The sequence below is a fragment of the Aulonocara sp. 'chitande type north' Nkhata Bay genome, linkage group LG19, assembly GCF_057382095.1.
Source record: "Aulonocara sp. 'chitande type north' Nkhata Bay isolate Kocher_YH1m ecotype deep benthic linkage group LG19, A_spYH_male_GT1.1, whole genome shotgun sequence".
Lineage (NCBI taxonomy): Eukaryota > Metazoa > Chordata > Actinopteri > Cichliformes > Cichlidae > Aulonocara > Aulonocara sp. 'chitande type north' Nkhata Bay.
Window position 1 is genome coordinate 28,753,105 of NC_141362.1, and position 143,974 is coordinate 28,897,078.

The following is a 143,974-nucleotide window of genomic DNA, read 5'->3' on the forward strand; positions in this document are numbered from 1 at the left end:
CTGTACTCAAATGGCCTCCACAGGCACCAGATCTCAGTCCAATAGAGGATTTTTGGGATGTGATGAAATGGGAGATTCTCACCATGGATGTGCAGCCAAAAAAAAAAAAAAAATCTGCTGCAACTGCCACGATGAATTAAACCAGTTCTGAAGGCAAAACGGGGTCCAAACCGATACTAACAAGGTCTAGTAAGTAAAACCTTATATGTGTCTATTTACAACACCATAAACTCCAAACTTCCAAAATAACCATAAAGTTGGAAGGCTTATCTTTATAGCTAGTCTTCATGAATATAAGTAGGCTCTAGTATATGACTATTGCATTCGACTGCATTCATTTTATCTACAGATGTTCCCTTTTTGCTGTTTTTGACACTGTTCAGATAAAACTGAAATATGGAAAAATGTTTAATGATTTTCTGCGATGTTACTTCAATTATGCAATAATGTCCGCTTTATTTTTTTTAATTTGATTTTCTCAGGGTAAGGTTTTTAATCCTGGCGTGAGAAGCTGGTTCACAGAGTCCTTTCCATAAAAGTCTGTCTTGACATATGTGGGCAGAGTGAGCCTGAAAGCTTCTCTTGCACTCGGAGCCCTTTTGACTGGTGACTAACACGCAGTGAAAGGGAGCAGAGGCAGGGGAGGAGGGTTTGGAGGGAGGAGGGTTTGGGGCGGTTGTCGTCATTGGGAGCTGCAGCAGCATCAGCATCACCGGAATGAGTAACAGTGCGCAACTTGAGAAATAACTATAGTGTCTGGAGGAGCGCGCGTGTGACCGTTAATCGTTAACTTCACGAGCCGGGTTTCTCTTCAGCGTATTCATGAGGGCTTAAAAGGTGCCAACAAGGAAACCCCCAACACGGACTCTCTGTGGAGCTGCCGCCGAAGAAAGAGGAGCCATGGACTATATAAAAAACCACAACACTTATCTCCCCTTCTTCATTTTAATAAGTAAGTCACGCACTTTGACTCCAGTGAGTGTTTTGGTAAAACTTTTCCCGTCTTCTGTCTCCTTTTTGCGCTTACTTTGTGTTTTCTTTAAATGGTTGAATGGGCACATTTGGCAACAGTGTGCCACGTTAATTAGCCTTTCTGCAGCGTCGTGCCACTCACAGGGGCCACGGGGGAGAGTTGGTCCAGGGTTTAGACCGAGTCTATTGCAGTTTGATCCGATCATGAATCTTTGGCACAAAAACGCGCCGTCTCGCACACGTCCCAGCGGTGCTTCCACATCCACTCTGAGAAGCGACATCAGGCGAGGTGTCATTTTCTCTGGAGGCAACACTTGACGGAATTTGATTTACATTCATTTACACTGCAGCAGGACGACAAGACTTGGCAAGGAATGGGCTCTCGGAGCAGTTAATGGGGTTACATAATAATTGTATGCTGTTGGTTATACTGCTTATCTTAAATAAACAGAAGAAAATATGACATTTTTCTTTAGGCTTTAAGCAGATTAACCCAGATTTTGTTTTGTTAAACCTAGCTGAAAAAGGCAAATATCATTAAACAAAAAATGCCTGAATTTTTTTCCTTTCCCCCCCTTTTGTAGTATTTAGAAAATAAAAAAATTAAATCCATGAATCATTGTTTACTGGAAGAAAATCATGTTTGTTTGTGCTTCTTGCCTGCCAGATCCAATCAGGCTTAATTTCATATGAATAGAGTGAGTGTTTGTGACCAGCAGAGGCATGTCATGTGGTCAGGGAAATGATGGTGAACTCACTCACAGGGATCCACTAGAGCTGGCTTATTAGCATCACTGTAACTTCCTCTGGCTTTAAATCATCTCATGCAGCACAGTTAGTTCACTTTCTACATGCTAATGCTATTTTGAATGATCTGCTCATGCTTATTGAAAGCCAGATTTGTTATTAGTTCTTTAGAGGGGGGAGTTATTATTAGTACTACTGCTGGTAAGTGCTCATATATTTTGTTATGTTTCACACAGGTTGATGCAGCACCACATGTTTTCTCTTTCTGCTGAATAGCTGTATGTATCATATATGTTTAGCCAATCAACATGTACCTAAAGAGGGCTGTAGATAGCTTACTCCACTTGAAGCAACAACACCTTGTTTTTTTATTTGCAAGAAAAAGCCACATGCAGGAACCCCTCCCCTTGGCTTTAGCAGCCACTGTGGCTGGATCAGTGTAAGTGGCTCTTACTGCAGTCACTCCAGTGACAGGAATGAGTCCAGGATGAGCTCCGCCAAAACTCACAGTATTATGTCAGATCCCCCTCCTCCCCTCTCTGTGTCTGAGGCACATCTAGCATGCATCCGACTCGTGAGGGATAGTCTTCTCATACCAGCGCGGCCAATATTTGATTTTCGCAACATTATCTATTCGCAGTATTCTCAAACTACATGTGGGGAGTTGGAGAGAGAATCTTTAACCATAATTATAGAAAGCCCATAAAAATTACAATTACACTCAAGTGGAAATGCAAAACAGATCAGCTGATACATATTTGACTGAAAATTGCTTTCTCTGCTGTGGCAAATACTGTGTGATCAAAGGGCGGATGTTATTAACCAGGTTGGTAGCACTGTCCTATTGTGTGCTTAGTGTTGATTAACATGATAAACTGTATAAATGATGGATGTGTGCGCTGTGAGGTCACCCATCGGTTTGTAGACGTCTCACTATTCTGTAAACATGTTTATCTCTTCTCTAAATTGGGGCATTTTATCAGCAGGGTCTAGGAGGCCATTTGAGGCCGGCTCAAGTGGCCGCTCAGTGAACTGTTTCTCATACTCCTGCATTGGTGTCTTTTCATCATATGTGTATTATTAAGATCCTATCATTATGTTATTTTTTTTAAACATCACTGTTAGAAAGTTATCTCTGGGATGCTGGGATGATAGCTCCCTCAGGACTTAAACTCCGGTCAGAGAGTGGGGCACAGAGAGTGATGTCCAGATATACTTTAGTGGAAGTTAACAGCAGCTCAACAGTACAGCAGTAGGCATACTTAACAAGTGTGGGAGGGGCGGACACACGTGTGATTCTGAATAACAAGAAACAAGGAGAAACAATTATCACATGTAAATATAACAATTATCACTTCCCAACATCACACCAATATAACGAACTGTAACACAAATAATGCCCGGAGGTGAATGCTCTGACACAAGAAAGTCCCACAATCCCATTTGAACAGGCAGGAAACAAGAAGACCTGCATATCTCAGGCAACAGAAAAGACCTAATGCCCCAAAATTAGGAAAAGTTGACAATTACATGGTCTTCAGTGCCCTCTAGTGGCTAAATAACCTAACTGCGGTGCACAGATCCAACCCGCAACAAAGGCTACGGTGGTAAGTCACATGCCTCTACCAATCTCGATAAATATCCTAGCCTAAACCCCCTGTAATTATCATCAAAGTACAAGTGGAAATGGACTCGTAGAATTGGAAGGATTTCGACTCACATTTGCACAGGAACGCACACGGCTGGAGATCGCTATTCACCCACACTCATGGAGAAAAGCATGCCTAGTGCTCCCCGGACTCGTGATACGGCAGGACCGTTGTAAAAGCATGTGACGTCATCACCGTAGCAAACAGTAAGAACAAAGTGGAACTTATCGGCAGACATTACCAGTGCACTTATAACTATGCAACTGAAATATAAGGAGACACAGCCGCCCCCAAATTTAAGTAGTAAATTTGCTCTTCAACCAAAAGTCTAAGCATCATTGGGTTTACAGTCCTCCTCATCCTCCCAGGCTGAGAGTCTGACTAATCTGGCAACAGGTTGAAGATATGTCTGTCCCTTGATTGTCACCTCAGCCGCTCTCACCCGACCATCTGGCCCTGGACAGGCCTTGACCACCTTTCCAATAGGCCACTGCGCTCGTGGTAGTTGTGAGTCAACCACCATAACCACTTGACCTGTGGTTAAGTTGTCAGTATCACCCTGCCATCTTTGTCTCCTCTGAAAATCAGGCAGATGGTGACGCAGGAAGTTGGAACAAAAATGGTCTGCCAGAATCTGACTATGGCGCCATCGCCATCTTCCCAGCATCTCACTCGAAGCATAAATCACCTGGGGGAGTGATCCATCTCGTCGCCCCATTAGCAATAAGTTGGGTGTGACTGGATCCGGATCCGCTACATCCGAAGAGACATAGCCGAGAGGCTTTGCATTAATGATCCCTTCCACCTCGACGAGCACAGTTTGCAAAACTGCCTCTGTGACCGTATTGCCTCCCAGCACCACTTGAAGAGCTGCCTTCACAGATCTTATCTCCCGTTCCCAAGTACCTCCAAAATGGGGGGAACCTGGTGGATTAAACCGGAACTCAATCCTCTGCTCCACCAGCTACTCTTTAATGGGGGCTTCAAGAGCTGAGAAACTAGACCACAGTTCGATCTCTCCTCCCCTGAAGTTGAACATTCAGATAGGATCTCATATGGCTTGCAATAAACAGACGCAGAGCCATGAGAAAGGCATCAGTATCTATGCTGTCCAACAGGTCAAGATGCACACAGCTCGTAGTCACGCATTTGAATATGATACCCCAACGCTTTTCGGTGCGCCGTCCTACTTTGATGTTGTAAGGACCGAAGCAGTCGACTCCAGTGGACCAAAAGTGGTTTGTATAGGCGCAGCCTCGCGGGGGGTAGATCTGCCATCCGAGGAATATTAGGACGGGCTCGACACCTTCAACACTCACCACAGCTGTGCTGGTGCCGCTTGATTGCCTCCCTTCCTTGGAGAATCCAATATTTTCTCCTTATCTCCCCGAAGACTCGTTCTGGCCCAGGGTGCAACAGCTGCTCATCATATTCTCTGATCAGCAGTTTAGTCACCGGATGCTGCGGGTCAAGGACTATGGGGTGCATGGCATCCAAGTCCAAACCTTCTGCTCTTCTTAGTCTGCCCCCAACTCTTATCAGCCCAATAGCCGGGTCATCCTCTGGAGCGAGTGTTAGCAGGCGACTCTGCTTATGAATTGCCTTACCAGCAGCCAGGGCCTGTAATTCCTCAGGGAAGCTATCATTTTGAGCTTGTTTCAGGAGATGCAGCTCAGCAGCTGATGCATCTGTAGCAGTCATGACATGGTTTTCATGATCAGCAGCCTTAACCACTGCACTCCATTTGCCAAAATTGGAAATTGGCACCGTTAGCTGTGGACTGCATGTGGTGGTGGTTCCACAGAATGCTGTTGCTCTCAGCTCCCCATTGTCTTCTTGACCTTCACCTTCACGGAGAGTTGGCCAGGTATCAGGGTTCGTTAAAAGGAAAGGTGGGCCCTGAGTCCAACGGTTTGGTTGATTCAGCTCGAGAAGGGTTTTCCCTCGCGTGAGGTCACCAGCCGGATTGTCCTTGGTGTTGACATATCTCCAACTTGACACCTCAGTAAGACCTTGTATTTCGGCAATCCTGGTACCAACAAAGACCTTATAGCGGCATGAATCGGATTGGATCCAGGTCAAAACTGTTGTTGAGTCACTCCATAGGGTGATGTCACTGGGTTGAAATGCCAGCTCGGTCTCGAGTACTCTAGCCAGTTGGGTTCCGGCAAGAGCTGCACATAACTCCAAACGTGGCATAGAAATCTGTTTCCGGGGGCTTACTCTTGACCTCGCCATCATGAATGCCACGTGGACGTCGCCTTGGGAGTCCTGTGTTCATAGATAGGCGGTGCTCCATAGGCTCTTTCGGAGGCATCACAAAATATGTGAGCCCCTCCACCTGGTCTCCCGGTGTCTGCTCTTGGTGGCACATAACATCTTGGTAATTCCACCTGTGGCAAGTACACTAGTTCCTTCTCCCACTGTGTCCATCTGTCTAGTAGGGCCGTAGAATGGATTTGTTTATCCCATCCAACTCCTGCCTTCCAAAGATCCTGAATTAAAACCTTCGCTCGAGTTGAGAAGGGTATGAGGTAGCCCAGAGGATCATACTGCGATGCCATCACCCGATAAACATTTCTCAGTGTGGGCAGAGAGTACTCCACAAATCGATGCCTGTATCCAAGGCGGTCAGTGAGACAGTTCCAACAAAGGACCAGAGCTGGTTCTTCTGGGTCTTGGCTGTGCTGGCCAAAGCTCTGTGCTGGCTGCTTTGACTTCCACTGGCAGGTGCTCCAACACCGATGAAACGTTACTGGCCCATTGCCTAATCTCGAATCCCCCTTTGGCAAGTAACTCCCGCATCCGATCTATGAGTGTCTTAGCCTCCTCTGCAGATTGGAGACTATGCAAACAGTTATCGACGTAGAAGGCCCTCTCCACCGTCATCTTCATTACATTGGCTGTTGTCCCTGACATGTCTTTGGAGGGCATAGGTGGCACAACAAGGACTGCATGTTGTACCAAAAGGCAGAACCTGCCACTCGTACACGCTTGGCTCCTCATCCTTCCTCATAGATCTCCATAGGAAGCGGAGCAGAGGTTTGTCCTCAGGCAGCAACTGAATTTGGTAGAACATTGCCTTGATGTCACCACTTATGGCCACAGTATGCTCCCTGAAGCGGAGGAGGACCCCAAGCAGTGAAGGTCCCAGAATTGGACCTGGAAGCAACTGGCTGTTGAGGCTTAGCCCATTATATTGATACGAGCAGTTGAATACAAGTCTAGCCTTGTTGTTGTGGTGAACTACATGGTGGGGTAGATACCATGACTCGCTCGAACAATCCACCTTCTCAGGTGATAGTTTCTCAACATAGCCTACCACCTCCAGTTTATGTACTTCCTGACAATAGGTTTCAGCCTGCCCTGGGTCTCTCGCTATCCGACGTTCAGTACTCCGTAACTTTTGTAGCAAGGCCAGCCTGGGTGCATAGAGGTGACGAATGTCTTTGCGATGGAGGAGGGGCGTTGCATGTCACTCCCTCCACCTGTACTCTGGTAGTGCGCTGCTCAAGAGCTTCAAGTGCTTTCTGATCTTCCTTAGAACGTGTCGCAGTCTTCACATTTGTGTATGGGAGTACATCCGCCTTCCACAATCGTTCTGCATGTTGAAGGAGATCATTGCTTGGGGACCCAGTAAAGAGACACTGTTGCTCTTCCACAGCGAACTGGGCTAAGTTAGCTGGACCCTGCAGAGCCCATCCAAGGCGGGTACAGACTGCCAATGGACCCCCAGGAGGGCCAGACCGTATAGGGTTCATTGGGATAAGCAGATGAGGGAAGTCTGAGCCAATAAGGACTAAAGGCTGCACCCTGTCGATAGGGGAAAGTGGGAGTCCCCGCAGGTGCGCATATTTTTGCATGAGTGCCTGGATAAGGTCGTCGGACAGGGTCGTCTGGGGCCCCCGTACTGCAGACGACCCTGTTCGACACACAGCCCTGAGTCCTCACATACCGACCACAGTATGTGAGGACTCAGGGCTGTGTGTCGGACAGGGTCGTCTGCAGTACGGGGGCCCCACAGGGAACGGTTCTGGCTCCGTTCCTCTTCACCATCTACACTGCAGACTTCTCCCACAATTCCACCCAGTGCTTCCTGCAGAAGTTCTCTGATGACTCTGCAATAGTCGGCCTCATCACTGATGGGGACGACAAGGAGTACAGAGGTCTGACCCAAGACTTTGTGGACTGGTGCCAGCTGAACTACCTCCAGATCAACGCCAGTAAAACCAAGGAACTGGTGGTAGACTTCCGCAGGCACAAGCATTCTCCACTGCAACCACTGAACATCCAGGGTATGGACATTGAGGCTGTGGACAGCTACAGGTACCTTGGTGTTCATCTGAACAATAGACTGGACTGGACTCATAACTCAGACGCCCTCTACAGGAAAGGGCAGAGCAGGCTGTACCTGCTGCGGAGACTCAGGTCGTTTGGAGTGGAGGGCCCACTCCTGAAGAAATTCTATGACTCTGTTGTGGCTTCTGCTATCTTTTATGGCGTGGTCTGCTGGGGCGGCAGCATCTCTGCTGGGGACAGGAAGAGACTGAACAGGGTGATCCGAAGGGCCAGCTCTGTTCTAGGATGCCCTCTGGACCCAGTGGAGGTGGTGAGTGACAGGAGAATGGCGGCTAAGCTGTCATCCCTGATGGACAACATCTCCCACCCCATGCAGCAGACTGTGACAGCACTGAGCAGCTCCTTCAGTGGGAGACTGCGGCACCCACGGTGTGGGACGGAGAGATTTCGCAGGTCTTTCCTCCCCACTGCTGTCAGACTCCATAATAAAGACTTTAACTGATCAAGCACACACATCCATACATATGCAATAATACTAAGTGCAATAATCCTTTCTGTCATCGTTGTATTTTTACTCAGTTGTATATAGTATTTGTATTTGTATTCTATTTTTATCTTATTGTATATTTATTTTATTTTATTCTACTGTATATAGTATTTTATTTTATTCTATTCTGTACAGTTGTGTACTGTATTTATTCTTATTGTATTCTAATTTTTGCCTCATAACTTTTGCACTGTCCACTTCCTGCTGTGACAAAACAAATTTCCCAAGTGTGGGACTAATAAAGGTTATCTTATCTTATCTTATCTTATCTTATCTTATCTTATCTTATCTTATCTTATCTTATCTTATCTTATCTTATAACTGGATAACTGTGCTCAGAGAGGCCCAGTTTGTCAGCAGTGAAGGCATGATGGATGTGGTATCTCACTTTAGGATTATGGGTAGGGGAAATCTCAAAGGAGACCGAGGCCCCTTGGAGGTGAATCACATCCTGACGAACAGTTCTTAATGGAAGTGTCTCGGCTTCCTTCCCTAGATTGAGGTGCTGCACAGCTGGTGGTAGGATGATGGATCGTTCAGAACGGTCATCTAGTACAGCAAAGGTCTCTAATGAATACTCAGCATTGTACAGATACACCTTCACAACCTTTAGCAGGACCTTATGAGCACGGTTTGGGTGATCAATGTGGATGGTGGACGTATCTGGGGCAGTGCCAACCATCAGGACTTTCCTGGGCTCCTGTTGGCAAATTTCATGCAGCACTGTAAGCACTATTGGGCCCAGTAGGCCGAAGGAAAAGATTGGATTCTTTTTGCAACACTCATAAAAACACATTTTCAGTGCAGTCTTTTTAAAAGAGGCTTATCTTTGTCAATTTCTTTTAATTAATACTGTTAATTAAATTCCTATTATTTAAAAGATGTATACGGTAATATGTACAAAAGTCTTGAGCCACTCATCAAATCAAATTATATTTTGCTTCCATCAGTCATTCTTGACATTTTCTGAAAAGTGGTCTTGAGCAAAAGTTCTCCAGGTTTTCTGAAGGTCCTTCTTAGTACTTTTTCACTCATTTTCAGTTGAGTCTGGTACCAGATCAACTTCAGAGATTTTATCTCCCTGTTTGTTAAGCCACTTAACACTGACCTATGAATCAATTGCATTTAAAAAGAAAGCAACTAACTTAAATAATGAGTTCATGTTTGTCCCTTTTTCACAAGCTTGTCACAAAATTACATATCATGTTCTCGTTTCTTTAGTTGAGTCTCTCAAAAAAGCCAAAGATAGATCTGGAAAGCACCTGATTGGCCAGTGCCAACACCGCCAATGCAGTAAAAGCATACCTGGGTAGAAAACACCCAGTCATAGATTGGCCTCCCCAGAGTCTGGATCTCAAAATTGTTTAACCCAATGATTTTGACAGAGAACAGAACAAAAGGCAGCCAACATCCAAAGAAGAGCTTTGGGATGTCCTTCAAGAAGCCTGGAAGACTTTTCCTGTAGACTCCATAAAGAAATTATAAGAAAGTTTAATAGAGTTCAGGCTGTGTTAAAGAATAAAGATGGTCATGCTAAATATTGAGTTTTAAACTTGTTGAGAGTCTTATCTCTTTTTGCCTTATATACTGTGTTTCCATCTAAGTTTGCACAGGGTTCAGTAAATCACCTGTTTATCTTGTTCCTTGCAAATCAGATACAAGGTGTCTCGAGACTTTAGCGCAGTACCGTATATATGTTTATCCTCGGCCCTCTGATAAACCCAGCCTCTCGCCCTGCGACTGCTTGGATAGGCTCTTGTCCCTGCATGACAATGAAGTGGATAAGTGGTAAAGAAGAAAGATGGACAGATGAAATTTCTCCTTCACCCCACAGAAAGATTTAAACACACAGACTTTGCTTTAACACAGTGGAACGTGAAAATATATAAAGGAGATGGCTTTAAAATAGGATTGTACAACAGAAACAGTTACTGTTATCCAAGTTTCATAATCTTACCTTCTCCTCATGTCTAAGAGTTGTGCCAAAATTGCATTTTTCGAAATGGCACAGGAAGAAGCAGAGACAAAAGCCAACTATCCCTTTAGTATTAGGAGAAAGTGATTCTTGTCACACTGATTCAATCAATCACTTCTTTTTATCAATTAACCGAATGCCACTGGGGATTTCCTGAAAAAATGTGAATTGGCAAGAATGCGTTTTATCATGAAAGAATTTAAAATATGCAAAAATATAAAGTACAAAGAGTCAAATTCCGATCGTGCTTTCTTTCTGCCGTATGACCATTTTGAGTAGTTTACCCTGTTTCTGCTTCCAGTAACAGAGGCCAAATTGACTGTATCCTCAGATTTCAGCTTGTGCTTTGATCACACTTTAGCTTTTATAGTTATTCACGATATCTGCTAATTAAAACTAAATGGGATTGCTTATGCATACTATTCTATTGGGACTCTAAGGTAAATACAATGGAAGTGTGACTGCAGTGAATGCGTGAAGCTTCCTGACTCAATATGTGGTTAACTGCTGGATCTGATTTTGATTGTGAATTTCAAACAGTGCTAACACGCAGTCTGTGTGTGTGTGTGTGTGTGTGTGTGTGAGGCTTTAATGATAGTTCCAATCACCTGTGTTTATTTTATGCGTCTCGGTCCCCATGTGTCTCTGTGAATGTTAAAAGACGACCGATCTGATCTGCACTTAATCAACAAAGTTTGAATGCAATTGCACGCAATGTTCCCTTCGCTCGTTCACATACAAAGCATGTCAGTTCAACATTGGAGTGACTATTATTATATATAGAAAAACCAAACTCACCTCCAGAATTTACCTGCTGTTTAATGTGGCATTAATGGTAAAGAAGACAACTTTTTTGGCGAGATCAAATTAAAAAAAAATGAAAGGTTGACCCAAGATGAGCAAATTTAAGGCATAAACTGGTAAGTCCAAGTTTTAAACTTGCTGAGGAGCTATGTGTTTATATTTCAGGAACTTGGTGTGAGGATTTGTTGTATTTATATGATCACTCTGTTCACTCTGTTTTAAGAAGTGCAAACTGTATCATTTGCATATGCAAGTTGTTCTCACTTTCCTCTTCAAAACATCTCATTTCCTCAGTCTTTCTCCTTTCTGAAGTTGTCTGGCAGGCTTTGGCATCGACCTCATGTTTTAGAACTCCATCTGTCTTTTTATCTTGGATGCTCTGTGTCCTTGTAGTGAAGTTGCTGGTCTAATGTCTATTGCTCAGGTGTAGTTCGAGGGTAATGATCTTTTTCCACTGCTGGCAAAAAGAGGAAGGGATAGAGGATCAAAGCTGACCTCGGGGGCTTCCCTCTTCTGGCTGGCTAACAGATAGATGAGTAGCCAGCTGTGTGTCGCCCATGTTCAAGGGCGACTTTGGGTTGGGACAAAGCCAAACCCTTTTTTCCATAAAAAAAGTTTTTTTTAAAGAAGGTTGTTAAAATAGTCCAGAGATACAATTAGGCAGAAACATGATATGAAACTGACCTTTGGCAAGATATTCAAAATGAGTGAGATTTTAGACTTGGCAAACATTTCAAGCGTCTAAGTTAGGTTTTTTGTTTTCTTGCTTAATACTGTAATTCAGAGCCTCAGATAAATGAAAATGATTAATAGCCTGCAACTAACTGTTTTTTTCATGATTTATGACTGTGACCCACAATGACCCAATGTGACAAGTTCTAAAGTAGGAAAAGAGGAAAAAACAAGTTAGACAGCATAAATATTTTTTTTTATCAGCCAAAATAACATGTTTTGCATTTGTAATGCGAAAACCGGTGCTAACCTTTGATTTCAGCTCATTTTTTTTCAGTGAATAGCACCAATTGCGGGTGTTTATGGGTTTCCTTACGTGAACTGTTCACTTCAGGTAACTGAGCAGTGTTTTTGTTGGACTAAGTTCAGGGATGCAACAATCCAGCGTTTGTAATAGTAGGTGAAATACCCCCAAGCTGCCCCTATTAGCATTGGGTGACCATATTTTGATCTCCAAAAAAGAGGACACTTGGCCCAGTCATGAAGAACTTTAATAATACTGTTTGCTTAAAGAAAATTTTAACATATTTAAACAATGCCTTCTCTGTGCGGTTAATGAATGGTGAAACAAAAATGTCATATAGGCTTTTACAAGTCAACAAGGGCAAAAAATAACTTAAAAACCTAATACTGGTACAGAGATAAGGCCTCATCTGTATAAGAAAAATTACCACTACTGGGACGGTACGAGGGACGTACATCACACATATGGGTCCTCTGTAGGAAAACCCAGACATTTTCATCAATCTCGAAAATCCACCCGGATGCCCCGGACAGAACGTGAAAAGTGGACATGTCCAGGGAAAAGAGGACGGTTGGTCACCCTATATTAGCATCCCTCATGCTACGTTAGCTCTTTTGCTAGCAAGTGCTACATGTTGTAAGCAATATAAAACTGAATTAAAGTGGATGAGTCATGTTACCAGTCTTGCTTTTCAAATGAGGATTTAGCAGATACACTAGGAAATATTGTATCAGTGCATTCATAGTTAAGGCCACTCCAAAAACATTGTCTTTATTCTTTGCTAGGGTTAGTGTCAGTGTTCAGGGCTACTGTCACTGCATGAGCCACTGTCCTCTGGGACATTGATGGGTGTTTTTTTAGAATTCACTCATTGTTTTTATAATTCCAAATTGCTTCATGAATGAATATTTATAGGACCGACAGCGATACTGATATTTGATACTTTATATACTTCCAGAGAACTCTCCTTGTTCGTGCCATTACACACTTCCGTGAACATGTGTCCTAATTAGCAGTCTTTGATAAATCCTTGTTCTTTAAATAAAAACAGACCACTCTCTCAGGCCCTTATTTTCATCCCAGTGATTGAAAACACCTTCTCATACTTTTCCTACCATATCGTATTATTTTCCTCAATAAATAACGACTGAGTATAATTTGTTTCATTACTGTTTTTATGACTTCAACTCAGTGGAAATCATAGGTCATATTTATGCAGAGTTGGAGAAAATCCCTAAGGGCTAATAAGTTGTTCCTGCAATTGTAAACCATCAAAAAAGAACTGATAAGTACCCGTGTCAGTTTCTGAGATCTCCAGAGATGTCCTGTATGTCAACAGCAGCCCGATACTCAAAGAGGGTTCAGAAATATTTTATTACAATGGAAATCTTTAGTATCCCAGAGGTGAAGGGTAATAAGTTTTGAAGTCTGACACACTGCAATTTTATTTTATTTTATTTTAAATAAAAAATAAACTTAGAATAAACAGATTCTCTTGAGTTCTACAAATATTGTCGCATTTGACCTCTAGGGAGCGCCTACTCAACTGCTGTCTGCAAATAGAGTGGGTCGTCTCAAAGTCAAGGCTTTTCACCTTTTCCTCTCAGTTGAAGCTGGCAGCACAGTGAATTTCATTGAAAAGTTTAACAATTTTTCACAGGCCACAACTTTTTCAGTCTTTACCAGAACTTACACCGATAGGCTAAAGATAATATCTGCTGATATTTTTGAAGGTTATAAAAAGAAGAACACACATAAATAAATCACACCCAAACGATGAGAAGTTTCTCTTTTTATGATTTATGAGTATGTGTTTAAAAAAATGTAAATATGCAGATGGTCATAAACAATCTGACAAAAATGAGTGAAGTTTAAATATATTCACTTCTCACTCCTCATAAAGCAAGGCACCTGTGGGTGTTTACTTCTGGAAGAAGTGTTGAGTTTTCCAAATTAAACTTTTTGCTCTTAAAGCCCAAATAGCGTGTTCCAGACGCTGGTGGATCATAATTAGCTCTAAAAACTCTGGAACTCTAAAAAAAAAAAAAAAAAAGGATAAAACTGCAACAAGATGGGAAGGTGAATACTCTCATTGCAAGACTATTTTGTGTCAATCTGAAATTGAATGATGAGTTGTGGTTTTTAAGAATGTAACTGATGGCACGTCAGTTTTTTGCACTTTAGTCAGCAACAAACTCTAAGATGATCTGTGTGTCTGAAGATGAAGTCTGCAAAAATGATTGAGGAGTTATGTACTCAGAAAACAAGGCATTATGCCAGAGAACATACTTGCATCCATAAGTAGCCCTTAGTATTAGGCCCTTAAAATATTTTCCAGAAATATTTATGAGGACTCAGACATCTATTAAATGCATATAGCATTTTATAGAGACATTTGTTAAGTATTTCTATATATCTTTTAACTGTAAATTGGGGTAGGCAAAAAAAGGCAAAAAAAAACAATATTAAAAGAATTAATGTCCATGACAACAACGACTGTTTCCCACAATAATCGTGGCTCAAGAGTTGGCTGTTCGCCTTGTAATCGGAAGGTTGCCGGTTCGAGCCCTGGCTCGGACAGTCTCGGTCATTGTGTCCTTGGGCAAGACACTGCACCTACTGGTGATGGCCAGAGGGGCCAATAGCGTGATATGGCAGCCTCGCTTCTGTCAGTCTGCCCCAGGGCAGCTGTGGTTACAACTGTAGCTTACCTCCGCCAGTGTGTGAATGACTAGTGGAGTTGGAGAGGGCTTCGAAAAGCGCTCTATATATATATCCATTATTGTTACTAATCCAGCCATCTATCCATCTATCCATCCATGCATTCATTCTCTTCTGCTCCTCCAATTCAGGGTTGTGAAGGGGTTAGACCCCATCCCAGCTGCCATAGGGCAGAATAATCCCCAGAATAAATTAATCAATATTGTGGACCACTTTAAGGGGGATCACAGCAGGAACTCTAGTTATAATCAATCCTTCGAAACAATCTCCTCAGCAGCCTCCTGCAGCTTATCAGGTGGGACACCGAGTCATGCCCAAGCCAGCCGAAAAACAATCTCTTCAGTGTGTGTTAGGTTGGCCCAAGGTCCGCTCCCAGTAGGACATGCCTCACCTAAGAGGCATTCAGGAGGCACCCTAGTCAGATGCCTGAACCAAGTCAGCTGTCTCCATTCAATGTGGAGGCGTAGCGACTTTATTCTGAGTCCTTCCCCAATGATTGAGCCATTCACCCTATCTCTAAGGTTGAGGACAGACATGTGATGCTGTTTGTGTGCACAGTCTCATTCTTTGGGTCACTCCCCACACCCTGTTGCCATAGATGAAGGAAAGAATAGGAATAATCTGTGTAATAAGATTCCTGAACGCTTTGGAGCAGCAACTCATTTCCAACCTGGAAATGAGATGGACACATCATCCTTTTTTGACTGAGGTTTTCAGACTTGGGGATTCTAATTCTCATCCCAGCTGCTTTACACTTACCCTCACACTGCCTTCATTTGATGAAGCCTGTAGAATTACATCACCTGCAATTGTTCATCTGTACCTAGAAATTCTATCTATAAAAATTATGAACAGAATCAACAACAACTGACAACCCTGGTGGAGTCCAACATGCTCTGCAAACCAGTCTGATATACTACTAACAGTGTGAAGCAGGCTCTTTCTACAGGGACAGAGCCTGCAAAAACAGGTCTGATAACCAAACTCCCAAAGCTTCCCTAACAGGACACTCCTTGAGGTGTGGTAAGCATTCCTTCTACAGGTCCACAAAACACATGTGGAGTAGTTGGATAAATTCCCACGCACTCCCAGATGTCTACAAGAGAATGGAGAGCTGTTCAAGTCTTCCAGAACCAGGACAAAACCGCACATCCATCAATAACATATATTTGTGTTGGTGCCGTGCTTCATTAATGCCTTTGTTGTATTCATTTTGCAACATCTAAGCACAGCTTTGTGTTTCTTCACTAATATGACTCAGAGTTCACCCCAGTTTGGCTTCAGGCATTTAAATGTTTCACATTTCCTCAAAGACACACAGGAGAAGGTCGGCATTTAATAATGATATTAATATGTCAGAAAGGGTTTTGATGTCTGTTCTGCAGAATGATTGGGTAGCAGCTGAGATCCAGACTGCCTTTATTCTCTTTTTCTGTATATACTAACGGAGTTATTGTGGTTTTCTGGTTTTTCTGGTGCTCATTTAGGAGCAAACAACAAACAACACATTCTTACAGGAAACCCTAAATGCATTTAGCCTTGTGCAATAGGAAGAAATGTCGCTTCAACAAACTGTCAGACGGAATCAGTCTTAAATCACTGGGCAGCAGATATTCAGGTTCGCTAAAGCAAAGTGATTCAGTGAGTCATACAGTGATTTTTTTCTTTTAAAAAAAGGGTCTAATTTATGCCTTTAATGCTGAACTGAGACACTGCTGTTTGATCTCAGGGAAGAAATGTCAGCTTACTGGCCCATTCAGACTGGGTGGGAGTTGAACTTTGTGGTTTGAGATGAGAAGGTCCTGCTTCAGTCCCCTCGGACCCCCCGGGGTTTTATCCTGACAGATGTCGAAGCGACCAGTTCGGACACTGTCAGCTGCTCACGTGTTCTTGGTGCTGATCTGTGTATTAAACCTTCCGAATAAACATATGCATGTTTTTTTATCGGATGTGTTTCTGCGTTAGTTGTGAGTTGCGAAAAACGAAAGCATTTCAAAAGGTGCAGCTTTGCTTTGAAGGCAGACGGTCTCTGTTTGTAGTTTGTGCCACACTCTTCAGTTTCATTAACTCACTAATTAGCGAGGAGTTGGTGAGGAACTTGCAAAACAAGTCAGTGTCTTCCATACAAACTACCTCTGACCTCTGCAACCATAAGGAGGTTTCCAGTGAAACGCGGTATACTTCTTTCCAGACAATTTCTAAGAGCGACAGCAAGCAACCTCCTACGCCCACTTGCATTTGATCGGGGACTTTTCCCTAGTGACTGGTGGTTATCAGAGGGTTACTGACCATCGTCTAGGTGTGCATGACAGGAGAATAAAGATTAAATGAGATAAAATAAGTAACAATATCTAGTGTTTGTTGCTGGCCAGCTGGGACACACGAGGTCTATGAGAGATTTTATCTCATATCAGCTAATTGTGAAGTAAAAAAGTATATAGGCTACATATAGGCTAAAGGGAACGTAGTGTGTAGAGTTCAAAAATGGTAATCTTCTGAAAAAAAAAAAACTGTGTCAGTAATTGTTTACACAACTGAAACTACTAAGTCAAGGCTAGAGAACTTCACCTCGTTTTTGCTATCATAGCTTAATGCCACCCCCACCAAGCTAAAGCCAGATAAATGTCTATTTTCTTGAGACCACCTTGTGGCTTAATGTATTTGGATAAGTCAGCAGTGTGAATAAATAACCCACCAGTCCATTTGAAACTAACGCAATAAACCAGATTTTGGTTTGGATTGTGCAGTTTTTATTTAATTTGCGTGATGAATTGTGTATTGCGGGCTACAAAAATGTATAGATGGCATATTTTTCTTCTTCTATATGAACACCGTTTGAGATGTATGTAAAGAAGAAGGGCTTTTGGCATACTCTGACAAGAATGAAAATGTATTTGCGAAAACATAACTCGTGTTAACGTAGTGAGAGCTTTTTACTGTCCCCATCACTCCAAGCTTTTATTCAGTTGATTTTCCGTCAAACTCCCATGTCCTTTTCCCACCTGAGCTAAACTGTGCCAAGCCACCTTGAATTGAAATTCTTATTAGCTTGTGTCTATGCTGCTTTTAAGCTTTGTATTCATAATCGGGAAGGAAAAAACAGAAAATTGCATGTTGCGTTAAAATCTCTGTGTTTTGTTGAAAAGGGACTTTCTGGGAAGAAGCTGCATATCTCACACGATAGGCCAGTTAAATGAAGTCATGCTGCAGCCAATTAAATCATAAATTGAGTTATGGGTCTTAATTCCTAAATGCCAAAGGCTGATTCACTGCACATGAATGGGTCCTCAGAAGTCTGTGTGGATGCTGGCAAGACGTTCAAGCTCAGCAAAGGTGTGCATATTTTGACTTGGACATGTACAATCATCCATCTGTCTAGTTTTTATAAAAAATAAATATATATATATAATAGAAGCTCTATTATATTATATAATGGAGACGACCTCTCCATTTGCTGAGACACAGAGGTAGAGTTGAATCCACAAGGTCTTTGGTTGCGATTTCCATCAACACAAATGCAGTCCTGATCATTAAAGCCTGCTGGGTGAACATGGGTTAAGGTACTGGTGTGTATATATATTTTAAAAAAGAGGAAGAAGATATTTCCATTTTTTATTCACTTCAAGTGACTAATGATTTGCCCCAGACCCATAAATTCATTACTGTTTAATTGCATTAAGGTGAAATTTTGGGTAAATGTGTTTTTTTTTTCTTTCTCTTTGTTCTGACCTGAGAAAGCCCCTTACTTTAAGTCTTCATTGTCTAAAAGCAAAAAGGTGTTTGGAGAACAAACAGTGTTTTGTAATGTTCAGTATGAAGATGAATTTTCTTTTTAAGCCAGGGACAACATAACTTGATTTTTTAGTGTGTTCTTTCAGGGAGCTGCCTCATTTTTCAGTTTTTTCTCATAACCTTGCCAGTGAATACTTTTTTCCCATGGTTTTTTTTGGTATCTCCACCTCTGAAGTCTTTCGGCTTTTTAAAGTTGCTTCTTGTGCAAGATCCAGACGAACTGTCACAAGACTTTGCTTTTTTTTCTAAAGTTTTACACCTTGAGAGAGTGGAAATAAGCAGAAGTGACATCAGAAGTGCTGAATCCAAATTTTCTTGATAAAAAGTTGCTGAGTTTTGTCATTGGATACTTAATGCTTTCCTTATTTAAACAAATAAGATTCAGTTTGTTTTTGTACATCTCTCGTTTTCATCTGATAATTTGCGTCTCTAATATCAGGTCTGCATGTACCATTTTGACATAATCACACGAAAACTATCAATTCGCCTTCAGTTCAGTTCAGTTTTATTTATATAGTGGAAAGAATCAAAACAGCGGTCTTCTCAACGTGCTTGGTAAAGACCCTACAATAACACAAAGAAAAGCCCAATAATCCCAAGACCTCCCATGAACAAGCACTTCTACAGGCACTTAAAAAGCAAATCACAGGTATAAATAGTAAAATCAACTGGAAGCACTCAGAGAGCGCAAACCTCCACAAAAGCAGCTCACTCTCTTGTGGTATTTACTTTTAAGGGAATAGTATTGTATTTTGTATATACTCATTTTATTTTCTTTGATCTTTTTAAACATACCGTAAGAAGTTTGTAGTGCTGTAATACTCAGATAAGGGTTAGCCTGACAGGTGTTTACTTTGATTACGCAAACATTATGTAGACGTAGGTAATGGGTAACAGATTTGTCAACAACTGGATACAAATAACTTGAGCTTATTATGTAATATTGAACTAGAGCATATTTCTAACTAACCAAGCAGCTCATTCTCTTTCTCTTAACAATACTTTTTTAAATGATCGATGACTTTATTGGGGTCAATTTTAAAGAAAGGTCAGAGGTCAAACGTGACATGATATTTGAATGCAAACTATAATGTCAAATGTAGTATCCCCATATACCAGTATCATTTGCTAAATGTTGCTAATACAAATAAAGGGAGGAGAATTTTGAACATAGTTTTAAAGATAAAAGACATTTTATGAAAGTTTGACTTTATTTGACCTTAAAGAAGAGGTCAGAGGTCCAAAGTAATGGGATACTTAGAATCCCCATGCTGTATATCACTACCTACATCCCTAAATGTTCTCAATACAAACAATGGCAGTAAATATCTCTATATAGCATTATAATCACTTTGACCTTCTGTTCAGTCTGTTGACCTTAAAGAAGAGGAGGTCAGAGATCAAATGTCACATGTTATTTCAGATCTTTATCTTTATATGATACTTGTATGTTGACAATACCCACCACGCTTGTAAGTTATAGGACTTTTTGACAATTTTTGACAAATAAACCATTAAGTTGACTTTGAAGACCTTGGTGGGTGCAAGCCCATTTTTGATGGATTGTCAACACGACCCCACTCTGCACCCCTACAAAGTTTTATTCGGATACATTCAAAACTTTTCGAGCTCTTGCATTTACAGACAGAATGACACGCAGGCAAACCCTACCAAAAATATACCTGCCTTTGTGGAGGTAATGATGAGCTGCTTTGGGTTCAGTATCGTGGTGTCATTTGTATGCAGTCTCACTCACGAGGTTTCCACCCTAGTGTTGTTAAAATTTTAAAAATAAAATTCCAGGAAAAAAAACTGCAACAGAAAAATTAAGGAAGATGATTTTTTTTTTAAATCCAGTGACTCTCAGTTACTCTGCAAACAAGAGTAAGTTTCCCATTTAAAATATTATTGTTGCTTCTATTGCTGCCACCTGTGCAAACATTAAAAGATATCTATCTGCTTTCCATATGAGCAAAGGGGAGACAAAGTCCACAGTCGCTGTTGTGGACAAAACTGGATTCCTCAGTTCATACGAAACTAATGTGATTCTTTGGATTGCCCTTTTTATTTGGCTAACTTGACAGCTGAAGTCTCTTATCCTATCAGATACACTTGTCAAATAAAAATTTGCACACAAAAAAATGAGACCTGTGGATTTCTTCCATACTGAAAGTGCAATAAGACCAGATATTTCCCTGCTTCATATTTTGGATAGTCACCGTCTCACATTTTCTGACATATTACCACAGCAATGCATATCATTTAGACACAAGCAGAACCAAAGCTTGACAGGCCTGTCATGCATAGCAAGCAAACACTTTTTAGAGAAAGGGAACACTGTGGGAATATTTTCTGGTGGATTCTGACATGCTTTCGGTTAATATTCTTAAATCAGCAAACGCTGCGTTGACACATTTCCAACCTTAGAGTTTCAACAGGGAATTTACTGGCAAACGGTTGAGCTGAAACCTACAATGAAAAGATTTAAAACAAAATGACTTGAGTAAGAAAATGTGCAGGTTTGGGTACAGAACTGTGCAAAAGTCTTGAGCCGCAACCTATTTCTCTATATTTTGCTAGGAAAATGCAAAATGTGAATCCATTTCATGTTTAAAAGCTGGAATATTCATGTTGTACTGTATGCATTTAAAAAAAACACATTACACCGTATTGTACACAGTAGCACTGTATTTTTTTCTGATGCTTCAATATTCACCTGACTATTCAATAAATGGGAGCACAACCCTGAATGAAAGCCAGCAATTTGCTTCAATTTCCAGTAGTGATGACGGCTGTCCGCAGCTGTTCCCCATATGTCTACATTTTTATTTGGATACACGAAACCTAAAGACATTAAGAACAATTTCAGGGCCCTGAGTGAATTTTAATTTGCCTCTGCATGTCTAATACCTCTTCTTTCTAATGGCTTTGTGGATGACTGACATAAAATTAAAGTAGATTTATGGTTCAGGATCGTGCTGGTATGTACAAATGGTTTCCAAATATGTGTTTGTGTGTGTGCATGGAGCTAAATAGATGAGGTTTTGGGAGGAGATTTTGGACAAGCTTCCAAGAACAGTCTGTAAGGGGCAAAGAAAAGATCCGAGAAATCTTTTTCTTGGTAACTTGATGGTTAATGACATTCGACGCATTAAGTGGTAAGTGGCGACCTGGCATCAGACGGGAAGACAAAGTAAATTTTTATAGACTCAATTTTGATTTCTGTTGCTTTGTTCATTTCCTGTAACTTCTAATTAGGGCCACAGTCGCATCATAAGCCAGATATTGCATGAGTAACGCGCTCTGTGATAGTTTCATTAAATTGAGTTGCTTGTCTGTAAGGAAGAAATTAAAGCACTGATAGCCGGAGGTGGTAGATTAAAGAAATGGATGGGGAAAACAACATTAACCATTCGTGTCTGTTTGTTTTTTTGTGGGTTTTTTTGTTGTTGTTTTTTTTTAAAGAATTTAAACTTGAACCTTTCTGGTTTATGATGAAATATGTCATGTGGTTTGTTTGTAGCATCTGGTTAAGCAAGGGAAAACCTGGGGGATGTTTTGAAGCAATGTTAGCAAAAGTACGCCAAAGTTTAAGTTGCGAAAGTGGTGATGGCTTCCACCGAGTGGGGTTAAGAACATTTCATGTTGTTCTTTGTCACACGTGAAAGAAAACTAAATAGCGATTTAGACTCTAGGTATGATTAGAGCAGCACTTTAAAGCTTTTTTCAACCATTCATACACAATATAATCAGAAGGGAGAGCATGCTCTGCCAAGGTAAATGGACTGCATTCAAACAGCGCTCTTCTAGACTTATTGACCACCCAGAGCGCTTTACGCTGCAAGCCACATGCACCCACTCAAACACAGGCATGCAACACTTTTAACTGGGCTATACAATGCTTTTCCTGTCATCGACACACAGACAAACACACTGACATGCACACACATCAATGGATGCATGTTTGGGAGAGGTTTGGTATCAGGCCTGAGGACACAAGCCCCACTGAAGCAGCTGGGGATCAAACTACTGACTTTCCAATTAGTGTGTGACCTGCTCTCCCTACTGAGGCACAGTTGCCCCAAAAAAACACATTTTGCAGTTTTGATTCCCATTGCACCAAAACGTACTTACTTCTCTTGTTGAAGATGAAGAAGACGACCTTTTCTCCAAGTTCCATGACATTCAGCTTCCTCCTGACTACCGACACAGAGCGTGGCCTCGGCAGAAGAGTTATCTCAGGAGAAAAGCATGATGCAGATGGACATTAGTTTTAGCTCCATGACAACAGAAGTAACTGACATTAAAGAAAATGTGACAAATCGCCGTGATATCGGAATAACAAGGACGCTTTCAGGAGCCATGTGTGGGAAGAGTTTTCCATGAGGGGTATTGACCAGACATGCTCTCTATATTTTAACTCAAACCACAATCTTGCCCTTAACCTAACCAATTACTGTTTAGCTGAATCTAGGCAAGTGGTGACTGAAAACTGAATACAACAAAAGGAAAGAAAGCTTTCTGCCGAACAGCTGCAAGCCCTGAAGCCGGATTTCTCCCAGCGCTCTCCAATTCTAAATAAGTGCTTTTTCCTGTATAATCTGCGTCTAAGTCCCGTATTGTAGATCAGAGGAGAGGGTAATGGCTCCATTTGGTAGATCTGAGGGAGGAATACAAAACTCATGGAAAACTCCTTTGCCCCTTTTCTGTCTTCAATACGCTTTAACACACAGCAGATTTATTTGATGGCTGGAGCCTTTGTCTGTGGAGTGTGCATGTTCTCCCTTTGCCTGTGTCCATTTTGTCTGGGTGCTCTGGCCTCCTCATACAGTCCAATTAACTTGACATGCAGGTCAGGTTAATTGGCACGGATGTAAGGGCGAGTCTCTGTGTTAGCTCTGTGATGGACTGGTGAGCAGTCCAGGGTGCACACCGAATCTAATCCAGTGGTAGCCGGGATCGGCTCCAGTGCCCCCACAAACCCGTCTGAACAAGTGGGCAAGAGCGGATGGATGGTTGGATTTATTTTATGTTTTTGTCTGAAACATTGAAACTATGAAGGTTGTTCATCTAAAGAGATGACTTCTATTTTAACACCAGCTTGCAGTATTTCTATCAAGCACTATGAACCATTTCTTTGAACCGACAAACCTTTTTTTTTTTTTTTGGTAAAACATACAGTAAGTGTAATTTCTTAAGTTGAACTATCCAGACATTTCCTCATAAACATGATAGTAAATTGGGTTTCTTTTTTTTTATTTCTACTCTCTGCCAGTAGACCTTTGGGAAAACCCTTTAGCATCAAACAGGATCGTTGTGCCCTTCTTTAATATTCTGCAAAACTGTAGCTGCGTCAAGCTTAATGCAGGACTGAAGAAAAGAGTTGTTTGTCACTGTCCTGCTCTTTTCCTGACCATCTCTGCTGCAACTATTCAATAAAGGGCAAAGTGCCAAAAAGTGAAATGCAGAAATAACACAGCACTGTCTTTTCTCTTTCTTCTCACACACTCTAATTAGTTAGCTCCCCTTGCAGTCTTCAGCTGACACATCCTTCTACTTATTCATTTATTTCCTGTGTAGTTTCGTTCCATTTTCTCTTTCCTCTCCCCTAAGGTCGATGCAGATTTCTTTACCTGAAATTTAATATAAACTAAAGCCCATGTTAGGTTTTAAATATCTTTGAGCCGTTCAGCTTTTAGATTTTTATTAATGGCAGTAAAAGTGATTAAAAGAGAAACCGGCACATTACGTTTTTTAACCTTTACCTTTACCATGCGCTTACCTGCTGCTCTCTGGCAGGTAGCTCCAAGCCCTCCTGGGTTTTAAATGCACCTTAGAACACACATGCATCAACACTACAATGAGCGGGTGGAGGGAGGTTTGGAGTCTTCTCTCACCCCCATTCTCTGCGACCTGCTGGAGCGGGGGGGCTAGGAGGAGGAGTTGGCCGTCCGACTGCGGTCTGGAGTGTGGAGCCTTCCTGCTGCTGCGGAGTCGGGGCGGTCTGCCTCCCCCCACCGCAGGGAAAAGGGAAACACCACCTGGGTCTGGGTGCAGTTCCCCCCTCCAGGGGCAGGGGCACCTAGACCCGGTTTGTAGGGTACGCTTGGGGAGTGTGATCGTGTGTACAACGTCTCTTTATGTCTGTCTCCACGTTGGTTGAGTGTGGAGTAAGTGCATATGAGAGCATGAGGGTGGGAATGGATGTTTGTATCTGTGTGTGCCTGTATGTCTGTGTCTATATGTCAGGTTGGGTGTCAGGCGCCACCTCTCTGGGGACATCTCAGGCCCTCCAAGGTTTGGAGGCCTATCTCCCCCTACCACCACTTCCCCTGCCAGTGGCGGACCCCCTCAGACATCGGTGCGTTGGTGGTTCTTTGTGTCCGGGGATGGGCGTCCAGGTACACACCGGCTCACTCCTTGGCGGCCGCTTATCGGGGCCTGGAGCCTGGGGCTCGCTCGGGCCACTTCGGAGGTGGGGTGCCCCCGGCCTCTCGGCCTGGGGCTCGGTCACTCAGGCGCAGCTGGCTGCCGGCGGAGCTCACGGGCGCGTCACTGCAACTCCCCCTGGCTTCTGCTCCGCGGCTGCTGAGTGAGCCCTCATCTGGGACTCTCCTCAGCTCTTTCCGGGACAGTGGCGCAGCTGCCCCTCTGTTGGTCTTCCTTGGTCTCTTGTGTTCTGGGGGCCTCTGGATGTCTGGAGTTTTGATCTCCTCCACACCTGCTTCATGCCCTGGAGGACGGGGCTGTGGCCCCCCCACACCCTCTAGCAGAATATTACATGAAGGAACCTTTTAAAAAAACAAAAAACAAGCGCGTCCATGCTCACAGGTGTACACACGGGTGATCACACCCACAAACTACACCCTTTTTGGCTCCTACCTCAAAGCACACTGTGTTCTGTTGATCTTATGTGCTGCACAATAATGTTTAACATTTAGTATTTACTGTCATATTCCCATATATCATTGTGATGTTGTTTATTCTATTACTCTTGTTCTCTTCTGCTTGCTTTCTTTTTTCTTTCTCAGCAGGTGATCCAGGTGATTGATATATGCATTTTTTTCTCTGCCCGTTCTGTTGGTTTTTGTCTTTTGCCCTTCTCCCCCGTCCCTCTTCTCAGCTGTTTCTCTTTCCCTCTTTCTTTCTCCCCTTCTTTCCCCCAGTCAAGTCTGTCCCGTATTCAGTAAGTGAAAATAAAATAAACAATAAAAGGTAAATCAAATGGACCATTACGGCAAGGCTGGGATGGTTAATTTGGTAAAGTAAATCCGTTGGGTATCTTTCTTTGCCTTTAGACAGCAATTCTGATGCAAAAGAGCCAAACGGGACAGGCCAAAAAAAAAACAAAAAAAAAAACCTTTACCTTTTTTTTATAACCTTGTATCAGAGTCCAGGAATCATCAACCTCCTCTTTTTCCCAAAATGTCAGACTATTTTTTCTCCTGCCAAAGCCTATTCCTGTTGTTTTGTACTTTGTATTGTTTTGATAGCTGTTCTGAGTTCGCTCAAACTCATTTATGACATTTTCCTTTTACTTTTCTCTCCTTTTCTGATACTTTTCTGACAAAGCGCCAGCCAAAAGAACCCCACTCCAAAACGATATCATCTCGACTGCACCATGAGTCATAACTAATTAAAAGTAATGTACTGTATGGACGTACACCAATCAGCGGCAACATTAAAACCACCTGCTTGAAATTGCCCTGGATCATTCAAGATATGGACTGTCTGAGGCCTCCGAGTGTCCCCTGTGAGGTCACGCACCAAAACGTTTGCAGCACATCCTCTAAGTTTTGAAATGAGGCCTCGATGATAAGATTTGTTTCCACAGCACATCCCAAAAATGCTCGATTTCATTGAGATCTGGGGAAATTGGAGGCCCAGTCAATATCTTGAATACTTCCTGAGCTTTTTCTTTTTGAGCGAGCCAGTAAAGGGAATTGACTTGTATTCACCCAGACATCCAAATGGCGACAGGGCACTTTCTTCTATCTCTCCGTGGTGTAGTTCTGAAGCTCTGCTTTTTAAATATGTAATAAACTGTGTGTTTTGTTGCTTTTTATCATATACAGCATTTTGGTTTTCACCACTCTGTGCCGCCATAGCTCTTACACGGGTTCCAGTCACATGTGCCAGCCTTTGCCATTCACATGCACCAATTAGCCTTGACTGACCATGCGCTTTACACTTTTCCATTTTACGTTCCACCAACAATAATAACCCAGAGAACAGACTATAAATTGCTCCAGTAAAATCAATTGGAAATGAGTCACTGCACGTGAAAGCATAACATCCCCCCACTCACACGTGTATGTACTCTGCTAAATGACTTCCATGAATCCAGTCTCTAACTAATGATGTAATTTTACAGTCAGTTTTACGTCACTTTACTGTCACTGTTTCATCATTAGTCTCCCAGAAATGTTGCCCCCATCCCCAGTTAAGTAAGAAGGATCTCCAGCCACTTCATTGATTTTATTTTTTCTTCGCACACTTCTGCTTCTGGTTTTGTGATTTAATCGTACTTCTTAACTTGAAAGGAAGCACTACAAGAATAGGCAATGTGGTTTTGTTTTATTACAGTGTATTTGGTTCATTTTCCCCCCTTTCTTTGACATCCTCATAAATAAAATGCATAGTTCTGAGACCACTTTGCTCAAAACTGCACACTTGAAAGCAATTACAATGGTTAAAATGCACATGATAGTGATGCTAACAAGGACAGGGGTAAACTTGAGGACTTTTATTATGTGAATTTCATGTGAGGCATTACCTTTGAAGTTCTCTCTTTATCGTCCATATAGAAAATGAATAGAATAATATATGGCCTATGGTCAATTTTAATTTTGTTCTCATCTCATTATGAAATGAATTCCTCATGTAAGTGGCCTGTTTTGAAACTGAAAAAAAAAATGAAATATGCATCAAGTAACATTTTGTGTGAGAAAAATGCAAAAGCATGGTTCACTTTGGTGAATAAATTGTAGTGTGGGACATAAAATCCTAATAAGGCAAAACATTAAGATCTAGTATTGTTTTTTCTGGGGGTGGGGAGGTGGGGCTTGTATTTTTTCCATATCAGAACAATATTAGTTCCATATTTTATTCCTTTTTGATTAATCTCCTTCTAAACCACCATCTGTCTTCACTTCTGAACTTCTGAAATGCTGAACTTTCATTTCAATTATAGATCGTGGCTCTGTCTATAGCCAGTCCAGCTGTCATGTATCTTGGGAATGAAGGATAAAGGCCTGGTAGCGAATAAGAGATTTGAGAGGTTAAGGACTTTATTAGGCGAGTGTGGAGAGATGAAGCTTCTTCCTACAAAGGACGATTCTGCATAATGCGCAAGGAGATAAATTGTAGGTACTTAATGTTTCCACACTCATTTTTTTATTTTTACCAGGTGTGAGAGCTGTGCAGAACTGTGTCATGTCCCACTGAGCTCTAGTGCTGTTTTAAAGGAGGTATAAATCCACCTAATCAGGTGTTACTTAAATAGTACACATATCTGTTTAAGAATATCTGTAGGAACTACTGGATGGCTTACAATAAAACTTTAAGCAGATATTATTCTTTCCACTTTTGTTCCCTTTATTGGTTTTCTCAGATATATAGATCGTAAAAAAACACACACATCTGGGCTGTCACCCATTACTGCATTACTGTTGTTGCTACGTTGAGTTATTGGAGCTAGATTTATTGAATTAGAAGTGGGAATACTAAGTTATCAGCTAACTACAATGGGGTTTGATAGCAAAGTGTAGCCATTAGCGCAAACCCACAAATAAATATCCGAATTTCACTCACCAGATTTAGAAAACTTCCTCACATTGGCTCTTAAGCCCATTAAGTGCACTAGCTACATATCATTTGACATGTAATTACATTGTTTGTTTGTTTTAAAAATGCTCCTCAAATGCTCAAATTAGCTAAAGTGATGCCTAGTAGACAAGTCTGGCAGGCACCAACCACAGACAAAATAGAAAGTGGTCGTAGCTACTGTGACATCAGCCACTGGTTTCTGAAGTCCTGTTTTGAAGCCTCAGCATGAGTGTTAATGCCATCGCCATCTTGGCTGCAATAAAACAGAGGCGACAAAGAGGGCGAGTATGACCATGAAACCATGCACCCACTGGCTAACAACTTAAGATTGCGACCGCTGCTTTAGACCACAGCTATCGCCATCTGGTGGCCTTCAGGTAGAATGCAGGTTCAAGGTACTTGTACACTGGCATGATTTTTCTGACCTGGAAACTACGTCCATGTTTTATACCATTATGGCACCAACCTGTAACTCAAAACGTCCACAGCCGTAATAATGCAAACTTTATTTTCAGCATTATTTGTGAGTTAAGTGAAAATGACCAGTAGACCCTAATCATGGTGAAAACGGAAGGTGGCATCTAAATAACACCAAAAGTGAAAAAAATACCTTTTCAACATAATTGATTGATGATTAATTTGTTGGTCTGGAAGCAAAATTTGCAGCAAAACTACAAAACTCATTAGAGAGAGTGAGAAATGCCCTCAGTCAGGTGATATGATGATTTAGGCACAGGTAGAGAAAGAGAATCCAGGAGCGAGCGTGTAAATAGCATCAGGCAGTGCTCTGGTTGTACCCTTGCTTAGCTTAATTTAGCTCAGGCATTTACAGCATGCCACTTTCATGAGCACATGGAGAGCGAATGTGTTTATCCAATGTAACAAATAGCTTTCAGCACTCAGAAACTAGCCTTGAAGATAAAAACTGTATAATTCATGGTCTGCTCATTAGAAAATTGCTCCGAGTCCTTCTGAAGCTGCAATTTTGGAGTTTTATTGACTTGACAAGCAGCCAATATTCACACGTACATTTAAAAAAAAAAAGCTTTCTAGGCACACCCAGATGTTGTTGTTGTTGTTGTTGTCATACATTTCCTGGTAGTGCAAAGCAAATCCTCTGAGAGGCCAGCGTATGCGATGGATGACAGAGCAGGAGATAGGTAAGGAGATGGAGGCCAGGTTATCCACCTTATCATCAGGCCGCTGCTCTGTGGCCTGATGATAAGTTCCTTTGATTCTGGCTGATCTTGCTTTTAAACAAAAGCTCACTCTTAATGGTTTCACTTCTGCTGAGTGACGGAGAGACAGCAAACTGGTGGCAAAGAGGCCCCTGCTAGTTTGCTGCCTTTTCTATTGAGCTGTTCAGATCTGCAACAAAGCCCCGTCCTTGAACTTAGCTAAACTACAACGCACAGCAGTTTTCTGACTCCACAGTACCTTGATAGAGAAACTAACAAGGGCAGGCTTTGCTTTCAACTGAGCTGACAGCTTTTAAAAGTTACACTCTCCTCAAAGGCCTTGGTGCAGTAACAGTGTAGTCGGGGTCCTGGATTGTCATCAAAGAAACTCGCTGCCGGCTGATGATGATGCAGATAGTTCAGTAATTCTTTCATTTCCTTTCTAGCTTAAAAGAGAGTGTTTGGGTGTTTTTTTTTTAATTTGTATTTCTTTTGTTCTTTATCTTTTAAATCCATACTGGACAAGATAAGAAAGGAGTTGGAGGGAGTAAAATAAAAAGTTTGGAACATGGGGGATTCCCAAGCTTATGTTAATAATAGCGGGTTAATTTTTTTTTCTTCTTTTGGCTGAATCCTTTTCTTTTTTCCTACAGTTTAATTTTTCCCGTTTCCGTGCTCGGAACTATCCATAGCAGCTGTTATTCCATAATTATCAATAAATAGCAAGGCTGCCATTCATAGGCACGACCCCTCACCTCCTCATCATTAGCATCACTAACCGCTTTCAGTAAACAGCAATTTCAGCTATTGAATTTGTCCTGCTTGGCTTTTTTGACTTTGCCCTGCAGGCATCAGATAACAGTAACGCCACTGTTCAGGGGCCATTGCAACATTTGAGTTGTGACCCTCTAAGATATTATCATCTCCCTCATTGTCCACTCGTCATGCTAGTTAATACGTTGAATGTGACTTTTTCTTTCAGCTTGCGTCTCCAAAATAAGAGCATGTCTGTTGATTGTTGCTGCGAAGCAGTGAATGCTATTTCTGTATGTATATTTCCATTCATGTAGGAGTTTATCTACGAGGAGAAAAAGATAAAAAATATTATATTTTGGTGGTTGTGTGAGCATTTAAGCCTCAAGGCAAGCTGTCTTTGAAAGGGATGGAATTAAACGGGGGACAGTAAAAACATTTTGACTCAGCTACATCTAATAGACTGAGAGGTTGGTTTCACAATGAGCTGCAGAAAGTGCCACATGCTGGAAGAATTTCCAGTGTGTGGAGTTTCTTGCATAGCAGAAATTACTGCTGTTTTTTTCATGGATTCAAGGCTTGTGTATCTAAAAGCGTTGGTTTACTGTTAAAGTTACTGTATCGCAGCAGTTTTATTCCTTTCCATGGCTCTTGCTTGTATGTGAAGTGCTGCCAGAACCCCACTTTGTTTTATTAAAGGTCTCAGACAGATGCCAAAAAAATAAGGAATCAAATAAAATAAAAGTTAAGCTGGGAAAGGGCCAGTTGGTAATTGCTTTCGTTTTTCGTCTTGACATGTAAAGTCCTCTAATTCATGTGAAACTTCATGCTAACAATATGTTTTCACACCTGAAAATTCCGGTGTTCGTTTTGTAGCACTTTTGTTGCGGCGCTAACGAGGCAGCAGTGGAAACTCAGGGCAATTATGCGTCATATTAGTTTTTAGGTTTCCACAGCCTGGATTCAGACGACCACTTTGATGTTTTTCTTAACAGTGTTACACTTTGTTTCGTCTTGTTTGCAGCAGCATGGTTTATTGGTAGACGCTGCTGTAAACCTCCTTTATTTTAGCTATTCATACTAAATCTGAGTGTTTCTCTTTGACTCATCCATGAAAATTATTCTGTTTATCAAAACAAAAAGATACACTGCCTGGCAACTTTGTTAGGTACACCTGCCAATCACAGCAACTTAATAGATTTAGGCATGTCAGGTTTACAGTACAAAGGATGCTCCAAGAGGAGGAAAATATCAAGTAAGCGGTAGTTCTTTGGGTGAAAATGCCTTTTTGTTACCTAAGGTTAGAGTTGAAAAGCCAGACTGCCTCAAGCTGACAGGAAGGCAACAGTATCTCAAATCAATGGGAAAATCAATCAAATCAATCAAGGTGACCATATCAAAAGACCAGGTGCCACTCCTGCTTGCTAAAGACAGGGAACAGAGGCTACAATTCCCATGGGCTCACCAAAATTTGGCAACAGAGGATTGGAAAAGTCTTGCCTGGTCTGAGGATGTGCGTAAATGTGAAAGCATAGATAAACCCTGCCTTGTATCAATGGTCATGATGTAATGGTGTTAGGGAATTTCTCTCTGTACAGTTTGGCACAGGTTTGGTCCTTTATTACTAACTAAGCACTAAGAACTACAGTAACCAGATCTCAGTCCAGTAGCCTCTGGGATGTGATGGAAAGTTTTGCACCATGGATGTGCAGCCGACAAAATCTACAGCAGCTGCGAGATGTTATCGTGTCAATATGGACCAAACTCTCTGAGGACTGTTTCCAACACCTTGTTGAATTTTTGCCATGAAGAGTTAAAGCGGTTCTGATGGCTGCAGTTTACTAGAGTGACTGAAGACAGTGAAATGCTTGTATGACATCTCGAACTAATAAAACCTGTTTGTCTCTGTCATTAGTGAGCAGTACCTGCCACGCCCTTTTTGACCGATTTCTGGACGAAGACTTCCCAGATGAGTTTCTTCCTCATCCCCTGGACAATGACAGCCACTGTGAGTTTGTATCTAGAATACTGATGTGTTGATGGTAAATGGTAAATGGCCTGTATTTATATAGCGCTTTTCTAGTCCCTAAGGACCCCAAAGCGCTTTACATATCCAGTCATCCACCCATTCACACACACATTCACACACTGGTGATGGCAAGCTACATTGTAGCCACAGCCACCCTGGGGCGCACTGACAGAGGCGAGGCTGCCGGACACTGGCGCCACCAGGCCCTCTGACCACCACCAGTAGGCAACAGGTGAAGTGTCTTGCCCAAGGACACAACGACCGAGACTGTCCAAGCTGGGGCTCGAACCGGCAACCTTCCGATTTTCTTATACTCATTGCATGCATCTACATGAATATTTCTTTGACTGGAAAGCATGGTTAAATTAAGAACCTGAGTAGTTTGTCGTGCAGGCAGAGGATCAAAAAGACTGGCATCTGTCAAAGATGACTACATTGGGAATTATCCCTGAAAAACTGGATTTTTGAGACAAAACTACCCATTTTGAATTTCAAGTGCAAGCATCACTCGAGCTGTAACAACACTCCCCTGTTAGATTGCCAGGAGCACAAGTAGCATGTTGATGCCTGTGAAAAAGCAACATTTTTATATCATTTGTGATCAGAGGAAGGCTACTCTTTTATCTGGTTTAAAGAAATGAATGTGGGTTAATATGAAATAATTAGTTAATAATTCTGTGCTTTATCCCAGGAGGGATTCCTAATTCCCCTGGCTTGCTGCCCAGTTGTCACATGATGTCTTGAACGTCTCCTCCGTCCCCTTCCTGTTCATCGACCCCCACACAGACAGACACAAAATCAGTCAAAGGCTCTGTCTGTTTGACTTTTAAACAGATTTTGGATTTAAATTTGATTTAGTGGAACTAAAGGCCTTGAGCTGACATTTTATACAATTTTTTTAAAATGTTGTGGCTTTTTTAAAATATATATCCTTCATAGCTTTTCATTTTCTCAGGCACAGTTTTTCCTGTCTAGTTTTATCTATCCTTTATGTGTTTGGAATTTGCGTTTTATTAGTTTTTTATATTAAAGAGAGATATTTTCAGAGAGAAGCATCACTGGAGGAGTTGCATCTTAACTTTTTTCTTTAGTTCTGTTGGGATTTTTCTGGTCTCGAGACAATAAAGAAACACATTTCTCACATTTCCACTCACCACCGCCACCCCAATCCCCCCCCCCCCCCCCCCCCAAAAAAAAGCCTAAAAAACATATGGTGTTACTCATCCCCACTCAGGCATTCATATAAATGAGTTTGGAGGCTTTTTTTGTGAAATCGCAGATGCTGTTTATTTACTGTGAAGTTTTGCGGACAAGTTGTTTTTTTCTTTAATACAGTATCAGTTCGTTTCAAGATTTTATACATAGTGGGATAAAGATAACGTGAGAAATATACACTTTTTCAGTTCTTAGATTTGGGGCTGTTTTGCATGTGTGTATAAATATGATTATTTCAGGCTAGTGGGGAAAAAAATGCCAATAAGACGTATTTTATGTTTATATTTCAGTATATTTGTTAGCTTGGAGCTGTAATCAAATCAGTGCATTTTTAAATCGATACAGTAATTACACATTCAGACAAAAACATTAAAAAAACAACAACAAATAATCTACATAATTTGATGGACTCTTTTTTTAAAAATTGAGTTTTCATCTTTGTTGTTTCATGTGTTGCAGTTCCCTCCTGTGATTTTGAGTCACCGTGTCTCTGGACTTTATCGAACAGCAGCCGAAGTGACTGGTTATTGGTGTCGCCACAGCAACCACAGAGTACAAAGGCTGGGATGATGCCTGCAACTGACAACTCAGAGGGAAGGTCTGATGGTAAGAGTGCAGAGACTCACAGAGGAGCAGCTAAATCAGTGTGCTCTGATACACAGTGTTCCTCTTTCTTCTGTCAAATATGTTTAGAAGAGTCTTTGAGCTACTGTGTGAAAACGTTGCTTCTCACTTGACATTTTCTTTCACTCTGTGCTTCATATATTCAAATATACCCTAATCCAGAATTTGTCATAACGCTAAAGCATTAGACAGTGTTATGAGGCTGCTATAAAATAGTCAACCATGAATTTTCCACTTTGTTTTATTACCTTAGGACACTTCCTTCTTTTAACCCCATCACCTGAAGCTGAGGCCTCTGGGAAATGTGACTACCACTTAATGAGCCCAGTATTGCCAAAAAGCAGCATGGACTGCCTGCTTCAGGTGGCTGTGTATGAGGCCGGCCCCGTGGTGGGGAACCTCACACTGCTGATCAAGCCTGCTCAACCAGATTCAGACGTTCACTCGGAGATGCTGCACCACAGGGGACGAGACGACCGCAGGTCAGCGAACACACTCACCTTTTGTTATTGTGCAACACAACCAGTCCTCTTCACTGAAAAAAAAAAACAGAAGGCACACTTCTGTCCCACTAAAGTTATGTAAGAAAAATGTTTCCTGCCTACCATCTAAGGCAAACTGTAGAATTGTGACTGCGTGTTGTTTGGGAAACACGGACAGATATTTCCTATTGATCTAATGCTGAAGCACAACTATCTTTAGAACAGCTAAAAGCATTCCTGAGACTAGAAGCAGGCTGGAAATGAAGTTACATATAATTGGTTAGGACAGAGGAGGATGGATTGGCATATGCAATAAGTTTGTACATTGGGTTTGTTAGTGGCTGCGCAGTAATGGGCTGTGCAATTCCATTATGAGTCACAAGCACACACACTCACACACAGTGACTTTATTTATTAAGCTGGCTATTCATCCAACAAAATCTGCAGATACAATGTCTGGACACACTCTTCATTTAAAGCACAGTTACCATCCAACAGGCTTCATCTTTCAGTGAAGTAGTTCAGTGTGTGTTGTGCGTTGTGTGGGATGTCATGCGTATTGACATATGGCGCAATTTTGTTAAGTGCATAATAGAGACTGAATGGTCACAGGAGTTGACATCGGGCTGTATGAGGTGTTGTCAAAAAGTTTTGTGTACTTGGGACAGACAAATAAGCAAAAAAAAAACCCGTACCACTTAGAATTAGGCTAATCTCTCTTTCAAAACCACTTTGATCGCTGCTGCCATTTTTAATCACTCGCAGTGTGCAGTCTGTGATTTTCCTATTCACCTTGAACGTCCGCAGGCCTGGATTTCGTGTGGAGAAACAATCCTCGTGATGAGAACTTGACGTAGTCCAAAGTTTCCTAGACTCAAGGTGGTGCGTCGTGTGAGGAGCAAACTGGTGACCAGGTGGTGTGAATGCGTTAACAGGAGTTAGACTTGTCGACACAGCGTCCTACTTAATCACCATTTGCCACCGTGTGTGTTGGAAACATTGCAACTTCTTCTGATCACATCAGTACAAACTTTGCTCGCCACCTCCTGCTTTCTCTGAATGAAAACATAGATGAGGGATCACTGCTTTGTCACACCAGAGGAGATCAGGCAGCACTGCAGAGGCAAAAGTTTCAATGGTCAAACATAATTTCCGGGCACTGATCTCTAAACAGCTTTCATGGTGAAAATAGTCTAGTTTGCATATGCGATAGGCAGTTGGCGCTACGTAGCATGGACGTATTTTTAGAAATGGAGAGCAGGATTTGTGACGTGTGAGGTAAATCTTGGGTGCTGTCACATATCCCAGGTAGCAGGATTTTCTTTGCTTTATTACGCCACCTATAATCACACAGCTGTGGGCCAGCTTTGTGAAAACACAATCAGGTTGGACTTATGACAAGGTGACAGATGGATTATGCTGAATAATAGCGACATGTTTGGTGCTTTTGTTACATGGAACACATGCTCATGGAGGAGTGCGGTTCCCATGGTTGATAATGGCAGCAGTAGTGGAAATGTGCCAATAAATGACAGATGGAATAAGGCTCAAACATTATTTAGTAAAACACTATGGTGAGAAATGAGAAGAGGGTGCAGGTGAAGGATTTTAATATTCAGCTTCAGTTTTCATACATTACAAAGGTTCTTTATTTCAGAGAATGCAGAGGGCTTTAGCAGAACATATAACAAATGCAAACTTGACTGTAGAAACTGCAGTGCAGGCTTTTATACAAAATAAATCATCTTGGCAGTAATGTTGCATAAAGAAGGCAAGAAAGTGAAGATACTCTTGTTTTAACCTTTACTTGTTTTACTTTTAATGCACTTCTTTTTAATGTAACTATAAAAGCCAAAAATTAGAGTTAGAAAAAAAAGATACACATGTAGCTGTTTTCACATCTGAACTTTGGAAGACGTGGGGGAGAGTCAAGTCAGGACGTGGTCCGCAGTTGTCTTCAAATGTAGCGCACAGCAGGAAACAGTTTTCACTTCACTAATGGAAAGAGTCTTTTTGGTTTAGGTGAAGATGATGTCTGAGAAGAGCATGCTGGAGGCAGGTCACAGCGAGATCACCACTAGCTATGAATGCACCAGTCTATTACCTGCGCTTTCTCCCATCATTACAAATCACTGCAGCTGGATAATACGTGTAGTTTGCACTGGTGAGCTGACATTTTGATGTGAGCTCTAACTGTGTGAGATCTTTGGTTCTCACGTGCACCTTCGTCAGGTAAGGTCCACAAAAGTTCAGAAGTGTGTACTTTGAATGAACTTCAGGGTTAGCACGGAGGTTATTGTATTATGAAGGTGGTTCATTTCTTCCTGGGGTAAATCACCATGGTGACTTACAGGTTATACTCCAAGTAAGAGATTATCAGGTATAAATGAATCACCTAAATCGTGTCACCACTCCTCAAACCTCTGCACGTCGAAAGTAAGAGGGGCTGATGGTTTTGCGTTTCACTGATGAGCATCGGTCTGTATTATGAGTCCAACCTCTTTAAATTCTTGTAATCTTATACTTTCTGGATCCTTTGTAAACTCAGCCCCTCTGCTGCCAGTATACTTATTGGCTTTTGCCAAAGCAACTACTTTCATGTGAACCCAGAGGGGAAAACCAGAGTTTGCTGACGCTACCCAAATTGCTGATGCTAGGGCAAGTGAATCTAGATATTGGAGAGATACCCTGGGTATGTTGAGTTCGCTTCATAGTACATGGCCCAGGGCTGCTGCTTATGTGAGAAATTCGATTGATTTTGTTTCTGTGTGATTGCTTAATGCAGGCCTGAGTGGCAGATTTTTGGAGTTCCGATTGGCTGGGTGGCTGGACCCTTTCAGGTGACCCTGCTCTACACTTCGTGTGAGAGAGAAGCCACTGTGGCTCTGGACTCGCTGGAGTTCATAAACTGTGAATCAGGTGAGTTTATCAGGTCGTTAAGAGCTTTCAAACCAGATGCTCATGGTCATTTCCTGTGATAAGCACCTACAACCAGAGGTGGGACCAAGTCATTGTTTTGCAAGTCTCAAGTAAGTCTCAAGTCTTTATCCTCAAGTCTCAAGTCAAGTCTCAAGTAATGTCAGGCAAGTCAGAGTCGAGTCTCAAGTCACTGGTGTAAAAGTCCGAGTCAAGTCACAAGTCTGAAACTTTGAATTTCAAGTCCTTTCGAGTCTTTAAAAAAAACAAACGAAAAAATAATGTTGCAGTTATATGCTAAATGTAAATATTAGACCATGTAATTTTAAAATCTGTGTTTTTCTCAACACATACAAAATAGTGAACTTAGAAAATATACACAAATTGTGAAATTGCACCTCTTTAAAATGCAGCTCAATTAAACTTAGCTCCAAGAATAATTTTCACCGACAGTTCTGAGATACGCTGCATGTTATTCTTGGATGCGGTTGTAGGACCAGCTTTAAAATCGCATGACAAAAATATCATACACATTAAAAAAAACTGTATCACCAACGTAGCCTGGACAACATTTGCTAGTTAGATGAAGTCAGCTATCTCATCTTAGCATATTTATATGCATATTTATAATTATACGCTTCTTGGAGTGAGTGCATACACTCATGAAGTTTAGTAACTTCAGGTCACTGCAACAAGCCCAGGTACAGTTTACCGACGGATGGGTACAGGACCTTGAAACGCACCGTGTAGAACGAAAGACCATCGTACGTATCATAAGTTTACCAGTCTCACAAATCGTCTTCATAAATACACATTCGTTAACCGTTTATTAATATAACCTTTGAGCTCAACGGTAATTAATTAGTAGTGGAAATAATTTCTGGTAGCATCACAGAAATGTAGCAGTGACAATAATATTGTATGCTGTAATCGTACTGGGCAATTAGTGATACAAAAAACCTGTTTTATCCTGTGAATAAAAGTATGTGTTTTTGTCAGTGTACCATAATAACAGAAGCGAAACGCAATATTGTGTCAGGACAATTCACTATTTATGCACAATAAATAAAGGAGCATAGCGCGACAATTTCTGTTCAGCGCCAGACTTGCTTGTAACCTATATCACCAATTATGTTAAGAAAAATGACGCATTAACTACAACAGCAGACTGACCTTTGTGGAAATGCTTGGAGCAGACTAACCTGTGAGCTGGAGTGTTCTAGGACGTTATATTTGGTCTTTGAATGGCTGCAATCCAGTCGCCTCTTTGTTACTTCGGAAACATGGCTCGAACAATTTCTCTTCCACGACGTAATCCGATAACAACCGATCTCTTTACCCGTCGGCTTCCCGTGGCTGTCATGCGACCGGCTATTGCAGTTAATAATACAACAGCTTCTTGACATTTTCGTGTTTCTTTTTATCGCTGTGTGACTGATTTTAATTGAAAGCCTGCGTGCGCTAGTACCGCTTGCCACGAGTTCCCAGAATCCTTTGCGGTTCTACCCGTGAATGACGTCACATTTTCAATCTCTATATAATATGCATGTTAAATTTTATATTTGGGGTAAAATATCAAGTCTTTTCAAGTAAACCGGTTCAAGTCCAATTCAAGTCCCAAGTCATTGGTGTAAAAGTCCAAGTCAAGTCACAAGTCTTACAACATTTTTTCAAGTCAAGTCTAAAGTCATAAAATTAATGACTCGAGTCTGACTCGAGTCCAAGTCATGTGACTCGAGTCCACACCTCTGCCTACAACCGTACAGACCAGATAAAAGGAACCAGCTGTAAACTTTATTTTAAAACCTGAGGTACTTTCACAGTAGCACATACTCGTGTTTTAACGTTTCCACAGCTGCTACAGGAGAACTTTTCTCTCTACAGATTACAGTTAAGGTTGCTTATGAAAACTGATTCACTCAAAATGTGTTTAGGTTTACTTTTTTTGTCTCATGCATGTTTTGCAAGTGAATGTCAGCACACAAAAATGCTCTGGTGTCAGGAAAATTTAAAAGCTCATGATTTGCAGTCAATTTGCAAACAGGCAAAAGATGCCTGGTCTGTTTTGCAGATTTCTTGAACCTTTTTTCTCAGTGGTTTCACATTTTTCAAGTCTCTACGGTATAGAGCAGCGAGTCAAGAAAAGCCCCTCCGCAGAATCAACCGACCTTCCTGTAAAAGCTGCCTCGTCGCTCATCCTAACTCACCGGGCCTCTAAATCTGCTTTGTACCTTGTTACAGTTGTTGTGTGGTTGTCTCCATTGCAGAACACCATTTCGGTGAAATGAGTCCCATTTGTGAGGAATCTTTCCACTGCAACCACTCAGGAGAGTGCATCGCCACGAGCCAAGTGTGTAACTTCCACACGGACTGTCCTTATGGAGAAGACGAGGGCTTCATCTGTGGTGAGATTTTGTTTTTGTTGTTTTTTTTAAATAAAATCACACAGAGTGCAGCAGAGCTTTTATGATGATGTATTTGATTCGATTTCATCTGCACCATCTGACCGATTCTTATAGCGACAGCATTATGAGCAGGAAAACACGTGTGAATGCTTCAGTTTGTGCACATCGGGAGTTATATCAGGCCAGCGTACTGTTGCGCAGTCCTGAAGCAGTCAGCGAGCTATTGGCAAGCTGTAATCCATTTGCATTAGCTGTATAAAATTTAAGTCCATGATAAATTGTTAATCCTTTCACCAAAGGCACAAGATTATTCCATGCCAAGGGCCTTTACACAATAAATTTAAAGTGTAGAGAATAAGTATTATGTGGGGTGTTTAAAGTCTGAAACCTGAGTGCAGATTCTCTTCCTCGGATAATTTGCATTAAAACGCTTTCACCGCCTAGTGTGTTTTTTCCTAATTAGCAGTAAAATGTAGTGTCAGGAATCCAATAGGCTGTTCTCTTTTCAAAGCTCTCTTCTCTGTCTACATCAAAGATTTCAGATAATATGATAAACCCTTTGCAGATTTATTATCCTATTGAAAAAAACATGCACAAAAAAGCATCAGTCATTACCTTTCAGTTCCTCTCACATCACAATCTAACAAGTTACCTCTTTCTCTTTTTTATAACATCAATCACTGTGTGCAAAGAAAAAACTCTCCGAGACACTGAAAAGGCAAAACGCTTCAGTCAGTAAAATCGATATAGTCAGGGTTATTTAAAGCACTTGAGCTGTGAAACGCTGGGGGGAAAGGCCACAGCGGAGATGTAATTTCTTCAACGAGCACACGGGTGTCTTAACCACTTTCATGTGCAAACATCGGTATCAATTTAATCTCTGTGGGTTCTATAGAGAGGTGGCTTACATGTTTTGTCTATTTTAGCACAAAAACTGGAAACAGCTCTATCTGTATTCTGGCTTCTTTCACAATTAAATACATGCTTAGAGTGAGAGGAGAAGAATTACACCGATCTCCCGTCTGCATCAAGGACAAAGGTGGAGTCGGGGAAGCTTCCATAGCATAAACATAGCCTTATCACAAGGTACCTAAAAAGCTCAAAGATATGCCTACACATATGTTTTACATTGATTATTTGACCTCATACTTCTTGGTGGTTAAACCTACACATGCTGACTATCAAAGGATAGTCTGCATGTGTGCTGTGCATTTTATGCAACAAGTGATTCATGTCCTAGCTTTTCAGCAAAATACATTACCTCAGATATGAAGGAACGCCAGTTCAACTCCTGAGATATTGATCTGGTCAGTTAGGCAGCAGGGGGGATCGTTAATCAGTTTCAGCTCCTCTGGTATTAATGAAATTAACAACAGGCAACAAAACAGGAATGGTTTTATGGGTGGAGGTCACTGGCATTTTTCCCTCCTCATCTTTTCTGATTGTTTTTCCATTTGGCCAGGGTCAGTGTCACTACTGGTAGCATGAGGCAATACCTGGACCCTACAGAGGTTGCACAGGTAGGGTATCTCCAAGAGCATTGAGGTATCCTAGGAGACAGACAGTTATTCTAGGAGAGCAGGAGGGGGTCGTACAAAGACTTTAATCCACCAGGACAACCAGTATCTGCTCCACAGGATGAGAAGATTATTGGTGTGAATGCTTCTGACCAAACAATCAGAAACAGACTTCATGATGGTGGTCTGAAGGCCATTGCTGCCCTGTGCTTTTCATAGATGAGAGCAGGTTGACCTGTGGAGAACATTAAGTTGCTTTTAACATCATTCAGCACAAGCAGTTTGGTGGTGGGTCAGTGATGGTTTGGGGAAACGTATCCATGGAGGGAGACACAGACCTCAGATCGGTTAGGCAACAGCACCTTCTGTCAGATCCTGTGCTGTTGCAGTGGATTCCTACTAGTTCATGGTGCACCTCAGACTGTTCCAGCAACTCAGTGATGCCCTGGTCCAGATCTGATGGGAGATCCCCCAGGACACCATGAGTCGTCTCATTAGGATGTCAGTCATGCACACAAGCACCTGTAGGCCATACAAATTACTAAGTAATATCTTGAGTTGCAGCAATGGAATATCAGGAAAATGGACAAGCCTGCTGCATCATTTTTTAATCTAGATTTTCAGGGTTTCTGTTATTTCAACCCTCTGTAAGATAAGAATTTTCATTTCAAACAATGTGGCATCTTCTCAAAGAAGTAATTTTTTTGAGCAGTATATGTTGACCCAGTGAAGTATTTGCAAGCCCCCAAAACTGATAAGAGTCACTATGTTTTGGAGTTGTTGGACAACATTTTCACTTTGAAGGTGAAACTGAAAAAAACATCCTAAAAGGTCTGGGAGTAATCGCAGTGCTCTGATCTGAAATGTGTCGCAGTACACGTGTAGTGCAAAGTGTGGAGAGTGACAGAAGAAAACACACACGCGACTTTCACGTGAAGAAAAACATCCTCCGTATAATTTGTGCTCGGATGATTTCTTTCAAAATATAATTCTTGTCTGAAAGACGAGGAATCCGGGGTAGGAGATGGACTTTTTAGCAGCTGTGGTTTCTGTCTTTTTGAAGTATGATGATAATCTGCTTCCTTCCCAGATGCTCTCCCCTTTGGCTCATACTGTTCGTTTGACGGGGATTCATGTGGTTGGTCTATGTCCAACCAGCACTCGGGCTGGAGGAGAGTTGCAGGAGATGAGCTCATGAAGAGAAAAGACATGCAGGGTTTCGCTCTGCAGCGCACACAAGGTTTGTGTCTGCATGTGTGTGTGAATGTGTGTGCGTGTGTGTGCACAGCACATGTGAATTATGCCTTAATTTAATTACTCTTCCTCTGGTGAATCTCCTCCAGCTCCGATGAATTATTGCAGTGTGGAGTGATGGGAAAATACCCTCATTTGTTTTTGAAGCTCACATTTCCTTGTGTCAAAACTTCTTAATTTTCCTTTGTTGCAAACAGGATTTTTGCATTTACTCTTTTTTAATACACAGCCAATGACGAGAATGCTTGTTTTGATGTTCAGTAAGTAAAAACAATAAAACCGCTATTGCTGCATTGTCTGAGAAGCATTGTCAGGTCATTTCTAGTTCGCAGTGTAACTTTAAAGCATATGTATGCTTGTCAGAAAGACCTGACGGGTGCTACTCCTTATTCACGAGGGCTTGCCGCAGCAGGTAGTGCCACGTATTTGATCTGGCAACATTTTTACGCTGGATGCTCTTGAAGCAACCCCAAGGGGTGTAAGTTTCTTCCCAGGATTGAACTGTGGAGCTTTCGTTTGTCAGGCAAATGTAAAACACTGCAGGAGGTTTTTTTGCATGTCGAAAGAGGATGAAAGCAGGATTGCCAGCAGAAGATGAAATAAAAGATGTAATTGTAACTGGTAGTTAATATGCTCTATTCAGGTTGACTGAAATGTCAGCTGACCATCTTGTGGCTGTACACAAGTCATTTAGCAAGCAAATTAGTGTCCGGCATTCATTGAGACTAGCAGAGCATTGCATTACATTTACAGCTCTGTTAACCTCAATGCGCTTTAGTCTACAAGTCACATTTTAACCCCACATTCATACAGCACTTTATTCTTTTAGCTTTAAGTACTTTATCTGCCTCGCGTCTATGGCCAATTTGCGTCTCCATAAAAGTCATTACTTTTATAAGCTGCTGGTTTATGTTGATCAATAAGAAAGATTGATGTGGGTTCGGCTCAAAAATCTAACTAACTAACTAGCTAAATCACATAACCTGGTAAATGTGTTACATTTATTGTCTTCCCCTAGGGCACTTCTTGTTTCTCCCTGTCAGAGAGAGTAATTCACTTAAAGAAGCGTTCGTTCAGAGCTCTGCATTCCCTCGTCCAGTCTCTTCTGTTGCTTGCCAGGTCAGTTACTCGCCTGACGTAGTAGTTGAATTATTCAATTTAAGCATGTTTGATTGTCTTGTCTGTGTCTGTGTGGGGGAGTTCAAATCATACTAAATATCTCACCAAAAATCTTAATGATCTTCATCTCTGTTTGTGTAGATGCATTTCTCTCTGTACCTGCGTGGTCATTTTAATGGCTCGTTGCAAGTGGCTATAGAGGAAAACGGGACAGTTGCCGCGGTACCGGTCTGGGAGAGGAATGGTCAAGCCGAAGATAACTGGGAACCGGTTGCCCTGGAACTGACTGACCTTCATCACGGGTACATAAGAGGAAAACAAACAGGGGGAGGAATGAAAGAATAAAGGCTGATCTCTCGTGTGTTAAAGGGATGATGTGTCGTTGAGGTTTACTCACCTCTTTTTCCCATGGAGCTCCATAAAGTTTCATTTTCTCCTTTGTTTTCCCCTGTCAGAGATAGTGGAGCTTAGGGATGAGTACATGCTTTAGGTCAGTGATAAGAAAAGGAAAATTGCTCCTTTCATCTAAAGAATGTGTAATCAGATTTAGTGCTCATAATAAAAGAGATTTCACTCCTACTTTTAAGTACACTCGCTGGGATTGAAATCCTGCTGCTTTTTCATAAGAAAAGACAACTGTAATTCTCTGATTGCTCCAGGTTTCGTGTTAAAGTGACAGCTGTGTGGGGACAAGGCTCCAATGCTGACGTTGCTCTAGATGACATTGCACTTGGAGCAGCCTGCTTCCAGTCAGGTAAGCTAAGATCACACAACCATTAAGTAAAGCCAATACAGATTTCTTTAAAAGTTCTCAAGGGCTAAAACACACATTTGTCTTGCTTTACCGCATATTTAGTCTTTGCTTTCATAATGATCGGTGCACTTTATGAAATCAAACTGCGGCTGAGCTTGGGAGGAGCACAGAGAGACCTCCCCAACTGCTGTGTTTTGTTCAGCACCACAGCGGCCCTCAGCTATTCATTTGATGCCCCGTTTAGTTGATTGGCTGAGACATGTGGGTAACCGACGTTTCATGATTTGCTGCAAATGTAGCGCCGCAGTACGACAGCAGTGTGTGCCAACATTCCTGCTCCCGTGTTGTTGCACTTCAGCTTTTAATTCTCAAAGTAGAGAGCAGACTTTTACAAGCCACTATGGTGCTACGCTAATAACAAAGACATGAAAAGGTCTGTTTTTGTTTCGGCGGGATTTAGGAGAAATATGGTTTGAAGCCTCCAGGGAGGCGCAGTTGTCTGTTGCGCTTCTGCAGTTGGGCGAGGACGGAACATTTTCTAACTGACTTCGGCTTTAAATCAGGTTTCTAGAGTAAATTTAGAAAGCAATAATTCAGAATAATGAGTCTGCCCATCACATTTATGATCTCACTCTATGCGGGGATCTTGTTGTGTTCGAGAGGGTTATAAGACCTTAACGGCTCTTGTTATGGTAAATGGTAAATGGCCTGTATTTATATAGCGCTTTACTAGTCCCTAAGGACCCCAAAGCGCTTTACATATCCAGTCATCCACCCATTCACACACACATTCACACACTGGTGATGGCAGCTACATTGTAGCCACAGCCACCCTGGGGCGCACTGACAGAGGCGAGGCTGCCGGACATTGTACGCTCCTCATTGCCTAAGGGCTTGGCAATGAGGAGCGTACAACCTTTACCACCAATAAACGGACAAAAATCCCGTGTCTGTACGCTCCACAGTGGGTAAACACTGCCAAGATAGAAAGGTTTTCATGGTGTAGCCCTGTTCTCAGGAAATCTGTGCCACTTTCATTCTAAATATAGTTCATAATCAGGTGAAATCCAGATGAGTGACTGTGACTCCTCTCTTTTTTTTCTTCCCCTGCCTTTACCTTTACTTTGGCTTCCCCTCCCCTCCATCAGATCTCAACTTTCTGCTGCCCGCGACCGACTTTGAAGATTTCTTAAGCCCCCTTCCAGAGCCTTTGGCCTCAGGTAGTGCACAGCTCCAGCAGTTATCTTGTATAGCGTGTGAATTTCTGAAGTGTCCCAGTCTACTGTGTCATCTTTAATCCATTCTGTTTGCACAATTTGCACACCAGGTGGTCAATTGTTTACTCATCACAGCTAACCAGAAGCTTTTAATCCAGCCTGTGTTCGGCAATTACATGCCAGCTCCTTAATGCAATTACCTGTGACTCTTATAGATGTGCCATATGTATGCATCTGTTCTTTACTGTGTATCTTATCTCAGCTGTTTACTGATTTTCATGCTTTTGGTACTTTCCCCCCCTCCACATAACAATGTGAAAATGGTTATAGTTTTTGCAGCTTATTAAACAAGTAAAAGCAGTATTTTTTCCCCCTCTATTGCCTTTTGTAGAGGTTTCTCTGATGACTTGGTGGTTTACATCATGCGGTGCCAGTGGACCACAGGGCCCAACCCAAGCCCAGTGTGACAGCACTTACAGGAACAAAAATATCAACGTTACCGTGGGGAAGGAGGGACACTTGAAAGGAATTCAGATGTGGAAGGTGCCTGCTACTAACAGATACCTGTAAGTGGTTGGTGATACCGAGCCAGGGAACATGTACCAGTTTTTGTAAAAAGTGGACTTTGGTAGTTAAATTATACACACATGTAATTCCTAGCCACATTAACACGATGTGAGTTCGTAATAAGGAATTATTAGGATCACTGGTAACTATTTCATAATCCACATTTTACAACAGACATCTGCAGCCATTTGCTCAGTGTAATGAGGTATTTGCTATCCATTACGGTATACAGTGCGTGGCTAAGCCTAAAAGCACTTCATTTAAGACCAAGGATTAAATCTCCTTCTGTTGCAATGATCCCCCCTCAGGATCTCTGCTTATGGGGCTGCAGGAGGAAAAGGAGCCAAAAACCACAACAAACGCAACCATGGGGTCTTTATTTCTGCCATCTTTCCTCTGGAAAAAGGAGATATGCTTTACATCTTGGTGGGACACCAGGGAGAAGACGCATGCCCAGGGGTGAGTATAGTGAGGGTAAGAACAGGCTGAAAGGATTTGTTGATGTGGGATGAGTGGGATGTCTTAAAGAGGAGAGACGAGACGGCGTCCCAAATTCTGATTTTCCTTTTTTAATGCCAAGTTCATGTTTCTGCAACTTTTCTTTTTCTTTTTTTTTTTAAATCTTGTGGAGCTTGATTTTCCATCTTCCACATGTTTTAGAGAAATCCTCACACCCAAAAGATCTGCCTCGGAGAGTCATCTGTGATTGAAGACAACCTCAAGCTGCAGGCTGGTGTAGAGTGGGCTGGAGGAGGAGGCGGAGGAGGGGGAGCAACGTACGTCTTTAAGGTAGCAGAAGACACTTTGAGTTGTTTCAGAACTGTGTGCATTTTCTCTGGGTTTGTGTGCATAGCATTGTTAAGATACAGCACTGTGGCACATAAGCATTTGAAATGATTCAGCAGTGTTTCATTCTTTAATCCATAGATTTAAATATAGATCGATTATATCTGCATGCAGCATGGAACTTTAGCACGAGGTTCACTTTTTTATGATCGCTCTTATCTATTGTACCATTGGGACTTCTAAAGTTGTTGTGTAGCTTATATAAAGTGTTCATCATCATTTAAATAAATTAAATTGAAAGATTTACTCGTGCGTGGTCTTTTCAGAAGGAGGATGGAGAGCTGGTTCCCTTGCTGATCGCAGCTGGTGGAGGAGGAAATGCCTACCTGGAGGACCCTGAGTCCAGTCTGGACAACATACCACTGGAGCAGTATGAAAACAGCACCGAAGCTCCCAGTAGCAATGGCCAAACTGGTGCAGCAGGTAGTGTAATATAAGCTCTTTGTTGCTAGCGTCCTGTTGCAAAAACTGCTATTTTAGTTTAATGTATAAAAAATGCCAAAAGTACCCCTCTGTTGAGTCATCTACCGTTCACTGAAGGCTCATCAGAAATGGTCTCAGTGGAAGGCTGGCTATCAAGAAGCCATTCTTAAGGAAGGGAAAGACGGAGAAACAGCTGAGGTATGCGACATTATACAAGAACTGGACTGAAAGTCAATGGCAAAACATCAAATGGAATAATGAATCCGAATTTTACATTTTTGGCTCGAACCATTGAGTGAGGTACAACATTAACTTTCTACAGCCATCTGTGAAACACAGTGGAGGTTTTGGCAGAATTAGAAACATAGGAAAGTACCATCACATCTTGATCATCCAATACCATCTGGAAAGCATCTGATTGGCAGTGGCTTCATTTTTTAACATGACATTGATCCCAAATACCCTGCAAATTCAGTAAAAGCATATGGAGGTAGAAAAACACACAATCGATAACTATAAGTGATGGATTCGTCCCCCCAGAGCTGAGACCTCAACATTATTGAAGCAGTGTGGGCTCATCTTGACAGTGAATGCAACAAAAAGCATCCAACATCCAAAGAAGAGCTTTGAATGTCCTTCAAAGAGCCCAGGGAAATTACAAGAAAGCAGCCCGAAAGAGTTCTGTGTCAACGAATAAAGGTGGTTGTACCAAACATTTGCCTTCAAACTCATTATAATTGAACTATTTGCTCTATAATGTGTTTCCAATGAACAACTACAAATATTTTGTTATTTTCCTAGCAAAAACGAAATTAATAAGGGGTGAGTCTTTGTTCAATACAGGCCACAAAGGTCACTCCTCACTAAATAACTTCACTTTGATGTTGTCACGGTCTGACTGGGGCAGACCATATGTGTTGCAGAGGAGGACTCAAACGCAGACCAAAACGTGGTGTGGATTAACAAAACAAGCCGTTTATTGAGGTTAGCAACGAGGGTACAAAATAATAGGGCATCGGTGAAAACTAAACAATAACCTAAACTGGGTGAACTAATAACAAAACATGAAAAACCTTAACCATAGTGAACTGACATGGGTACCTGGAGATGAGACATGGATGAGCAGACGACCTGACAATGGCATGCAGAAAACAAAGGGCTTAAATACATACATGAGGTGATCAGGGGAAGTGGAGACACATGGGGGAAACAGCTGACAGACATAAACCTAATGACAGGACCAGGAGAGGAAAGCTAAATACAATAAACAAAGAACACATGACATTGTCAGAATAAAACAGGAAATACTAAAACTAAAACATGACAACACAACTTAACAGACCTAATATGTGATGAATAAATACAAAACCCCAAAACATAGAAAACCCAGGAATAATAACTGCCTAAACTAAAGGCAGATAGGAAATAACACAAACTAAATCACATAACAAAATGAGACAAATACAAACATGAACTCAGAGCGCTGGGTCAGAGACCCAGCCTGTGACAGATGTGTTCAAATCTTGAGATGTCTGACTTTAAGATGACTCCGTCCACCCTTGCATAACTGAGGAAAATGAAGTTACTGTTATTGTGCCCACAGTATTAAATATTCTATTCAATTATGTAAAAGAATGAAACGGCTTTCCAGAATCAGTGTTCCTGGCATTTTTCCCTATTAAAAACTAGATTCAATAGAATTAGTTAGATGGAATGCTATTGTTTGTTGCATAACAGGGTTTTTTTTACTTAGCAGCACACACAAAAATGTATTACAGAAAGCAGCGTATGAAATTTAATATAAAGTTGGATCCATAGATTTCTGGGGCAATGACATTTCTTTTGTAAGTGTGCAAAAGGAAAGGAACTTCATCCAAGTATTGAAAACAGTCCTCATAAGTAAACTTGTCTTAGTTTGTCCTTTTATGTTTTCCTAGTCAATGCAGCACTTTTGTTAAACCCCTTCATTTAAAGCTGAAAGTCTGCACTTCAATTACATCTTGATTGTTTGATTCAGAATCCACTGTGGAGGTGTACAAAAGCAAAATTACAAAAATTGTTTCATTGTCCAGATACTTTCTTCCCTAACTTTAAAAGCTGCAATTGTGGGTATTTTTTCTTTTTGGTTACAAATTACCCTTTACACTTTATGTTCAAAGAAAAGTTTCATTTTCTTATAAAGGACGTGCTGTAAACTTTGGATGAGAAGACGTTGTTCTGACTGAATTCAGTGTCATCTGATACCAAAGCACGCATTTCATTTGTCCAAAAGGTAGCCGGAGATATGAGAGGATTTATTTGTTCTGTATTCTCACACACACAGGGTGGCGCAGGTTGGCATGCATGTGTTTGGCCTGTGGATAATGGGATGTATCTGGAATTCACTTCTTTCGCTGGAACATTCTCAGTAAATCCCTTCTGACCAGCCGAGACTCAACGAGAACCGTTTATCAACTCATCTTATTGAAACCTCTGAGAGACTGTTTAGATAAAGATCTGTGTGTCAGGGCAAGTTTGCAGCTCGAAGTACTGAGCAGATGAGGTCTTTCTGTTTACGTGCGTTTGCATGTGTGCTGATGTTTAAAGTGCCACCACATGAGACAAGCCCTATATATACAGTATATTATCACTGATCAAAGACCTCTGAAGGGCAGAGGAACATCTTTCAGTGAAGCTTGTCTTCCTTTGATATGTTGTTTGTATGAAACCTGCTTATATCTGCCCGTCTTTGTAGATTAGAGATGATGGTTGAACCCGTTAACTCTTTTTATTCATTGCGAGGCGTCTCTGTATTCATCAGTTCACTTTGGTGCAGTCAAAGGTTAAATTCATGCCCAAAACAAAGCTGCAGTATAGCTACATTGTTGCTGTATAAGTGGATGGGCGGAAAGTCTCCTTTCAGTTTTAACATTTTTTATGGCGACCGAATAGCTGACGCTTTACTCTTGACCCTTTGTCCACCCACCAGCTGCCTGCGAATGGAAACAAAGAAACACAACAACAGAACAAAAAACAGCCGGAAAAATCAAAAGCCCTGTGCTAAAACTTCTCCCTCATTTCTGTATTTGATACGCTCCACATCCGAGTGGATTTGCTCTGACCTTCTCAATTATAGTCTAAACAAGACTGAACTTATTTGTCTTTAAAGTGTGCCTTCTGGCTTAACAGACAGACAGCTCTCTCACTGATTGCCTCCACCGCTGACTCAATATGCTGAATCACCAGTCGAAAGTAGGGCCTAATTTGTGACAGCGGAGACAAGCTCACAACAGACACTACACACATTGGTGGCTGTAGATACTCCATAAAACCTCACTGATGACTGTGTCTGTGCTTATATCCAGACTGCAAAGAATCTCAGTGTAACCCGAGCAGAACATAAAAACATTCATTTAGTAGTCATGAAGTGTGAAAATAGTTACTCTTTAGAGACCCTTGTCAAGTCTGAAAAAGCTGCCTAAAAGATATCAGCCATACAACCTGATTTGGGTTTGGTAAATGCAAAGTTATGACAGAGAGCCTGTTTTTGGATCTTGATCCACACCGGGGCCTAAAAGTCAGGATACTTTGGCCTGCGTATAATTTCGAAATCTCCCGAGTACCCTTTTAAAATCAAAGCTGGCTCGCTCACATTACAGCAACAGTGTAAGCCTTCAGGTTATTTTATGAACCCTTATTAAACTAATTTTTAATGGCAACTCATTTTTTCGTTGTTCTCAGTCGGTGAGTTTTTTCACTGCAGCAAACATCAAACACACGAACCGTGTTTTACAACCTTGTGCAATGCTCCCAAAGTAGCTCTTGTAACAGTGAATGACTTTGTTTTGTTTCCCTTAAAGGTGGAGGTGGCGGCTGGAAAGATAGTTCAAGTTCTCACCTGATGGCTGGCAGATCCCTGGTGGAAGGTGCCGAGGGGGGATCTTCATGCCCCCTGGCGCTGTCTAAGCTCAGCTGGTCGACCTTCGGAGGGTTTGGAGGAGGAGGCGGTGCGTGCACAGCTGGAGGAGGTGGAGGAGGATACAGAGGTAACCGTATTTTGTCATCATATTGTTATTTCAACCCAGACTAAATTTTTAGTCAGCTACTTGGCACTACTACCCTACTCCTGTACTTCTTTTTCTTCTTCAGACTCCATTTAGTGGTCACCACAAAGGACTTGTTGCATCTATCTCACTTTGTCCCCTTAGCTTTGTTCTCTCTCGCACCAACCCTCTGCATGTGCTCCTTCGCTACATCCATGAATCTACTCTATGGACTTCTTCTTCTCTCCTCTTCTTCCTGGCAGCTCATCTTCATTGTCCTTTGTATAGTACTCTACTCTGCAGATTAACATTTATAACTCAGAGCTGACAGGGCTTCAGAGGGACATGCAAGAGAGTAAAAACTGTTGGAAGGCTAAAGCAAATGCATTCAGTCATCGAACCTCTTTGTGAGGTTCGATGACTGAATGCATAGAGGAGTATCAGCTGATTGTGGGTTATTTTGACTGCAGTCTGCTGAAAATACTGCTCAGCTTGATTCATTACTTCTGTGCCAGCAATCTGTTCTTCATTTTTAGTGTAACATTCATGTACAATTTCCACTGTTGCAAGCAGTGTTAAGAACTAGATTTGAGTTAGGATTAAGGTATTTTTTTTGCCTTGATAATCATATTTTACATCAAAAGAAAACTGTCGTTTAGACAAGAGTTAAAGTTATTACTATTATTTTTGTTGGTTTGTTTTTGACAGGAGGCGATGCTGCATTGACAGATGACATCACAGCTGATGGTCAGAATGGAATTTCATTTATTCACCCAATGGGAGAGATTTTTCTGCAGCCTCTGGCAGGTGAGACTGAGCGTGGCACCCTACTCCTGCATCTTTATATCGAGAGGTTTTAAGAGATTAGCGGAGGATACAGGACGCAAAAGAGCAAATACCATTCCCAGATGGAAACCTTGAGATGCTACTGAATATTTTTCAGAAGGTTATAACTGGATGATTCGCTAAAACGTTTTGTACAAGTCTTTGTACAAGATCAGATTTGAGTGCTTATTCAAGTACTAAATAGAGTAAAGCAAGAAAGACCAAGTGCTTCATACTTTATCAGCTAATAAAGCCAATGAGATGCAGCTGAAAGCATGTAGCACCTTGACATAGGTTTAAAATTGTGTGATCATGCTAGAGTTAAGAGGAAGACTCCAGCAAAGTAGAATGGAAAACAGCAGAGCTAAAGTAAAAGTTTGCTAGTAACAGGAAATTCCCACTCTCATGAGTTCATCGTTAAACGGTTTAATAATATCTATGTAAGGCCAAACCAACACCGACTCGCTGTGCTCGCTCGGCCCCCGGGCGACACTGTATTAAAAACAGACACAACTCTGTAATGAAAATCTCTGCGTGCGCTCAGATATTTGTGAGCTTCCCTCCCTCCAAGACATCTACAGGAAGCGGTGCCTGAGGAAAGCGGGGAGGATCATCAAGGACTCCAGTCACCCCAGCCATAAACTGTTCAGACTGCTTCCATCAGGAAGGAGGTTCTGCAGCATCCGGTCCCGTACCAGCAGACTGAGAGACAGCTTTTTCCATCAGGCCATCAGACTGCTGAACACGTCATAGACACCTCAGCTTCACTACTGGAACTTTAACATTATGCACTCCACACTGTATATAAATGCCACTTGTTTTGCACATATTCAACTCTGTATATTTTATATATTTTATTATTATTATTATTATTATTTTATTTTATTTTTTTACTATTTAATTTGTAAAAATGTGTATACACACACACACACACACACACACACACACGTAGGAAAATATTTAGTATACACATCCAGAAATGCATACACTATTATATATTGTACATATATTTATTAGTTTCAGGTTGGCCATTCTTGTATTTTGCTCGTTTGTGTTGTTGTGTTTGCACATCTCTGTTGCTTGTGGGGCTCGCACACAAGAATTTCACTCGCATGTGCTGTGCCAGTGTGCCTGCACATGTGATGTGACAATAAAAAGTGATTTGATTTGATTTGATTTGATATTTACCAAAAATGTCATCAGCGAACAGTATGGGTTCAAATTGTGGTCATAAATATTTTGTACGTGTAAATCAGGATTTGTATGTGTAAAAAGAATTTGTGTGTTTGTAAAAAAGATTTGTGTGTGGACAAAAATACGTGAGAAAGTCTGCACTCAAGTTTCAAGTACGAATTTTGACCCTATTTTTCTTCCTTTCATCTGATTGGCCAATGTCATGTCAATCACAAATTTAACTATCCAATCAGAGAACAGATGGGTTTGGCTGTTGGCGGGGTGCTTTTTTGAACTGCAGGTTCTTGAAGGGAATAAATGCCCTTTTTCATGCCAGCCCAGCGTTTTCCTTCATCACCACGAAGGAAAACAGTCTGTGGTGGTCTGAGTTTGGTGATTTTTGTGTCACAGGTTTACGTGCTTAATACAGGGACCTCCTGAACCTTTTCAACAGCGCTGCGAACCTCCGTGAGCGGGAGGGGGGGGGGCAGTGTTGTGGAAATGACAGTCTTCACTAGTGGGGATACTTACAAAGCTTTCTTCGTTATGAATTATCATACATGTTTTTATTGAACATTTGAAGAACCAGCAAAAAAAACAGAAACTCTTGTAGAGGACAAAGTCAGAGATAGAAACGACAAGGAGCAGGTGCATCTAGTACAGGTAGAGCTGCTGCAAAAGCCCACAGAGCTCAGCAGCCAGCGCAACAAATTCTGGATCCTTTGCTTTTAGTTAGCAGTTAGCATTAGCAGCACATGCTGCGCACTGTGACTCACAGCAATGGTTCCGGGTCAGCCCTGACTTTGTGTTAAACTAATCCTAAAGTAATATTGGTATTTCTAACCACTGACATACCACAACTTTATCATTTCAACATCTGCTGAAAGTAAGGGGACCTAGCTTCTTGCAAAACAAACTCGGGATCTCGCAAAACTTTTGCGAAATCTCGCAAAAGTTTCATACATCTCCGAAAACGTCGGAGCACTTTTGCAAATATGTGATGTCTTGTAAACCGAGCAGAAATCTGACGTTTACACAACTACATTCACGCCTCAAAATATCTTAAAAGTGTATTTTGTGACCCAGAAAGAGTAATATTACAACTAAGTAGCTGTTGTTGTTGGAATTCAACTTTTGCGAGATCTCGCAAAACAAACTTGGGATCTCACAAAAGGTTTGCGAGATCTCGCAAAAGTCTTAATTTTTTTTTCTCCCATGTCCCCTGCGGGGCTCCGTACAAACCTGATTTACAAGTACAAAATATTTATGACCACAATTTGAGCCCATAGAACAGAGGTCATTGCCTGATTAGTGTGTGATTAATGTTTAATGCCATAAATAAGGCTACAAACTGCAGGCTCAGTATGTGTTGGTCTAAGATAGCACCATGCATTGTGTTTTTGTGACAGCAATGTGAATCTCAAATGACGAATCCTCAGGTTCATGTAATACTTCTAACAGCTAAACCAGTCAATGTCTCTCGGTGTGCTTTTGTCTAAGTTTGCTTTGAACTATATTTGTGGGGTCACAAATCCAGGAGACCACAGTACATGCAGGGTTCAGCAGCTTTGTGAGGACCAAAAATGCTGGATCCCACAAGCAGAAGTGGCTGTTTGGGTTAGGGTTGGGCAATCAGTTGTGATGAGATGGTTTAGTTTAGACTAGGGGATTAACTAGGGAATGCACTACCTGTATATCAAGGACAAGTCCTCAGAAAGGTGTGCAAGGATATGTGTTTGTGTGTTAATTGCTTTTCTATCTGTTTGTATGAACATTTAGGAGTATATTCTCATGAATATATGGGCTTATTTTTTTCCTATTTTTGTTGAAACTAACAGCCCATCTGATTCTCATTATTCAGTGGGAGGAAGAGGAAAGTGGCTAATTCACAGCGTCATGCAGCCTGTTGCCTTCGGCGCCAACAGACAGGCCTCCATTCTCGTGTGAAAGACTTTGTTGTTTATGCAGTGTGCCATGCCACTTTAAAACACAATGTCGGGGTCTGCAACATGAAACACATTCAAAGCATGATCAGGGGGGAAAAAGAGAGAGAGAGAGACATTATTATAATAATTAAATTTCAAGGCAAATGCATTTTTCTCTGTGATGTAGTTAAATGATCTCTCGCTTTAATTGAAGGATGAGTTTAATAAATCGAGGACACATGGAGAAGCCCTATTTTTCTTCCTGTTAGAAAACTGCATCATTAAAACAGCGAGGCTCTTCCTACGTCACAATATAGTTTATCAATTAAACTAATTATAGAAAGAACATTAAAAAAATGCAGCTCTGCTGTACTGTATGCATAAATTTGCAGTAATTGTTTTCCAATAATTAAAATCCTTTATTAGTTTCAAATTATATATATATATATATATATATATATATATATATATATATATATATATATATATATATATATATATATATATATATATATATATAATATTTAACTTAATATAACATATTAATGCCAGCAACACACTTCAGCAGCAGTGGGACACACTTTTACCAACGTTTGTCTGACTTTTGTAGGCAGCCTTAGCACCTGTTTACCAGGAGATTTTCATCAGATTTTCAGATGTGTAACATCATGTCATTTTCATATCCACCATATATGTAGATGGTGTAGTGTACACATGCACTGATAATGTAAAAATATGTGTTTAAAACAAAACAGAAAACCTGAATGTATTACAATCATTTTCTGTAAAAGGAACACACATGTGGCAGAGAGTGGACTGAACGCAGGGTTCAACAGACAGAAATAAACTCAAAATCCGTTTTATTTAGCTGATAACAGGCAAGGTAAACAGAAAGAAAAACAGGAGCAGGATAAGCATAAACTAACAAGAGGCAAATGAGACCAACAGAAACTCACACACTAAGAGGGAGAGCACAACAAAGAACAGAGGGAGATGCAGATGTTATAGACACAAGAGGAGAGTGGACACACCTGGAAGCACAGCTGAACAGAATCTAACAAGACAGGGGAAGAAAAACTGTACATGACATACACAACACGACAATCAAAATAAAATAGGAACTAACTCACATACTGAGAACCAGACTAAGACATGTTAACTTGACACAAGGACCAGACGTCCAGCCATGTCACAATGGGGACCCAAAAAGACGAAACACAAAGATTAGTGATGATTACGGGAACTCGACCAGACAACCACAGAGACAGGCCAAAGAGAGACACGACTAGGACAGACACAAAAAGGGATCTAACATAATTGAACAAGAACCAAGAAGAAGAAATATAAATAACAAAATTCAAGGGCACCAATGAATACTAAAGTCAAGAGTCATTAATCAAGAACTAGAACATGAAAATCTTCTAGTTCCAAAGAAACGGATAATAAGTCCAACACAAATTCAAGATAACTGGTTGGAGAGCCAGGACCATGGGCTATAACTCACCAAGGCAACCCATCAGATGTTGAGAAATTGTCTTCTTTTTGTTTTTATTTTATGTGCTCATTTTGAATTTGAGGCCAGCAACACGTTTACCACTTTGTTGCATCATCTCATCATTTAACACTCTTTAAACACTCTGTAAAAGCTTGGGAACCAAGAAGACCCACTGCTGTAGTTGCAGAATTTTATAGAGTGTCCCACTTCTTTTGGAAAGGGAGAGAGGTGGGGGTTATGAATGTATTAAAAAGCTATTTGATCACAAGCACAAGATGTTCTTGACATGTGATGTGTTAGGACAATAACAAGTCTGATTTTATAGTGTCATGGAAAGATCAAAGTACTATCTGGATCATCTCCATCTACTTATTCTTTAATTTGTCATAATTGTGCTTTCATTTAAAAAAAACACAGTTTTATGTACTCTGTTTTGTGGGAGTTTTTGTTTAAGGATTACCTTTTAGTTTGGTGGTCTAGTTGGAATTTACTGGGCAACAAAGGAGCAGTGTGGCTTTCATTTTATAGCCAAAACCTGCTATACTAAAGCTTGTTTCTCTGTGCTACAAATGTCTTTTTCCCTCTATGGCACAGATGAATAGGCTGCAGAGCTAAATGTGTGTTGGTTTCATCCCCTCACTCTCTAACAAATAATTTTCCTTTTGATGTTTGTGTTTATTTCCTGTCTTCTTTCTAGCAATGGAAAGTCACGGTGAGTGTGAGATCAAGGTGCAGCTGAACTGCAGCCACTGTCAGACGCAGAGCTGCAAACGAGAAGCAGATACTCACCTCATCCTCTGCCTCTGTGATGATGATGATGAAGTCCTGGACACTGACAACGTTACATGTTCTAGGCCTCCAAGTATGTCTGTAAAACCCAGCAAACGGTCTTGCTTTTACTTGTGAGCCATGATATGTCAGACGTTTTGTTTTAATGTTAGTTTTAATGACACGTTTAATCCCTCACAATTCTTTCCCATCTAAGCAGCTAACAAACACTAATTGACCATCTCTGCTCCACCCCTCCAGCGACTCAAAGCCCGACTCCACCGGTCCCGATGCCGACATCCCTGATCCTGGCTGTTGTGGTCTCCACCGTCGCCAGCGGCTTTGCACTGGTCTGCGCCGGCGTCATCCTCAGTAAGAGACTCCTCCAGTTCTGTGCGCAGTCTGTGCCCTCCACCTTCCACCGGCTGTGAGCACAGCTGGGACACGCAGATGCTTCCAGATGTTACTAATAACAGAAACAGAAACAACTTTGATAAATGTTGGTTTAAATGCCCTTCGCTGGCTGTGCGGAAGATGACTAAAGGAGCGATGGCAAAGATATGGTTGTGAATTATTAGACGCTGACAGTGAGCACAGTATGAACACTCATTACAAGCACTCATTCCAGGTAACGCTCTCTTTTCTCTGGCTGTATGTATATACAGTATAAATAGGTGAAACTAGACTATTTTGCTGATGAGAGGCGATAAAGAGGTGACTGTTAAATACCGTATTGTTTATATGCTGTATTCAGTGCCTGCAGTGGAACGATTGCTCTCGTGGAAGCATGAACCATTTTCGAGACGTGCTGTAAGTGTCTCGCTGCATGAATTCATTCTAAAAAAAATGCTGATTATAAAAAAAGCACAAGCAGAAAGAGTTGACATTTAAGTTTCTTTCAGTATGAGTGGGTTTCTGTAGCGGTAAATGTCAGCTGTTATAATTTATTGTCTGTAAAAAACAAAAAAACAAACACAGAAGTGATTATACAGACATGAAGATTACAACAGTATTTGAAAATGAAGAACTGTGATAAGAGATTAGCCTTTTTTGTCATTTTGAGAAGCGCGCAGCGACAAGCGTGAGTTGAGCTGAACCCACGGGCATCGACTCCGTGATAAGAGGATAGAGCAGAAATTGTTCCTCTTTAAAAGTGTTAAATGCTATCCACACAAAGTGCTATGATATGGAGTATTAGAATAAGTAGGTGCTTGTTTGCTGAGCGACAAGGTTACCAGAGTTTCTCTTGTAGGCTGCGGGTTTGAGACAATCAGATGGTCAGGCAGGCTGTAAAATGCTAAAATAGGAGTAATTAGGGAATTAACCATTACATTTGTATAGCTTTAATTTAACTACTCTGTAGCAACCACACTTAAAACAGGAAGCTCAAGAAAGAAGAGAGGGATTCTGAGACAACCACATTTTGACAATGAACATGGTCTCAAAGGCTGCTATGCAAAATATACTGTTAAGTGCCTTCTTTTGTATACCAAATCTCGTTTGATTAACTCCAGACACTTTATACAAATACAGTTTTAACAACACGTGGAGTCATTTTCCAGTAATGTAGGACAGTGAGGGATTATACAGCTAATAACACTCGGAGCACCTTTGTCACCTTTTGTGACAACTGTGTGCTGCAGACTTTATGAGAAGGGAATCCTCTAACAAGAGCTTTGTAAAGGTGTGCGTGTATAGCAGGTTCTCTTTCTCTCTCTCTCTGTTGTCCTTTTCATGACCTCACTGAAAACTCAAATATTAAGCAAAGCTCAGCTATTTTCCCACAGCGCGAATTGATGAGAGTAAACTTTGTGTCAGAGCCTCTGGAGGAATCGGCGCTGCGCTGACTTCCTGCAGAATAACAGCTACACTCCCAGCTCCCCGGGGGTTTAAAGCAGCCTGACAAGAAAACCAGGCATGACCAAACAGTTGGGACTTTTTAATGAAGTAATGCACGTAAAAACCTCCTGTAAGGAAAGCGATACGGAGTAACTCTTACAGATTTAAGAGTAATGTGGACATTTCACCTCCTGGCAATGAAATCCGAGCAGAATAATGGCCGTTTTCCAGCCGAGCCTGAAGCAGAAGGTATTTGAAAATTTATGTGGTGACCTCCACCTTCACACTCCCCCCTCAAATTTCCGTTTCGCCACAAGCTTTATTCTGAATCCCTTATATCTCATGATAGCTTAGCATGAAACGTTTAACCTCCCATTTTAAATGACACCCTTAACGCACACAGTGCAGTGAAACAGTGCTCTGATGGAGTCGAGTGTTTCTATTTTTTTGTTATCAGTAAGTGCTAATGGCTGACCATTAAAAGATGGCGATTTATGTTGGATGTGGTTGGTTTTCTGTCAGCAGAAGTGAGAGAATATGTCGATAAAGTGCGGCGGACTTGGTGAAAAGCGACGTGTGAGAGCTGGAAGAGGCGAGTTATTCATCAGATAAATGTCCTTTTAGGATAAAAGACTGCAGTCTGCATTTCTGCTGTGAAGTTCTTCCTTAAGAAAGTTTGAGCTCGGTGTAATTAAACATAAATACAACCCCGCAATCAGCTTATCAGAGTGTAATCTGACAGACGATAATTGCAGATACGGCGGTGCTACTAGTGGTGCGTACTGGGCCACTATATGCAAAATGGAACACTAACTGCATTGTGTGTAAATGTGTGCACTTGCTCTTAAATAAATCAGTTCCTAAACAAAGGCTGATGACATTCATTTTTATAACATCTGCTTTAAAAAAATACATATTTGGGGAGGATGGGGTGTTTTTACTGGAGCGTGTTTAATCTTTTAAAAAAGGCAATGAACGTACACACACGCTTCAGGTTAATGGTGTCTCCTTACCTGAGCTCTCCCCCATGCAGGGAGGTAGTCTGTTCCCTGGGCGCCCCATGTCCTTCACCCCCACCTCTTCCTCCTCCTCCTTCTCCTGCTTCTCCTCCTTAAAACTCCCCTTATCCCAACTCCTGAGTCCCTAGCATCTGCACCGGGCGATGGCTCGACGGCACCTCTTACCTGCACGCAACGCCCCCCCTCCCTGGCAGACTACCAACCTGCATCGGGGACATGGGCTGCCTCCATGGCGGGTGAGTCCAAACTCACTGGCACAGACAGTATAGGAGCAGTAACCAAGGAGAGGCCATCCCACATGCATGTCAGTTAGGTTAGTGGCTTTAGAAAGAAGCCAGCTCACTTGACTTCTGAAGGCAGCTCATCGTCTCTGCTTGAGGCTTCAATAACTGCTACTAACATAACATAACGTGTGAATTACAGATCCATACTGAGGGTGGTGTTTGAAGAGGTAGAACTCCAGTGTTGGAGAAGTGCTATGCAGAATTGGTGGAGTATTCTTTAAGAACAAAAATGAAGCCCTTTTTGCCATATTTTTATAGCTTTATTCCCACTAAGAATGTTGTTTTAGGATTGGAAAAAGTTATTGAGATGTGGCTTGATCCCTCCTTGTGTTGCCGCTCCTACATTCAGACAGATGGTCAGGAAGATCCTTCTGCCACTTACATGCACTTGTAGGGTCCTGATTAAAGTTTGCTGATAATTTTTGTCAAGGGTTTGTCGACTCTTTAATATAACAAGCTTGTTCGTCCCTCTGCCTCGTCTTTTTCTGCAGTGTGGTACCGCAAAAAGAACGACCTGCATGCAGTGAGGGGGCGTCTTCAGAGTCCCGAGTATAAGCTGAGCAAAATCCGTTCCTCCACCATCATGACGGACTACAACCCAAACTACTTTTTCACCGGCAAAGCCGCTTCGTTCAGTGAGCTGAAGGAAGTGCCACGCAAGAACATCACCCTACTGAGGTATGACACAAGCGGACTCAATGTTAGAGTGCCAGTTTAAGCTTCTGCTCTCCACCAAACGTGTGCCTTCGTTTCATTCGTTGTGTTTTCTCTCCTCTTTAGGGCCCTTGGTCACGGAGCCTTCGGTGAAGTCTATGAAGGTCAAGTTCTGGGGATGAGTGGTGATGGCAGTGCTATGCAGGTGGCCATAAAGGTCAGCCACTCATATTTTCTTAAATATTTGCACTTAAATGTTTAACAATGACACCTCGCATGTATGTTCCGTACTTATAATCCCATAAGTGGTGCTTCTGCTTCTCAGAGCTAAAGGTCATGGAGATGCTTTCACTTACAAAATGATTGTTGGCTTTTCTTATGTTGTGCAAAGACTGTAGCACAAAATGACTAAAAAAGAAGAATGCAGATTTGCTCAGCGTCCCTGGATAAGATGCTTTAAAAGGCACACAGTTTAAAAAGGGAAAAGCAAAAAAGCAGAGAGAGCACCGCATGGGGTTACCTGCTTACAATGCTCTGCTGATTAGGTCTGAAAATTTATATTTCCCCTTAAAAGTAGCACACACTCAAATTCTCTTTCTATTCTGCAGACTCTACCAGAAATCTGCTCCGAGCAGGATGAAATGGATTTCCTGATGGAGGCTCTGATTATGAGGTGCACGAGACAGCAACCATACACTTCCTTTGTGCATTACACACACACACACACACACAAGAATTGTCCCTCAAAGACAATCGTGTCTGCAGGGGTAAATTTTGAGCTCAGGAAAATGTGTGACGTTAATTGGTTTCTAGCGGGGGTTGCTCGGGCCTGGGTGGCTCAGTCGGTAGAGCATCAGACTTTTAATATGAGGGTCCAGGGTTCAAGTCCCTGTTCAGGCGTGCTTAGTTTACCTAATTTCCTTAGGTGTTAATAAAGTATTATGATTTCCCGTCTGATTTTGTTAAAGTCTACTCTATTTACAGGTCCATCCCTCAGTCAGCAAGTGACAGTTTTAAATACTTGTATTCTGGCTGATTGAAAATTGAGACTTTTTTGTAGTTGTATAATAAGTTTATCATTAATGAGATTTAAAAAAATAAACACTAAAAAAGAGGCAAGATATGACAATATGACACAGTGTGATTATTTATTTAACAAAATTTAAGCCAAAATGCAGAAGCAGCGTGTGAAAAATTAAGTCGCAAACTTCTGCCAATCTTCCCAGGAGTGGACATCTGTCATGGTCCTGGGTCGTGCGACCCAGTGTTTTGTGTTTAGTCTATTTTGATGTTTGTTGATTGTTTAGGTTCTTTAAGGTAGTCCAGTCCTTTTGTAGTTATGTTACCCTTGTATCAAGCCTCCCTTGCCCTTCGTGTGTTTATGTCTGTGTGTCTTGTATTGTCAAGTTCATGCTGTCGCGTCTGTCACCTCCCCCTGTACTACGTCTCCCCGGTTCATGTCCCATGTTTCCTGTTTTACTTTGAAGGCCTGCATTCACTGTCAGTGTATTCAGTTTCACTCCTCCTGTCCTGTCGTTAAGTTCATGTATATCAGCTGCGTTCCCATGTGTGGCCACTTCCCCTGATCATCCCTCATGTGTATTTAGTCTCTGTGTTTCTTACAGTCTGTGTCGCGTTGTCTGTGTTCCCACCCTCCATGTTTCCATGCCCGGTCTGTTGTAGTCATAGCCTTACCTTAGTTCATTCCCAGTTTAGGTTTCTGTTTAGTTATTGCTTTTGAGCTGCCCTTATTCTTGTTTGTTTCTCTTGCGTTACCAGCCACAATAAAAGGCTCGCTTTTGTTTAAAGTTTACTCCCGTGTCACTCGTGTCTGCACCTGAGTCCTCCACGCACTCTCCACACGGTCTGTCACAGCGGACCGTGACAGACATCCCAGTAAATTCAACCCAAGCTCAGACCCTCCAGCGCTCAGAATAACGGCAAAAAATCCAAGAGCTACACTTTAGTTACATTTTGTAGACTAAGACTAAAGAAAGGTTTGGAAAGGTTTTGTTTTGCGGTCACAGGACCTCGGCACCTTGCGGTCATTCAAAGGAGTTGACCGTGAACTCCTTTATATAGCTAAACTAAGATTTACAGATGTGTCACAAGAGTCACAAGCACATGCTCTAATCCACACACAAATAAGCAGCAATTTTACCACACGTACAAATGCGTGCATCCATACCTTCGCTGTATGATGTAAACAAGTTTGACATCCAGAGTGTAAAGGAAAGAATTCCTCCACAACAATTGGAGAGTCGAATCATGGGGTGCGCTTGATTTTTCACACTCTGCTTCTTCATTCTGGCTTAGTTTTTGTTAAATACATAACGACTGCATTAACATGTGTTGTTCTGATGGTTTTTGAGGTTGTATTTAAATTATTTTTTAGACCTCATGAGGACCAGATTGTTTTTATTATTTATTAAATCTTAAAACCTTACAATTGTACTTTCTTGTTACCATCAATGTATATTTAAGGACGTCAAAGTCATCTTAAGCCTTCTAAACAAAACACCCTGTTGTTAACTGTCCATGCAGCAAGTTCAGCCATGAGAACATTGTGCGCTGCATTGGCGTCAGTCTGAACATCCTGCCGCGCTTCATCCTGCTGGAGCTGATGACCGGAGGAGACATGAAGAGCTTTTTGAGAAGAAACAGGCCACGAGCGGTGCGTCTGTACTACACCTTTACATGTGTGTTTGTGCCTGCAAGCTCTGTGTGTTTACGTCGCACACTAAACTGATCTGTGCTATGTCCAGGGCCAGACCTCGTCTCTCACCATGCGGGATCTGCTGCGCATGGCCAGAGATATCGCCTGTGGATGTCGCTATCTGGAGGAGAACCACTTCATACACAGGTTCGGATTCGCACCCAGTTTTCGCAGCTTAGAGCTCATAAAAGTGCAAACTCAAAGCGGTTTTTCAGCCACGGCAAAAAGGAAATGTGTTAGCAGAGCTACGCTGTGGTGAAATCTGCATAAAAATGATTCATTAGACATTCTGTAACGCTGCATATGTTGCTTTAAACGAAACCTCTTGCAATGCGACAAAAAACACAACAACTATTATTTCATTTTGACTGCAGTTTGAGTTTGTCTTTGAGCAATTTGCTTCTCTTAATTTGAAAAATGTGTACAATCATTTGCAAGCACGATCAATCATGCATTTGAAGGTTTTTCAAAGGCCTTCGTTTCTTCATTGCAAACCACAGTTCTGAACATTTTCTGCGGCAACAAATTTGACAAAGTAACAACAAGCTTCTCTGTTTCGTGTCATCGCACAGATAAATCATGTAAAGGATTTTGTGTTTTTCAGAGACATCGCTGCCAGAAATTGCCTCCTTACCTGCCCTGGGTCGGACAGAGTGGCTAAGATTGGAGACTTTGGCATGGCACGAGATATTTACAGGTTCATATACGCTACTCTAAATCTGCAGTGGCGCCCTATCCACCCATAATTTAAGATGGATTGATGTGGTTATTGGAGTGTGGCTAAATAGATTTTTCATTTCCCTCCACAGGGCCACGTAATTTACTTACATTTCAGTTCGTGGCCTTTTAGCATTTACCATTTGTTCTTAACTCAGCCTAAATGTACCCTGCCTTTCTTTCTTTGTTTTCCAGAGCCAGCTATTACAGGAAGGGCGGCCGGGCCATGCTGCCAGTTAAGTGGATGCCACCAGAGGCCTTCATGGAGGGGATCTTCACCTGCAAAACTGACACATGGTATAAAGTCTACCACTAAATACCAGTAGACAAAGAAAATCACAAGACAGCTGTTGTTAATTTTGAACTGTATACACTTTGCTTTTGTCTCGACACTGGGACACCATGTTCGGAAATATATCATTTAGAAGTGCCACACATTTGTAGGTCTTTGGAAATATCATGCGGTCATGCTAACTGTTCTAACACTACAGTGATTATTCAGACGTCTGAAAAATTTTCTGGACAATAAAACAACTAATACCAGATGGCGAACTTATTGTAATCGAAAACAGACGCTGGCAATGAAAGAAATTTACTTTGCAGCGGTGTCAAAATGCAAAAAAACAAAACAAAACAACAACAGAAAAAAAAAATTCTCACGAGGCATGAAAAGTATTCGCCAGCGAAACTGAATTCGATTTTATTAAAAGCCTATATGTGGTCAGTACGATGCCCTGCAGGGAGGTTTCCACAAACCAAACATGTCTACTCCTAGTAGACAAAGCTAGGGTGCGTTACATCAAGTGAACATCTTTTCAAAACCAGGACAGCATTTGTATTCAAGACACTGAGCCAGCCAAACAAAGAGCACTCTATTGTTGTTAGGAAAGCGCAGTGGCTGTAATGGTAGAGGAGCGGCGTCCAAACCGCTTCTCCTGTGACAGTGCAAGTCAAATATTTAGTTTGGGGCAAACCATTTCAAAACCTCTATTTGGTAGAGTGAAAGAGAGGGTTGTTTGCAGATCAGAAAGTTAAACCCTTATAGAGGAGAGACCGCAGCATAATGGATTTGACCAGCAGTCTATTAAAATCCGAGGATATTGATGGAAACGTGCACAGAGGCAGCTACAGTTGCACCGCAGTTCGTCCCTTCAAAGCTGTTTAGACGGGGAATCATTCATCGGCAAGATATCTCCTCTGAACAAATGAAGGAAAAACAAAAAAAACACACGAGTGTTGCAGCTGCTGCGGCTTTCCAGTCATGTATGAATGTGAGAGTGAATGAATAGTGGAATTGTAAAGCGCTTTGAGGGGTCCCGAAAAGCGCTATATAAATGCAATCCATTATTATTATTATTATTGGTTAGCAAAACTCAACGCCAGTGATCTACTGCCCCAGGGGTGTCAAACATAAGGCCGGGGGGCCTGAATTGGCACAGCAAAGACCCCAATCCGGCCCACTGGACGGCTTTGGAAAATGTGAAGCAGTGCGTTGATTTTTCAACTTTTAGTTGTGTTTCATAGATTTTAAAGCTTTTCCTATTAATCAAGACCCCCCCCCCTCCCCCTCCTCCCCCATTGGCATTCATATTAGAACAAAGTGATTAACTAACAGATTATGTGACAGGAAAAATCCCTGTTTTCACACTGTCTGCTATGGAAATGTCTGTTTTTCTGTGAATGAACCAACACTTTATGATTAGAATTACAGAGCAGTCTGGAAAAATGAACTACAAGAACAATTTTATTCATTTAACCTGTAGTTTTACTGGGCCAGCCCACTTAAACTGAGCTGTATGTGGCCCACAATGTGAAATGAGTTTGACATCCCTATACTGCACTGTTCGGTGTAGCAACCTGTAACTGGATGTTGTTGGTAAGGTTAGAGTGTTTTTTGCTCAAATGCAAAAATGATGCTTTACAAGCAAATAAAAAAAAAAAGGCTTACAAAAGAAGAGGCAAACAACGGGGAGTAACAAGGCCTGCAGGATTTTAGAAAGCCAAAGAAATTAATAAAACCAGAGGTGGTTACTAACACTGTTCCACTAGAATACTAATTTAGAAGAAGAAAATAATACCCTGCCCAAAACAAAGTAAACCACAGCAGGAGTCTCACTCCTAATGTCACTAACAATGAATAATCTTTGATCCTTTGTCTAGTGAAAGTCAAGTTTGTGGAAATGGGAGAGCTAAACCTTAGTAAAACCACCTACTATGGTAAATGGCCTGTATTTATATAGCGCTTTACTAGTCCCTAAGGACCCCAAAGCGCTTTACACAACCAGTCATCCACCCATTCACACACACATTCACACACTGGTGATGGCAAGCTACATTGTAGCCACAGCCACCCTGGGGCGCACTGACAGAGGCGCACTGTAGATACACTTTAGAGTAGCTGTACTGGGAGATTCACTGGGTTTTTTTATATATTTGTTCTGGTTGGGTAACACCTCCATGGTCATTGCCAGGTGTTGAACAGTGTTGGACATGGTTATCAAGGTGTAAAAGATGTTACACAACATTTTCAGGGTCTCTTGGGGACTCTTATCAGTTAGAGTCGGGAGCAGGAAGCAGAGTGATTGAGATCTGGGTCACAGGGGGTCATGACAAGCACACAACTGAGAAAACAGAGAGCTAGAAAAACAAAAACAAGGAGATTTCTACACGAATACTTAAACTCGCTGCACTCTTAATTCAGCAGGGGAAAGAAAAGGGCAATTACAAGCATTTATTTTGTCAAAAGAAACAAAAGAATCACCCTGAATGGTGTCAACTTCTATTCAGGAAAAAAATTTTGGTTTTGTGTTTGTTCGTGTTGTTTGCATTTGTTGTTCCTTGTCTGAGGAACATTACAGTAGAATAAATTTAGCACTCAAAGACAACTTCATCCACTCAGTTATTGATCGATGTCTCCCTCTTCAGGTCATTTGGAGTTCTGCTCTGGGAGATCCTCTCGCTGGGTTACATGCCATATCCTTGTAAAACCAACCAGGAGGTCCTGGAGTTTGTCACCAGCGGAGGCAGGATGGATCCTCCCAAAGCCTGCCCAGGGCCTGTGTGAGTACTGACTCAAGTTGCGGTTTCTGTGGGCTTTTTTTCTTGGTATTTTTTTAAAGACATAATAATGTTTGCTTCATCTTCCACCTTTGATGTGATGTTGATTAAACCTGCTTCTTTTGTCTACTCAGTGAGTGATAAACGGGAATTAAGGAGAAATTCAGAATTTCAACAGTTGTTCATTTGCTGGTTGTTTCTCTGCTTCTGTCGATTACTGTTTAGCTATCGGATCATGACCCAGTGTTGGCAGCACTGTCCTGAGCATCGGCCCAACTTCTCGACTATCCTGGAGAGAATCAACTACTGTACTCAGGCATGCATCTTCTCTAGATATTTAAGACTGCTAAGGTTGCTTTTTTGTGTCTTTTAAATGTTTTTTCTCTGATTATCATTTAATCCTCACTCTTCTTTTTCTCTCTCAGGATCCAGATGTGATCAACACGCCTCTACCTGTGGAATATGGCCCCAACACGGATGATGACGGAGGCACTGTAATCCGTCCTACTGACCCGACATCTACCTGCCTCACTCCACTTCTAGTCTCACACCCTCCCTCCCAGGATTGTCCCTCCCAGCTGGGTTTCTCAGCCATGGGCCTGGGTCCCACCCCTCTTCCCTTGCAGCCTACAAAGCCCCGTCTGCTCCTGCAGAGGACCCAACCTGTCCACCATGAAGTCACATCATGTCGCGAGGTTTTGGAGCCATGCTGGGCTGAGCCCGTTCCTGCCCCTGGTTTGTCAGCGGTCTCCAACTGGCTCCACCCTGAGCCTCCTCATCACCGACCCTACTCCAGAAACAGCTCTTCCTCAGAGAACCAGAGGCTGAAGAACAAGACTAAGAACCTCTGGAACCCCACATATGGATCCTGGGTCTTGGATAACTTAAGGGGGAAGAAGGCACTCACTCACACCCAGTCCATGCCACTCTCGAGCTCCACCTCCAAAACGCAGACCCACAGCCCAGCTTCAGAAAACCACGAGGCTGGCAGTGACGGCACCAGCAGCACCTACTTCAGCCCTAAAAGCCTCTGCACTTCCTCGACTTCATCTTCTTCTTGCCAGGCTCAGGCTGCCTCTAGCACGTCCTCCCATAAGACACCAGCAGGCGGTGGCACAAAATCTATGGACCTTGCTAAGCTCCAGAGTTTCCCATGTGGCAACGTCAACTATGCCTACGACGAGCAAAGCTATGAGGCAGAAAGCCTGCCGTTGGTTGTGCCCAAAGCCCCAGAAGATGTGAAAAACACCAGCTCTGCTACCAGTGTCTCATCAGGGAGTAGCCTGGGACTAGCATTAGGCCTCCATACCCCCTCATCCTGCATGCCCAAGCTGCTGCTGCTGAAGCGCCATGCCAGCTACGGGCATGAGGATGTGAGGAGACACACCAAAGCTGAGAAACCCACACGTGACAGAGACTCTGGCTTTTCTCTGTCTGAAGACCTCAGTGTTACTCCTATCTAAGAAAAGGATTCAAATGTCACCTGAATCCGTTTCTCAGAAACTGAGACTTTAGCTCTGGAATTTTTAGAATAAAAAGCATGACCATGAAGGCTCCTTCATTGTCAAGTGCCACAGTGTCTGATTTTTACAGCTCGTAGAATGCTGGAAAACACAACTGAACATTCCCGTCCACACAAACACTCTGTAATACAGAGAGCCAACACTGGAGCCCTGTCAAAGGCTTCTGATACCATAGTAGCTGAACACTGATGCTGAAACACTGGGAGACTGGCGGCCCTGCACTTCCTCAGTGTCCACACTGTGGGTGAGGGCTGCCAAAACGTACTGCTGTTGATGGACTCCTTTTATACCTGTTATTTTTTCTTTTTGCTGTATTTTATTCATGAAAGCTTTGCTGGCAGTATATGTGAATTTGTAGTATTTAGTGTATGACCATAAAAGACTAAAAGAATATTGAGTCATTGGGAGGAGAATCTCCAAGACGTTTTAATTTCATAGGTATAAATTTTTTGAAAAGTAATTCCACTCTTTTGATGCTGATGGGCAGAATTACAGCTCTATATACACTTTAGGACCTTATACTACTTGTTGGTACTCTAATATAATTGGTTTCATCCCATACAATGTGAAAACACTTCCTCTGGCAATAACGTGTATTTTCTGACTTGGTAGGTGAAGCACGAGCCTGTTTCCAGCCTTGTTCTCAGCTAACTGGATACTGGTCTATAAATTTAAAGTTTGGGGGGTTTAAACTCTTTTTGACTCTGGATCAGTGGTTCTCAAACTGGGGAGGGGCCCCACCCAGTGGAGCAAAGAGCCACTGCAGGAGTGGTGTTAGGAATCAGGGTACACTCAACAAAGCGTTGAGCTGCTTGCTATTGCAAACATCTCATCAGCCAATCAGGTGGCAGCAACTTGATTTAGGCATTTAGGCATGGTCAAGGCGACCCGCTGAAGCAAGCATCAGAATGGGGAAGGAAGGTGATTTATGACCACGCTGTACCCATCTTCTGATCCAATAGAGCAACTTTTGGGATGTGGTGGAAAAAGGGATTCACATCCTGGATGTTGGAACTTTGGGATGCAGTCATGACAGTATGGACCAAAATCTCTGAGGAATGTTTCCAGCACCTTGTTGAATCTATACTATGAAGAACTGAGGTAGTTCTGAGGGTACATGGGGTCTACCCCTGCATTAGTAAGGTGTATCTAAATCTAATGAGGTGTAAATATAACTTTATGTATGCTAATGCTTTCGTGTTGAATTGCATCTTTTTCACAGTGCGCTAAAAATTGTGGGATGGGGGTCGTGAGCTTGAGTGTACCAGAAACAGTCTGAGAACCACCGCTCCAGATTGAAATAATGGATGTTAGCTTCTGAAGAAGCCGGCCCACCAAATTAGACACATTTGCTTTCTTTGAGGGTTTTATTTTTGTGGATGAGGTCTCGTTCCCCTTGTCCCAATATTTACTTGGCTTTAGAGATGTTTGAAGAGTCCGAGTTTGATGACGACCTTGCAGCTAAGAAAACAGGAAAGCTATTTTTGTACTTGCTCCTACTTGCTTACACTGGACTAACATTACATTTGTAGCTGTTTGTTGTTGATGTTTTGTTTTTGCATTTGCATTCATTCATGTTAATGATGAATCTGTAATCGATCACTGCCATTCGATACGTACTGCTACACTGCCTCTATAGATGTAGTGCTGGTAGTACTTACGTTTACTCAACAGGGGGAGGTATTCAACTCTGAAATACCAAACAAGTTGCTGTATTTATGCTTTCAGGTTATTCTTATTTAATCAAGTTTATAGTTGTACTTGGTGTGTGACATTATTTTGAGCCTGAACATGGCAATATTATATTTTTTGATATGTTGTTACATTTATGTAAGAGTTCTGTAGGCTTACTGTGTGTTATAAGATAAGACCTGCTGATATTTGTGTCTTTATCTGCTGTTTATCTCTTTAAGAAAAAAAACGTTTGTGCCATATAGCAATACTGATTACTGTGGATTGTTTTTTTTCTCATTTTCTTAAAGAAGAAAAAAAAAAGACCCTCATCTTACTCATAGTTTATATTTCTTATGTCCCGGTAGATTTTATTTCACACTCATTTCAGTTTTTATTCCTGTATTTTTGTAGCTGAGGATGCCTCAAACAAAAGTGCAAAGACATTCTATGCAATATACCGTCTTTACTTTCATCTCACCTAACTGTGCCCCAAATAAATCAACATATATCAACCTCACTTGTGTGAGTATGATCAGTCACACACATTTATATCCCTGCAAAAGGCCGTCAACTCTGTCCAGACTAACACGCGTAACACATATAGTGTGAAATAGTGTTCCACCACTAAAGATAGAAGAAAAACGTTGTTCCCATTTTAATTTCATTTACATTTGATGACGTCCATCACCGGAAATAAAAACGATTACAAGTTTGATCACAGGAATGAACTTGATTAAAGAGAAATAATCTGCTATACAATGAAAGACAGTTCACCAGAGACTAACACACATAATACACTCCAGTCATTACGCAGTAGACTGTGCTATACTGGGAATGTGCTATATTTTGTAGTTATAACTGTGAGGTCTGTGAGCCAAACAGTTACATACTGAACATACGCCCCAACCTTTAATAATACACTGAAGGCTGATGGTTACAGTAAGTGGTGTAACGTGAGAATGAGTCTGTAACTTGTGCTCGTTCGCTCTCTTCTTGAGACAATGAACAGGCACATTTTCACTTGTAACATCCTGAAAGTGAAATGCACAATGCCTGCACTTCTACTTCTGTTCATCATGTAGGAGGCTGAATTAGTGTCGGTGCATTTTCTCAATCATTTTCTTTATAGTGACAAAACTTCCTGCTTCCCTCTGTTCAGCATCCGTCGCACAGCGTCGTTTTTTTTTGTCGGTGTCGATGCTAAATGTGGTCACATTACATTTAAAACGGTGAAAACCTGAGCCTCGGATCTACGTTTGATGCCCGTCATGTTCTTGTTTTCATTTTTAGTATTCTGTGCTTTAAAAAAAGTAACCCCGACCAATCAATCATATCTGAAACCATCCCGCAGTGTCCATCAATATAGTTGCTGTTCCTTAAACCCGTTGAATCAAAGGTCACTGGCTGTGTGTTTCTGTATTTTGGCTGTTTTCTTTGGTAACCGAGCTACCGGTTTCTGCGCCGGCGGCACTGCTCACAGACTCCAGTGTGTGGATGAGGTTTTCCAAACCCCACAGGTAACCATCCTCCCGGTTTCCCTCCTGCCAGGGAATGTCATGACTTAATGTCTGGCCCTCTGGTAATGCCGTGGTCTTGCCAAAGTCAATAATCCAGACTTGCGCGTTGCCCGTATGGTCATGGATAAAGAGGAGGGAGCTGCCAATGACCTGATAAAACAAAAAGCTGTTAGTATTAGCTTTTGATTCTTCATCTTCTGCTTTTAATAACCACTCTTGCATCAATACAGATGGGCGACATATTAAAAAAAACCCTGCAGCAGTACTTTTTCTTTTTAATCCAACACATCGTTAGCTGTTACATGACGTACAACTGGCCAGAAATAATGTGATAATTCAGCCACGGTTCAGTGTAAGCAGTACGGATACACGGCCGCGTATCTATGTAAGTGCCAGGTGCAAAAATATTATTTGGCTGCTTTGTTTGCTTCCCTTTAATTTGCCACACATCTTTACTGTACGCAGAGGAGCTCTCACCTCGTGTCGCTTGAAGAAATCTGATGTCTTCAGGGCTTGTTGGATCTCTGTCAGTTTGCTCAAATATGACTTCTGTGGTTGAAAAACAAAATTAAAATATTTCATATATTAGATAGCTGGTATTAGATAGCTGGAACACAACAGGATGTAGGCAGAGTGTATATTTGAGAACCTCCTCCCTAATAGAAAACTCAAACAGCATCACAGTGCGAATATTTGCTCTGTGGTTTACTCTCGTAGATCGCTTCGAGGCTGTTTTTGTTTGCCTTTAGAGCTTTTTTCAAATGTAAAGGCAGAGCCTACAAACAATTTCTATCTGTTCAAACACTGAACGCGGATGTGGGAGCCTATTCGGCTGCTGCATTCGTAGCTGATGAGCCGTTTCAGGTTAACGCCTGCACCGCTGCACTGTGTGTCTACTCCCGAGTCCTTACACGGATGAATAAAAATGTGCGTGAAGAGGATAACTGACTGCCACGTACCACGATGTTGACGTTTCCACCGACAAAGTCCTTGAAGACTTGGATGACATCCCGCTTCGATCTTGTTTTCTTGAAGTCAGTTCGACATGTGCCGTCACTTTTCTAAAGAAAAAAGAGAGAGAGCCAACCGTTCACACCTATGGGCAATTTAGATGCACCGAGTAGCCTAATCCCACTAACTGCATGTCTTTGGACGGGGAGAACATGCAAACTCCACACAGGAATGGTGGATTCGAACCCAAGACGTTCTTGCTGTGAGGCCACAATTCTAATCACAGTGTGGCACCATGCCTCACATGAACATTACACAATAAAATAAGTTCAATTCAAGATAATTATCTGGTGTGTCAGCTGGAATTTAAGGTTGTGTAGCACAGGAAGAGTAACTAGGAGGCCACATGACTCAGATGTTAAACTCAGATTTAAAACTGCAATTAATAAACAATTTTTGGCTGCAGACTCAATATATATGAAGCCACGCTATCATTCACTTTCACTTTCTTTCAGTCTCCATCAGCACCACTGCTAAGTGCCTAACTACATTCGGTGCCTATTGCTGTCTCTGTTTTGCTGTTGTTTGATGTTGCGTAGCTGCAGTAAGCTTATCAAAGATCTTTAACAAAAAGGGGATGCTTGGTGTAGCCAATAGTGACTGATCAGAGTAGTGAGAATGAAAAAAAGAGTAACATTGAAGGCAACTAAAAGAGCGACCTTGAATAAGCTAAAAAAGATCCAAAGAGCAGAGAAGTTCAGTCTGAGTTCATTGTCAGTGAGAAAGCCTTCATGTTACAGGCAGTTATTTCCCCAGTTGTTGTCCAAATACTGGTGTAAGGAAATTCAAATATTAAATATTATATGCTTTACCTTACAGTGCCTGATATGACTTATATACACATGGATTCTGATCCTTTGTGTAAGTTTATTTTTTCCTTCCTTTACACTAAAAATATCCCACATCATTCCTTTTACCTTGATTCCCTCTATCCTGAAGCCCAGGGTGTTAGTGGAGCTCATGGACTCCCTCCACTGCATGTAACGAGGCTTGGTTACCCCCCGCTGGGAATGCTCGTGAGGAGTTGGCCCCTCGCTGTCTACCTCCACCATTTTGTTATAGAGGTCTTCTCTCGGCTTGGGCCGTTCCCTCGCTCTCACAAGCTCCTCCTCCAGGTAGGTCCTTCAACAAGAATGGAGCAAAGGATTTTCAGGTGCTGAATTTAGGCTATTGGCATTTGAAGTGAGAAGTTTAAAGGCACAGAAATGTCAGTGGACTTTCAGGGTTTGTCTGGCTTTAATCACTTATCTTGAGTAATTAAGATGAAAGATAAGTAAGATTAGTCTACTCCTTTTTCATGCTCAACTTTACAGAGCAATTTTTCTTAAGTTGTGCTAAAAGCCAAAGAGATCTACACCCTTCTAGCAAATGTTAGAAGAGCTTATCAGTGCACAGAAGAGGGGGGGAAAGAAAACCTGCAACTCTAAAAGCCTTTATTTCTGTTTATGAACATTCCAGCAGCACACTCACAGTTGGCATAAAGTTATGTGCAAACAGATGCTAATTTCATTTTCAGTTTGCGAGCCACACTTCCTCTGTGCTGAAGAGGGAAGCTAAGAGGAGACTCCAGTGTGCAGCATTTAGCTGAGTGAAAGCGTGAGTGTGTGTTTGTGCAACTTAGCGGTTTTGCAACTGTGTGGTTGAGAGTGTTTTTGACAAAGGGGAGTCTCCAGGGACACCCTGAGTGTGTGAAACTCTGTGTATGCATACGAATAGTTTAGAAATAAAGACACGCAAACACCAAACAGGCAATGAAACGCTATGCTGGGTGTTTCTGTAAGTGTAGTGTGTGTAACTCTTCTGCGTGTGTGTTTTTGTGAGTCAGTGTCTCTAAGTCCGTGTGCGTATGTGCGTCTGCGTATTTTTTTTGCTGAACCGGAAACAAAACCCTCAGAGGGGTGAGTGTCAGTACCTGCATGCCTCTGCATGCACTAACATATGCATGTATACGCTCATGTGTGCATTCAAGCATATATGTATGCCATTGTGTGTTTGTATGCGCGTGTGCGTGCGCATGTGTGTGTTTGCCTATTTGTGCACATGATACACTGAGACACCCCACCCGCTGTGGCAGGAAGCCAAGCATATAGCCTGCAGTTAGAACAGGTGTTCCCTTGTAGAGCAAAACCACTTTAAGCTGTATGTACCATCACTCGCCTGCACTTTCCTATTAATTCATTAAAAAAAACACTAGCAACTAACAACTAGCCGAATAGTGTGGTAGTGATAATATATATATATATATATACATACATATATATACATATTACTGCAGTTACATGTATTACGTGAATGTATGGCTCTATTATCAAAAAATACATGTGCAGAAAAAATAAAAACAGTGCATAAAAATTAATTACATGTAAATAAGACAGTGAAGACATAACTTTCATACCTTACTCCCATTTTGCAGTCCATAACATTAGGAAGGTCAAAGTTTGCCAGTAAATCAGTCATATGAAGGAAAGACTCTCCGTCTTTTTCCACAACACCGTGGTATCCAGGCACAAACGGGAGCAATGCGTCATTCCTCAGCTTCTCGAAACACTGCATCTCGTTCTCTGAGAACTTTTTCAGAATGGTGCCCTCATCTGCTGCTTTGAAGTTGCCTGAGATTAGATGAAGACAGGAATGAACAACGGCCTGATTTTGCCAGTGTGAGGTAAATATACCTGCATGTGGAGACTTGGGAGATACTGGGAAATTAAAGTGTCCTTCAATGTAAATTCATTGTCTGTGACAAGTAGGTACTCTAATGTAATGTTACATTTTCTTTTAAATTAAATTAAATGACTCGTAACCAAGCAAAGACTTCTGTGGATGAAAAACAAGGATGTACCTAAAGTTGCTGCAGTTCTTTGATCGGTCACTTGAGGCAGGTTCCAAAAGAACCGCCCTCTGACCCTCATGTAACAAATACCAAATTCAGTCATGCTTAAAAATGGCTTTAGTCTTTCCCATTTCTTTGCCTCTTCTTGACAACAAAACAGGGCTGAAATTGTATTAAGACGCAATAAAAGCCTTGATATAGGCTATTTTAAACGAATAATAGGATAATAGCGGCTATCAGTCAAATATGCCATGCCACTAACTTTGATCCTTACTACACACAGACTGAAATCCTATAGAAAGTTCAGTGTGTGACATCTTTGAATGGCAGGTGGATTCTTTGACTAGGTTCAACTCCTTTCATCTACCTAATTTAGCCATAGAACTTTGTGCTTTGACTGTATTTGTTTTCTGGAGCACTTTAATACGATTATCTGACAAACAACATTAGGAATGGACTGTCCAAAATGTATATTTGTTGCATAACAATCTACTGTTTTAATAGTATGATAGTTACTTAGTACTAATTAGCAGGCATTGTGTCACCCACACAGTCGCAACGCAGCCTACCAGCCTCTTGTCTGAATATGTTCACATCAGGTTCCAAAAAAGCAACCTGAAGCTTCAGAAAGAGCTTTCAAAAACTAGTCCTAGCTACGTCCATCTTTTATATACAGTCTATAGCTGGGGTGCAATTGTAATGGATTTTTCTTGCCAAATTGTTTTTTAGTTACTGTCAGCTTTTACCAGGCGATGTTGGGAGAATTTGGTACTTTCATACAACAGCAGATTTTCAGGAAATGCTTTGGTTTAGTCGGGGGGCAGCACCTGGAGAGGATGAGTAGGCACCATAAGACATGACTCCCTTGCTACGTGTTCTTCTCTACTGGGCATCACAAACCTCTGTAATACAGAGGTGGCAGTTCAATGACTAATGTCTGGTCTGACATGATTAATGTATAGCAAAGTTCAGGGCAGCAATAAATATGGGGAAACAACTTCAGTATTTACTTCCACTAAACTGGTGGACAAATATTATGTAATTTGTCCGAGTCAAGTGTGGTTTATGTGAATAGATCACACCTTTATGCCCGGCTAACTGGACCCAGTTTATTCTTTTCCTCTGGGACACACTGAACGGCCAGTGGACGAACGTCTTTAGCTTCCACCACGGTGGTTTGCTCTGGTGAAGTCATGCAAGAGAACAAAGAGAAAGGAAATTAATTCATGTAGAGTTAAAAGAAATACAACATTTCAAAACCTGCTAAAGTTAAGAATTATTTTAAGCACTTGGGTCTAACTGTGGGCTCTTTATTGGTCTGATAGCAGGAAGGAGTGGCGTTAACGGGCCTTCGTCCACTCCACTTTGTTCACTGAGTAGTTATCTGATCACACGGAAACTCTGCCCAGTGAGGCTGATGCCAGGTTTTTGGTTTTCCTCTGCATGAAACCCCCTATCTAGGTCAGTTAAATGCCATTTCAGTGGAAACTCTTATCTCATTCAGCATCTCTATTCAGCATCTCCAACGCGGCGTGGTGATTTGCTGACAACTTTGATTCACAGTGAGAGAATCTAAGTCTCCAAAACCTCCTGCTGAAAAACCAGGAGCCTGTTTGCAGCTTAATTCATTTCCTGGTTGCAGTGGAAAAATCTGGAATGCACCTTTAAGTAGGATTTGTCATCTTAGCTAATAAAAATTTAGGAGATAAAAATAAAATGACATGACTCAGGAGTATTCCATGTTTTCTTGGTGAATCTGTTTTGTTTTTTATGGATTGCTTTTACCATCATCCCCAACTTCTTCTTCTTTCTCTTTCTCTGTCTCACACCACGCTCAGAACAAACACATTAACAGCTTGCATTTTTACAGAAACACAAAAATGCTTCACACTTACGTGGAACTGCCTGTTTATCTTTCCTCCAAGAAAACTTACCACATCTTAAATAAAACACTAAGATTTTTGTGCTTCTTCAGATCATCTCAAAACTAATTAGAAGTGCAACTAAAGCAAAATAAGTGCATTCCCACTTTTGGGATAGAAAGACCAGTGTATGTCCTTGGAGTTTAGGTTTTAGCCTTGGGAGGTCATTACATTCTGTGTGCTCTGATCGAAAGAGGAAACGAAACAGGGGCTCTTCTCTCAGTGAAACCCTCAGCTCATGCTTGAGTATCTCACAGTTTACCATCCTCGCTAATAGCAGAAGTCTTCAGGGGCCAGCCGGGGCTCTCTTAAATGTCAGGTGATATGCTTCACTTGATTTTACTCTTACTTGTTTGCTGATAAGACTGCACTGTGAAGACTTCCACAAGCAAGCAGATTTAATTTCAGATGCTTTTCTTGATTTATCAGTTAATGTGAGTACTTTAAGTGCACACATTTTCAGCACATTAGTGAGGAAAAAAACGCGAGAAAAGCTCGAGTGGCTACTGGCTGAAATTCAGTGGAATCTTAGTATTTAGGAATAATTTGCTGTCATCCACAAGCAAGAGGAACCAGAGGCTTAGATCTGAATTCTGCGCTTTATCGTAAACATAACGACCCTGCAGCTCTTAGGCCATTATTTAGATTTTAAACACAGTCTGACATTGAAACTTCACATCGTTCACCCTGCGCTGCACTGACCTTGATGACGGAAGAGTTTGGACTGATAACACTGGATATTATACTGGTTTCACTCGCATGTTGGAACCTGCTTACAGTGCGTTTTTGCTAGAGAAAGAATAGCAGCTCAAAACATGCCTCGGCAAAGGTGATGGAAAAAAGAAAAGCACTTAAGAGTTTTACTTAGGAAGAAAAAAGCACCAATGGCGCAACAGTGAAAAAATGCGTTTGCAAGTAAAGTGCCAGCATTCTGAGCTCTGCTTATCTAATATTAGCAAAGTCTAATGAAGAGTTATTCTGTGGTAAGCTGACATCTGTGACCTATACCTATTATTATGCATGACATTATGAGGTTGTTGGCAACGATGCATGTTTCCATGACTGATTATGTTACTCTGATTTTGTCTAAAGGAGATCAGCCTCCACAGACACAGAGACTCATGTTAAATTAGATGACTAACTCGGTTCAATACAGAGATATTCACAGGTCATAAAACCATATCAGAGCTTAAAAGAACATATGTTCAATTTTAAAAAGCATGGAATTTTTTTTTAATGATAAAAAGTATAGTTTAGATCTTAAAACAAAAATGCAACCCAAAAGTGAAGATGAGAAAAACTTGAAAAACTGTGCAGAAGAAAGCTTTTCTCTTTCTCCATCATCTGAGTAATTGCATAGAGATCTAATAAGAGCAGGATACCAAAAAGATTTTTTTTTAAACAGTGGCTGAATCCTTAACAGTGTCTTGCATTTTAGTTGCTTTTTGCAGCAAAGTGCTTTAAAGTTAGGTAGTTATCAAATAATGTCTCATAATTATTCACCAGCTGTGGAATAATGCGTGTTTGCTCTTTCAAATTAAAAGGAATCCAGCTCCAGGACTAGTGTAATGTTTGCTTAAAGGTCACCCTTCAACAATGTTTTTCTGCTCCGTCAGGCGCACCTTTCTTTGTAACACCGTACTGTGTGAGTGAGACACTGACTCAACAGGCTGATCTGAACAAAGGAGTCAAAAACAACACTCCAAAAAGAAAAGCTCTTACTCACACACACACATAGCTGAAATCAGACTTCATGTGACTCAGTCAGGTTCTGCTAAACCAGCCACGATAACTCATGCCTTCCACGTGAAGCCACCTTGACGTGGTAATTGAATGCAAAGCACTGCGAGATTGGCAAATGAACGCGTCCACCTGCTGTTTAGTCGACTAAAAACATCTCGTCTGCCCTGAAATGTAAACAAGTAAAAGCTACTGATACGTGAGTGTATTTGACTTCCTGAGGCGCTTCTTTGTTAAATGTCAAAGGCCAAATCTAAAATTGGGTACTGACCACAAAAACTTTATTACACAATGACAAGTTAGCCTATGCTACTCTGTGTGTGGGCGTCCTTGTGTGGGCTGGAGTGTGGGTTGATGGGAGAGGAGCATAACAGTAGCTTTTATCAGCGTTGACACAAGTGACATTTTCTTTCCATTTTAAGTTACGAAAACGACCTTTTATTTAGGAAGGAATCTAACAGACTGGACACCGTGACGTTCAGCGAGATCGTCCTCTGGGTCACACGGGCCATGTGTGTTCAGTCTGTTTAAAAGAAAGTGACAGATCCGGACCTTGTATGGAAAAGCAAAGAGAAACGGTCAGCTTTTCAGGCGCACGCTAGCCAAGAGAAAGTCTGAATCTAAGAGTGGTGACAATGAAGACAAAAAGCAGATTATGCTTTCAGAGTGAAGAAACACAGATGTGACTCACTGTGATCGCACTCAACTTCCCAGCAGCTCATGTGAAGCGACAGCTATCGAGCTCCAGAACTGCAAAAACATTCTGTTCGGATGTAATTGTACAATAATCAGAGAGATCATGTGATTTGATAGACAGCTCAGTTTTAATGCCCACGCAAGCATGTCCCCTGACACTTGCCAGCCACAAGAATGTGAAATACAAACAAATTTCCACCCACAGTGAGGGTGAAAGGCCAGTCCTTCAACACAAGCCTGTGTGCTTAAGGAGGGAAAAGGCCGAGACTTAAAGTATCAAAATATATCAAGCTTGACGTTCAACAGGTCCGTTTTTGACATTAATAATTTGCATTACTTGAGCTGTGCACAATCTTTTGTGCAAAACATCCCATTGAAAAAAAGGTTGTATTTTTCTCTCAAGGAGTTTCATGTGGCCTTGAAGATAAAAACCAGTAAATAAGATGATACATAACTCTGACATCAGTCATCCAACACATTCCATGCAACAAAGGCTAACCAGCTTTTAGCAGCATTTTCATGTCAGTTTCTTTACTTACAGCCTGGTCATTAATAGAATGGGAAAGGCTCTAATGACCAATTAAAAATAAGGAGTGATAACATCACTTAAATGGGTGAGAGTCACCCAGAGTTTCACAATGCTCCTGTGCTTTCTGCCAATGCTATTGAAAGACCTCAAAGCATCTTCATACATATGTATTTGTATAGAGAGCAAGAGACACCTGTCAGACCAGTATAACTCATAACTGAAATTTCCCAGAACACACTTCCATGACCAAAACAAGAGATGCAAGATAGCTTGAAATGTAGACGTGACTGGTTTCCCAGGGGGATGTGTTTCTGGAGAAATCAGACTGTGTGTTTATGTCGTTTGAAAACTAAACTAAACAATATAAAATGAAAGGATGCTGTTATCACTCTGTAATTGCCTGTTCTCTGCAGTAAAACAGTCCCCGTGGGTCTTTCGTTAGGAAGTAGCTTGCTGTTTAAGTGCTGTTTATTTTATTGCTTTGCCCTCTTCTTCTTCTTTTTTAACCCTCAGCTCTTCACGGTGTAATAGCACATTTGCAAAGGCAAAAAGATTGGAGTCAGGATTGCAGTTTGAAAAGAAATAAATAAAAAAAACCCAGAGTGGTATTTCTCCACCTTTACTGTTGTTAGCTGTGCATTCGGTTATTTTTCACTGTTTAAGAGAAAATGAACCGTCGTGGCGACCTTGCACCGACCATTAGATCGCTATCTCTTTGCAGTTTACTCACTTCTCCGGGCTCCACCAGATGCTCTAAAGTGACGATGCCTTTGCTTTTGCTCTCGTTGTCACTCAGTAGATCATCCTCGGACTCCACGGCGGAGGATCCCGTGGAGGAGATCGAGGAGTTGGACAGTTTCCTGCGCAGCGTACCGTCCACCGCCCGATCCCAGTCCTCCTGCTGCATCTCCCGGGAGCAGCCGCCCCCCTCCGGGGTGATGGTGACCTGCGGTACCCGGGGCGCATCCATCACAATCGGCGGTCCGGACGACGGAGCGATCTGAGCGGCTGTCTCAATGAGCTCATCGCAAATCTGCGAAGACTTGGCAGCCACTCTTCGCTCTAAACGAGACGCCTCATTTATTCCACTCACCGAGAACCCGAAGTCCTTGGAGCTCTTTCTCCTGCACTCCTTGGGCATTGGCGAGCTGAATTCGTCGTGAGAGCGCACGACTACAGGCGCAAAGACGCGTCACTCTAACCTTCAAATCTGGTCATTTCACTTTGAGAAAAGTTCAAACGCGACGGAGACCAAAAGGAGCGCGTATCCACTCGGTGCTCTGCAGCTCTCCGTCGCTGCTGTCCAAGCGTAAACGCATTTAAAAAGAAGAAAAAGAAGCCCGAGCCAGGCTCGCTGCTCTGCACCCTTCGCCGACTGTAAGGTAAAGGGAACCCCTCTTTGGTGGCTCGCGCTTCTACGCGGTTTACTCACGCGCGCGCGCCACTGTGCGCGCACCCACACACAACTGCACGGCGTTTATTATCTTCCGCATTGTCTTTCTTGCTTCCTGACTGAAACGTTAAACCAGCTGACACGTTAAGTTTTTTTTAAGGTTTGCAGACTTCCTTCTGACTTGCTTCTCTAGACAAACCTGAGCCGAAACATCAGCGGACACCTTCAAATCGATCTTTATCAATCGGACACATTGAGCGGAAAAAATGCTAAATCTAAAGAAACAGAAACGCACGCGCTCACATCCACAGAAGGGGGCATCTGTCATAACTGCGTGAAAACTTCGAAATATTTTTTTTCTAAGTTTTCTTATCAAAGGATGTACACGCGCGCGCGCGCACGGACACACACACACACACACACAAAGTAGTAGAATGCATAAGATGTTGATTCGTGACTATTTCTAGCTCAGTAATCAAATGTAAGCAAATATATAATGTGTTAACTCCTTCGCTCAAGCAGCGCGGAGATGATACTCGTGTAAGCGAGTCTGCTTGCAGCTCCAGTTCATCTATTATAAATATGAACTCCAGCATTGTTCACAAGTCACACTGCGATGAGAGGAAACCCTGTATCAGCACTGGTTCAAAGAGGGGCTTTCTCACTATCATCTCATAATCACGATGACAGAAGGACTGCATGGGGCAGTGCATGGGCTTCTAGAAGAGCAGCAAGCTTTCTTCACCAGAGTAAAGCACCTTCATCGCAGATGCAGCATTTGCAATAAAAAGAAATGAAAACTTCAAATGAGACTAAAGCGAAAAATCAAAATGAGGTGATAAGATTTCTAAAAGGAGAAAAGGAAAGGAATCGCTCATGATTATTTGTCAAACACAGCGCAGGGAATGTTATGGCATGGAAGACGTAGCCAGTGTGGAGTGTACAGGGCTGTACTTTCTGCTAAGATTCAGACAAATGCTCTAAAATTGACTGGACGCAACTCCACAGTATTCTGAAAAAGCAATCCAAGTGTTTCTCAAGGCAAAGAAATGTTCTTAGTGGCCATGTTAGTCACCTGATTTAAAGAGCATGCTTTTCAGTTACTGAAGACAAAACTGAGGGTAGAGACCCACAAACAAGCAGGATCTGAAGGCGACTGCAATAAAGGCTGAGTATTAAAAACTGTTTTATGTTTCAAATTCTGTGAGTTCATCCAGTTACTCTGGAAATGTGTCAGTGTGCATGCAATTCCTAAATAGTTATTTTAGTACTTTTATAAAATGACTTAAGTTTTAAGGATTAAGGCTGACCTGCACTTCAGTCACTCCTACTGTGCTGGTGTACAAAGGCACAACTATAACACAAATAGTGTCATTAAAACTTATGGATGCAAGTGTGAGAATGTTTGTCTATTGGTTTGATTGGTTGGTTGTTTGATTTTGGTAGCTCTGTAGTTTAGTGGTATACACACATGCCTGATGTGCAAAAGCTCCCTAGTTCAATGCTGGATACAACAGTCCTTTTGGGCTTGTTTCAGGAAGGACATCTGGAGTAAAACTCAAACATGTGGGGTTGTGGTGTCCCCCTGTGAGTAAGGGTTGCTGTTTTTGTTTTATTGAGTATTACTGTCTGACTACATTTGGTTTTATTTGAAAAGGAAAGAAAAACAACTCAAATGATACTGTATTTTATAAATAATGAGCATGTTGGGGTTATTTTAAAATGAGACACAAATTATACTTGTGAGGAGGCCTTCCTTTCATTTCCACTTTTTTCATTTTCCAAAGCCATCCATTGGTCAGGATTTGACCACTTGGCGGCTCAACTCTGGCCACCTTTAATAATCCTACATACCGAAATGTTGCTGTAAGAAATTCTGAATTATGTTAGCGAAAACTGTACTGTGCATTTTGTCTGCACTGCCTTCTGCTGTTGTGCAACATCTTCAGCCTCTGGGCCTTGGTGGTTCTGCTTCAGTCGATTTACAAGCAGCCCTGATGTGGACCTCTTTACCACACCCCTATGCCACATCGGAGGCCACCTCCACTTTACTGTAGCCCTAGAAATAATTAATACTTTGATGGTCTCTGGGCATGGCTCTATGATCTTGTTGGATGAACCACACCTGTGTGCTAGTCTGAAGGAGAAAGTCTTTGCTCATCATCACATTGGAAGTTGATACATACCTCAGGACATGAGGTTAGGGGTTAAATTAGTGTTTTTTCTAAAGTTAAGGGGGGATTAAAGATACAGTTTGGAAAATCAGCTCATTCATGCACACGAAAAAATCTTCATCACAAAAAACCTGCATGTGCTTAGTAATAAAATCTCAGTGTTTTACTCTCATAAACAGTGATTACAGTAGTTTACTTGCACTCATTGTCAAGGTGGTGTTGAGCTGATGTTGGTGTGCATTGTTAATGCTTTCTCTGCAGAAGGCATGGGTTAACAGATGGAAGCATAAGCAGACTACTGAGCAGAGAAAGTTTATGCTCATTTAGAGCTATTTTCAGCTGCTCCCTTCACCAGATGTCACCACAGCAGGTAGTTCCACATGTTTGATTTGGCAGATTTTCTTGCCAGATGCCCTTCCTGACACAGCCCCCAAGGAATTTGTGTCTCGGAGTTCTCTTACTTATGGAGGCTATGCTAATACTGAATAAAATAGATAAATGAATATAAGTCCTTAATCAGTGTAGTTTGTTTGCTTGTTTGTTTTAAATTCTGTCAACGTAATTCTGGAAAAGTATGGCAAAACAGGCTGAATGGAACATTTGGGGACCCCAAGCAGATTAACCCAGAAATCTTTTATTTTTATATTAAATTATTTTATTATAAATTATTATTTCCTATCTTATTCATAGCCTTTTCCTTTTTTGTTTTCTTTAGGTCACGAGCAGTTGTCCAAGCATTTCACTACATATCGTACTGTGTATGACTGTGTACGTGACAAATAAAATTTGAATTTGGATAAAATTTGAATTTAAATTCTATCCAGCAGGCGGCGCTAATGCACCAATAAGTCGGTTGGTAAAGCAAGAACAAAGAAGAAGAAAAAACAAGAAAGAATTCCAGTTATGTAAAGAAGAATTATTTTAATCATGTCGGTATTTACTGATGGATCTAAAAATGGAGGGAGTAGTCATGAGGGAGTGTGTGTATATACTAGTTAATCTGCTGTTCTGTGGGATTCCTTGCCGATGATGGTGTGGAAGGCAGCCTTAAGCTAAAGTTTATAAAGGTAATGAGGAAACTGTTGAAAAGTTTATGGTAAGTTGTTGGTAAGAAAGACAGCGAAGGATTTGTGGCAAAAGATATGGACACTTGAATCAAGAGGCGATACTGCTACAGCACACAGAAATCGACCAGAGTCATGACTTCAAATGGAAAATACAGAAAGGAAAAGGAAGACCTGAGAACACTGCATTAAATCAAGCCTTTATTTAACTGCTAAATATAAATAACAGAGGATCTTCGTTCCTGACACAAGAGGAGGATGGACATTGCAATGGATTTTGGGAATGCTGCAAGGACGTCTTCATAAAGACAAAGGAGTGGAAGCTTAATTCAAGAGTGAAAGGGACACTCTTGAATTAAGTGACACCTGTGGTAGTGACACCTGCTCTGATATGTAGTTTGGATACAGTGGCACCGACAAAAAGACAGGCAGCTGAGATGTCAATGTTGTCACTGGAAGCAGTGGCAGTCCTAGCCTATTTGGCGCCCTGGGCGAACACTCCCTCTGCCTCCCCCCCCCCCCCCCCCCCCCCCCACACACACACACACACAGATAAAACATATTAAGGATTGTACATTAACATAAAGCTGTTGTACACACACACACACATATATATGAAGTGAGAGAGAGAGTATGCATGGTACGCAAACGGCTACCAAACAGCCATCATAATTCGTCATACAATGAGAACAGGACAAATCAACAATTGACACTGACTAATTAATATTAAAATCTGTAACATAATGTATTGTTTGGAGTTTAGTCCGTTACTGTTACTATTTTTACCATTTCTTCTTGGAGCAACTGTAATGCACATAATTTCCTTAGGGATTAATAAAGTATTCTGATTCTGATTGTTTCAGGATGTCCTGCCATTATCCAATCACACATCTGCTTACCTGTATCTTTTGCTCGTTTCTCCTCCTCTTCTTTTCTCTTTTTTCTAAACTGAGGACCTGATGGCTTTGAACTTTTCTTGTCCATCTTCCATTGGTTTTAATTTTGCACTGCAGTATGAACACCCATCCCTCAACCCAAGGATCACCACAACATGATCTAACACACCGACACCTTAGTTCACAGATTCACTTTGTCTAAGGTGTATTTCTGGGATTTCACACAACCCAGGATTCAAATCATGACTACATAACGGGCTTGGATTTACATCATTATGAATGAAATGCGCTCTATTTGGAAGCAGCCGGCCCCCCTCCCCTTTCGACGGGGTGAGACTTTAAATCATCAAACTGTAAATTTTAAATTGTTATTGATCCCTTTATCCCGAGTCCTAAAGTGTACATTTATTTTCTTACTCTTCTTATATATGTTGTTTGTTTACTTGCACTGCTGTAACTGGAGCTTCGTCGTCTCGTCTCTATATACTGGACTGTAGCGGAGATGACAATAAAGTTTACTTTGACTTCAGCAGCAAGCAGGCGCACCGAGGGCTCTCGCGCTCACTTTTCGTGTATAGAATTTCGAAAAAACATTGGTGCAAATTATAAGCCTGTATTATAATGTCTGGTGTTTTCGTGTTTGTTGGTTTGTGTTTATTTTGTTTTATTTTGCGAGTTGGTTATTAGATGCTGCTCCAGCCGGTCAGAGAATCCCCCGCCGCCCCGCCCTCTTCTCTCTGCGCCGCAAGCAGCAGGTGCACCTCACAAACGAAGGGCGCCCTTACTCCCAGCAAATGGGCGATAGAAAACCGATCGGTGCCTATGCCATTCCCAATATGCGCTGGCTGACGTCGGGGCAGCATGAGTACGAGCAATTTTTTTTTTTTAACCGATGCCCGTGATGCCGTCCCGGGCAACCGCCCGTATCTAAAACCGCTACTAAACGTAGCTATCGAACTGTGCTAGCATTTTGTGCGGCTAGCTAGCTTGCCTACTTGCTAGCTAGCACGCTGGCTGACACGGCGCAGAGAAGCGTAGTTACGGACCAGCAAGCTGACGGGTAGTTTCCTGGCTGTGCGGTGACATTTATTTTATTTAGACGACGGGAACGATCTGACGCACACCTTCTTCAACCCCGACAGGGAAGGCTGGCTCTTAAAGCTCGGTATGTATGGGGCGCCTCAGAGGTGTAAAATTAACCTTCACCATGGTGGTTCATGTTAGTTGCAAACGTGTGCTGTATTTTTGTTAATAGATTAACATAAATTTGTGATAGACATCACATAGTGAGGTGCCACAAAAAACTACAAAAATGGTGCCTATGACCAACGAATGACGTTTGCCTGTTACCGCTGTCGCATGCGAGCATGCAAGAATAAATGTTAAGCACCTAGGGTAGACTGACTCGATTAAATATTTCACCAGATTCACTCCAGAATAATTAAAACCTTGGAGAAGCAAAATAATAGCAAATGTAGAGGGCTGGGGTTGATCGTGCTGAAGGTGGAAGCATGATGGTGCGAGACAGATTTGCGGGCAGCATGAGCTTCAAACACAGGGGAGACTTGGTTGTCAGGCAAGTGAGATCACAAGGAAACAAAGAGCTAGGCAAAACTAAGTTGGCCTTGGCAAAAGGTTTCAAAGGAAATTTGTGGTGCACCTGCAGCATGTCTGTTTTTGTCTTTATCCATCAGCTTGTGACCTCTCCTCTTTGTTTTGTCTACTATTCTCTTCTCATTTTATAGTAATCTCTGCATTTTCTCTCTTCATCTTCCTGCCATGGTGTTTTTTATCTCTCTTTTTTTTCCTCCCATGTTTTGGTTCCTCCCTCCCTCTCTCTGACCTCTGTTTCACTCTTCGTTCTGCTATTCCATTTTGCTCTGTGATGGCTGCGCCCTCTTTAAATCTCTGTATTAGGAGGAAGGTAACACTTTGTCTTCATTCCTCCGCTCAATTCATCACCGAGCGCCCTCGTTCTGACACTGGCTGCCATTATCTCCTTAGCACAACAGGCCCTTGAACATGCTGACCTGCTCATATAATTGTGTTGTTGTATCATAGCTGTAAATGGGAAAATAAGTGTATAAGCAATGTGATGTGATGGATTATCTTATTCGAAGTTAAGTCAGAGGTCAATGATCTGGCTCATTCTGCATGGGGATTGGCTGTATTATTCCTCTTGTGGCTACTGAGAAGGCACAAAGGACACAGCTAAGCTCGTTCTTACGAGAGCCCTTTTCCATACCAAAAAAAGCTGTATAAGCTGGCCCAATATCAGCTGTAGCATTAGCTTCAAAACCTGCACACAACCATTGGAATCCTTTCTGCAACTTCACTGAAAGGAAGCATAAAATTATATAACAGCCATGAAAATATCAGCAAGTCACCCAAAAGGTTAGGCCAAATTACTCGTCAATAGAACGTCAATTGTTTGTAGATGCCAGGAATCATCGTGATTCATACCGATTAGCTGAACGGGTCATCTCATGCTCTCTACCTCTTCCCTGCACGGGAAGGACAATTTGTGGACTGATGACAGCTGTCTGCTGCTTTCAGAGGAAACTTGAAGTGTTCAAAGAAGACCTGCAAGGAGACTATGCACACTTCCCAACAGTGAAGGAACAGGTTCAGGGACAGAGAGATGTGTCCTCTTTTGTTGACTTTGTTGATAAGCTGATTGAAAACTTCAGCAAACGTTTTGATAGCTTCAGCTTTGGACAGCAGCTCACAATGTTCATAAAGAACCCATTTGCCATCACTGATGTCAGAGGGTTCTCAAAGGAAGTCACACAGCACTTCAAGTGGGCAAATGCTGGGCCTCTTCAAATGCAACTGATTGATCTCCAAGCAGATGTGGCCCTGAAAGAGCAGGGGATTGAGGGATAAGGGTCTGATTCGGTCTTATAATGCTGGGAAATGTTGATTAGAACCAGATGTGGAATGTGGAACAAAGCAGGTTAGCTTCCACATACACGAACAGATTCACCTTTTCAGTTTACCGTCATACGCTGTTTGTTTCTCCCTCGCAGGTGGCCGAGTGAAGACGTGGAAGAGGAGGTGGTTTATTCTGACTGACAACTGCCTCTATTACTTTGAATACACAACAGTAAGTAGGCAATTTGGTGTGTGCACGTGTGTGTGTGTCAGGACAGAATTTGACCATTTCATGGTGCACAATGGTGAAGGTGTGCTTTTCTTCTATTTGATCTCAAAAAGCTCCTAAAACAGTCAGTGATCACTGTTGACCTCCCTCGGCTTTTATTACTGCTAATCATTTATTTAAGCTCAGTTTTTAAAACCTTAGGATGTAACTACAGCCCACACATATTTTTGAGGTCTTGTTATTTGAAACTGTAAAACTCCACGCTAGAAAACAAAAAATACTAAATGTCTTCAATATTACCAGTGATGATAAAAGTGTGAAGGTTGTTTGCAATTACGTTTTTTACAAATTCTTGTTTTTTTGTTTTTTTTTTAATGAATCATATTCTGTCCCACCAACAAACAAGACAGCCAGCATAGCCTGTATATGAAAGATGGATAATTAAAAAAAAATAAAAATCACATTTTGGTTTTTGTCATTTTTGGGAGGATCTGGCTCAGAAACACTCGTCCAGAAGCATCTTGTCAATCACATCTCATCATGCCCTGCTTTATCATCTATTTTACCATGATGGTTCCATAATTTATAGAATAACATCATATTATATCAATCATACCTGAAACATGCAACTGAGACCATAAACTCACCGGAACGGTGTTTATTGAATTCATAAATCAGGTTAGCAAATAGTTAGTTTCTGTCCAGACTACTTTTTAAAAATTGGAGGCTACATCCATCTTTTATATACAGTCTGTGACTGGGTCATGGCAGCCATGCTAGCTGCTACAGCATAAGGCTAAAGGTGTCACAGGTGATGTGACAATGATCCAGGCGGATCTTTTGTCACTGTGACTTCATTTGCACATAGATATGATTATTGTCTTCATTTTATGTGGTGGTAAAATGATGTGCATGCAAATGAATAAGTGATACTGAGGACTGTTTTTCTGTCTCTTCAGGATAAAGAGCCTCGTGGATGAGCCGAGAAAACCTGTAAGAAACACCACCTGTCCCTGCGAATAAATCCTCCTCTCATTTAAATTTAAATACCTTTGCACTGCCAAAAAAATCCAAAACACACAAACAATGTGTTCTCGGATTCTTTCATCATGTAAATCAACAGTTTCATGATTTTTCTTTAGAACTGCTTTGAGCTCTACAACCCCAACCATAAAGGTCAGGTAATCAAGGCCTGCAAAACGGAGGCGGATGGACGCGTCGTCGAGGGAAACCACGTAGTGTACAGGATATCTGCCCCCACCCCGGAGGAGAAAGAAGAGTGGATCAAATCCATCAAGTAAGAGACGCTGCGTTAGTGTGGATCCATTTACACTGAGAGGGCACTTAGCCAACGCCTGCCTGCTCCCATGTGGGACTTTCTCATGTCTGACCTTGACTGTGAGAAGCTCAAACGCGCACACACATACACGGAGCTGCGAGCTTAATCATAACTATGCTTGAGGCTTGAGTACACACACACACGCAGGCTGGTGACTAACTGACTCATTTTCTCACACTTCCATGCAGATAACACTCGGAGGTGATGTCTGCTCTGCTGGATAAGCACACTTGCCTTTGATTAGCGCGCAACAAGAAAGGGGGGGGGGAACACACACACACCTGCTCAGACTCGGCGCACTGCTGTACACTTAAAAACATAATGACAGTTTTAATGCATTCCCATCCAAACACTTGTTAAACACAGAGAGGAGTGGAGGTGCTGCTGCAAATTGGACCCACTGGGTAACTTTCGAGCATGTTGGTTATGATCGGCTCTGTTTCAGTGCGATCAATATCAGGCGAAAAATTGTACTGCTGAATCTTCCCCGTGCCCTGATGAGATTTAAAAGCCCTTGGTGTGGAGAGATGTTTGATGAAAGTGGGGAAGGTTTAAGGGTGAGTTACTGGAATCTTATTTTGGTGAGCATGGCCTGGGGTATGGTTAAATAGACTGAAAACTGCTAATTTTCTTGGTTTAGAAAATTTCACATGGGGGGGGGACTGCTGGCTTGTCGTGGCTGCACATCATGAAGTCTCCTCCTGTCACTTTGGCAGTGGAATGATTACACATTAGACTCAGCGGGGCAGAGCTGTGCTGCCGCAACCACACTCCGGGGTGGCAGACTGTCCTGTGGTCAGCAGATTTCACACAAGCACGCGACTATACACAGACACACACACACACACTGTCCGGCCCTGATTCAACCTGCAAGGCTGGAAACTGCTGTTGTAGAAACTGTTCTGCACTTGCACACGTCAGCCGTCATGGTGGTGGGAAAGCGGCTAATTACTCAGCGTTATTCCCATCAGCGATCTGTGACTCCGCTATAGAAGTCCAAGTTAAATACGCCGTGGTTGACGAGCAGCTGCGTTAATGGAAAAACTTGAAGTTGTAATTTTTACAATTTTATGGCAGCTCCGTATCACATGTGCGAGGTGAAAGATGCTCATTGTGACAAACCCACATGATTCGCACTTTCACCCACAGTACCACTTTGCTTCGTGACGTGTTGGAGCTTTTTTTAGCTTGTGTTGACTTTACAGCCCGCAGCTCATTTTGGTTCAGTCTCTCACCTTCACAGCACAGCAGTGCTTAATGCACGCAAAGTTAGCAACTACCTCACTGAAATATTGGAGAAGAAAAAATGCACATCAACTTAAAAGCTCATGAGCTTGCAGCATGTCTGCTCCATCCTAAAATTCTGTTACTCAATATTTGACTTCCACTGAACTAAGATACACAATTATCAGTCGCACAGATTTCTAGCTCAGCGAGTGTGTGTGAAGAACAGCGTTCAGTGTAAGTGCCAGATTTTGGTGCTGATGAACTTGTAGATGGGTGATTTATTTCAACTATACAGACAAAACAGGATGGATAGGATAGAGATATCCAGTTCAAGGTGATGGGAGGGGGTGTAGCCTTCCCCAGCTGTCATGGGGTGAGAGGCAGGGTACATCCCGGAAAAACCATCAGCCTGTCGCAGGGCTGACACAGACAGACTAGATAGAAGCAGTTTTGCTGATATTAAAAATAGGTGTTGTCGTTGTTAAATCTGTTCCTTCCTGTCCTCCACAGAGCAAGCATCATCAGGGATCCTTTCTACGACATGCTGGCCACCAGGAAGAGGAGGATAGCCAACAAGAAATGATGATGACTCCCCCTCACTTACGTCAAGTGTCAGCAGCATTTCTGTCATCAGAGGAATCCTTGTGTGTATGTGTGTGTGTTTAAGAGTCTCAAAGGCGTCCGATTCATACGTTCTCCGTCAGCCCTGCGGGACATGCAGTAAAACATATGGGACTGACGTGGATCATCCCTACTTCTGCCTGAAGATTTGTCTGCACCTCAGTTCTTGGCTGTTGGGAATTAAAGATTCAAATTCAGTCTGCTACAGGCAAAAAATATAATTAAAAAAAGAAGGTAAATTCTCACCACACTAGACGACGATGGAGAACAGCATGAGGACTTCATGTAACTGGAGATGGCCAAAGCTGTAATCATTAGTCTTTTCGTCATGCCCTAATGTGAGACTACCCCCTGCTGGACACATAAGGTGCTGCAACACATTGGGAGGATTTGAAAGCTGAATGTTCAGCTCCCAGCCACTCAGACCAACTTGTCTGGTCTCAGCGTTTTATTACCTTCACCTCCTTCGACAACTGCCAACAATATTTTGTAGATAATTCGCAACTACAGAAAGCCTCAAGCTCATCAGTCAGCTGGTCTGATTAATGTAGCCTTTAAGTGACTGTACCTGTATATGCAAACATACTCAACATGGGCTCGTACACGTCCATTTACGATATTTCCTTTTTAAAGGCAAACCAAGTCGTGTGTAACAAAGCCTGCCAGCAGTAACGCATCATATTAACTCACATAGTGAAGATCCACCTCTGCGATCGTTTCTTTTGTATTTATTTTCTCATCTTTTCACAAAAAAGCAGCCCTCCCCCCCGACTCACATTATGCATGTATAGTATATAATTTACATACTGTTTTGTTTTTTCTGTATTGTGTTCACGTAGTGTGGAAATCATAATGGCTGTAGCCTTTACCTGTTCATTTTTTTTTCTTCTCATTTTTAGTTTGACAGCTAACAAGTTTACAATAGTGGAAGAGGGTCATTGTGCAGCTTCCCCTCACACTGTTATTACTGAGGTTTAGATAGTATATGTAATATGAAAGAGAATTAGGACAAACCCTTTCAAAGTAAGATACTGGAATTTGCTGGAATACGTGTGAATGCTCTAACTGGAATCTTGAGGACCGTTTTCCCCAGACAGATCAAACCGCCCCACAAAGCCAAAACTTTCCTCACGGGCGCAGCTTTCAGCTCTAAGCACGGTTTGGCGTTTGTGCAGGAAAATGGCTCTCGAATACTTTGAATAAAAAATACATGCTGATAAGAAAACAGCTTTTTGCGTGCATGTGAGTTCAGCGAGCAGTGCTCGACTCTCCAAACTTACCAGGTCTTTGGTTATTTCAAACATGGATACAGTGCTGTGAGAAAATTAGGAGTGAGCTGAGCCCAAACAGCTAGAAAAGTGTTTGTATGTAACAAAAACTCCATTAGTTTCACGGCTCCCAGTGGGATCAAAGAAAGAAATAAAGTAAAACATTGCAGCTGTGTAGATATGGTGACATCTTAAACTTCCGATGCCTTTCAGTCCTCTTGGGCATCACGTCATTCTGTCATGGTCCTGGGTCGAGCAACCCAGTGTTTGAGTTTTATGTATCTTTTGTATTCATTTGTGCCCTAGTTTAGCTCATCTAGTTTATTTTGAGATTGCTGTTTAGTCCTTTGTTCCTTAGTACAGGGGAAGATGACATAAACAACTAAGTCTCCCTGGTTCATGCGTCACGTCTGCGTGGTTATGTTTAGTTCATGTCATGTCTAATCTCCATGTTTCCTGTTTTACTTTGAAAGTCTGTATTCAATGTCAGGGTATTTAGTTTCACTTCTCCTGTCGTTAGGTTCATGTGTGTCAGCTGTGCTCCCATGTGTGGCCAGTTCCCCTGATCATCCCTCATGTGTATTTAGTCTCTGTGTTTCATACAGTCTGTGTCGCGTCGTCTGTGTTCCCACCCTCCATGTTTTCACAGCCAGTCTTTGTATTCATAGTTATGGTTTTCTGTGTCTTCATAGTTTATCATAGCATCAGTTTCCCAGTTTGGTTATAGTTTAGTTTTGTCTTGTCACTGCGCTTCTGCCTTGTTTGCACTCCGTATCATCAGCCACAATAAAGGCTCGCTTTTCGTTCGAACTGAGTTTTGTGTCCTCGCCTGTGTCTGCACCTGAGTCCTCCACACACTCTCCACACGGTCTGCCACAGCGGACCGTGACACATTCCCTTTGTTTCGTTCCTCTTCGAAGCAGGTGGATTTCTGTGATTGATGTTAACACATTTTTTTCCAAGTCCTGAGTTCCACTGAGCAGCAGTTGAGATGTTTAAGCTCCAGGCTTTGTGTTCATACAAGTATATATTAATATTCTTCATCATAAATGTTCAACAGGTTTCTTTTTAGCCGATAGCTAGGAGAAATTACAGCAAATAAGCCCATTTGAGAAAACAAAAGAAAGAAAAAGAAAGGGGGATAGTTTAAATTTTAAAACACTTTATTCCTAATGAAGAAGCACCACGTCAATAAAGTTGATGTCATTCCTCTGCTGTTGTTAAAATTCGGTTGATGGATCTGAAATGACAAAGATGAGGTCTTAGTGAAGAGAAAGTATTAGTAGCTATTAGAGTCATTGTTTCAGGTCACTGGGAAATCCACTGCCGCTGATTTGGCTGTAACCTACAAAACAGGGTTTGATGGTTTAAAATTGGACTAGCTCATCAGCACCATTTAATTCAGCATTCCTGTGATTTTGGAGACTAAATATAAATACCTGGTTGTCCATTGAGATGGCCGTAACTTGAACAGTTTGCCGGTGTGGTATGATTGGAAGGTAGTAGATGGCCACCGCTGCTGTCAGCGTAGTCTGTGCAGCGACGTTTTTCCGGTGGAAAGCCATTGTCATGTTCAAAGTCTCTGTCAGAGTGGTGTCGCTTGCGGCTCTCCCTTTCCTCGCTGCTTCTGTTTCTGTGGCTCAGAGCACTGGGCTGTGCAGTTCGGGATCGCTGTCCCGATGGCTCTTCTTTTTCTTTTTCTTCTTCATTTCCGCAGCTCTGTCTGAATCTCCGTCAGAACTTCTACGGGATGACAGAGAACCAATCACATTGTTTAACAAAACCAAGATCTCAAGCTTTACGGCCAGCCTAAGACAGAAAAAGTGACCCATTATCAATAAAATGATGAAAATTCTTTCCGTTTTTAAGAAAATATTAATACTGATAGTGAGCTTTAACCCCATATTATTTTCAAAAAAAATCTAGCTTAAAACAAACAAATACATTTCCTTCTGTTTTCATTAAAGGATGGAGAGAAAGATGGCAATACGCACCCACTCTCATGGTGTCTGTCTTTATCCTTTGATTTCTTCTTTTTCTACTCTTTTTGTGTTTTTTAGTGTGGCGGGCCTCAGTGCTGTCGTCCCTGCACTGTAAAAAATCAAACTTGCAATTGCTGAGCTTACAGTCATTTCTTTCACAATTCAACAATAAAAGCTGAGTTGCCCCATAAACTCAAATACATTAAGGGTTTCAACTAATCATTTAACGTTTTGGAGCAAAAGTTGGTCTCAGCTGAAATTTATTGCTGGCAAAATGAATGAATTCAAGTTTTACATGAGTTGAAGCTGTTGGCGCCTTTCTGTGCATCTCATATTTTTGGATACTACGGGGTCTACTTGCACTTTTGCAAGGACTGAAAGCCACCTTGCCGTCTGCTTTAACGCGAACACGAGGCTTTTTACACCAGGAGCTGGATGCGGCTAAGGTCGTTCTTCTCAACTTTCTTAAGGCAAGTAATGTTTCTTTTATTGTGTATTTATATGTGTTTACTACATCATTTAAGATTCCCCCTAGACTGTTTTACTCAATCGTGCTGCTTGAATGCCCTCGTGAGCAACTTGAATGTTTTCCATCATAAAATAGTGCTTTAAAGTTTTCGTATAAAAATCGCCATGTCACAAAACAATGAAAATCCGACAAGCATCCCTACCAAACAGGCGCGCTCATGTCTGACAAGCCTCCGCGACACCCCCTACGTGTATTTCATTAAGTGCGGCTTGTGGCCGACATACCACCGAACGAAAAACCCCCACAAAATAGGCTAGCTCGCTCATGGCTGACGACCAACGGCGGCGAACCCCCCCGCCCGCCGGCCCGCCCGCCCGCCGCTCCGCCGCTTTTTATTAAAAAAAAATAATTTCGGGGCGCACGCTGCCATGTCGTTTAATTTGTTAAAAGCATATTTAGCCAATAAAATGTGGTTTAGTTTCTGTGTAAACGTGTGGTGGAGTCCTCGCAGCCAGCGAGCTCCACCAAACACACAAACAGGAGGGAGAGGAAGATCGGAGAAGCAGCTACAGAGCACAAGCAGCAGAGCAGTAAATATGGGGGTATTTTAAATACGAAGGCAGACTAGAGTCTGCAAGAGTCATATCAAACAGACTTTAACTCTCTGGGGGCGCGTCAAAATCACATGACCAATTTAAGACGATGCAGCAACTCAGTCTCTATTTCAACTTGGGTCGAAAGTGCGGACTTCAAACTATACACCAGTTTTTGAATTGTGTCGATAGGCCACGTAAAACCAGAGTTATGATTAAAAAATACACGCGATGTGTTTTTTAACAAAACAGTGGTGTTTACAGCGAGAAGAACGGAAAAAACTGCGTTTTCTACGACCGCGCTAGCAAACACTCTACTTACGAGTAAAAAAAAAAAAGCGAAACAAAAAACACCCCTTCCCTATTGGTGTTAGAGTTTACCATGTCAGCCAATCAAAAATGATATGGCAACATGTGGCACTTGGTTGTTTAGGAAGAAGGGGCCGTTTTAGGAGTGACACCCGCGACGGAAAGCGGGCGAACAAAAGAAAGAGAGCGCGAGTTTTCATATGTGAGACATTAGTGACGTTTAGCATGTTTGGAGGCTGTAGTTAGTGTGTTGTGTAGTTATTGTTTTGTATTGTGTGTCAGTTATACTGCTCAATGTCACATTTGCTTCAAAAAAAAGCCATCAAAAGCAGATTCCATTGTAAACGCTGTTCCTACATGGAAAACAGGACTGATACACCTGTTGCCAGACCTGCAGGGTTTAGGCCTTTGGTGTTCTCCTGTCTTATACTGAACACAAACTATTTTATTTTTTATTTTATTTTATTTTATTTTTGGACTGGCACAAATAATTTGTGTGCCTTCTTATTTGATGCAGAACACCTGATTGTTTTGTAAATAGATTTAAATGGTTATATAAAAAACGCCTGAGGCCTTGGCTGCATTTTTAGGTAAATAGTACCATATAACTTTGTTTGCAAAACTTGTGCATGAAGTTCCCAAATTGATATAAAATTAGTTTTCAAAAAGTGTGTCCTCCTGAATGGGGATTATAAGCTAACAAGCAGCGTTGTGTGTTTGGCAGATGGCAGGTCATGACGGAGAGTTCAACTCTCATTCCACTTTTTGTTATAAATGCATTCAAAAAATGTTGTCATAAGTGTGCTACATTGGTTGTGCATCAAAATTACTTTAAAAACACTGACAAAACCATGAGCAATTATCTGGAATAACTAATTTTAACATCTTATTTTATAAGGCTGTATTTTTAGCAACAACACTTAATGTGTTTTAAAAACAAAATGGTAGGTTTATAAATGAGTCTGAGTCTTATTTGATTTCCTTGTTTTAGGTCTCAAACATAGTCCAGCATCAACGAACCATCAGTTTGGAAGGGTTACTGATATTTGTTCGCGACGACGAGACCAAACTCTTCTTAACATGTCTGGTGAGTATGCAAATCTACTCAATCTTCAGTTTTAGTTTACAGAGACTTATATGTACTGTTGTTAATTTTGCATAGGATACAGATCCAGTTGAGAGGGCAACCTGAGGTGTTACGGTGGGCATCCTCACTGTTCTGGAGGACTACGTGGGACCCAACTCGCAGTCCACAGGGGTCAACACTGCCATTGTTTTGGAAGAGAACATTATTCTTGATGATCTGCCAGACCTTCCCACTGCCTTTGCCTACCTGGCCTACTTTATGGACTCAACATGGAGTTTCCCAAAGAACTCAAGTACACATTTGTTTGCTGTATGGAAACCAGATAGAAGAGTTCACATCCTGCCATCTGATGTTTTGAATCTGTTTGTTAGTGACTATCAATCAAGATAGGTTTGATATTCTGTCTGACAATACCACACCTTTAAAATTGTAACATTTATTACAAAAATTTGACCTTTTTTTTTTTTTTTTTTTTTTTTTTTTTTTCCCCTTTGGGAAAAGGACTTTATTTGTGGCTGAATGTTGTCAGTATGTTAAAAATGGCTCATCTCAAAACATTGTCAGTGGTGCAGTTGTGTTTGAATACAATAAAGTTATTTGAAAATCAACATTGTGTAAACATTCATTAATACAACAGGGAAACTATAAAGGATACTTTTTCTAGACTTTAGGAAATTGATTGGCAAAACAAAATGTTGCGTAAACTAAAACTAATACCTTGTGTAAACTTTAGGAAATACATTGCTTAAAACAATAAAATATGAGAAGAAAAAGCACAGTTATTAATCTTGTAAACACAAAAACATTAGTTGAAGCAACTTTTCTCCTAAACTTGAAATTATAAGTGATCCATCAGAACCTAAAAACGTAAATGCAGTGGGTTGCCTTGAGTTAAGTTTTTGCAACTTTGTTTAAAAAAAAAAAAAGTCTTTGCTGAGAGTCCTCTTGCGATTTTGATCCTCTTTGTCTGGAGAGGAAAGGTGAGCCCGTGGCGGGGAGCCCTTGAACTTATAAAAATAAAGACAAGATTTACCTTGTCAGGGCCGCTGTGTCCATTCACTTTGTGATGACCATTGTGGTGCCCATTTTGGCTGGATTTGAAGTCTCCATACGCTTGTCCATTTAATCCATTGCCGTGATGGTGCACTCCTGACTCCCCATTGGCGGTTTTGGGAGAATTATCAAAGACATTTCCTGTGTCTTTATTTTCATTAGGATGAGACTTGGATGAACTGCCGTTATCCAGAGTGTCACAGTTCTCTTGGTCTGATTCCTCTTGGCTATCCGGCACCAGGAAGGACGCCCCGTTTCCTACAGGGTTCTGATCCCCATTACTGAAAGGCATGCCGCTGACTTGGTTTAGTGGACGCGGAATAAAACGAACGTCTGGTTGGATGTCTGAGGTAGACTGTGAGGAGGACAAAGAGCTGGAGGAGGAGGAGCTGCTGGCGGAGGACGGCTGGCAGTAAGAGGAGGAAGAAGCAGATGGGCGGTTCGGTTTGCTTTGCCCAATTGAAAATGAAAGCTTCTGTTGTTTGTCGCTGTCTAGAATCATTGTGGGCTGGCTTACTGAGTGGGAGATGGAAGCAGAAGAAGCTAGTCCATGGTTTGGTTTCCCCACCGTGCTGGGCTTGGAGCTTGTGGGATATTCCCTCAGAGATCCATTAACATGAAGAGAACTCTGAAGGAACAAGAAGTCACAACAACAGGTTTTTAGAAGAGAAACACTGGGTTTAACAAAAACAACATTATCAGTACCCTCAGGTGAGGAAGTACCTTGTTCATGTGTGGTGGCAGCTGGGGACCTATGAAGCCAACACTGTTCTGATGCATGGTGGCGATGGTGCGTGGGATCACCACCGGCCGGGGAGATGACTGACCAGATATGCCAGCGTTATGGTTCAAGTGGCTGTAGTCCCCAGTTTTTTTCACATCTGTGCACCTGATGACATGGAAAGAATATTAACCATGACAAAGCATCAACATTATAACATTAGGTTATAATAATACATTTTCTACAAGAAAAGTGGGAATAAACATGTCTACATTATTAAATAATGATGGGAAAAGTTCTACTGAAGGAATAAGCCTAGAATGTTTAAAAATACCGATGTTTACTCACTTGATGTAGAAGAGGACATATGCCTGCTGGTTGAGAACGGTCCTAATGTCACTGACTGACACGGACGAGTCATTCATCTGAAACCACTGCAAATTGCTGGCCTGTGAGACAGAATGAGAGAGATGTGACACAGCAGATTCAGTTTCTGAATTGAATTTGAGCTAAAAAGAAGAATCTTATGGTTATATAGGGGTCTTTTTTTTTTTTTTCTTTCTTTCAATGCATACAAAGTATTTTTCTCTGTTTGCATTCAGTTTTCTGCTTAAATGTGTTGTTTATGGTGTGTGTTTGTTTGTACTAAGCAACAGCAGCATTCAAACAGATTCGGGCACAGCCAGTACCTTAATATAGCAGAAATAGTGTCCAGCATGACAACTCAATCCAGAGTGAACCAGCACAGCATACAGCCTGTAGAGCTGGGGCTCCCCGTGGGACTGAGACATGAAGGGCCGCAGATCCAGATGCTCCAAATACTTCACATCCTGATGACCACCACACAAAGAATTTCAAACATTACATGCAAATATCCTGTTTTATAATAAAACAAAGCATCTGTCATGTATCTTTATGACTTAAGCAGACACTATTGGCCATTTGACTTTGTGATTTTGCCTCCACTGAAGTCTGCAAAGCGTTTGAGTGAGAGGGTGAGCACATTGGCGCTGCGATGGATTGTGAATCTTTTTGAGGCCGTTACCATTTTTTTGCACCTGAAGGAAACAAACATTCATCATGGTTTGGCATCTCTTTGACTTACTTGGTGCATTTGTAAGCATTTTCGCCATCCAGCTGTTCTGGCTTGACAAACTGCTTCAGAGCTTTGGAGACATTTGGAGCAGTCTATATGAACAGAGAGAGAGAGGAAAAACCTCACACTCCATAATGCAGAGAATACATAGTAGCAACGTCACTTTGAATGTTGTCCAATTACCTTAATTTCCAGAGTGATATCCAGAAAAGGGTCAAATGTATCTGAGACAGCTTTGCAGTTTAAACGTTTAACAGAAACAGAAATCAGTGCTATGAGTATCACACAAGCTGTAAGACATAAAAAGACAAATAAAAGAAAAATAAATCAAACCTTAAAAAACAGTGACTTACCTCTGGATCTTAGGTACCCGCCAAACACTTGATGGATGAAAGAGGTTGTACGTGCTTTGTCTCTAGGGGCCACCGTACATCAGTCACATGATCACATTTAACCAATGATCGCCCTTGACGGCAGAACGCGCTGGTTACGAGCCGGGAACGAGCTCACAAAGAGCACGCGCATTTTTTGCGGTCCGGAGCTGTAGGAGAAACACAAGTTAACTCAGAGACACAGACTTACTATATTTCTTCCATACAGACTGATGCCACAAAACCAGTAAGTAGGTGTACAGCGTACACTGTAGTGTGTAGCACCCAGGAGTATTATCTTATTACGTACACGTTGGTAAGCTGTCTTGTTGCAACTGACAAACGAGCGTGCTGTGTGTGCAACAGCGCGACAAACATTACCTGTCCTTTTATTAACTGCACAAGTAGTGCTGGTCATAGCTGCTGGCTACCTGTGTAAGGCTGTCATGGGTCTGTAGCTCTGTCACCGTTTTAGGGAACATATTTAGTTTTAAAGTATTTAGAACATATTTAGTTTTAAAGTAAGTTTCCGGGCTTTTCCTGCCTTTCTGGAGGGATTATATTTCACTAAAAAACGATCTAATATTCATGTCCACATAATAATTATTATAATTATAATATATTAAAAAACACACGCTGTATTTTAAAGAACATACATTAAGAAGCAGATTATATTAGATTTATATTTTAAATAAGACAAAAGTTGGATTTTACAGCAGTAAAATGATTGTATCTCTATAGTTTAAAAATGTAATAAGCTTTGCCCCTGCACAGAGTGGATAGTGAAACAAATGGAATCATCATAAATACATTATTTCATATTTATTACTTCCCCCTCCTCTTTGCTTTATTATTGTAGCTCTAGTAATAAATAATAATGTAAGGATTCTGGATCAGCACCATGATGCCCATAGTATATACAGTATTCTGAAGAAGGTCTAAAATGTCACTTTGTGTGTGTGCATGTGTGTGTTTTATTTAGATGGATTTTTAAAAAAAATATTACTCATGATATAACATTGTCCAGACATGCCTGGTAAGGACATGAGGAGGAAACAGAGCTGTGTGAGGCTACTAAAGGCAGTGCTATAACATTTTTCTCTCATCATTTTATTGTAGATTAAGTGCTGGAGTTGTTAGGTGTGGATGATTAAATTATAGTTTATTGCAATAGCAAGTTGTGCCTTGTTCTCACATAGCAAGTGGAGAGTGATATATGAAAAGATGGGATGGAAGGAAGAAGAGAAGCAAAGAGTGATTCACAGGCAGAGCCTAAGCGCTGTCACCAATCTTTGCATTTAGTTATTATCTCATGACACTTGTTTAATCAGCTACCATCTCTCCTATGGACTTTTTAATGTCTACAGTCTCAGATCAACACAGCCCTGCCCTCCAGCACTATCCACAGCAACCCCTCAACAGCAACATTGTACCCATCAGGTAAAACATCGGCTACGTTTGCTTTGCCTTGTTGCCCATATTAGATTCTTGATGAATGTGTGTTGTTGTTATTCAGCCTGGCTCAATGTGCCCCTTTTTAGCTTTAAGCACCCGCCCCTTTAAACCTCTCTGCACGGCCCTGGCTCAGAGCACTGGGCTGTGCAGTTCGGGATCGCTGTCCCGATGTCTCTTCTTTTTCTTTTTCTTCTTCATTTCCGCAGCTCTGTCTGAATCTCCGTCAGAACTTCTACGGGATGACAGAGAACCAATCACATTGTTTAACAAAACCAAGATCTCAAGCTTTACGGCCAGCCTAAGACAGAAAAAGTGACCCATTATCAATAAAATGATGAAAATTCTTTCCGTTTTTAAGAAAATATTAATACTGATAGTGAGCTTTAACCCCATATTATTTTCAAAAAAAATCTAGCTTAAAACAAACAAACACATTTCCTTCTGTTTTCATTAAAGGATCGAGAGAAAGATGGCAATACTCACCCACTCTCACGGTGTCTGTCTTTATCCTTTGATTTCTTCTTTTTCTTACTCTTTTTGTGTTTTTTAGTGTGGCGGGCCTCAGAGCTGTCGTCCCTGTCTTTGCTGAGAGTCCTCCTGCGATTTTGAACCTCTTTGTCTGGAGAGGAAAGGCGAGCCCTTGAACTTGTTTGTTTCTGGTGCTGTAGAAGGTGAGAAATTTCCTTCCTTTGAGGAGTAATTTTCTCTCTCTTTGCCATTACTCTTATCCTTAATTGTCCAGGAGTCTTTACTATCCTGCAACCACCTCCGACTGCCACGAGACTCCTCTCGGTGGGAGTAACCATATCCCCTTCGCTCATGGTCAATGTCCTCTCTTGACCGGTAGCGGTTGTAATGGTTAGAGCACCTGTCGCGATCACGCTCCCGAGGGTGCTGGAAGGTTCGCTCCCGGTGACGATCGGCCTCCCATTCCCTGTAGTAACGTCCAGAAAGGGGGAAACAATCCCTGTACTGGCGGTGGTGACTGTCTTTGTAGTCCCGTCTGTACCGGTGACGATCATCGTCGCTTTCTCGTTCGTGACTCCTATCCCTGTAGTGTTTTTCTCTATCTCTGCCAGAGCTAGAGTACAGTCTTTTCCTGTCTCGGGAAGATCGTTTTTCATTGCAACTAGAACTAGGCTTGGACTGATACTTGGACTGATACTGCTCCTTTAGTATTTAGTCCTTCAGTCCCTGTTGTTGCACATTTTGCGACAACACTGCCTTTTTGTCCAGCTTCTTTCTCTGTCTGGAATATGAGCATAGGCAACACAACCAAATACTTTCATATGGCTAATGTCTGGGTTTTTTTTCATACCATCTCTGATAGGGTGTTTCGTTCTTTAAAGCAGATGTTGGGAGCTTATTCTGTATGTAAGCTGCAGTAGCAACAGCTTCTGCCCAGAATGTGTTTGGCAACTTTGCATGTGACAGCATGCTTCTAGCTGATTCCACTAGAGTTCTGTTTTTTCTCTCTGCAACACCATTTTGCTGTGGTGTGTGTGGTACAGTCATTTCATGGTGGATGCCTTGAGCTTTCAAATATTCTTGAAACTCTTTAGATGTGTATTCCCCACCATTGTCAGTTCTGAGTCTTATTACTCCCTGTCCACATTCATTTGAGAAGGTTCTTTCAAGCTCTTTGAACTTGCTCAGGACTTCTGTTTTTTCTCTTATGAAATACACTTTACAACATCTGGAGTAGTCATCAATGAAAGTCACAAAGTACTTTTTTCCTCCTACCCAGATAGCAAGGAAACATTGAAACAATGTTGAGTCAATATCAGGTGATGTCATTGAATCAACGTTGAAGTGTGACGTTGACCTAACGTCACTCTTGCACCCTTTTTTAACGTTGAAACGTCAGGTTTTGATGTTGAATCAATGTTGAAACCTGACATTGATTCAACGTTATATTTTCTAATACTGTTGACATTGAAACAATGTCAGATTCTGATATTGAAACACTGTTGAGCTATGGTGTTGATTTTCCACCTCTTTCACACAGTTGCTTTTTATTAAAACAACAGTTAAATCATGACTGGAAATCTACCTCTCTTTATAGGTATTTTAACCAATACTAAACTACTGCATGTTTCCATCAATACTTAAACCACCTAAACACATAATTGTACTTATTCCTCAAATTGGACACCCTTAAAAAAAAAAAAACAAAACCAAATGTCTCACAATGTATCATGTCAATATTAATATCCTAAAATAAGAAAGCATTGCATGTGATGTAACAGAGAAAAAACTAAACAAAAAAAGGTCAATAGGCATGTTTCGTTTGCTAAATACTTTATTAAAAGACAGTTTCCTATTTACATTTATATGTTTCACAGAAGTTTGTAATTTTTTACTCTGGGATGGGGATGCATGATGTGCGTCCTGCACCACCCAAACGATCTGGGGCGTATCGGAGCCATTTCTGCACTGCTTGTGCAAAGACAAACTCGGACATAGAGTTTGCCCCTAACTGCTGCGTCAGGCCATCTAGGACAAAAATACACACACACACACACACACACACAAACAAAAAAAAGTGAATTAGAGCACATGAATAAGCTCTTGTTAACTGTCTTTAAAACAAAATAAACATGGGGTCCTCGGGCTGTACAAACTACAACCCGAGGACTAAACAAGCCAAAGACCAAAGACTCCATCTCCAGATTAACCGGACATGAAAGTCTTGTTATTAAGAAGGACAAAGTAATATAGCAAAAAAACAGTAAAACTTACCAAATATGCATTTGCAGAGCGCTGTATCTTTAAATGCCCTTTTTTGCTTTGTCTGGTCCTTGGTTTTTTTCCCTGCCCAGTTTAGTACCGAGGCCAGCTCGTTTGTAATGGCATAAGCCATTACACGGCGGACTCGCACCTCCAGTGTGGTCCCTCCAATCAAGGTAAAGCGTCTCACCTATAGACACATTTTAAGAGATGGAATTAGCGTGTCTCATGTCTTTAATGTGTATGCAAGTGCTTGTGTGTTTAATCAACAGGCCGTTGTTATGTATTTAAATCACATCTGACAGCTATTACACTTTATAGTTACAAAGTGTACATAACCTTTATATACTTACCATTGCCTTATTTGCCTCTTGTGATTGAAGAGGTGCCTCTGCATTGTTTAGCTCCTCAATGTTGTGCAAGGGCAAATCCAGAGGCAGTACCCCAGCATCTACCGATTCATTGCAGCCGGTATTGCGGATGGCTCTGACCTCCTCACGGAGTTCGTTAACAGCTCTCGTCAGGTCTGACAGAAAAAGATAATTTTTTTTAAGTATTTAAGAATACAGACAACTTGTCAAAAGTTTCCTTGTGTCACACACAGATATGTACAAAGACACCAGACAGTATTTTATTACCTGGTATTGTCACTCGAGGCGCCTGGGGAAACCGTTTTTTTGTGGGCTGCTCATCCTCTGAGTCACTATGTGTACAGGGGATTTGGTCTAAAGAAAAAAAGTTGAAAACGGTCATAAGTAATTACAAATGTGCTTTTGGAATATTAATTCCTAAAGTTACAGTTTGATTTATAACAACACACACAGGAAACGGAGATGTGCAAGAAGGTACAGTATACAAGGAATTTTTGAAGTGCACAAGTGTACACGGCTTTGCATCTATAAAAAGTTTACAAGCTTCCACTTTTTGGACTATATTATGTGGTGATATTGCAGTAAGGAAGCACCACAGATATGTATAAAAGACAAGATCATAAATTCTTAGCAATCAAAGATATGTTTGTGAAATAAAAAAAGTTTTACTTGTGCTTTCTTTTATGACTGGTCTGAGTTTCAGCTTCGGACTGAAGGTCAGACGTATCACAGTGTTCACTTAGATATTTCTGAAGACTGCGTTCTGCTTCGTGAAATGTGTCTGGAAGTACAAACACAATGTATGGCCAGACATAAATTAGGACACGAAAAACTTGTTATTGTTACATTTATACAACACCAATCCAGATGATACCCACCATGGCTTATTAGAAGTCGGACTGGTGCATAGGTGAGCCATGTTGCACCAGGATGAACTCTCCTCTTTACTGTGGCGTGGATCCTGAATGTGTCTCACGGAGGATATGGAGGCCATGACAATTTCTCCCCATTTATCCATGAACTAGGGACTATTTCTGTACCACCAGTGCTGAACTGCACAATGCACCAGTCTTTCATTTTTATCTTTTTTTAAAATTTGGAGTCCTTTTTTGCCCTGTCTAGGATAAACAGTAAACAGATAATTAAAATATACTTCATAGTCACTACAAAACTTGATCTATTGATTGAACTAAATAATAAATAATAGCTTAAAATGTATATAGGCAACAATTACAAGCAAACCCGATAAAACAAACTCTTTTTTTTTTTTTTTTTCAAACATACAACTGCGTGTGTATATGTAAGCATTTAAACACTGAAGATAATAAAATTAACAGTATTTTGTCTAAGTCTGCCATTGTAGGAATTCATGGCACCGAGACAAAAACTTGGCGCACAGTGTGGCATCAAAATAGGCGCACACCTTTGACGCTGCGTTTTCTCCGTCTTCCTTTGTCCACACGTAAATGCTAAAACGGAGTTTTCGAAAATATCCGCCCTGGCAGGCGTCTTTAAACACTTAGACCCCCGGAGAGCAGTCATTTTGGGTTTCTACCTTAGACCCCCGCGGAGTCATCATTTTGCGTTTCTACCTTTAAAAGCCGGAGAGCAGTCAGTCAAATGCTGGAAGTGGAAGCTAAATTGGCTAGTCATTCATATGTATATTAGGTTGTTACCTAGGAATTCTGGAGGGAGGGGAGTGGGGGTGAGTGATTGAGGGGGTGGGGGAGTGGAGTGTTTCAGTTTGCCATCTTAGGGAGAAATCAACACACATGGGTGTAGGTCCTTTGTTGCTGAGATTTATTGATGAAAACAGTACAAAAAACCAACCATTTGTACACATATGTACAAATAATAATAAAAAGTGAGTGAGTACATTTCAACATTTTCAGCAATCACTCACAATCCTGGCACTGCCATGGTATCTGTCGTCTGCATTTACCACATGTGTATCTGTAGCAGTGAACACATCGCATAGTGGCCTGATTTTTCTTGCATTTGTGTTTGACCTGACACGTGGCTCTTTTTCCAGGGCTAGGTGTGGAGGGTTGTGTCCGAAGCAACTGTTCTTTTCTTGCCTTCTTCGCAGCTACATGAGAGCGAGCCAACTCTGTTGCAAGCGCCACCAGGAAGTCCACCCGTCTTTCCTTCGTCCCGGTGCATGCTTGATACAGCACATGTGCATTCAGTGTTGCCATGTCAATCATGTTATAAAACACGGCAACTGGCCAGCGCCGTGTTCCTCTGCGGACAGTGTACTCCCGAACCATCTGGTCCATCACATCCACGCCACACTTTGTTTTGTTGTAAAGGGTGACAGTGTTTGGCTTCCTTTTGGTAGTGTTATCAGTCTGAACCACGCTGTGCATGCTGCTAAGAATATAGACTGTCCTCTTCCGTTTGGCCGCATACGCCGTCAGCGTGGCAGCAGAGGTTGAAAACACCTAAGAAATAAGATAAATTGTTATTTCCATAGCCCTTTTACACACAATGAAACACATAAACATAGAACCACAAAAGACCTGCAACATACCTGAGTGGTGAATTCATTGCGATCTGTCTGTCTAGTGGATTGAGGAATTTCCCTGCGAATCTTGTTGACTGTGCCGAGGATGGTGGTTTTCCGTCCAAGAAGTTTTTGCGCAAGTGAAAGCGATGTGAAGAAATTGTCCGTGGTAACATTTCTGCCCTTGTCTAGGAATGGTTCCATCAGCCTCATCACTACATCTTCAGACAGTCTCTCCCCACTGGGACGATTGGGGTCCTTGCCAAGATATGGGAAGACATTGCAAATGTACTTGGATTTTAGGTCGCAAGCCACCCAAAACTTGATCCCAAACTTGTCAGGTTTACTTGCAATATACTGCAGGAAACAGCACTGAGTCTTTGATGGGAAAAGCTGTTCATCAACGGTGATATGTAGACCAGGGTTGTAGCACGTGATGCAGTTGGTGACAAATGATCCCCACAAACTGGAAATTGCAGCGAACTTATCAGTCTTTGCTCGATCACTGCGGGTGGACTTGTCATCAAAGCGTAGGTGTTGCATGATGTCTTGGAAGCGGTTTCGTGCCATAGTTCCAATTATCTGTGGGTTTCCCAGGTTTGCTGACCAGCAGTCATTTACAGATGGAACCCTGTTAACCCCCCGCAAGATGACAATTGCAATAAATGCCATTAGTTCAGGGAGGTCCATGAACCAATGAACATGCTCCGTTTGCCGTGCATGTTGAATAGTCCATTCTTGAATGCTACGAAGCATGTCAAGAGTGATGAAACACAGGAAGCTCTGAAGGCGACTCGAGATACTTCTCCTGGCCTTAGCCGTTGGCTCTCCATCTGCAGCGTACGCTTCTATTGGGGTGAAAGGGAGACAGGTCCCCACCTGTTCTTCGCGCCACACTGTGCCATCTTTCGCTGTCTCAGTCCCCAAACAAGCTCTCTTTTTAGGTGGAGAAGCAGTCTCCTCATCTGCAGTGTGAACAAATTCAAATTGTGAGCAATGGGAAGGTCAAAAAAAAAATCACAAATGCATGCATAGATACTAATTATAATTCCAGTATCTCCTCATCTGTATCAGAATAATGTCTGAAATATCTTACTTACTACATCCATTTACTTGTTTGAAATGAAATAGGAAATGATATGAAATGTCTTCCTAAATAAAAAGAAACAACTAGAGTTAGGGTTACTAGCTAACCCTAATCCTGCTCTGCTTTTTTAGTATTTTTCACTTACTTGTTTGAAATGAAATAGGAAATAATATGAAATGAAACCTAACCTGAAGACTGATCAGACAGCTCCGAGTCCGAATCCGGCTGAAGTTGTAGGTCTTCTCCATCCGAGTCACAAGGGTTGACTTCACTCAGGATCATTTCCAAGGCCTGCTGCATTTTCTTTCCTTGGAGAGGAGGTTCGTACACCACAGGATTCTTCAGGGCAATGAAGGATTAGGCTAAATGCAGTGAGATTATATCCACCTCAACACAAAAGGAAGTCCCACCCCCCCCACACACACACACACACACACACACACAAAGAGGCAGTTGGCAGTTAGACATCAGCAATCATTCACACACACCCACTCCCCTCCAGAATTCTCAGGTAACGACCTAATTTACATATGACATTATGCACTCCACACTGTATATAAATGCCACTTGTTTTGCACATATTCAACTCTGTATATTTTATATATTTTATTATTATTATTATTATTTTATTTTTTTACTATTTAATTTGTAAAAATGTGTATACACACACACACACACGTAGGAAAATATTTAGTATACACATCCAGAAATGCATACACTATTATATATTGTACATATATTTATTAGTTTCAGGTTGGCCATTCTTGTATTTTGCTCGTTTGTGTTGTTGTGTTTGCACATCTCTGTTGCTTGTGGGGCTCGCACACAAGAATTTCACTCGCATGTGCTGTGCCAGTGTGCCTGCACATGTGATGTGACAATAAAAGTGATTTGATTTGATTTGATGCTAAAAGACTAGCAAAGTTCGCTTCCACTTGGCTAACAGAGGGTTAGAAAAGTCTGGGACTTCTACTGTTAAAAATCTCAGTTTTCAGTTGATGAAAACGCAGTTTACGTGTGGACAAAAGGTGCAAACGCAAGGTAGGTGAGCGTGCAGCGTAGAGTTTGAATTGAGTGCGAATCGAAGTGGGTGCTCTCCAATCATTAAAAGTAACAAAGTCATTGAACACATTTATACAGTTACTTTTACGTTTATCAATCATATATCACAGATTTACAATTTTTTGTAGTACTATGCTAAAAAGCAACTACAGAGCGAAAGTCTGGGTCAAGCGCCGAGGCGACGGCAAGAACAAAGGAACCCTCGAAGCGTTAAAGCTAGCTTTGTAAGGGAATATAACGGAAAAGTATGAAACGAAAATGTTTTCTTTGTTGATAGACTTTGTTTGCAGTGCAATTTATTTGTTGCCGGATTGTAAGATGAAAGTAGACAAAATTTCGGGCTCCCACATTTTATCCGAAACTTTACATTAACAAGTTTGTTTTGTTTTTTTACTGTTATTCAAATGCAACCATGGAAATAACGACTAGAACAAAAGTCATTCATTCTTACCTTATACTAATCGTGGTGCAGGCCAGTGCAGTGCATGAACTGATGCCTTCTCCGGTCAATTCCGCTGAGAGTAAATCTAATGTCCCGCTCTACTGTACAAGACAATGGTTACCTGGAGGGACGTACCAATGTGATAGGGGTGCTGCGGAATAGTCCAAGTGGTAGCAGCTTTAATTTCCCGCTCAACCATAAATTGATGATTTTTCAACGTGATTGTTGTCACCTTGTCAACTATAAATAGATCAACAATCAACGATGACAGAACAACAGTGAATCAATGTTATTTCAATGTCAGTGTCAGGTTTCATCAGTATTTCAAATCAAATCAAATCAAATCACTTTTATTGTCACACCACATCACAGCACATGCGAGTGAAATTCTTGTGTGCGAGCCCCACAAGCAACAGAGATGTGCAAACACAACAACACAAACGAGCAAAATACAAGAATGGCCAACCTGAAACTAATAAATATATGTACAATATATAATAGTGTATGCATTTCTGGATGTGTATACTAAATATTTTCCTACGTGTGTGTGTATACACATTTTTACAAATTAAATAGTAAAAAAATAAAAAATAAAATATATAAAATATACAGAGGTTTGTAGTTGGATATTGTGCAAAACAAGTGGCATTTATATACAGTATGTAGTGCATAATGTTGAAGTTCCAGTAGTGAAGCTGAGGTGTCTATGAAGTGTTCAGCAGTCTGATGGCCTGGTGGAAAAAGCTGTCTCTCAGTCTGCTGGTACGGCACCGGATGCTGCAGAACCTCCTTCCTGATGGAAGCAGTCTGAACAGTTTATGGCTGGGGTGACTGGAGTCCTTGATGATCCTCCCCGCTTTCCTCAGGCAGCGCTTCCTGTAGATGTCTTGGAGGGAGGGAAGCTCACCTCCAATTATCTGTTCAGAGCACCGCACTACTCGCTGGAGAGCTTTGCAGTTGTAGGCGGTGCTGTTGCCATACCAGGTGGTGATGCATCCAGTGAGGATGCTCTCAATGGCACAGTGATAGAAGGTCCTGAGGATGCGGGGGCTCATGCCGAATCTTTTCAGTCTCCTGAGAAAGAAGAGGCGCTGCTGCGCCTTCTTCACTGTTTTGTTTATGTGTACTGACCACGTAAGATCCTCAGCCAGATGTACTCCAAGGAACCAGAAGCTGCTCACTCTCTCCACAGCAGCGCCGTTGATGGTGATGGGGGTGTGTACTTCTCTGCACCTCCGGAAGTCCACTATCAACTCCTTTGTCTTTGCGACGTTGAGGGTGAGATGGTTGTCTTGACACCAGTGGGTCAGGGCGCTGACCTCCTCCCTGTAAGCCGTCTCATCACCGTTGGTGATAAGACCCACCACTGTAGTGTCATCCGCAAACTTCACAATGATGTTGGAGTTGCTAGTGGCTGTGCAGTCGTAGGTGTAGAGTGAGTACAGGAGAGGGCTCAGTACACACCCCTGTGGAGCACCAGTGTTCAGTGTGATGGGGGATGAGGTGATGCTGCCCAGTCTGACCACCTGGCGTCTGTCAGACAGGAAGCTAAGGATCCAGCTGCAGAGGGAGCTGCTCAGTCCTAGATCCTGCCGTTTCCTGTCCAGCTTCGAGGGAACGATGGTATTGAATGCTGAGCTGTAATCTACAAACAGCATTCTCACATACGTGTCTCTCTTCTCCAGGTGTGACAGGGCAGTATGTAGTGTCAGGGCTATGGCATCATCAGTGGACCTGTTGTGGCGGTATGCGAACTGTAGAGGGTCCAGTGAGTCTGGTAGTGCAGAGCAGATGAAGTCCCTGACCAGCTTCTCGAAGCATTTGCTCACGATGGGGGTCAGGGCTACAGGTCGCCAGTCGTTCAATGAGGAGATGGTGGAGGATTTGGGTACAGGGACGATGGTGGCCATTTTGAAGCAGGCTGGGACTACAGACAGAGAGAGGGAAAGGTTGAAGATGTGCGTGAACACTCCAGCCAGCTGAGCCGCGCATGACTTGAGGACGCGGCCGGGAATCCCGTCCGGACCAGTAGCTTTGCGCGCGTTCACCTTCCTGAAGCACTTCCGCACATCCTCCTCAGACACAGTGTGCACACTGACGTCATCCGCGGTGCGCACACTGTCCGGTCTCATGGTGTTCGCTGTGTCGAATCTAGCGTAGAATACGTTTTCAATGTTGACCTAGGCGCTGATGCCACATACTTGCTGGAACTGAAGCAGTTGACGCTCCATGACAGGTTGTGCAGTTTCCCTCAATATCCAGCTGATACAAGCCGTCAGATCTTTGTGTTCCCATTCTATGGAGAGCTCCATTCTTTCCTCTTATGTAGCAATGAGTCCTTTTGAACTTCACTGTGTTTCCCTTCTTGGCAGCAGCTCCCACTGAGAAAAGGTTCATTGATAACTTGGGAACATACAGCACATCATACATTGTGGCATCTTTTCCATTACTAACTCTGAATGACATTTTCATTGTTATGTTGCCCAGACCTAAAGCCTCAACTACTCTGCCATCACTGAGTTTTACTGTTTGTGGTTCTGAAAACTCTTGGTAGTTCTGTAGAGCTTCTTTATTCCATGTCATGTGTTTTGACACTCCTGAATCAATTAACCATTCTTCTTGTTGTGCATCACTTTTACATGACTCATTTACAACAAAAGCTCCCTCAAATGCGTCCTCTTTGTCCTTATACACCACGCTTTTAGCCTTGTGGGCCTTGTATTTCTTTTTAATGCTTGGACAATCACGCTTGATATGTCCTTCCTTCCCATATTTGTAACATCTCCATGAGTCGGAGCTGTTTGCTCCCACTGTTTTTGATCCACTCTGTTCATTTCTATGCATCTGAGATGACATCGCTGATACACTACTGGACACAGTGGTGTTGTCAGTAAGCACTCGCTTTTGTTCCTCATTTATCAAGGCTTGTTGAACAAACTGTAGTGTCAGACTGTCCATCTTTGTCTCCAAAGCAGTAACAACAGTTGCATAGCTGGGTGGCAAACTACCTAGAAGGGTGACAATTAGGGCTGGCAAAAAATACGTCGAAGTAAAAAAATCTGCGTCGATGCGTCGTCACTTTCAAAAAAAGACATGGCGGCAGCGAGTAGCGGAATCATGAGTGAGGCAGTTGCAGTCAACTTAAATCACTCCACCCGAACACGCAGTTCTACAGTATGGGGATATTTTAACAGAAAAGGAAGTGATTCAGTCGTTTGCCGGCTTTGTGAGGTGGAAATGGCCTATCATAAAAGCACGACGGCTATGCACCAGCACCTCAAACGACGGCATCCAGGAGCAGCTTCTGCAAAGGAAAAACCACCGTAAGTTTTCAACTTTTTTACTAACGCTAGTTTTTACCCGTTAATTCATCCAGACCGCCCCCCCCACGTAGACGTACACTCACTCATAGACACAGATAAACACCCAACCTCCGTAAATGCAAAACTCATTTAAGCTGCTGAGCAGTAACATATAGCAGCTGCTGTTGTTATTGTTTTTTTTTTTGTGGCCCATGCTGGCAAAATGAGTCTGAATGCACGCAGGCTGATTATCAGAATCGGCGAAAGACAAAAATGTGAGACAGCGAATTGGCTGCAGGAGAAATGTTAACAAGGATAATGCACCACCTGCTAAACGTAGCCGTCGTGGACACTGTTACAACATTGTTAAAGTGCTTGCAAAAGCAAAATGACAATGAACTCTTGATTTGTCAAATTTAATGTGTTTCATCCTATTTGAACGCTGTTTTTATACATTATGCTTCTCCAGCTTGATCTTATAAGTCAAAGTTATGCCATCTAATGACTAGAAAGCAGTGCACCAGTAAAGGTGCCATCAGCTATGGCTGTTTAAACATTATCTTTTCCAGCCATCATGATTACTGCATATCATATGTTCAACATTGGGGATTATTATTAACCTCTTACTGTTATGCTATGAAAGCACATGGCATAACAGTGTGTGTGTATCTATCTATCTAGCTCAACCAGATCCTTATCAAATTATTTTGATATTATGCTTTCCATATAATTATTTTGTAATTATTCGAATTCATCTGTGTGCTGTGTGTGATTTATGATTTCAGGAATAAACAGAAAAGTCTGGAGGACTACTGTCAGAGAAGAAGTACACCATGCACCCCCCAGGAGGTGGCTGTACTTACTGAGAGCGTCTTAGCTATGATTTTAAAAGACAAGAGACCACTTGCTGTGGGTGAGGGATTCAAAGAAATGCTGACCACTTTCCAACCAGGTTACACTCTGCCGTCTAGGCGTCATTTTACAAGCATGATGGAGAGAAAGTATGAAACTTCAGTGGAGAAACTAAGGAATGAACTAAAAAAAGCCACATCCAAAATCTCCCTTACCACTGATGCTTGGACAAGTCTGGTCACAGAGTCCTACTTAGGGGAAACTTGTCATTTCATTATTTGTTCAAAGACGCCATTGCTGCTGTTTGTATATTATTAATTTTTTGCTATGATTTCCTTTGTTATATTTGTTTTGCAAAACATTTAATTTTTTGTTAAAAACAGAAGATTGTAGTACAATGTTATTGTGGATTTTGTTTTGTGAAGGAAGAGCACTTTTTGGCAGAAAGCAAAGTGAATATTACATTTTGTTTGTTTAAAGACACCATTGTTGCTATTTATTTGAAATGTTTTGTTAACTTTTCCTTAATTTTATATATGTTTGCACATTTCATTTCTTGTTAAATGCTATCTCTATTGTATTGATTGTACGACCTCTACAACTTTATTTTGCAATTTTTTTATTTTTTATTAAAAGGTCTTCAAATGAATAGATTTGTGTTTTTCATTTATATACATAAATTAATAAATGTGAAATTGCTATACAAGTCAAATAATGGGGAAAAAATCGTTAATCGAATCGAATCGAAATCGAATCGGATTGAAAAATGAATCGTTAGATTAATCGATGCATCGAAAAATTAATCGCTAGATTCACCGATTAGGAAAATAATCGTTTTGCCCAGCCCTAGTGACAATTTGATCTTCCTCTTCAATTACAGAACCTATTGCCCCTAGCTGATCAGTAAGTTCCTTCATCCTCTTTAAATGATCATTGAGATGTTCTCCTTCCTTCATTTCACACCGGAAGTACTTCTTCAGAAATAGCTTGTTAGCAACAGTATCTCTTTCAAACTGTGCTTTTAGCATCTCCCATGCTTCTTTGGGGGTCTTACAGTTTGTTATCAAGTACAATTGGGGTGTGAATGAAGGGCCGCAGATCCAGATGCTCCAAATACTTCACATCCTGATGACCACCACACAAAGAATTTCAAACATTACATGCAAATATCCTGTTTTATAATAAAACAAAGCATCTGTCATGTATCTTTATGACTTAAGCAGACACTATTGGCCATTTGACTTTGTGATTTTGCCTCCACTGAAGTCTGCAAAGCGTTTGAGTGAGAGGGTGAGCACATTGGCGCTGCGATGGATTGTGAATCTTTTTGAGGCCGTTACCATTTTTTTGCACCTGAAGGAAACAAACATTCATCATGGTTTGGCATCTCTTTGACTTACTTGGTGCATTTGTAAGCATTTTCGCCATCCAGCTGTTCTGGCTTGACAAACTGCTTCAGAGCTTTGGAGACATTTGGAGCAGTCTATATGAACAGAGAGAGAGAGGAAAAACCTCACACTCCATAATGCAGAGAATACATAGTAGCAACGTCACTTTGAATGTTGTCCAATTACCTTAATTTCCAGAGTGATATCCAGAAAAGGGTCAAATGTATCTGAGACAGCTTTGCAGTTTAAACGTTTAACAGAAACAGAAATCAGTGCTATGAGTATCACACAAGCTGTAAGACATAAAAAGACAAATAAAAGAAAAATAAATCAAACCTTAAAAAACAGTGACTTACCTCTGGATCTTAGGTACCCGCCAAACACTTGATGGATGAAAGAGGTTGCCTGCGTTTGCCTGTCCAATCTATAATAAAAAGATAAAGCACAAAAGTTAACTAATAAGGACAGTGCAACAATTAACTGATTGACCATTTATTTTTTAGCATTTTGGAACCAGACGATCACTTTACAGTATTCAAGTAGCAGAAAAGACAATAGGAGGAATTGGAGCACGATTAATTACTTAAGAGGCCATCTGCTGCTACACGGGAAGAATTGATTTGATGAGAATTGACACTTTAGGTTCTTAAAAAAATTAATTAATTAATAAATTATTTTTAGGAGTCTAACAAGAAGCACAACACTCAGCCCAGTGCATCTGTTAAACGTGTAGTTTTGGTTAAATGTGCACATAGACTTCGAAGCTCTATAGTAACACATAGAAAAACCTGGATTTTCTGAATTTTGCTGCTGCAATAATAGCACGAATGCCATTAGGGTGAATAAGAGATGACCTGAGGGGTTGAGTGCTCCTGCTCAAACTGCTTACCCTGTTGGCTCAGAAGAAATCTATCTGATTGTTAAGTGATGACGTGACGAATCCTACTTCCGGGCCTAAAGTAGTCTGCGTTTAATATGGCTTTTGTGTTGTTAACATGTTTAATGTTTTGTATTTTCTTCTATTTGATCTCAAAAAGCTCCTAAAACAGTCAGTGATCCCCGTTGACCTCCCTCGGCTTTTATTACCGCTAATCATTTATTTAAGCTCAGTTTTTAAAACCTTAGGATGTAACTACAGCCCAGCCCATGCAGCAGTATATGAATGACTAACCTCGTATTGTGGATGGATTATCTCAGTTGTTCTCCTGGCTGAAGTTTGGTCCTTTTACAGCATCCTGCCATGCGATTACATTTGTTCCTGACCACCGAGAACACTCACGTTAACTTTTATCGAGTGGAAAAAAAGTTAGCTTGTTTATATTATGCTAACATGGCTGTGTCGCTAGCGGTCACGTAGCACATCATTATATACCAGCTAGCCCAACTTCAGTAACCCTACAAACGTCACTGCTGTTTAGTTTTCTGTCTTCATTTATGTTGGAAGTGATAGCAGAGCTGTACGTTTTAATTTGTTTCCAAAACCCCGCAGTCAGGACATGCTATATTGTAACTTTCTGCAGCCATTAACAAACACCAGAATAAACACCCCGAGGCTGCTTTTATTGTTGCTGGCGACTTCAACCACACCAACTTAAAGACAGTCCTCCCCAGATTCCACCAACATGTCTCCTGCCACACCAGAGGAGACAAGACTTTAGACCATGTGTATTCCAACCTGGCTGGAGCCTACAAAGCCACACCCCTCCCCCACATTGGACAATCGGACCATCTCTCCCTGTTCCTCACACCTCGGTATTCACCACTCATCCAACGTGTGAAACCTGCTGTGAGGACAATTAAAGTGTGGCCAGAGGGGACAGACGCAGTGCTCCAGGACAGATTTAAAAACACAGACTGGAATATGTTCACCCACACAGACCTGGACCAGTACGCCTCATCTGTACTGGATTACATCTCCAAAACCACAGACAGTGTCACCACCCAGAAACGGATCACCATGTACCCCAACCAGAAGCCTTGGATGAACCGGGATGTTCGTCTCCTCCTGAAGGCCCGCAACACTGCCTTTAGGTCAGGAGATGCACACGCCTACAGTACAGCCAGGGCTAATCCAAAGAAGGGCATCAAAAAAGCCAAACACCATTACAAAAAGAAGGTAGAAGAACACTTCTCCAACTCCAACCCCCGACGCATGTGGCAAGGACTCCAGACCATCACAGACTACAGGACCACCAAACCCTCCCCCGCATCCTCTGATGTCTCCTTCCTCAACGAGCTCAACAACTTTTATGCTCGTTTTGAGCGAGGGAACCCCACAACCACAACCAAAGCAGACATGACGCCAGACCACCAACCTATGACTCTCTCCCCCACCGATGTAGGAGCGGTGCTGAGCAGGATCAATGTCCACAAGGCTGCAGGCCCTGATGGCATCCCCGGGCGTGTTCTCAGAGCGTGTTCTGGGGAGCTTGCAGGAGTGCTCACAGACATATTCAATCTGTCCTTGGCCCACGCTGTGGTACCGGCCTGCTTCAAATCCACCTCCATCGTCCCGATACCCAAAAACTCCAACCCATCTTGCCTCAATGATTACCGCCCAGTAGCACTCACCCCCATCATCACTAAGTGCTTAGAGCGACTGGTCCTAGCACACTTCAAATCCTGTCTCCCCCCCCACCCTGGACCCCCACCAATTCGCATACCGCCGGAACAGGAGCACAGAGGATGCAGTCTCCATCGCAATGCACTCTGTCCTCTCACACCTGGACAACAACAACACCTACGCCAGAATGCTGTTTATAGACTTCAGTTCAGCGTTCAATACAATCCACCCATCACAACTCATCAGGAAACTGACAGACCTGGGCATCAGTTCCCTCATCTGCAAATGGTTACTGGACTTCCTGACCAACCGCCCCCAACATGTCCGGCTGGATAACCGCTGCTCATCTACCATCACAATGAACACCGGTGTACCACAAGGCTGTGTGATGAGCCCTTTCCTCTACTCCCTCTTCACCCACGACTGCAGACCTGCTGGTGGTTCCAACACCATCATTAAGTTTGCAGATGACACCACGGTGATTGGCCTCATCAGTGACAACGATGAGGCCGCCTACAGGGAGGAGGTGGATCGTCTGGCTGAGTGGTGCGACAGAAACAACCTGCTGCTTAACACCGAGAAGACCAAGGAGCTCATCGTGGACTACAGGAGGAATGCTGACCCACATCCACCCATCCACATTAAGGGGACGGCTGTGGAGCGTGTGAGCAGCTTCAAGTTCCTGGGAGTCCACATCTCCGAGGATCTCACCTGGACGACCAACTGCTCCAAGCTGGTCAAGAAGGCTCACCAGCGCCTCTTCTTCTTGAGGACTCTGAGGAAGAACCACCTGTCCTCAGACATCCTGGTGAACTTCTATCGCTGCACCATCGAGAGCATCCTGACCAACTGTATAACAGTCTGGTACGGGAACTGCTCTGCCTCGGACCGGAAGGCGTTGCAGAGGGTCGTGAAAACTGCCCAGCGCATCGCCGGAGCACCACTTCCTGCCATAAAAGACATCTACAGGAAGCGGTGTCTGAAAAGGGCTGGGAAAATCATCAAAGACCCCAGTCACCCATCACATGGACTCTTCACCCTCCTGCCCTCTGGGAGGCGCCACAGGAGCCTCCGGACTAAGACCACCAGGTACCGGAACAGCTTCTTCCCCACAGCTGTCAGACTCCTGAACTCTGCCTCCTGACATCTGACCCACGTTAAACTCATGGACTGAACATACACACACCCACAATGGACAACTGTACCCTCAAACACAATAATAACATGGACTGAACCACCACTCACAACCACTAGCACTTTATATAGCCTCTGTAGAAATTATCCACATATCTCACTTATCTTAACTGCACTACTGTATAGCTCTGTAAATAATCATTCTGTACATTCGATAATCTTTAATCCTACAACTGTTTACAACTTGCATAGTTCCCATTTCTGTATAGCTGTATATCCCAGATTCTGTAAAGTTATTTATTTCATATTCTGTATAGTTTTTCATATTTATATCCTGTTCATAGCCTGTACATAGCTTGTACTCACTACAGCCTGTACATACTTATAGTTATAGAATATTCACAACATACTTCATACCGTGTACATTATAACATACCATAATAGACCCATTTCTGTAATATACTCACATATCTATATTATTGCTAATATATATTGTAATATATCTATATCACTAAAGCACTTCTGGATGGATGCAAACTGCATTTCGTTGCCCTGTACCTGTGCATGTGCAATGACAATAAAGTTGAATTCTATTCTATTCTATTTAGATAGAAGCTAGCGAGCTAACTCCCTGCTAACTTCTAACTCCGTTAAATGTCATAAATTCCGTTTTCATGGATGCCTGGATGTTAAACTCAATTGTTACACTTGGTAGAGCAGAACGCTGATCATTTTATTAAAGATGAAAGACTTTAGACAGTTTTTCAACTCTCAGTAATGCCACAGTGATCGTTTGATATATGGACCTGCAGCGGAGTTTAGGCCCAGACACGGCTAGTGACGTCAGACTGAACAACCGGATACTAGACACTAATGCTGGGCAGACACTGTGCGATTTTTTCAGTCGCGCGATTCAGCTCCTGCTCAAACTGTACGATTGACTCGCAGGGGTTAGAAGTTCATAGGTCACGATGCAGGGTCTCACACTATACGGCCTGATGCTCTGATGCGACCTGAGTGCTCACACTGTGCGTACATAAAACGAAGGTTATAATAGAAATTCTGTCGCTCGCTCTCCCTCTCTGTCTTTCACTCACACAGACACACCACCACGGATGAGCTTTCCAAAGTTCTACAAGTTGTCGCTCCGTCGCTTGTGTCCAGATCACACGCTGCACTGCCGTGCTGCGCCGTCTTTTTCGCTGACATTTGTGTTTGCGCGTGCGCAGTGTGACAAACTGCGGTGACACCCTCACGACGGTCGCGTGAGGTGTCAATCGCTTCTCGTTACCCCACGTATACTATACGACGGTCGCACGACTCAAAAATCGGCTCAAAATGGGCCAAAAATCGCACAGTGTAAGCCCAGAATAAGCCCAGCATTATGCGTTTTGGCGATCGGCCCGATTTTGGCCTTCATCGTGCGTCATGCATCGTATAGTATACGTGGGGTAACGAGAAGCGATTGACACCTCACGACGAGCGACTGAAAAAAATCGCACAGTGTCTGCCCAGCATAAGTCTGGCAGCTCTCCCCCATAATCCCAGACACCTGTTTTACTACACGTTTAAGCTGCTTCTGATCTTTTCAAGCCCTGTTACCAAAACAAGCTACCACACCCACACTGGGTTGATATAATACCTCATTATTATATCAAGTTTTTTAATGAACTTGAGTGCTCCAACACTTTCTGTGCAGAGACAGAGACAAAATACTGAGTGAGTAAGGAGTGAGACAATGTGAGAATCAGCGCAGGACTGCGTAACACCACTGTTGGTGAAATAACGTACATGTTTTGGAGTGCTCCCGCGTCAGCATGTAGTTTGCTAAAGGAGGGGTGTAGCTGAGACACTGCAGGGCTGAGTTGAGGAAGCAGGTGTTCCCCATGTTCTGGAGGCCTGCACCAATGCGGTGAACCTCGGCCCACTTTAGGCTGAGCCGATCTGGTGAGAACAGCACCTTCTGGGGCAAGTCAATTCCATCACTACTGCTCATCACTGACACACAGAGCCACAATTATTACTAAAAATCTGTTTCAATACATTTTAAAAAGGACATAATTTAATGCTACCTTACTTATACAACCACACACTGGCACATGGCAAAGTCATGTCAGGACATCACAGTAATAGCTACAACTATTAACAGTTATATAATGTGATTCTGGCCACTGTGAACAACTCCTAAACAGGCTCAGGAAGAAAGACAGGACAGTTTGCCTTCTCCTTTGTTTCTGCTAAACAAGTTGGACTGCCGGTCTTTATATAAAAACAGCAATTGCATCACGAGCTGAAGTGACTGATCATGCAAAGCTGGATGCATTACATAACTGGATGAATGAATGGAGAAGGGAAGCAGCAACACAACACCCACAAAAGCAGTTGTCAAACTTGTGTGAAAGCAGAAGCAAAAAGATTAGCTGTATGTTACTAAAACCAATTCTGACAAATATGGGTAAATAATGGCTAAAAAGTGTGGTTCCATATTTGCTAAAACAGGTTGGAAAACTATTCTGTCTGACAATAAAAATCTTCAAACAGCTTAAAAAGACATTTTGAAAAAAAGCCAGGCTTTGCTCTGACCTTGGTCCTTGGGCCGGTCCACAGAGGAGGGTGTACTGTTGTACACAGCAGCTCCAGGAGTGGGGGCCAGGCAGCCTACTGGAGAGTCTGGAGAGTCACTGGGTACAGTGGGGCCCACTGCCCAGCTGCTGGAACAACTGCCGTCCATCCCCACGTCTCCACTGGTGAAGGAGGATCGGTTACATCCGGCTGACTCGTGGTCAGACTTTTCTGAAGATCTGTCAACTATGGTCATTGTTCATAGCTGCATTAGGAACAAAGACACATACGTTTATGAACTGAAAACAAAAAACAAACAAAAACAAAACAAAGTCGTTGCTAGGTTTGAATTTTCTCATTGTTAATTTGGAAAAAGGGAAAGGGAAAGAAAACTTAAATACTACATCAATTCTACACTGGTTAGGTAGCAGTACAGTGAGTTTGGACAACAACAACTAAATACAAAAGCCACATTAACAGATTATACCCAATTTCGCTGTGCAAGAAACTGCACAATGACAATAAAAAGCTCTAAGTCTCTTATAGCTTATAGTTAAATAACGCTATATTAAACATTGCCCTCATACCATCGACTAAACTTTCAGCAAACAAGTATCTGAAATTGTGTTAGATTGGATGATTTGTTTACATTCAAAAACAGACTAGCATAAGTGAGGACCAAATATTTGTTTTTGACCCTTTGTTTTTATTTGAATCATCTTGTCAGATTCCTTTTAAATAACAAACACCAGGAGACAAGAGTAACTTTCGACATCTAATTTAACTCTGTCCAACTAACAAGCTTAAAATATCGACAAAAATTAGTGTTTAGAAAACTCAAGAGGGGAAATGCCAGATAACCCACTCGACCGAGGAAATTTCCAAGTCGGAAGCACGTTTACAACAGAATAGTGATGGGTCGTTCGCGAACGAAATGGCTCTTAGAGCCGACTCTTTGACGTGAACGACGCGAGCCGGCTCCTTATCGCGAGCCGTCACGTGGTTTTTTTTTTTTTTTTCTCTCAGCCTCTCTCTCGCACTTTTTTTCCGCTTCACTCTGCACGCGAGCCTTGTGCTTTACGCTGGGCAGAGGGGGGAGGGGCGGTAGTTACACTCAGTAGCACAGGAACAGAGCCAGAGAGAGAGAAAGAGAGGCAGGGACAACAACATTAGAAAGGTATAGTAATCATCCACAACTATTTTCGGTTGCAGATGATAAAGGATTGAGAAAGTTTATTCATGCAGGTCCATATGACAGAGAATGTGCATGTTCTTTTAGTTTTCATATTATAATTTATATTTAATTGTGTTGTGGTTTGCAGTGTTTTGTGTTCTTTTCACTTTAAATTTGTGAAAGGAAAAAGCTGAAAATTTAAATAGTTAAAACTTGAAATGTGAATAGTTGATTTTTATATTATATGATTTATTTATTACATTTTATGTGGAGTGAATAAATAAAAGTATATTTACGGTGGCCCCTAGAGACAAAGCACATACAAACTTCAAATCACGTACGAACTCTGAAGCATGTACAAACTCCAAAACACGTAAAAACACGTACAAACTCCAAAACACGTAAAAACACGTACAAACTCCGAAGCACGTAAAAACTCAGAAGCATATAAAAACTCAGAAGCACATAAAAACTCAAAACACGTACAAAAGACAACAGAAGTGCTCCAGGATGCTGGGCGCAGTGTTGAGCCTTTGTTATCTTGTGGCTACACAAGCCAGCAAGTACCAACGACCGGATTTGGTGTGTCGTAGTAACAGGTAAATGAACTTTTTTTTAAATTATTTGAATATATATATGAGTGCCTGTGTATAAATACACAAACAATACACACATGCTTTCAATTGTGTAATTTAAGTGATCTAGTAGCTCTGCTTTGGAAGTTCAGTTCATGCTAGAAATGTGTTTTGGAGTTTGTACGTGTTTTGTCTCTAGGGGCCACCGCATATATTTATATATAAACATATATAAATAAAACCACTTGTTTTTATGTTAGTAATTCCTTTTGTGCATAATTTTATATTATTGTTAATAATAAATTAATTAAAGCAACAAAACAACCTGAAGAGCCGGTTCGGAGCCGAAAGAGCCGGCTCTTTTTAGTGAGCCGAACCGAAAGAGCCGGATCTCTAAAAAGAGCCGGAAATCCCATCACTACAACAGAAGCAGCTGTTCCCTCCCACCTGCTCTTACAGAGTGGCTCACATTGGCTAAATGACGGCTGCTAGGCCTTTAACACGCAGCGTCGCAAAACCTCAAGAAAACACACAAAAAACCCTGATCATATCAGACGGAGAGCAAGTTGAGAGCTTACCAGTCTTGTCGAATTCCGAGATGTAATGACGTGCACTTAAAGAAGATGCAAAAACCATCGAAACGCCAAACGCAACGTAGCCAGTGGTTTGGCGCCCAGATAAAACATAAGGATTGTACATTAACACAAAGCTGTTGTACAGCCCGTATCTAAATGCAATATTGCCGTGCAAAATATCACAATACTATGCTGGAAACAATAAATGAAAAGCTGAAAGATGCGTTTTTGTGTTAACTAATTATTGTTAAAAGGAAATATCACAGTGATTTAGTGGCCATTAAATTTGCAAATTAATGATGATTCATTTCAGAAATTGTGAGTTTCCTCCCCTACAGTTTGTAAGTTATAGGTATCGTTATCGATGGTCCTGTATTTACTGGATATCTGATCGATACCAAAATTTGCAGTATCGCACTAGAAGAAGACGAAGTGGAAGATATGATGTGGTTTTATTTTTCACCGGTTCAGGGGGCGGCGGGGTACTTAAGCGCACTCCTGTGCCTGCGCGACCCTTCAGGTAAGAAGAACGACAGCGTGGACTACTTTTGTAGGACTAGGAAATATTGGCGGAGTGAGACCTCTTCCCTTTTATCTGCTACAAGACAGCCAGGCAGGAGACCTCAGACGTTCATCCGTGGTCTAACCTTCATCCTTGTTATTTTGCAAGCAGCACCATGTTTGCTGTCAGAAATGCACTTCGCCTCGGCTCCAGGTTATTCATCCCTGCGGTGACAAGAAGAGGCTGTGCCGGAGCTGCCATCCCCATAGACGACGTAGTGAACGGACTCACAGAGGAGCAGATACAGGTTAGCCACACTAGCTAGCTAATGCTAGCAAAACAAAGTGCACACTTGTGTCTGTGCGTGTCAACCGCAGGCATTAAAACAATCACATACTCTCAGAGACCAACATTTTTAGTGTGTTGTATAGTTTTGTGAATTTTAAGGGCAATAAAAGAAGACAGTTTTGCGAGGACACCGTCCCCCGTTACGTGATGACATAAGTTAGCTAACAGCTACAAATTAAATGAAAAAAATCAAAAGCTACCGACTAATACTCGATTAATTTATCTAATTACATTTATCTAATTAGAAAATGGTCTATTTAACTAATTTTACTAGTTACATTATTAAACAATTTTATTAAATTTCCACGTATGACTTTACAAAGTAGGATGTGGTAATAAATGGTAGTAATGGAGTGACTGATGCCGACATTGGTTTACAGTCGATATTAAATCAAATCAAAGGTGACTGCAGGCCGGGTATATTTTTGCGCAAAGTGAAGGAGACTGGACCCGAGGCTGCAAGGAGAGCAGGGGGTGGGTGGGGTTCATATACAGGATTTGATTGGATGGAAGGAGTTGTCTCAGATCCCAGACCTTTTATAAAGTCAAATATACATGCAATGCCAGTTAAAACATTTCAGTATGATTGGGCAAACAACACGTCCACCTGTAAATCAAACAACACACTTACCTCCATCTCCAGGCAGGTGAAAAGCTTTCTCAAGCCGTCACTTTATGATCTTCATCCTCCCAGCACAGTCATTACAGGTATGGTTTTTGCTAAGTAATTGTTTTACGTCCTTTCCACAGCTGAGGCAAACAGTTCGCAAATTCTTTGTAGAAAAACTTGCACCTCATGCCGACGAGATCGATAAGAAGAACGAGTTCCCAGGAATGCGGGTGAGTTGAAATGCACAAGTGACAAAATTCAGAAAGTTGTAGCTGATGTACCAAGTAGTAATGGAACTTGGGGACAGTACTTCTAGGTGGTAAAAGAAAACAACACATTGTTGATACATCTGTTGACATTCCTTACTTGCTGTATCCTGCACCACCACTTCTGAGTATCGTAAGCAATCCAGTGAGCTCAGCTGGCTTTTCTAAAGGAATCGGCATTGCTTTTTGAGCACGGGGCGATCGTGGCTCAAGAGTTGGGAGTTCGCCTTGTAATCGGAAGGTTGCCGGTTCGAGCCCCGGCTTGGACAGTCTTGGTCGTTGTGTCCTTGGGCAAGACACTTCACCCGTTGCCTACTGGTGGTGGTCAGAGGGCCCGGTGGCGCCAGTGTCCGGCAGCCTCGCCTCTGTCAGTGCGCCCCAGGGTGGCTGTGGCTACAATGTAGCTTGCCATCACCAGTGTGTGAATGGGTGGATGACTGGATATGTAAAGCGCTTTGGGGTCCTTAGGGACTAGTAAAGCGCTATATAAATACAGGCCATTTACCATTTAAAAAAGCACTTTTATATCTAATCATATTGGAAAATGTGGTTGTCAAAAGCTTACTGTACTTTCAACGATTTCTTTAAGCTGTTCTTTTTCTAGGGTGGAGCGATTGTAAAGCATACATCTTTAATAACTTTAAAAAACAAGAATTTGGCTCACAAGTTTGAATTTATTTTGGATTTTCTCTAATCCACACAGGCTCAAAAGTACATGTATAGGCTCAAATATATACATAAACCACTGCTAAAACTTGGTTTGGAGCAGGGGCTTCTTTTCAGGGGATTCCAGTTCAGGCTTGAGCTTTGGTGGTTTCTGGGTTGTTCCTGAACCTCCTAACTAGTTTCCTCTCATCTTGGGTGACAGTTTGGGTCTTCTTCCAGAACTTGGCAAAGTTGTGACACATCCAATTTACTTCTACCTGCATGCAACTGTGTGAACTGACGAATCTGCAATTACTTACAAGTCATTTCTGAGCATTGGTCAAGCCAATGAGTGGAGAATCAAACAAATCCTCTTTGTGCTGCCACAGGAAAACAACCACTTGTATTTTTTAAGTCTCTAAAGATGCTGTACAAGCATTCCTGGAAAGAGAACAGTTCAAAGAAATCATTAAAAGACCAAATTTGTCGTGACGTTCATGCCCATGATGACTGTATGTAAACATCTGACCACAGCTGCATGACACCAATATATGTATATATAGCTAATATCGGCTGTTACTATTGGTTGAGCTCTAGTAGATATGCATGTTCAACTGTACCTCCAGTGTATTGTTTCTACTAACTTTCTGCTTTCCCTCTTAAACAGGATTTTTGGATAGAAATGGGGACGATGGGACTTCTTGGCGTCACTGCTCCAGGTGTGACAGCTGTGATTTTTATGTAGCAGGCAGTTCATACAGTTACAGTTATGTCTAACACATATTTTATGGTTCATATCAAGGCATAAAGGTTTCTATTTTTTATTTTTTTAGCTGTTATTAGGCGAGTTTACACTCAGCTCACACTGTATATCCCTTTCAGTGGAATGTGGAGGCACAGGATTGGGCTATCTAGATCATATAATTGTGATGGAGGAGCTGTCACGAGTGTCAGCAGCCGTCGGTCTCAGTTATGGCGCCCACTCTAACCTTTGCGTTAACCAGCTGGTACGCCACGCCAATGAAAAGCAGAAGGAGAAGTATATGACGAAGGTCAGGATCAAACAATTCATGTTTAAATATTATCGAAAAACATTGAACGTAATGAGCTTGTTTACTTATTTCATTAATCGTGTTATTTCCTTTGCCAGTTACTGACAGGAGAACATGTTGGAGCCCTGGCAATGAGTGAGCCCAATGCTGGCTCTGATGTTGTGTCAATGAAACTCAGAGCAAAGAAAGAAGGTAAGATGCCCAAACTGTGACTCACTTCTCTGTGGTAATGATAAATGTTCAGCTTAATCATACATCCAGTATGTGGAGCACATAAATAAGATCTGCTATTAGCTTTCTTGGTCTTACAGATCTGTGTGTTTGTTTTGTGTTTGTTTTTTGTACTCTTGGTCCGCTTTGCCAGTGTCACGTAGCTTTATTTGTGTGTTTATTGAGTGCTATTAATATCAAGGACTTTACAAGAAGAAGGATTAATTATTCTATTATTTTGTTCACCTCAAAATCATTAATATCTGAATGCATTATTACATAAGAACATCTTCTGAAAGCTATTATCATGGTATGTTAATAGATATGTGTTGGACACTCTCTTGATGGGGGGGGGAGAGAGTTTTCAGGGCTTTATTAGCTCAGGGTTTGACAGAAATGCTATTGGCATTTACCACACTGAAAATGTACAAATGAGTCAGACTCAGCAAGGTGTCGTGTGTGTGCTGCATGGCCAGATTGTGAGTATGAGCTGCTTATAGAGGCATAAAGTTTGACTGTGTTGTTTATCTGAAAACATTATTTTGATAGTTAATAAGATGTGACAGCAGCAACAAAAAGTCGGGCTTTTTTAAAATGGAGTTTGTGAGGTTATAGACTGTATTATGTAAGTATTGAAGTTAAAAGCTTTTTTTTTTTGCGTATGTCATAAACAAGTTATGAATAGAACTATTTGAGCTGCTGTTTTCGCAGCCTTGTTAGCACCATCAGCTCACAGGAAGACAGTTTTGTACCTGCATCAGATTTCTACCTGGTACTTCCTGCCACAGTGCTTGTTAGTTTAGCTGCTGATTCTAAATTGGCAATAGGTGAATGTGTTGTTCAGTTTCACTGATTCAGCCTCCTGATGGAGTGATAACCTGTACAGATTGCACCCCACTGCTTGCTCAGGGACTGCTGGGGTGGGTTCAAGCTGTGGTGAAGAACATGGATGAATTACTTTTGCTGCCTGGTGCGACATTCGGGGATGGGGAGAAAATTTTCACTGCTGTGAAGCAAAGTTCTCACATGTCTTTGATAGGTTTGTCTCCTTGCAGTGGATGCAGGCAGTGTTTTTTTTTATTTTTTTTTATTTTTTTTATACATAGACTGTATATAAAAGATCAACATAGCTACCATGAGGTCACTCATTGGTGAAGTGATGAGGCAGTGGTGGATCTGATCAAGACCCTGAGGGAAACATGCACACTAACCCTCATCCTAAAGCATACCCTGTGTTATCTTCCTTCTGGACACAAATGGGGAAGATTATTTGTAAAATGTATCGTATTTTATTCATTAAGACTTGAAACTACAAACTAAGAACATAAACTCATTATAAAACATTGTTAATGAAGTCATGGATCAAGGGAGCCGAAGCACTGTACTCCAATGGGCCTCTGTACAGTCAAAGTCGCTGTCTGCTTGCCATTTGAAATAATGCAGGTTTGAGGCACTTCACTTTTCAAACTCAAATGCCATGTCCATCTTTTATATACAGTCTATTGTGTATATTTGGCTGAATGACGAGCAGTTTTTCCACTTCAAACTTCAACATAAATAGAAATATTAGAGGTTGTGTGCATAAAAGTTTTAGGACTGTCCATGAAGAGCTTGGCATAAGCCAAAGGCATCAACAAGACCAAAATGCCAAGCACCTATACTGCCCAAGGCCGGTGAAAACAAATGCAAATATATACAAACATGAATTCCAGCAGGAAAATGTGATGCCTTAACAGCAAAAAGATGTGAAGAGACAGATAGTATCTACTGGCAGGCCTAAGAGAACCAAAATAGTATCAGTGCCTTTTGTTTTTTTTTAATTTTTTAAATTTTTTTTATGACAATGTCAAATGTCAAATCCTCAAAATTACCAGCTGCACAGCTCTCTAGTGCTTCCACACATGCGCCACTTGGTGAAAGAATCATTGCCATCAGGTGTAAGCCATGAGGTTTGGAGGCAGCATTCATGCTTTGTAAGTACTGCCTTTCAAGCTGTGGGTGATTGTCAGTATTTTGACAAAGCCCAGAGAGAATTTTTAAGTTGTTGGAAAATGCAGTGCCCTGAAATTGTTATATTACAAAGTAACTACTATATGAACATAATCTTTTCACAGGAGACTATTACGTTCTGAATGGAAACAAGTTCTGGATCACGAATGGCCCGGATGCCGATGTGCTTATTGTGTATGCCAAAACGGATCCCGAGGCCTATCAAAAAGGCATCACAGCTTTCATTGTCGAAAAGGTAAATTCAGTAAAAGAAGGTGTACTAATAATAAACAAGTGTCTTTATTTGTGCATTTATATATACGCTTTGTGTAGGGAACACCGGGATTCTCGACCGCACAGAAGCTCGACAAACTCGGCATGAGAGGCTCAAGCACCTGTGAGCTCATCTTTGAAGACTGCAAAATCCCAGGTGTGCCTCACTATGCATTGTTACTTTATGTCATCCTAATGCAAACTGATTGTCTTTTATCAGCGTGGAATTTATTTTGTTTTCGTTTCTCCTGTCTTTTATAGCGGAGAACATCCTGGGTCCATTAAACAAAGGCGTGTATGTGATGATGAGCGGCTTAGATCTGGAGCGACTGGTGCTTGCATCTGGACCTATTGGGTAAGGTTCACCAGAAGAGGTTGGCTGGTTGGTTTACACTGATGTCAAGTTATATCTAATCACATATACATGTTGATTTAATTAGAAATGACCAAGTATTTTAGTACATAAATGCTGTATCCAGTGATTCTGTGAGTGTGTGCTTCAGCTTTGAAAGTTACTGGACTTGGTGTGCGAGAAGTTGGTTTATGTGTTGTTCATTAGCATGCTGAGCCTGGACTGACACAGCCATTTTCCACTATTACCTGCTCAGGTTGGCTCAGGTCCACTTGGTTTTTAGGGTTTTCCATTAAGTGGTAGCACCTGGTACTAGCCACCTTTTTAGTACCCACTTGGCTGAGATTCCAAGTGATCTGAGGCAATCCAAAAATGTGACTTCAACTGACTGCATGCCACCGATTGGCTAGTCAGTGGCATCACGTGATGCGGCCGTTTTTAAAGCCCAGTAAGAAAGAAAATGGCTGCACAAAACGCAACACTGTGGCCCACGAGTTGGACGAAAAGCTATACACCGAGCAGCAGGTATATACCGCTGCCTCAACGCCCTCCTTTGTTGTGGTGTTCATGTCGCACACATGACGTCACCGGACTTTTGCCCGTGTTGCCGTAACGACTCCATGCACATTAGGTGTTTGCCCATGCTGACTTTGATGAAGTGATATTTTGTGCCGTTTCAAAGCTGAAATTTCACGTCTCTGTATAGTGGTTAATTTAAGTTCATTTGATTTGCAGTATTTGATTGGCTAATGCAGGAACTCCTTTTATATCATGGGCCACATACAGCTCACCTTAATCTTAAGTGGCCCAGACCAATGAAACTACATGATAAACATGTACAATTACAGAAAAGTTCTGGTAGTTCATTGGCCAGACTGTCCTGTAATTTAAATTTAGTTAAACATGTTTAACATATATTTTTTGAATGTTGTCCTATAACCTTAGAGATGTGACACATTTCATTTAATGTGACATCCTCATATTGTGTTTCAGCATCATGCAGGCGGTTCTGGATGCTGCTATTCCCTATCTGCATGTCAGAGAGGCTTTCGGACAGAAGATCGGACACTTTCAGGTTTTGCCTTCATTTTTCACTTTCCTCAGAGAATAAAAATTCAAATATTTTGACGGCCATTGTGTTTAATGATTTGTTTAATTCACGTTTACTCAAGTCAGACTGACCTGATGTTCATCTGTTTGACAGCTGATGCAAGGGAAGATGGCTGACATGTACACCAGGCTGAGCGCCTGTCGGCAGTATTTGTACAGTGTTGCACGTGCTTGTGACAGAGGACACTTCAGCGCAAAGGTGAGAAGATTTGTAATCACGTCTGCTTCTGCAGCACTCAGTCAGTCACTTTAGCCAAGAAGTTTCCTAAATTCATATCCTGTATAATGGCCCCTTTTAAGCATTAAATAAGAATTTTATAGAAAATGTTGTAATATATAATCTTTTGTTGGATCCTAAAGGTTCTCATTTTCAAGTCTGCATCCAGTTACTTGTTTTTTTTCTTTCCGTAGAGACTTTCTTGTCTAACTCAGTGACTGTGATGCTTTGTGTGTTTGCAGGATTGTGCTGGAGTGATCCTGTATTGTGCTGAGAATGCCACTCAGGTTGCTTTGGATGGGATTCAATGTTTGGGTGAGTGCCAAGAACCAGAGCTGAAATGAAATGAGAGTAGATTCTTAAACTGAGGAAATTGTCATGATTTAATCAATGTACAATGTACAAACAACATATTTCAGGTTGCAACCAACACACAGCTGTTAGGAAGGTCTAGTTAACAGAAAGAAAGTTCATAGTAAAATGAGGGATTTCCCCTAAAGCCAGTTTCACACGTAGACTATAGCTGAGCTTTTCTCGGCTTCACCCAGCAAAACTGCACAAAACAAAGATGTCTGTAGCGGTCAGATTATTCATTAAATGAGTGTAACCTTGTTAGTTTACTTGAAAAAGAGTCGAGTGTAGGTCACATGTCTGACTTCTTGCAAATTATTTGCAGACCCTGTTAAACCAGCTGGAGGATTTCTAGTACTGAGAATGTGCCTGAAACACATATTTTTCCTGTTGTGAGAGGGCAGCACTGTGATCTCTTACCAGCTTAGTTCGCCCGACAATTTGTGGAGTTCATGTGTAAAAACCTCTTACTAATTAGTTGATGTGATAACCCCTTATCCATTACACTGATTCTTTCCTAATAAACCGCAACAACAGTCTGACTTGTTTTAATCCGTTCTGCTCTGACAGTCACTGGCTGCTGGAGCTGACGTAGATCTATAGAATTTATTTGCTGAGGTGCCTATATGAAGTCACTTTTTCATTCATTTTGTTTTGGAGACATAGATATCTGATATTCCAACATGGTTTTTGTTGATTAACAGATGGCCACCCTTGAGCTCTGTTACTACTCGGTAACTTTGCACTAACATCTTTATGTCCTTTGTCAGGTGGCAATGGCTACATCAATGACTACCCACTGGGGCGATTTCTGCGTGACGCAAAGCTGTATGAAATTGGTGCCGGGACAAGTGAAGTTCGCAGACTCATCATTGGACGAGCCTTCAACTCCTTGTTCAAATAAAGCTGAGGGGGTGATCACCAAAAGACTGCGAGTGGTTTGCTGTGGATGATAAAAGTTATTCACACACACAAGGCCTTACTCTACAAAAGAACTTGTCACCAAGGATTTTGATTAGTTTCAGTCAAAACAGATCATTATGAAATTGTGATATTAGAACTCGACATAATGAAAAGCAATTTTAACTACATTAAGTGGCCTTTATGTGACTTTTTTTAGCTACAGTACAAAAATGTTCGTATTCTCCAACCAGGTAGCAAGAAGTTGCTGTGAAATCTGTTGATAAAGGCCCAATCATTTTGGTGATTGGTCACTGAAATGTGTATTCCTTGTGTGGTTGCTGGAGGTTACTGGCAGTCGCTGGTCACAGAGAGGTATACACTAAAAACCTTTCAGCCAACATGTTTCAAATTGTGCAACTTTTACACTCACTGGCTGCATTGAAGAACCGTGTATCATATAGGGGCTCAGTGTTACCTCACTTATTATCACTACAGTTTAAAAAACAAGTCTGATGACGTTACTGCCATCATTGTCTGAATTTTCTTGATTTGTAAGTGTGAAATCGAATCTAACTGTAGTTCAGATCTTCAGAAACATGATTTCAAAGCAAACTGAAATATGTGAAAAGGGCAAATGTCTGTCAGCGCTCTGCTAGCATTTGTTTCTTTTTGGGAGCATATGTCACTGTTTGTATACAATAAAAATCAGTCTGTAGAAATCTCTCAGATTTGTCTTCCTTTCTGCAAAGAATTATGTAGTTGTACATTGTGAACGTGTATGAAATGAAATCTTATAAAATAAAAATTGTAATTTTCTATTTCTGTCTGTGTTTATTGCACACATTTATGAAAGATTTGTAATCCACGTTCCATGAACTTTTTTTCTCCTTGCGTTTTGCACTGATTGAGAATTACAGCTGCTGTGAATTATGAGATTAGTCAGGTTTATATGGGTGGGAGAAATATTGCAGGGAAAATAAATCTGCTGTCGAGCTCCATACCTCAATCCATGAAGCCCGGATAAATTTGGTTTAATTCCATTTTATTTCAATTTTTCGGGAGAATTATTGTGATATATCTCCTGTGACACTGGAACAGCATCCTGTCTGTAAAATGCAAAACCTCCAGTTTGCACTGCATAACCTGTGATATGTGTTTAAACCCCCTGTCCTACATGTTAGAGTAGCCTTAAAACAACCAAGATGAATATTGGTTTAGGGATGATTTACATGCCCTAAATTAAAATATAAGTTATAAAAGTCAAATTCATAATCGAGGCTATCAAATGTTAAACTATGAGGACAACGTGTTAGCATAGTTTTGCATTTTTTTTTACATTTTAATAGTTTGAGGGGGAACTCGTTTATTACAGCCTATTATATCTGAACACATGAGGTACTCCTGACAGTCACTTTGTTGAAGTTAAATGTGTAATTATACATCTGAACTTTAGAAGCATATAAAACAGCAATAAAAAAATTAACCTCTATTTCCGGGTCATCTTACTAAATCTTTAATGATTTCTCTGTGATCCCTGTGGCTTTACAATCCCTCTCAGTAACTTGTGGCTGAAACTTCTCCATCACCTGTTAACATGATATCATATCTGCCGTGTATGAGTCAGGTTGACTAATGTGCAGAAGATAGGGAGGTTGGATTTATTTCTGTGAACTAGAAGAGCATTTGTGCATTGTTTGTATCTTGGAATAAAAAAGAGGTCTGGTAAAAGCATGTCTCTATAGTTCCTCTGTATCCACTGAACACAGGGAAAAGCCAAAGAGGAGCCAGTAGCTCGAGCTATAATTGAAGGGAATTAAACATGGATGGGAGCTGCGTTACTGGGTGGATTTTCACCCATTTCCAGAGAGAGAGAGAGAGACATATTTGGATTCAACAAGGTGCAAACATGAACAGTACTTATGAAGACTGTGACATTTAAACTGTGCTCAAGGGTGCTAGGGGGCTCAAGGTATCCCAAGAAAGGATCTCCCACACTCCACATTGATATTGAGTTCTGACCATCTGAATATCACAGCAGAAATAAACTACATGTGGTCTTGAGCTACTCCTCATTGCCTTGTAATTCTGTAGAAAATATGAGACTTAATGGAAACATAAATGGAAATACAGTATTTATGGGAAAAATCACTTGTACAATTGAGGCCATTTCTGACAAGGCTTTGGAGAAAATTAGATGCTTCAGCTCATGGTTGAATGCATCTCTGAGGTGCTGTGCCTTTTTAATACTATATAAGCACAAATGATGCATTTTTATGACAAGCTGTTGCTAATAACGTGCCTAAAGCAGGGGTGTCCAACTCCAGGCCTCAAGGGCCGGGAACATCAAGACATGTTGAGGAGGTGATTTAGCCATTTAAATTAGCTGTGTTGGATCAAGGACACATCTAAAACCTGCAGGACACCGGCCCTTGAGGCCTGAGTTGGACACCCCTGGCCTAAAGATATAATTTAAAATGGATTCTTTTCCAAGTTGTCGTCTGTCTGTAAACGTGACATTTTTTTATGGTTAAGTGAATCATAGTTAAAGTAGATCAAAAGCATTCCTCTGAAAATGGTCAGGTACAAGGACTGGACTGAAAATGAGTAAAAGCAGCCAATGTCTGAGGAAAAACTTTAAAAGATCTTCAGAAAACCTGGAGAACTATTGCTCCAGACATTTTGCCTCAAGACTTTTGTACGGTACTGTACCCGGACCAGCCCATCTGGCACCAACAACAATGCCAAAGTTCCTTAAACTACGTTTCTTCCTAGTTCGGATGCTTGGTTTGTAATTTCATAGTTTTCAGTTAAATAATTCTGCAACTGAGGCGGCAACACTGGGACTGTTTGTTTATTCCTGGCAGAACAAGCAAAATTTATGGTCGAAACCACATACTAAACCATTTGAGGAAAAAAATGCTAAATTCAATCCACAAAACTAGAAATATTGGCAGTTAAATGGATACGCTCATTAGTATCAAGCAGGATATAAATTCACACTTTCGCCATGTGTATCTGTCCACCCACTCCAATAACTTTGATACTGGGCTAGTAAGTCAGGCAAAAAGATAAAAGATTTTTAGGAAATGTTTGATACTTTGATGTAGCCCTCTTAGCAGGTTGACCACATCCACTTCAAATGAGGTCAGAAGAACTGTCACACTTCCGTGCTGCTTTCGTGTGAATGCGCCGAGTTTTCAGTTTGGCGACATGATAAATCACCTCTGACACGAGGTTGTTGTTGAGGGACTAGGGAAGCTTGAACATCTATGACACCTAGCGCACACCTCGTACATGGTAATACGTTTCATATTGCATGTAGTTGTTGCAAAACGTCTTTTTTTGTCTTCAGTTGCTTTTGCAGTTTTCAGCCATTGTACTTTAAGTCACCCAGACTTTTTTTTTTTACCAGAATTGTTCTTCATAATGCTAAATTATGAGGCTTTTTCTGATAAAGAGCACATCTGGGGGAGCACGTGAGTTGTTTCGCTATGGCACACGAAGTTGTTATAACTCAAATAGCCCAAGAATTCACAGCCTTTACAAGTATTCAAGTCTGCAGACATTTACATGGCAGACGTGAGTGGGAAGTGAGCTTTGTGCGTTCTAATCATGATATACTACATCAACATGGTGTTTAATTTACAGGTGTTCTCTAACCACATAGTTAGTGCAAGAATTTACACGTTAACTCTGTGTACATCAGTTAATAACAGTCGAGGCCTTAGGAAGTCCACATGTCTGTACAAAACACAGTGCCCTCAACCAAACAGGAAATCCGTGATTTTCCACTTTACAGATTTCATCATTTTCAGGCTTTCTATCTTAATGACATCCTCCATATTTGGTCAGTTTAGTCTAAAGACCTCGGGGAAGCTAAATTGCGAGTTTCTGAGTTTTCATTGAAAGGCGTGTCGATGGAACAGTGGTGAATTATGGTGTTTTGTCAAGAAACCTTAACGTGTAATTAACCAGACTTGTAGCATGGAATTAAAACTTCTAGCATGAGGCCACACTCAAAAAAAAACAAAACAAAAAAACATCCCTGACCCTCAGTAAACATGAAGCAATATTTTAAAAAAGGCGACTGAAATATGAAATGAAAGATTTATTTTTTCAAATAATTGATCACTAAGGAAAATGTGCTTGGTGTAAACTGAATGTGCACCTGTCAAGTGAATTTCAAATAACCAGATTCCATTAAATGCAACATTTTATATTGTACTTATGAAACAATATTACACACATTTTTTTTAGCGCATATGGATGTGTGGATTTCGATTCAGACCCTCCTCTGTACTGGTGACTAAAACCTACAGATCATGATGATGCAAACGTTTTTCATGCTATGTTTAATAGCATCGCCATCATGTGTCATTACGTACAATACAACTTGAAGATCACAGTGATCCTCATGCCCGAAACACATTTATTACAATTTTCCAAATTTAAGGACTAGCATGGTTGTGTGTTGTTCCTACACAGAAAACACTGAGTCATAATAGACAAAGACCTTCTTTGTAATGAAGTTACACTGTGTGCTTCTCAGGCATAGTGTCATCACCACAGGGCTATGGGTGGTTGGTATTTTTTGGTGGACCGCATGCAAGTATATGTCGTAAGTATGATATAAGCAGTCTGAAGCCATTTAGTTTTGATCATTAGTTCACCCATTGTGACATTTTAGCTCTTTATGGAGAAGAACCAAAATGCAGACACAACCTAAATGACATAAATAACAAAGTACATAAACAAAAATAACCCTTTAATGACTGATTTCCCCCTAAAAAGAAAAGAAAAAATAGGAGAGGATAACAAATAGAAGTAAACACGGAAGATAAAAGGAATGTGTTAAGACAAGGAAGGATTGGATCAGATCAGGGAACTCCTCCTTAGTTTGAATGCTGGTCTCAGCTGTGTCTTCAAAGTTATACACAAAAATGCAAAATTAGCAAATATATGTTGACACTATTACTGTCTATATCGTTACAATGGTAGTCAGTTATGTCTGTAATGTTATTAGTTGCTATAAACACAGTGGTTTTGTTAAACGGTGCTCAGGTAGACTATAAGCTGACACAGTGAACTACCTGACATAGACAAATTTCTCTATCTTTAGACCTTTTCACTATTTCTTATGTTATTGTATGCAGGGATAGAAAATATTGTTTGATCAGCAAAGTTTCACAGGAAACATGGACAATGAGCCAAAATATTTGGGGAAATCAACCCACAGGTTTCTGGGAGGAAACAAGTGAGAGCTGATGGAGCTCCATTTAACTGATGTGTAGCCAGCGGCGGTGAGTTCGGAGTGCAGGTAACCCCGAGATTCCAGAATACCCCAGAAAGGAGCGCCTTGAGAACGCCACGGTTTCTAGGGGAACGATGCAGAACGAGCTCATGAGATACTTGTTTTCTCTCGTGAGGGAGGACGTCATCAGCCCAGAGCAGAGCAGGGCTGTTGTGTCAGTCCAGACAGATGAGATCATGGATATTGCCACACAGTACCTGCTTGTGCTTGCGCTGTGTTATGTTGATTGTGAAGGGGAGAATTTTGAGCTCATCCCTCTGTAGTCACCTACAGCTGATTCCATTGCTACAGTGCTAACGGGCTCCATACCGCCATCCTTCTGAGAATAAGACCAATGTGCTCACCTGTGTACCTACAAGGACACTGAGAATTCTGCAGAAATTATTGAAATGTATTTTCCTTAAGCCTTTGAATTAAAACAGAAAGACATTGTCTTTTAGATATACTTATTATATTATTCAATCTTTAATTTTATTTCAGCAGACAGCTAAAATGCAAAGACATTTCCAAACAACCTACTGCAGTAAACACACTCACCGTCGTGCCCAAAGCTTGCTGACACATGCAGAACTTCAAGCTGCTGGACAGCATTGTCTCGTTTCTTCTTTCCTATTGGGCAGCTCCCTTTGGATGAGGGTAAGCCTCTGTTTAGCAGCACGTCTCAGGCATACCTGCTCGACAAGGACCTCACGTTGACCTGAAAGCACCTGCCATTGTAGAGACACGTGACAAAGCAATTCAGCAACTGTGCCCAAGTTTAAAAGGTCTTTTTTTTTTCTTTTTGGATATTCTGAAGTATTACTAATATGAAGCATTTAACACTATGTCCCAAATTTTGTTAAAACTATCACAAATAAATAGAAATGAATTTCTATTTAACACATTTGATATCAAAAAGCAGTAAAATGGTCAGGGATGGCCTGATCACATCACTGGTGTTATTGGACAAGAGTACTGGACAGGTCACCAGCCTATCACAGGGTAACTAAAGCTTAGTTAAAAACCTACTGTCTTGACTCGGAGTGATTGCAGTCATCTCCATCTTAACATCGCAAAAACCAATGAGATGGTTTTAGACTTCAGGTGAGGTTGGAGGAGGACCCAACCAACACCTATAACCACCATTAATGTGGTGTTCAGCCACAGATACCTTGATGTGCAGTTGCACATTAAGTTGGACTGGAAGAGCCATATGGAAGCAGTGTACACTGAGGGACAAAGACGATTTAATTTCCTAAGGAGGTTAACATCTGTCAACCTTTGCTCCACAGTGTCAACCACATGGTGGTGATTTGTTTGATGCTGTGGCCTGCTGGGGAGAAAGGGGTCCACACAGCACACAGGAACAGAGTAAACAAACTTATCAAGCAGGTCGGCTCTGTGCTCGGGTCTGAACTTGAGAAAGTCCAGCAGGTGGCAGAGAGAAGGATGCTCTCGAAGCTGAAAGCAGTTACCATCAACCCTGCCCACCCTCTTCATGCTCCGGAGGTTATCGACAGTAGCATCTTCACTCAAACACTGATTGCACCAAAGTGCAAGCCTGAGCATCTCAGGAGGTCCTTTTTACCCGCTGCTACAGGACTGTTTAATGCACAGTAATGATAAGATGATCTGCATGTTTGCATATTTGCACATTGGTTATTGGCCAATTTAATTATTTTTATGTTATTAACTGTATTTGGAATTGATATTGTTTAGCTGTTTGGGATGCGTCGACTGTATTAAAGCTGCAGTGGCAATGCAATTTCCTGTGTGAGCACCAGGTTTTATCTCCCAAATAAAATAAATTCCACATGTTATACTACCATTGAGGTCTGGATTGAAAATTGAAAAATATGCCATTCTCTTGAAATAGCGCTGCACAACGCACATTAAATCAGTTTACACAACAATACAAAGAACAAAAAACAAAACATGAGCAAGTCTATCAGCAGTAGGCAGTTTAAATGTTAGTGCAGGTGTGTCAAGGAAGCGAAAACCTAAACTACAGAATTATTTTTTGGCTTAAAATTGTAGAAATTACTTTTTAAATGTTAGCCAAAGGCCACAATATAATGCCTGTTTTATTAAGTCAAAGCACTGTGAAGCAGACGTTTAATTAAATTGAATCCATTCATAAATTTTAGAACTGAGCTAACCTTTTTCTCTTCTCTCTCACATTTGCTGAAAGCAAAGAGATTTGAGGGGCATTGCTTTTTACACCAAATGAAATGAGCGTCTCGTTAAAAAGCAGTCACTGCTGCTGTAAAGTGAGGTGAAACGGGAGATGCATTGACAAAAGTGTCTGGTTACAAAGGATTCAGTAGCTTAAGTCAAGTCAGAAGGGATTTTGAGTCCATCCCAGGTCACTCTGTTCACACAAAACACTAGAAATGAGCTGCCAACGGTGGCTGGGCTTTCCCTAAGACACAAGAAGAGGAGCTTGGTCATTCGTGCGCCGGGGGCTCGGGGGGTGTCAGAGTAGAGCCACTACTCCTTCCACATCAAAAGGAGCTAGTTGAGATGGCTCAGACATGTGACTGGGAATGGATGATGGATATTTTGACTACATGATTAATTTGGCTGAAAGAATGAACTTTTATTATATTACCTGTATTTTAGTGTAACTCAACAAAAGCAGTTTAAAAGAGCAATTACACATTTTCTGGTTAATTCATGTGATATTAACATATTTCATTTTTAAATATCTTTAGTATACAGGTGGAATTATTTCTCAGATTTTGTTTTAATAATTGACAGCTGATATTTAACATTATTGTTCTTTTCCAAATTAATGCCAATTCTTTGATAATCATGTAGCTCGTGATATCAAGTGGCCTGGGATGAATTATCGTTTCACTCCCTACGTTGATTTTATTTATGAGCTTTCAGAAATTAATGAGTCAAAGCATATAGCCTCTGTTGCTCTACACAAATAATTTCCCCAACAAGTGACCAAAATAATTTTTAAAAATCTATTATCAGTGCTTAAAAACTCATGAAATTTTGCACATCTATCTGAAGTGGTGACAGTTTAATTACTGATCTTGCATGTTGGTATGGCGATGTGGTTCTAACGATGCAATTTTGAGGGATGCTTTTGCCATTTTCAGGTGTTGTATTGTATTTTAATGAACTCTTTCTAGGGCTTATTCTTTTGGAGTTTCTTGATCCACTGGCAATCTGCTATCCTGCCTTTTGAGTTATGATAGCTGGGATAGGCCCCAGCTACCCTGCAACCCTGAATTGTATAAGCAGAAGAAAATCATTGGCTGAATGGATGGATGGGTTTCCTTGATGTCATTGTGTTATTGTAGATCTGCAGGGTTAGCAGCAACGTGAGGTATAATTAGTGGGTATTCCCCTGATACCTAGTGGGGCTAAAAAGCCATATTGGTGCACCAATCAATAAGAGTCTAGGGCTAAAAACACACCCACATGAAAACCCACAACCACAGCACGTGATTACACATTGCAGATTTTCAAATGTAGTTTACTTGCTGCAAGGTTTTGCTCATTTCTTACAACTTTTTTTTAAAAAAAAATAGAAGCTTAATTTTACTTTAGAAATTACTCGTTTGTTTAGCTTAAGTCAGTTCATCTAAATTAATCATAACCTTTGTTATTGTTTCCGCGATCACATTCAAATGCTAAAATACTACCCGACGACCAATTTCTGCAAACAAGCCATTTTAAATATCATCGCAAACAAAAGCGCAATACAAAAAAAGGGAGACCATAAACTCCATAAATTCTTCACTCAGTGT

The 143,974-nt window shown here is 41.5% G+C and overlaps 6 protein-coding genes, 3 long non-coding RNA genes and 1 other non-coding gene across 10 annotated transcripts; 5 read left to right on the forward strand and 5 right to left on the reverse strand.

The window, feature by feature from the left end:
• The first annotated feature begins 713 nt into the window (after positions 1-713).
• On the forward strand, positions 714-71,955 carry ltk (leukocyte receptor tyrosine kinase). Its single transcript, XM_086273970.1, has 29 exons — positions 714-952; positions 32,157-32,249; positions 33,945-34,091; positions 34,363-34,591; positions 37,377-37,510; positions 39,775-39,912; positions 42,520-42,669; positions 43,702-43,802; positions 43,944-44,104; positions 44,462-44,556; positions 45,705-45,776; positions 46,165-46,339; positions 46,649-46,799; positions 47,001-47,129; positions 47,453-47,609; positions 51,449-51,634; positions 52,340-52,438; positions 57,747-57,911; positions 58,079-58,189; positions 61,451-61,637; positions 61,740-61,830; positions 62,222-62,286; positions 64,158-64,287; positions 64,379-64,476; positions 64,934-65,026; positions 65,242-65,343; positions 67,972-68,106; positions 68,329-68,419; positions 68,529-71,955. The coding sequence occupies exons 1-29, from the start codon at positions 901-903 to the stop codon at positions 69,564-69,566; spliced, it is 4,575 nt and encodes a 1,524-aa protein (XP_086130096.1). The 5' UTR covers positions 714-900; the 3' UTR covers positions 69,567-71,955.
• On the forward strand, positions 62,441-62,513 carry trnak-uuu (transfer RNA lysine (anticodon UUU)). The gene has a single exon. It is a non-coding gene; the product is annotated as a tRNA-Lys (tRNA).
• itpka (inositol-trisphosphate 3-kinase A) lies at positions 71,230-83,066 on the reverse strand. The gene is made up of 7 exons (XM_086273971.1): positions 82,276-83,066; positions 77,741-77,840; positions 76,224-76,437; positions 74,746-74,950; positions 73,777-73,878; positions 73,295-73,366; positions 71,230-72,967 (listed from the first exon to the last, which is right to left on the reverse strand). The coding sequence occupies exons 1-7, from the start codon at positions 82,684-82,686 to the stop codon at positions 72,698-72,700; spliced, it is 1,374 nt and encodes a 457-aa protein (XP_086130097.1). The 5' UTR covers positions 82,687-83,066; the 3' UTR covers positions 71,230-72,697.
• A 4,755-nt stretch (positions 83,067-87,821) lies between these two features.
• LOC147307265 (uncharacterized) lies at positions 87,822-95,598 on the forward strand. Its single transcript, XR_015126332.1, has 5 exons — positions 87,822-88,237; positions 90,102-90,178; positions 91,135-91,168; positions 91,318-91,472; positions 93,252-95,598. It is a non-coding gene; the product is annotated as an uncharacterized LOC147307265 (long non-coding RNA).
• Positions 95,599-95,601: 3 nt separating this feature from the next.
• On the reverse strand, positions 95,602-97,422 carry LOC147307266 (uncharacterized). The gene is made up of 3 exons (XR_015126334.1): positions 96,625-97,422; positions 96,070-96,373; positions 95,602-95,870 (listed from the first exon to the last, which is right to left on the reverse strand). It is a non-coding gene; the product is annotated as an uncharacterized LOC147307266 (long non-coding RNA).
• On the forward strand, positions 96,921-99,699 carry LOC147307267 (uncharacterized). Its single transcript, XR_015126333.1, has 3 exons — positions 96,921-97,082; positions 98,975-99,070; positions 99,146-99,699. It is a non-coding gene; the product is annotated as an uncharacterized LOC147307267 (long non-coding RNA).
• LOC147307268 (ubiquitin carboxyl-terminal hydrolase 42-like) lies at positions 98,995-102,423 on the reverse strand. The gene is made up of 7 exons (XM_086274036.1): positions 102,294-102,423; positions 102,124-102,173; positions 101,950-102,032; positions 101,534-101,674; positions 101,193-101,293; positions 100,847-101,012; positions 98,995-100,751 (listed from the first exon to the last, which is right to left on the reverse strand). The coding sequence occupies exons 3-7, from the start codon at positions 101,956-101,958 to the stop codon at positions 99,930-99,932; spliced, it is 1,239 nt and encodes a 412-aa protein (XP_086130162.1). The 5' UTR covers positions 101,959-102,032; positions 102,124-102,173; positions 102,294-102,423; the 3' UTR covers positions 98,995-99,929.
• Positions 102,424-103,884: 1,461 nt separating this feature from the next.
• On the reverse strand, positions 103,885-105,008 carry LOC147307269 (uncharacterized). The gene is made up of 2 exons (XM_086274037.1): positions 104,250-105,008; positions 103,885-103,998 (listed from the first exon to the last, which is right to left on the reverse strand). Exons 1-2 carry the CDS (start codon positions 104,888-104,890, stop codon positions 103,896-103,898), a joined length of 744 nt encoding a protein of 247 aa, XP_086130163.1. The 5' UTR covers positions 104,891-105,008; the 3' UTR covers positions 103,885-103,895.
• Positions 105,009-105,778: 770 nt separating this feature from the next.
• LOC147307270 (uncharacterized) lies at positions 105,779-107,032 on the reverse strand (the record flags this gene model as incomplete). The annotated part of the gene is made up of 3 exons (XM_086274282.1): positions 105,779-106,262; positions 106,509-106,686; positions 106,850-107,032. Coding segments are annotated over 3 exons (498 nt in total), but the record flags the coding sequence as incomplete, so codon positions are not given.
• Positions 107,033-126,616: 19,584 nt separating this feature from the next.
• Positions 126,617-135,735, forward strand: ivd (isovaleryl-CoA dehydrogenase). The gene is made up of 12 exons (XM_086275074.1): positions 126,617-126,898; positions 127,690-127,779; positions 129,128-129,179; positions 129,343-129,512; positions 129,611-129,704; positions 131,837-131,967; positions 132,045-132,141; positions 132,246-132,339; positions 133,330-133,411; positions 133,541-133,645; positions 133,906-133,978; positions 134,785-135,735. Exons 1-12 carry the CDS (start codon positions 126,767-126,769, stop codon positions 134,916-134,918), a joined length of 1,254 nt encoding a protein of 417 aa, XP_086131200.1. The 5' UTR covers positions 126,617-126,766; the 3' UTR covers positions 134,919-135,735.
• The last annotated feature ends 8,239 nt before the right edge of the window (positions 135,736-143,974 follow it).

What these genes read in the sequence shown, in the direction of transcription:
- ltk (XM_086273970.1), top strand. Translation starts at nt 901, where the DNA reads ATGGACTATATAAAAAACCACAACACTTATCTCCCCTTCTTCATTTTA. An exon ending in AGGGGACGAGACGACCGCAG is followed by an intron (nt 34,592 to 37,376) that starts GTCAGCGAACAC and finishes TGCTTAATGCAG; the next exon opens with GCCTGAGTGGCAGATTTTTG. An exon ending in CCTGCTACTAACAGATACCT is followed by an intron (nt 46,340 to 46,648) that starts GTAAGTGGTTGG and finishes ATCCCCCCTCAG; the next exon opens with GATCTCTGCTTATGGGGCTG.
- itpka (XM_086273971.1), bottom strand. Translation starts at nt 82,686, where the DNA reads ATGCCCAAGGAGTGCAGGAGAAAGAGCTCCAAGGACTTCGGGTTCTCG. An exon ending in ATCTGGTGGAGCCCGGAGAA is followed by an intron (nt 77,841 to 82,275) that starts GTGAGTAAACTG and finishes TGACTTCACCAG; the next exon opens with AGCAAACCACCGTGGTGGAA. An exon ending in GTGGAAACGTCAACATCGTG is followed by an intron (nt 73,367 to 73,776) that starts GTACGTGGCAGT and finishes TTTCAACCACAG; the next exon opens with AAGTCATATTTGAGCAAACT.
- LOC147307268 (XM_086274036.1), bottom strand. An exon ending in ACTATTTCTGCTATATTAAG is followed by an intron (nt 101,294 to 101,533) that starts GTACTGGCTGTG and finishes TCTGTCTCACAG; the next exon opens with GCCAGCAATTTGCAGTGGTT. An exon ending in TATGTCCTCTTCTACATCAA is followed by an intron (nt 101,013 to 101,192) that starts GTGAGTAAACAT and finishes CCATGTCATCAG; the next exon opens with GTGCACAGATGTGAAAAAAA.
- LOC147307269 (XM_086274037.1), bottom strand. Translation starts at nt 104,890, where the DNA reads ATGAAAAACGATCTTCCCGAGACAGGAAAAGACTGTACTCTAGCTCTG. An exon ending in GACAGACACCGTGAGAGTGG is followed by an intron (nt 103,999 to 104,249) that starts GTGAGTATTGCC and finishes GTCATCCCGTAG; the next exon opens with AAGTTCTGACGGAGATTCAG.
- ivd (XM_086275074.1), top strand. Translation starts at nt 126,767, where the DNA reads ATGTTTGCTGTCAGAAATGCACTTCGCCTCGGCTCCAGGTTATTCATC. An exon ending in TCACAGAGGAGCAGATACAG is followed by an intron (nt 126,899 to 127,689) that starts GTTAGCCACACT and finishes TCCTTTCCACAG; the next exon opens with CTGAGGCAAACAGTTCGCAA. An exon ending in TGAAGACTGCAAAATCCCAG is followed by an intron (nt 132,142 to 132,245) that starts GTGTGCCTCACT and finishes TGTCTTTTATAG; the next exon opens with CGGAGAACATCCTGGGTCCA.